The sequence below is a fragment of the Mustelus asterias genome, chromosome 24, assembly GCF_964213995.1.
Source record: "Mustelus asterias chromosome 24, sMusAst1.hap1.1, whole genome shotgun sequence".
NCBI lineage: Eukaryota > Metazoa > Chordata > Chondrichthyes > Carcharhiniformes > Triakidae > Mustelus > Mustelus asterias.
The window spans coordinates 394,325-517,730 of record NC_135824.1 but is presented as its reverse complement, the minus strand read 5'-3'; the positions used below and the strand labels follow the sequence as shown (position 1 = coordinate 517,730).

At 47.8% G+C, this 123,406-nt stretch overlaps 1 protein-coding gene across 1 annotated transcript; it reads left to right on the top strand.

Annotated features, from left to right (window-relative positions):
* Positions 1–3,518: 3,518 nt before the first annotated feature.
* On the top strand, positions 3,519–97,764 carry ap3s2 (adaptor related protein complex 3 subunit sigma 2). Its single transcript, XM_078241146.1, has 6 exons — positions 3,519–3,672; positions 24,391–24,482; positions 42,789–42,900; positions 57,289–57,360; positions 91,262–91,369; positions 96,808–97,764. The coding sequence occupies exons 1-6, from the start codon at positions 3,604–3,606 to the stop codon at positions 96,913–96,915; spliced, it is 561 nt and encodes a 186-aa protein (XP_078097272.1). The 5' UTR covers positions 3,519–3,603; the 3' UTR covers positions 96,916–97,764.
* The last annotated feature ends 25,642 nt before the right edge of the window (positions 97,765–123,406 follow it).

Below are 123,406 nucleotides of genomic sequence, written 5' to 3'. Positions count from 1 at the left end.
TGTGTTAGCACAGAAGAAATAATGCACGCGCTCAGTGTATTGGACCCAGTCTTTCCCACTGGTGTCATAGAGCTCAAGTTTCCCGAAAAGAGGCACCATGGCTTTGTCTTACTGGAGAAGATTCTTGACATTTGGAGATTGTCCTGAGGGAAAGATAGAGGAAGAAAGTAATTTTTCTCCTCACCACCATAGCCGAATACCAGCTTCCCATCACCAACACCCTTTATTGTGAACCAATGGAAAGGACCGTGCCCGTGGCACCCACCCTGCCATCTCCTCCCAATAACCTTTACTATGGTTAGTAAACCTCACTGCAACTAATTCAACCGTAAAATTACTAGCTAGTCTTCACCTTGGGACCTACAACAATAGATTGGGTAAAATAACTTGTTTAAAAACCCTCGCTCACCGCTTCCCATTGGGCAAGCCTCCGCTGGCTGAATAAGGCAGCTTGAACTGCACGAAGCTCATGGAGACATCTGTTGATGAGCCTGTCGCCATTATAACAAAAAGCTCAACAGATGTTTCATACTTCTGTCCTCACCACCTGTGCCACAAGATTTCAAGTTTTGCTCCAGGACCGGGTAGTTTATAGTCCAAAGAAGCCGAGTTCAAAACGTGGCCAACCAATTTGATGATCAACTTGTAAATCTTTCTGATACGCCAATGCAGAGAGTGGGAGAGCCTCCTGAACCATGCTTGATTTGGAGTGGTACCCCTCAAATTATATCCTCTGCAAAAACTAGCCATGAAACAAATATAAACATATGCTTGGTCTGCTTCATGTTAAGCCTGTTTGATTGCTACCCCTTCAAAAAACATTCACTCCCTCCACAACCAACACAGTGGAAGCAGTGTGTACCATCTGCAAGATGCACTGCAGGAACCCACCAAGGATTCTTAGGCGGCACCTTCCAAACCCAGGACCACTACCATCTAGAAGGACAAGGGCAACAGATACCTGGGAACACCAGGTTCCCAGAACACCTGGAGGTTCCCCTTCAAGTCACTTACAATCCTGACTTGGAAACATATCACCATTCCTTCTGGGTCAAAATCTTGGAATTCCCTCCTTAACAGCACTGTGGATGTACCTAAACCACATGGACTGCAATGGTTCAAGAAGGCAGCTCACCACCACTTTCTGAAGGGCAGTTAGGGATGGGCAATAAATGCTGGTCGAGTCAGCAACACCCACATCCTGTAAAAATGAATTTTAAAAACGTGTCAGACTGGAATCAGCCAGCTGTCCACATTCTGCGGTTGCAACATGTCACCCACCCTGCCATCTACTCCCAATAACCTTTACTATGGTTAGTAAACCTCACTGCAACTAATTCAACTGTAAAATTACTAATAACTTGCTCTGAAGATCAATAAATATATGACTGACTCAATGACAAGGTTCCATCAACATTGCCTCCGCTCATCCTCTGGATTCAATCGGAGGATCATTGAACAACGCCAAGTCTTTCTTGAAGCCAGATCCACCAACATGCAAGCAGAACTCCTGAAACATCAACCTTGTTGGACTGTTCACCGTGTCCACATAGGCTGGACGTCACCTCCCTGCCACAGACAGTTATCTTAACTTTCAAATGGCCAACATTTCAGGGGAGGTCAAGGAAAACTCTTTAAAGACACTCTGAAGCTCTCCTTGAAGCACAGGAGCTCTGATGTTAATGATTGGGAGGTACTGCTACCTATTCCAAGGCTGTTCATCAACTTTCATTTCAATTTGAGTCACAACAATGAGGCAGAGCAGTGGCGGAGAAAGAAGCAAATCCTCACTCTGGATCCCTCTAACTCCCGGGATGTCCTCCCCATTGTGGATCTGCGGATCGGGAATCGGCTTCTAAGTCACATGAAGATTCTTGGCACAAAGCCACAACCTGAATGGACAGTGGAGGGATTTTCAGTGTGTGAGTGTTATTGCAGGAATGCTGCAAGGTCATTGTGCAAAATATGAAATGAATGGCATCAGAAATTTGGTGTCAATATTCAGACCGAGGAGATTGGATATTGCTAACTGGCTAAGAATCTTTAGTTGTCCCATCCTAGTTGATTAGGGGTGAAGAGTGACACTCACTTTTTATTTAATTAGTATTAGTGGCAGGTATGGGAGTGATGGGGCAGAAAAATTTACTTTTCAGTGCATTGACTGAGAGACAAAAGCCCACTTGCCAATGCTCCATTTGATTGGCAGCTTTTTGATGAGGTTACAGCGAGAGCTGATGAGGGTAACACTGTGGATGTAGACTTCCAAAAGTGCAACGCAACAGACCTGTGAGAGAGTTAGAGTTCATGGAATAAAAGGGAGGTGCAGGAGCAGAGGGACTTGGGTGTACATGAACATAAATCATTGAAGGTGGTGGGACAGCTTAAAGGGCAGTTAATGACATAAGTACATTTATCCTGGGCTTTATTAATAGGAGTGTAGAGTACATGAACAAGGAGATTAAGCTGAATTTGTGTAAGGCACTAGTTTGCCCTCGGCCTAGAGTATTGCATCCAGTCTGGGCACCACACTTTAGGAAAGATGTGAAGAGTGTCGAAAAGATTCACAAAAATGGTTTTGAGGGCGAGGAACTTCAGTAATATGTATAGATTGGAGAAGTTAGGACTACTTTCCTTGGAGAAAAGTAATTTGAGAGGACATTTAATGGAGGTATTTAAAATCGAGGGGCCTGGACAGAGTAGACTGAGAAACGGTTGCCTCAAGAAAGGATTGTGAACGAGAAGGATTTAAAATAATTAGTAAAAGAAGCAAAAGTGATATGAAGATAAATATTTCTGCAGTGAGTGGTCAGGGTCTGAAATGCATAACCTGAGTGTGGTGGAGGCAGGTTCAACTGAAGCATTCAAAAAAGAGTTGGACTGTTAACTGAAAAGGAAGAGCGTACAGGGTGATGTGGTGGAAGGCGAGGGAATAGTATGAAGTGAGTTGCTCATTCAGTGAGGTGGTGCGGACACGATGCTCCCTCATAGATCTGTAAGAAGTCTCACAACACCAGGTTAAAGTCCAACAGGTTTATTTGGCAGCACGAGCTTTCGGAGCGCTGCTCCTTCATCAGGTGAGTGGGAGTTGTGTTCACAAACAGGGCATATAAAGATACAAACTCAATTTACAAGATAACGGTTGGAATGCGAGTCTTTACAGGTAATCAAGTCTTAAAGGTACAGACAATGTGAGTGGAGAGAAGGTTAAGCACAGGTTAAAGAGATGTGTATTGTCTCCAGACATAGATCCGCCATGGAGAAGTCAGCAAGAACCCGGGACCAGACCTGGCGCTGCACCGGGCAGGGGGACCGGAAGTGGAGCTGCACGGGGCTGGGGACAGGAAGTGGCGCAAGCACCGTGCAGGGGACCGGAAGTGGCACCGCACCGGGCAGGGGGACAGGAAGTGGCGCCGCACCCGGCCGGGGACCGGAAGTGGCGCGGCACCGGGCCGGGGACCGGAAGTGGCGCCACACCGGGCCGGGGACCGGAAGTGGCACTGCAGCGGGCCGGGGGACCGGAAGTGGCGCTGCACCGGGCCGGGGACCGGAAGTGGCGCTGCACCGGGCCGGGGACCGGAAGTGGCGCTGCACCGGGCCGGCAGGATGATTAAGGCGATTCTGGTGTTTAACAATCACGGGAAACCGCGGCTCAGCCGCTTCTATCAGCATTTCGTGAGTACCCGAGCCCGGGGCCTGATCGGCCTCCGGGAGAAATTTCACCAAAAACCGATTCCACTCAAGCTCCTGGTTGTAAACTGCTGAAAATCTCCAATTTATTGAAGGCCATTCAGCCCATTGTCTGTCTGCTGGTTCTGAATGGACTTGTCAATTAACCCCTGCCCTTTCTCACCCAGAGCTGGTTATTTATTAAAAGCAAATTACTGCGGATGCTGGAATCTGAAACCAAAAGAGAAAATGCTGGAAAATCTCAGCGGGTCTGGCAGCATCTGTAAGGGGAGGAAAGAGCTGAGGTTTCGAGTCCAGATGACCCTTTGTCAAAGCTAAAAGGCACAGAAAGTGGGAGATATTTATACTGCAGGGGGAGGGAATGAAAGGTGAGTCATAGCCACAGAAACCGGGGAAAGGCTGCTAATGGCAGCCCAGAGAGAGAATAAAGGGTGTGAATGGGCAAACGGCAGAGAAAATCGCGGGCAGTGGGCATTGTGACAGAATTTCAACAGAATCCCAAAAAATTCCCTTCCCCTGCAGTATAAATAGCTCCCACTTTCTGTGCCTTTTAGCTTTGACAAAGGGTCATCTGGACTTGAAACCTCAGCTCTTTTCTCTCCTTACAGATGTTGTTTATTTATTCATTGGATGTCGGTGTTACTGGCTAGACCATCAGTTATTGCCCCGGTTTGAACCTGCTCTCACCGGCCTTCCAGGCAGAAGGTTCCAGATCACAGCAATGCGCTGCACGAACAACATTCTCTTCATTTCCTCCTCACACTCTTGACCGAATCTCTTCAATCTGTGTCTCTCTGGTTACTGACCCTCTTTCCACTGGAAACGGCTTCTCCCTATTTACTCTGTCAAAACCCTTCACGATTTGAACATCTTCCGTTAACCTTCTCTGCTCTAAGGAAATTAAATCCAACTTTACTAGTCTCCACAAAAGTAAATTCCCTCATGCCAGTAAACCTTCTTGACACCCTTTTGACATTCTTCCTAAACTGCGATGCCCAGAGTCCAGCACATTACTGAGCTTGAGGCCAGATAGTGTTTTATATGTGCGGCATAACTCTGCGGCCAATTTTTGTGTTACCTGCAAATTTCTTGATCATTCTTCCTACATTTGCATCTTAATCATTAACATATACCACAAAAAGCAGCGGGACCCAGTACTGATTCCTGTGGAACCCCACCAGAAACAGCCATCCAGTCACAAAAACACCCATTAACAGTTACCCTTTGTTTCCTGCCACTGAGCCATTTTTCTATCCAGCTTGCAACATCCCCTTGGGTCCCCTGGGTCTTTTTTTTAACCAGGCTGCTATGAGGGGCCTTGTCAAAAATCAATTTCAACTGAACTCCACTCATCAAACCTCCTCCTTGCTTCCTCAAAAAATTCAATCAAGTTAGTCAGACACAATCTTCCCTTAACAAATCCATACTGACTCCTTGATTAGTCTGTGACAGTTTATCCTCGTCCTCAGTTGATTCCAATAATTTACCAAGGACTGAGGGCGCACTCACTGCCTTGTCTCTCACTTCCTTTTTCAATAAAGGTGCAACACTGGCACTCCTCCATTCCTCCCACACTTCACCAGTATCCAGTAGGGATTGGAAAAGAATGATCAGACTCTCTACAATTTCCTCTCTGGCCTTCCTGTTAGATCCCTGATGCTTTTGCGTCCCAGCTGTAGCAGACCTAGACTGCAATTTAAAATCACTTGCTCTCCTACTGTCACGCTCAGCGGTCCGTGTGCTGTGTTGTTTGAGGTACACCAGAGCCCCTTTGCTGATGCCAAAGTTGTGGTGCTGCTCACAACTCCCATGGCCAGGATCATCAAGGGTTAATATGGCAATTAACATTCTGTAAGTTAAGTAAATAACTGCCTTTGTCGTTACCGGGTGGTCGATGTTAGTTCGATAAAACAGAATCAATTTGTGAAATAATCTTGTACAGTCCTATCCACTTGGGTACAAACCTGGGTTTTTCAGGCACAATCTTAACCATCACCATTTCCCCAATTCCAGGTATCTTAGCCTGTTCTGGCACAGCATCCCCCTCTATGTCGCATATAATCTGCTGATCTCTGACCTCCTGTCTTAATCTATGCAGCTACTTACACAGTTCCCGTCCAAACTGCCTCACTCTCTCGCTCATCAGTCCTATTTCTTCCCTACTTATGACGACAATCCCCGGCAGTCTTGTAACTCTCCTGGTCATCAGCTCGTACAGAGTTAACCCCATCATTCTGCTAGTTGTTGCTCGAAGTCTCATTCAGACACCGGGCAATAAATCTGCCCAGCCTCGCGATGTTTCCTAAATAGCTTTAGCCATTGCTTTCTTTAATGTTTGATACATTTGTTCAGCTACACCTGAGCTTTGTGGATGGGAGGGGATATGGACTTTTTGTTTGCTCTCGAACCAATCACATACTTGCACTGGCTCAGTTAAACGTGTGCTCTGATCTGAATCCCTGTAATGCTTTGCCCCGATGTGGAGATGCCGGCGTTGGACTGGGGTGAACACAGTAAGAAGTCTCACAACACCAGGTTAAAGTCCAACAGGTTTATTTGGTAGCAAATACCATTAGCTTTCGGAGCGCTGCTCCTTCGTCAGATGGAGTGAAAATGTGCTCTCAAACAGGGCTCACAGAGACACAAAATCAAGTTACAGGATATTGATTAGAATGCGAATCTCTACAGCCAACCAGGTCTTAAAGGTACAGACAATGTGGGTGGAGGGAGCATTAAACACAGGTTAAAGAGATGTGTATTGTCTCCAGACAGAACAGCTAGTGAGATTCTGCAAGCCCAGGGGGCAAGCTGTGGGGGTTACTGATAATGTGACATAAATCCAACATCCCGGTTTAGGCCGTCCTCATGTGTGTGGAACTTGGCTATCAGTTTCTGCTCAGCGACTGCGCTGTCGTGTGTCGTAAAGGCCACCTTGGAGAACGCTTACCTGAAGATCCAAGGCTGAATGCCCGTGACTGCTGAAGTGCTCCCCCACAGGAAGAGAACAGTCTTGCCTGGTGATTGTCGAGCGGTGTTCATTCATCCGTTGTCGTAGCGTCTGCATGGTTTCCCCAATGTACCATGCCTCGGGACATCCTTTCCTGCAGCGTATCAGGTAGACAACGTTGGCCGAGTTGCAAGTGTATGTACCGTGTACCTGGTGGATGGTGTTCTCACGTGAGATGATGGCATCCGTGTCGATGATCTGGCACGTCTTGCAGAGGTTGCTGTGGCAGGGTTGTGTGGTGTCGTGGTCACTGTTCTCCTGAAGGCTGGGTAGTTTGCTGCGGACAATGGTCTGTTTGAGGTTGCGTGGTTGTTTGAAGGCAAGCAGTGGGGGTGTGGGGATGGCCTTGGCGAGATGTTCGTCTTCATCAATGACATGTTGAAGGCTCCGGAGGAGATGCCGTAGCTTCTCTGCTCCGGGGAAGTACTGGACGACAAAGGGTACTCTGTCCACCGTGTCCCGTGTTTGTCTTCTGAGGAGGTCGGTGCGGCTTTTCGCTGGGGCGCGTCGGAACTGTTGATCGATGAGTCGAGCGCCATATCCTGTTCTTATGAGGGCATCTTTCAGCGTCTGGAGGTGTCTGTTGCGATCCTCCTCATCCGAGCAGATCCTGTGTATTCGGAGGGCTTGTCCGTAGGGGATGGCTTCTTTAACGTGTTTAGGGTGGAAGCTGGAGAAGTGGAGCATCGTGAGGTTATCCGTGGGCTTGCGGTACAGTGAGGTGCTGAGGTGACCGTCCTTAATGGAGATGCGTGTGTCCAAAAATGCAACCGATTCCGGAGAGTAGTCCATGGTGAGTCTGATGGTGGGATGGAACTTGTTGATGTCATCATATAGTTGTTTCAGTGATTGTTCACCATGAGTCCAAAGGAAGAAAATATCATCGATGTATCTAGTGTATAGCATCGGTTGAAGGTCCCGTGCGGTGAAGAAGTCTTGTTCGAACCTGTGCATGAAGATGTTGGCATATTGAGGTGCGAATTTGGTCCCCATGGCTGTTCCGTGTGTCTGGATGAAGAACTGGTTGTTGAAGGTGAAGACATTGTGATCCAGGATGAAGCGGATGAGTTGTAAAATTGCATCAGGAAACTGGCAGTTGTCGGTGTTGAGCACTGAGGCCGTTGCAGCAATGCCATCATCGTGGGGGATGCTGGTGTAGAGTGCCGAGACATCCATTGTGACAAGGAGTGCTCCTGGTTCAACTGCTCCATGTGCGCTGAGTTTCTGTAGGAAGTCCGTCGTGTCGCGACAAAAGCTGGGGGTTCTTTGTACAATGGGTTTCAGGATGCCCTCGACATAGCCGGAGAGGTTCTCGCACAGGGTCCCATTGCCCGATACGATGGGACGGCCGGGTGTGTTTGCCTTGTGTATCTTTGGGAGGCAGTAGAGATCTCCAACGCGTGGAGTACGTGGGATGAGAGCAACGGAGGGTGTTTTGAAGGTCCGGATCAAAGGTCTTGATCAGAGTGTTGAGTTGACGGGTGTGTTCTTTGGTCGGATCTGCAGGTAACTGTCTGTAGTGTTCCTCGTTGTTCAGTTGTCGGTACACTTCTTTGCAGTAATCCGTTCTGTTCAGTATGACGATGGCCCCTCCTTTGTCTGCTGGTTTGATGACAATGTTGCGGTTGGTCTTGAGAACGTGGATGGCGTTGCGTTGTGCTTGGGTGATGTTCGGTGCTGTCTTGTGAGTGCGGCTGATGAATTTGGTGTTGACGCACCCCCTGATGGCTTGGGCATACATGTTGAGTCGAGGGCAGCGGCCTTCCGGAGGAGTCCAATTCGACTCTTTCCTCTTCAGTTGCACTGCGGGTCTCTCTGTCTGCTGTTCCGGTTCATTGGCTGTCTCATTGTGTTCACTGTTGGCCTCTTGGGGTTTGTGGAAGAACTCCCGCAGCCTCATTCGCCTGATGAATTCCTCTGTGTCCGCTACGAGACTGATGGGGTCTATTTTGGTAGTGGGGCAAAAGTAGAGCCCTCGGCTGAGAACTTCGATTTCATCTGGCTGAAGTGTGTAGTCCGATAAGTTGACAATGGACTTCCCTGCAGTGGTACTGTTTTCTACTGTGGTACCGGGGGAGGCTTGGTTGCTGCTGGTGGTGATGCCGAGTTTCTCAAGTTTCCTGTTCTTGGTGTGCATGTAGATGGTGTAGTTCCTTTGTCTCGTCTGCTCGGCAGAGTTTCACAGCTGGTCTGCGTCCCGAGCGCAAGTTGAGAATATGGATTCGATCTTGGTTTCCAGGCTGCGGCGTTTGCTGTAGAGCTGGTGTATGAGGTGGTTGAGGAGGGTGAGAGAGGATGCTTTGCCCCATCAGGGAATTACTTGCTGCTGCATTATTTGAGCCACAGTGTTAGCTGAGCTGTCCATCTTTGTCCATTCTTCCTTTGCCTCAGTCCATGATTAGTTCATTGTTATTAAATATTTTGTTTTCCTTGACCTTCAAATTATTTCAACCAAAGTTTCCCTTTTTTAACTCTCTTATAATCATCTTCGGGTTAATTTCTCTGTTGTCTTGATTTTTCTAAAAGGTTTTTTTTACAGTTTAAGCCATATTAAATCTGTCATCTCAAAGGGTCCCTGACTCTCGATCTTAACTTATCTAAAATAAGCTAAAGGTGGCACAGTGGTTGGCACTGTACCTCACAGCGCTAGGGACCATGGTTTGATTCTGGCCTTGGGTGACTGTGTGGAGTCTGCACTTTCTCCCCGTGTCTGCGTGGGTTTCCTCCGGGTGCTCCGGTTTCCTCCCTCAGTCCAAAGATGTGGTTAGGTTGATTGGCCATGCTAAATTGCCCCTATGTGTCAGGGAGATTAACAGGGTTAATTCGTAAGGTTACAGGGGTAGGGCCTGGGTGAGATTGTGGTCGGTGCAGACTCAATGGGCCGAATGGCCTCTTTCTGCACTGTAGGGATTCCATATAAAGTTCAAGCTGCTACCAGAAAGAGCTAACTGCCTTTTTGTGTTGTAGGCAACTCTGGTTCAAAATGCCTCTTGTTGCTTCAGTGATTGTCCCTTTGATGAGTTAGTAACCCTACCTCTGATTTCCCAGACTGACACACATCAAGGTAATATTTACACAGAATCAATATTTCTTTCTCTTTTCCTTTCATTTGGTTATCCCACCATTCCTTGTGCTTCTTTGGGGTTCTGCTGGGCCCTAGCTTTAGAGTCATAGAGGTTTACAGCACGGAAACAGGCCCTTCGGCCCAAATTATCCATGCCACCCCTTTTTTAACCCCTAAGCTAATCCCAATTGCCCGCATTTGGCCCATATCCCTCTATACCCATCTTACCCATGTAACTGTCTAAATGTTTTTTAAAAGCCAAAATTGTACCCGCCTCTACTACTACCTCTGGCAGCTTGTTCCAGACACTCATCATCCTCTGTGTGAAAAAATTGCCCTTCTGGACACTTTTGTATCTTTCCCCTCTCACCTTAAACCTATGCCTTCTAGTTTTAGATTCCCCTACCTTTGGGAAAAGATATTGACTATCTAGCTGATGTATGCCCTTCATTATTTTATAGACCTCTATAAGATCACCCCTAACCCTCCTACGCTCCAGAGGAAAAAGTCCCAGTCTATCCAGCCTCTGCTTTATAACTCAAGCCATCAAGCCCTGGTAGCATCCTAGTAAATCTTTTCTGCACTAGTTTAGTGATATCCTTTCTATAATAGGGTGACCAGAATTGCACACACTATTCCAAGTGTGGCCTTACCAATGTCTTGTCCAACTTCAACAAGACGTTCCAACTCCTGTATTCAATGTTCTGACCAATGAAACCAAGCATGCCGAATGCCTTCTTCACCACTCTGTGACTCCACTTTCAAGGAGCTATGAACCTGTACCCCTAGATCTCTTTGTTCTATAACTCTCCCAATGCCCTATCATTAACTGAGTAAATCCTGCCCTGGTTCAATCTACCAAAATGCATCACCTCGCATTTGTCTAAATTAAACTCCGATCTGTCATTCGTCAGCCCACTGGCCCAATTGATCAAGATCCCGTTGCAATCCTCGATAACCTTCTTCACTGTCCACTATGCCACCAATCTTGGTGTCATCTGCAAACTTACTAACCATGCCTCCTATATTCTCATCCATAGAACATAGAACATAGAAAGTCACAGCACAAACAGGCCCTTCGGCCCACAAGTTGCGCCGATCACATCCCCACCTCTAGGCCTATCTATAGCAAAAATATAATCCAAATCATTAATATAAATGACAAATAACAGTGGACCCAGCACTGATCCCTGAGGCACACCGCTGGTCACAGGCCTCCAGTATGAAAAACAACCCTCTACAACCACCCTCTGGCTTCTGTCAAGGAGCCAATTTTGTATCCATTTAGATACCTCACCCTGGATCCCATGAGATTTAACCTTATGCAACAACCTACCATGTGTTACCTTGTCAAAGGCCTTGCTAAAGTCCATGTAGACAACATCAACTGCACTGCCCTCATCTACCTTCTTGGTTACCCCTTCAAAAAACTCATCAAATTTGTGAGACATGATTTTCCACTCACAAAGCCATGCTGACTGTCCCTAACCAGTCCTTGCGTCTCGAAATGCCTGCAGATCCTGTCTCTCAAAATACCTTTGAACAACTTGCCCACTGCAGATATGAGGCTCACTGGCCTGTAGTTCCCACGCTTTTCCCTGCAGCCCTTCTTAAGCAAAGGCTCAACATTTTCCACCCTCCAATCTTCAGGCACTTCACCTGCGACTATCGGTGATTCAAATATCTCTGCTAGGGGACCAGCAATTTCCTCCCTAGCCTCCCACAGTGTCCTGGGATGCACTTCATCAGGCCCCGGGGATTTATCTACCTTGATGCGCTTTAAGACTTCCAGCACCTCTTTCTCTGTTATATGAACACTCCTCAAGACATCACTATTTATTTCCCCAAGTTCCCTAACATCCATGCTTTTCTCAACAGTGAATACTGATGAGAAATATTCATTTAGGATCTCCCCCATCTCTTGTGGATCCGCACATAGATGACCTTGTTGATCCTTAGAACCATAGAACATTACAGCACAGAAACAGGCCTTTTGGCCCTTCTTGGCTGTGCCGAACCATTTTTCTGCCTAGTCCCACTGACCTGCACCTATAGAACCATAGAACGTAAGAGGTCCTACTCTCTCCTTTGTTACTCTTTTGCCCTTTATGTATTTATCGAAGTTCTTTGGATTCTCCTTTGCCTTATCTGCCAAAACAATCTCGTGTCCCCTTTTTGCCCTCCTGATTTCTCTCTTAACTCTACTCCTAAACTCTCTACTCTTCAAGAGATTCACTTGATCCCAGCTGCCTATGCATGTCATGTGCCTCTTTCTTCTTCTTGACCAGGGCCTCAATATCCCGAGTCATCCAGGGTTCCCTACTTCTATCAGCCTTGCCCCTCACTCTAAGAGGAATGTGTTTACCCTGAACCCTGGTTAACACACTTTTGAAAGCCTCCCACTTACCAGACGTCCCTTTTCCTTCCCACAGACTCCCCCAATTAACTTTTGAAAGTTCCTGCCTGATACCATCAAAATTGGCCTTGCCCCAAGTTAGAATTTTAACTTTTGGGCCAGACCGATCATTCTCCTTCGCTATCTTAAAATGAATAGAGTTATGGTCACTGGTCCCAAAGTCATTTTTAAAATCATTTTACTGATGACCTTATTTTTATTTGCCAAAACTAATAATAAAACCCATCAACCTCCTCATGAAACAAAAGCAACACAGATTCTCTCAGCTGTACATTTCAAACAGTTAATTCTCAGCATTCTTTCAGAGCTATAGTTTTTTAAAGACAGAAATACAAGCAGATCTACCAGGAACAAAGAGAAGATATTCCGAGCGATATCTCAGATCAACATTTCACATTATCAGGGATACTATTACACTGATGACTTTGAACAGGTTCTGGAGTTACTAAATTAAGAGTCTCGAAGAGTGAGGTCTATCCACTGCACCAACACTCGGTCTCCTGTGCATTCTAGAGGTACGAAATACAGGGGGATCTTTAAACACATTATAAATATCAGCAAGGGACGATAACAACAGGTTCCATAGCTGAGAGTTTCCAGAGAATCCAGGCTGGAAGAAAATGCTGCAATCCCCAATTATAACTTTAGAACATAAGAACATAAGAAATAGGAGCAGGAGTAGGCCATCTAGCCCCTCGAGCCTGCCCCGCCATTCAATAAGATCATGGCTGATCTGACGTGGATCAGTACCACTTACCCGCCTGATCCCCATAACCCTTAATTCCCTTACCGATCAGGAATCCATCCATCCGCGCTTTAAACATATTCAGCGAGGTAGCCTCCACCACCTCAGTGGGCAGAGAATTCCAGAGATTCACCACCCTCTGGGAGAAGAAGTTCCTCCTCAACTCTGTCTTAAACCGACCCCCCTTTATTTTGAGGCTGTGTCCTCTAGTTTTATCTTCCTTACTAAGTGGAAAGAATCTCTCCGCCTCCACCCTATCCAGCCCCCGCATTATCTTATAAGTCTCCATAAGATCCCCCCTCATCCTTCTAAACTCCAACGAGTACAAACCCAATCTCCTCAGCCTCTCCTCATAATCCAAACCCCTCATCTCCGGTATCAACCTGGTGAACCTTCTCTGCACTCCCTCCAATGCCAATATATCCTTCCTCATATAAGGGGACCAATACTGCACACAGTATTCCAGCTGCGGCCTCACCAATGCCCTGTACAGGTGCATCAAGACATCCCTGCTTTTATATTCTATCCCCTTCGCAATATAGGCCAACATCCCATTTGCCTTCTTGATCACCTGTTGTACCTGCAGACTGGGCTTTTGCGTCTCATGCACAAGGACCCCCAGGTCCCTTTGCATGGTAGCATGTTTTAATTTGTTTCCATTGAGATAATAATCCCATTTGTTATTATTTCCTCCAAAGTGTATAACCTCGCATTTCTCAACGTTATACTCCATTTGCCATATCCTCGCCCACTCACTCAGCCTGTCCAAATCTCTCTGCAGATCTTCTCCGTCCTCCACACGATTCACTTTTCCACTTATCTTTGTGTCGTCTGCAAACTTCGTTACCCTACACTCCGTCCCCTCCTCCAGATCATCTATATAAATGGTAAACAGTTGCGGCCCGAGTACCGATCCCTGCGGCACGCCATTAGTTACCTTCCTCCAACCGGAAAAACACCCATTTATTCCGACTCTTTGTTTCCTGTCGGATAGCCAGTCCCCAATCCACTTTAACACACTACCCCCAACTCCGTGTGCCCTAATCTTCTTCAGCAGCCTTTTATGGGGCACCTTATCAAACGCCTTTTGGAAATCCAAAAACACCGCATCCACCGGTTCTCCTCCATCAACCGCCCTAGTCACATCTTCATAAAAATCCAACATGTTCGTCAAGCACGACTTTCCCCTCATGAATCCATGCTGCGTCTGATTGATCGAACCATTTCTATCCAGATGCCCTGCTATCTCCTCTTTAATAATGGATTCCAGCATTTTCCCTACTACAGACGTTAAGCTGACCGGCCTATAGTTACCCGCCTTTTGTCTCCTTCCTTTTTTAAACAGCGGCGTAACATTAGCCGTTTTCCAATCAACCGGCACTACCCCAGAATGCAACGAGTTTTGATAAATAATCACTAACGCATCCACTATTACCTCTGACATTTCTTTCAATACCCTGGGATGCATTCCATCCGGACCCGGGGACTTGTCCACCTTCAGTCCCATTAGTCTACCCAGCACTGCCTCTCTGGTAACATTAATTGTATTAAGTATTTCTCCTGCTGCCAACCCTCTATCGTTAATATTTGGCAAACTATTTGTGTCTTCCACCGTGAAGACCGACACAAAAAACTTATTTAAAGACTCAGCCATATCCTCATTTCCCACTATTAACTCCCCCCTCTCGTCCTCCATTCGATTTATTAGAAAAATTAATTTGGAACAAAAGGCACCGACAGAAAAAAAGAGTTAGAACTGAAACTATTTAAAGATTTATTAATTGCAAAATCAAAAAAACTTAAATAACAAAAAAACTTAAATAACAAAAAAACTTAAATAACATCCAAGACCAGACCGCAGGGGTTCGTAAGTCCTTTGTTTACTGACACTCAGCAGCACCGACAAGGAATCGTATTCAGACAGGAAAGGATTTATACTTCAGCAAAATACACAGATCCTCGCAAGCTATTTAGCACGGCAGCCTCACACCGCCAGGGACCTGGGTTCGATTCCCGTTTTGGGTCACTGTCTGTACATTACAATCTTTATCTTATAATTGATTTTGTGTCTATAGAACATAGAACATAGAAAGCCACAGCACAAACAGGCCCTTCGGCCCACAAGTTGCGCCGATCACATCCCCACCTCTAGGCCTATCTATAGCCCTCAATCCCATTAAATCCCATGTACTCATCCAGAAGTCTCTTAAAAGACCCCAACGAGTTTGCCTCCACCACCACCGACGTCAGCCGATTCCACTCACCCACCACCCTCTGAGTGAAAAACTTACCCCTGACATCCCCCCTGTACCTACCCCCCAGCACCTTAAACCTGTGTCCTCTCGTAGCAACCATTTCAGCCCTTGGAAATAGCCTCTGAGAGTCCACCCTATCCAGACCCCTCAACATCTTGTAAACCTCTATCAGGTCACCTCTCATCCTTCGTCTCTCCAGGGAGAAGAGACCAAGCTCCCTCAACCTATCCTCATAAGGCATGCCCCCCAATCCAGGCAACATCCTTGTAAATCTCCTCTGCACCCTTTCAATGGCTTCAACATCTTTCCTGTAATGAGGTGACCAGAACTGCGCGCAGTACTCCAAGTGGGGTCTAACCAGGGTCCTATAAAGCTGCAGCATTATCTCCCGACTCCTAAACTCAATCCCTCGATTAATGAAGGCTAGTATGCCATACGCCTTCTTGACCGCATCCTCCACCTGCGAGGCCGATTTAAGAGTCCTATGGACCCGGACCCCAAGGTCCTTCTGATCCTCTACACTGCTAAGAATGGTACCCTTCATTTTATACTGCTGCTTCATCCCATTGGATCTGCCAAAATGGATCACTACACACTTATCCGGGTTGAAGTCCATCTGCCACTTCTCCGCCCAGTCTTGCATTCTATCTATGTCTCGCTGCAACTTCTGACATCCCTCCAAACTATCCACAACACCACCTACCTTGGTGTCGTCAGCAAACTTACCAACCCATCCCTCCACTTCCTCATCCAGGTCATTTATGAAAATGACAAACAGCAAGGGTCCCAGAACAGATCCCTGGGGCACTCCACTGGTCACTGACCTCCATGCAGAGAAAGACCCCTCCACAGCCACTCTCTGCCTTCTGCAGGCAAGCCAGTTCTGGATCCACAAGGCAACAGCCCCTTGGATCCCATGCCCTCTCACTTTCTCAAGAAGTCTTGCATGGGGGACCTTATCAAACGCTTTGCTGAAGTCCATATAGACCACATCCACCGCTCTTCCTTCGTCAATGTGCTTGGTCACATTTTCAAAGAACTCAACCAGGCTCGTAAGGCACGACCTGCCCCTGACAAAGCCGTGCTGACTACTTTTGATCATACTAAACTTCTCTAGATGATCATAAATCCTGTCTCTCATGCCCTGTTTGTGAAGCCAACTCTCCACTCACCTGATGAAGGGGCAGTGCTCCGAAAGCTCGTGCAATGAAATAAACCTGTTGGACTTTAACCTGGTGTTGTGAGACTTCTTACTGTGCAGAGTCTGCACGTTCTCCCCATTCCTGCATGGGTTTCCTCCGGGTGAGAAGAAAAGAACAAAGAAAATTACAGCACAGGAACAGGCCCTTCGGCCCTCCAAGCCTGCACTGACCATGCTGCCCGACTGATCTAAAACCCTCTACCCTTCCGGGGACCATACCCCTCTATTCCCATCCTATTCATGTACTTGTCAAGATGCCCTTTAAAAGTCACTACCGTATCCGCTTCCACTACCTCCCCCGGCAACGAGTTCCAGGCACCCATCACCCTCTGTGTAAAAAAACTTCCCTCGTACATCTCCTTAAACCTGTGCTCCCCTAGTAATTGACTCTTCCACCCTGGGAAAAAGCTTCTGACTATCCACTCTGTCCATGCCTCTCATAATCTTGTAGACTTCTATCAGGTCGCCCCTCAACCTCCGTCGTTCCAGTGAGAACAAACCAAGTTTCTCCAACCTTGCTATCCTTCTTAAACAAAGGAACAACATTGGCTATTCTCCAGTCCTCTGAGACTTCCTCTGCATGTGGAGATATCGGCGTTGGACTGGGGTAAACACAGTAAGAAGTTTAACAACACCAGGTTAAAGTCCAACAGGTTTATTTGGTAGCAAAAGCCACACAAGCTTTCGGAGCTGCAAGCCCCTTCTTCAGGTGAGTGGGAATTCTGTTCACAAACAGAGCATATAAAGACACAGACTCAATTTACATGAATAATGGTTGGAATGCGAATACTTACAACTAATCAAGTCTTTAAGAAACAAAACAATGTGAGTGGAGAGAGCATCAAGACAGGCTACAAAGATGTGTATTGTCTCCAGACAAGACAGCCAGTGAAACTCTGTGGGGGTTACAAATAGTGTGCCATGAACTCAATATCCGAACCCAAACAGACCATTGTCCGCAGCAAACTACCCAGCCTTCAGGAGAACAGTGACCATGACACCACACAACCCTGCCACAGCAACCTCTGCAAGACGTGCCGGATCATCGACACAGATGCCATCATCTCACGTGAGAACACCATCCACCAGGTACACGGTACATACTCTTGCAACTCGGCCAACGTTGTCTACCTGATACGCTGCAAGAAAGGATGTCCCGAGGCATGGTACATTGGGGAAACTATGCAGACGCTGCGACAACGGATGAATGAACACCGCTCGACAATCACCAGGCAAGACTGTTCTCTTCCTGTTGGGGAGCACTTCAGCGGTCACGGGCATTCGGCCTCTGATATTCGGGTAAGCGTTCTCCAAGGCGGCCTTCGCGACACACGACAGCGCAGAGTCGCTGAGCAGAAACTGATAGCCAAGCTTCGCACACACGAGGACGGCCTCAACCGGGATATTGGGTTCATGTCACACTATTTGTAACCCCCACAGGGTTTCACTGGCTGTCTTGTCTGGAGACAATACACATCTTTTTAGCCTGTCTTGATGCTCTCTCCACTCACGTTGTTTTGTTTCTTAAAGACTTGATTAGTTGTAAGTATTCGCATTCCAACCATTATTCATGTAAATTGAGTTTGTGTCTTTATATGCTCTGTTTGTGAACAGAATTCCCACTCACCTGAAGAAGGGGCTTGCAGCTCCGAAAGCTTGTGTGGCTTTTGCTACCAAATAAACCTGTTGGACTTTAACCTGGTGTTGTTAAACATCTTACACAGAAAAGCTCATAGTTAAGCTCCAGTTTCTAAGCAATTTAACGCACTAGAAAATATTGCACATTATTTTGTGTAGTTTGCATCTAGGCAATGCCATTTGCAGCCTCAACAAAGTGAAAATTGCAATAAGGTGGGGTGTGGAATGGACTGCCTGCAGTGATAGTGGAGTCAGACACTTTAGGAACATTTAAGCGGTTATTGGATAGGCACATGGAGCACACCAGGATGATAGGGAGTGGGATAGCTTGATCTTGGTTTCAGATAAAGCTCGGCACAACATCGTGGGCCGAAGGGCCTGTTCTGTGCTGTACTGTTCTATGTTCTAAGGTGAAGTTTATCTCGGGGAAATCTCCCAGCTCCTGATCCACATTTTCGAATTTCCCTGTCATCGGAATCTAGCGTCTTGTCCCTTCAAACCACCATTGGCAACCAGACCTTCAGTTGCCCAAGCCCAATACTCTAGCATTCCTTTGATAAAGTCCTCTGCCTCATGCCCCTACTTGATCCTTAAAACCCAGTGCTTTGATCGAGTCTTTAGACACCACACTTCTAATACCTCCCCTCTCTGCTTCTGTCCTCAGTGAAGCAGTTTGCAGTATTTTGCTTTTTTTTAAACATATTTTCATTGAAGATCCTTCGCGACACACGACAGCGCAGAGTCGCTGAGCAGAAACTGATAGCCAAGTTCCGCACACACGAGGACGGCCTCAACCGGGATATTGGGTTCATGGCACACTATTTGTAACCCCCAGTGAGGACTAATTTCATCACCCTTGTCGATCCTTTCCTCCTCTCAACCAATTTTCAATTTCCGATGTTACTTAACCAAATTTGAAAGAAATCGTAACAGTTCATTTTTTAAACTCAGCTGTTTTGAAAGCTTCAGACTGGATTGCTGCCAAACTGCAGGTTTTATCTTTGTGTTTTGGGAACAGGCTGGCTGGCACAATTTGAAAACTTGTAGTTTCATTTCAAACTCAGACCTATTCTCTGGAACTCTAGCACAGTTGGAATTTCTTTTAAACATAATCTCGCAGCAGTTCAAATTCAATGAAGTTCCCCATGCATCCCGGACATTCTCTCTTCCACCTTCTTCCGTCGGGAAAACGATACAGGCTTGAGGTCACATACCAACCGACTCAAGAACAGCTTCTTCCCTGCTGCTGTCAGACTTTTGAATGGACCGACCTTGCATTAAGTTGATCTTTCTCTACACCCTAGCTATGACTGTAACACTACGTTCTGCACTCTCTCCTTTCCTTCTCTATGAACGGTATGCTTTGTATAGCGTGCAAGAAACAATACTTGTGACAACTTGTGTTAATACATGTGACAATAATAAATCAAATCAAATCAAGTTCAGTTTTCTTTGCAAACTAATTCGACATTTCTTTTCCTGAGGAACTAAACACGACAACAAACAAAAACTCTTGCTGGAATATCACAAAATGAAAACAGTGAACTCATTTGCTATTTTTTAGCTTTAACAGTTTACTGATACAGGCAAGGGAGAAATGCTGACTGAATGTTTATGGCACCCAGAGAGACTCCACAAGTCAGCTCAGAACTATTTCTAGTTTTTGGGGTTAGACCGAGGACATTTTCTCTCTTTGTAATCACATAATGAGCTGTACTTTTCCTTGACAACTCTGCTCTGAACGGCCTTTGATTAAGATTTGCAAAATGTATTTTTCACAGACATGTATTGACACAAGTCTGTCTCTTATTTACTGTTTGCCCGACCTCATCTTTTCATTTTACCGATTATTTTCCTGTGTTTTCAGGTGAAGTAAAGTGGCTTTGTCCCTGAACAAATTGTCCACTCACCAAATTCAAGTTCCTTCAGGTTCACTGATCCCACTGGTTATTGTCATTGGGGCCACGGGCCTCGCAACCTGGCCCAGAGGAGCCATTGTATTATCTGTGGTTTATCACAGTGAGGAGTCTCACACCAGGTTAAAGTCCAACAGGTTTATTTGGTAGCAAACGCCACTAGCTTTCGGAGCACTGCTCCTTCGTCAGATGGAGTGGAAATCTGCTCTGCATTAGTGGCCCCTCCCCTATATTTTCAATGGTGTCACTGCAAACTGCAACCACCCATAGAATAGAATAATCCCTACAGTGCAGAAGCAGGCCATTCTGCCCATCGAGTCTGCACAGACTCTGAAAGAACATCATAAACCAGGCCCAGCCCATCCCTATTACAGGGTGCATTTAGCACAGCTAGTCGACTGTGGGAGGAAACCGCAGCACCCAGAGGAAACCCACGCAGACATGGTGAGAATGTGCAATCTCCACACAGATCTGAGGCTGGAATTGAACCTGGGTCCCTGGCGCTATGAGGCAGCAGTGCTAACCACTGTGCCACCCCCTTTTTTCTTGATTTTGTTATTCGTTTGTCTAACCATTTGTACGAATAAACTGGTGGCAGCCATTACCCCGTTCTGTTCTGTGTCTTTCTTCTGAGCCAGTCACCAGCTCTCGTTCCTCAGGTGAATGATGTTTGGTTTGAACTGCCTTGCATTTTCTTCACTAATTCTGACTGTCATTCCGCTATGAACCTCACGGTGGAGCCCTAACCCAATCAGAGCCCATGGAACTGTCTTCCTGACCACATTCTATCTCTGCCTCTCTCCAAGTAGTTTGTTTTCGAACCTGTGCGTTTCTTCCACCCAGACCCTTTCCCGTAACCCCAGGTATTTGCCCCGTTAATCCCTCTAAACTACACATTCGCACAGTGGGGGCAGCATGGTGGCACAGTGGTTAGCACTGCTGCCTCACAATGCTGGGGACCTGGGTTCGATTCCAATCTCGTGTCTGTGTGGAGTTTACACATTCTCCCCGTGTCTGTGTGGGTTTCCACCGGGTGCTCCGGTTTCCTCCCACAGTCCAAAGATGTGCGGATTAGATGGATTGGCCATGGTAAATTGCCCCTTAGTGTCAGGGAGATTAACAGGGTAAATACAAGGTGTTACAGAGATAAGGCTGGATGGGATTGTGGTTGGTGCAGACTCGATGGGTTGAATGGCCTCCTTCTGCATTGTAGGAACTTTATCATCTTGGGACACCAAGGGGCAACTGAGCATGGCCAATCCACCTAACCTGGACATAATTGGATTGTGGGAGGAAACCGGAGCACCAGGAGAAAACCCACGCAGACACGGGGAAAATGTGCAGACTCCACACAGACAATCACTCAAGGCCAGAATTGAACGCAGGTCCCTGGCGCAGTGAGGCAGTGGTGCTAACCATGGGTATGGTCATCTGTACTCTTCATTCCAGATGTTATATGGAGTTTAAATTCCATCGTCTGCCATAGTGGGATTCGAACCGGATCCCCAGAGCGTCACCCTGGGTCGCTGGATTACTCGTCCAGGGACAATACCACTGAGGCACCGTCTGCCCTTTGTGAAGGCAGATGTAAGGTTTTAAATAAGAACCATACCAACATCTGCCTCTACAATAGGCTACCTTTTTATGAATATACGAACTAGGATCAGGAGGAGGCCGTTCAGCCCCTCTAGCCTGCTGCAGCATTTAATAAGATTATTTCTCAAATCTGCACTCTTCCTACCTGCAGTAACCTTCACCCCTTACTTTCCAAGATTCTATCCACCTCTGAAAGACTCGGCTTCCACTGTCTTTCCAGGAAGAGATTGAAAAACATCTTGCCTCATCTCTGTATCAAACTGGCGACCTCATTAAATTTTTAGCCGTCCTTTGCTGTTTCTTATGTTCTGTCCAATCTTCTGACTTGCCACCTGTGTTTGCAGTTATTCGCTTTTTCTATAAGTTTGATACTGTATTTAACCTTTCCATTTAACCTCAGTGGTGTCTGACGCAAGCTTTCGTTTTCTGCCTTATCTTACTCGAAGCTCCTTAGGGACGGGTGCTTTGGCTAAGCCACCCTCACTATCCTCCTGAATTTGTGATCTGTATATGTAGCCAGGTTGCACCATATATCAAAAGGAGCAGTACTGACCCCCAGGGAGCGCTGGACTTGCCTCCAATGTGAAAAATAACATCACCACTGACCCTTTCTGAGCGCTGGCAGCTTTTTCTCTATATTCCCCTTTCATCTCAGGTTTGTGGCACTTTATCAGTCGCTTTGCGGAAGTTCTTGTTCACATCCAGCAGACTTTATTAAAAATTGCAATCAAATTAGTCAAACATGATTTTGCAATTAAATGCTTAAAGTTATTAGTATTTAACTAAATGTATTTAAGTATCTCTAGGATGCACAAGAGACCAGGTGTGGATTTGATTTGATTTATTATTGTCACATGTATTAACAGACAGTGAAAAGTATTGTTTCTTGCGCGCAATACAGACAGAGCATACCGTTCATAGAGAAGGAAATGAGAGTGTGCAGAATGTAGTGTTACAGTCATAGCTAGGGATCAACGTAATGCAAGGTGGGTCCATTCAAAAGTCTGACAGCAGCAGGGAAGAAACTGTTCTTGAGTCGGTCGGTACGTGACCTCAGACTTTTGTATCGTTTTCCCGACGGAAGAAGGTGGAAGAGAGAATGTCCGGGGTCCATGGGGTCCTTAATTATGCCGGCTGCTTTTCCCGAGGCAGCGGGAAGTGTAGACCCTGTTGGTACAGTGTATTGACCCCTCTCTAACGAGTGCGGTTGACAGAGGGGAACCGGTGGATGTGGTGTATTTAGATTTCCAGAAGGCATTCGATAAGGTGCCTCACAAAAGGTCGCTGCATAAGATAGGGTACATGGAGTTGAGGGTAAAGTGTTAGCGTGGATTGAGGATTGGCTATCTAACAGGAAGCAGAGAGTCGGAATAAATGGGTGCTTTTCCGGTTGGCAATCAGTGACTAGTGGCGTGCCGCAGGGATTGGTGCTGGGGCTTCAAATATTTACCATATACATAGACAATCTGGAGGAGGGGACCGAGTGTAGGGTAACAAAGTTTGCGGATGACACAAAGATGAGTGGGAAAGCAAATTGCGTGGAGGACACAGAGAGTCTGCAGAGAGATTTGAATAGGCTAAGTGAGTGGGCAAGGATCTGGCAGATGGAGTATAACGTTGGTAAGTGTGAGGTTATCCACTTTGGAAGGAATAATAGTAAAATGGACTATTATTTAAACGGTGAAAAATTACAACATGCTACTGTGCAGAGGGACCTGGGGGTCCTTGTGCATGAATCACAAAAACTCAGTTTGCAGGTGCAGCAGGTGATCAAGAAGGCAAATGGAATGTTGGCCTTTATCGCGAGAGGGATGGAGTATAAAAGCAGGGAGGTCATGCTGCAACTGTACAGGGTACAGGTGAGGCCGCACCTAGAGTACTGTGTACAATTTTGGTCCCCTTATTTAAGAAAGGATATATTAGCTTTGGAGGGGATACAGAGAAGGTTCACCAGGTTGATTCCGGAGATGAGGGGGTTAGCTTATGAGGAGAGATTGAGTAGACTGGGCCTGTACTCATTGGAGTTTAGAAGGTTGAGGGGAGATCTTATAGAGACATATAAGATAATGAAGGGGCTCGACAGGGTAGAAGCAGCGAGGTTATTTCCACTTACAATCTTTACGCAGAGAGTGGTTGTGGTGTGGAATGGACTGCCTGCAGTGATAGTGGAGTCAGACACTTTAGGAACATTTAAGCGGTTATTGGATAGGCACATGGAGCACACCAGGATGATAGGGAGTGGGATAGCTTGATCTTGGTTTCAGATAAAGCTCGGCACAACATCGTGGGCCGAAGGGCCTGTTCTGTGCTGTACTGTTCTATGTTCTAATGGAAACAAGAACTAGGGGGCATAGCCTCAAAATACGGGGGAGTCAATTTAGAACAGAGTTGAGGAGGAACTTCTTCTCCCAGAGGGTAGTGAATCTTTGGAATTCTCTGCCCAACGAAGCAGTAGAGGCTACCTCGTTAAATGTGTTCAATTCACAGGTAGATAGATTTTTAACCATTAAGGGAATTAAGGGTTATGGGGAGCAGGCGGGTAAGTGGAACTGAACCCACTATCAGATCAGCCATGATCTTATTGAATGGTGGAACAGGCTTGAGGGGCTGAATGGCCTCCTCCTGCTCCTATTTCTTATGTTCTTATGTTCTCTCCGAGACTCTTAATTTAGTAACTCCAGAACCAGTTCAAAGTCATTGTATCCCTGACAATGTGAAATATTGTTCTGAGACACTGCGCGGAATATCTTCTGTTTGTTTCTGGTAGATTCTATCTTTTCACTTTTTGATTATACGCACAAGCTGCTGAATTGTTCACCCTTTGGTGCCCCTCTGAAAACTGCTCTGTTTATTTTGCGACTTTAGTCAGAGGACATGCAGCAGCAGATCATCCGAGAGACGTTCCACCTGGTATCCCGGCGAGATGAAAATGTCTGCAACTTTTTGGAAGGTGGCAGGTGAGTGTACAGTGGCGACTGGATATTTTGTTATAGCCCAGCACCTGTGCATGGGGCTCAGCTAACACAACCTTTATAATCTTGATAAAACCAAACTACTGTGGTTGCTGGAAGTCGGAAATAAAGATAGAAAATGCTGGATAAACTCAGCAGCTCTGACGACATCTTTCTTTTATTCATTCATTGATGTGGGCACCGCTGGCCGGGACAGCATTAATTACCCATCCCTGAGGGCATTTAAGAGTCAACCACATTGCTGTGGCTCTGGAGTCACATGTAGGCCAGACCAGGTAAGGACGATAGATTTCCTTCTGTAAAGGACATTAGTGAACCAGATGGGTTTTTCTGACAATCGACAATAGTTTTGTGGTCACCATTAGGTCTTTAATTCCAAATTTTTATTGATTTCAAATTTCACCATCTGCTGTGGTGGGATTCGAACCTGGTTCCCAGAGTATTAGCCTGGTCTCTGGATTACTAGTCCAGTGATGATACCACTGCGCCACTGCGCCCCCATCTGTAGAGAGAAAGAGTTAAGGTCTCGAATCTGGATGACCCTTCGATGGAACTGAAGGTAGACAGAAATGTGATGGATTTTACAGTTGGAGAGGGGGGTGGGGCTGAATAGAAGGTCGGAGGTAAGGAGAGATTGACAATGATGTCATGGACGTTAATGGTGGCATTTAGGTAAGATGGCGGAAATGGTTAATAGGAGAACAAAAGCCAATGCTCAGTGGAAGCAGAACTGAAAACAGGCGGCTGTGTGGGGAGGTGGGGTTGTATTGGAACAAACTAAGGAAAGAAAATAAAAAGGGGATCATGGTGGAGGGGAAAGTGCCCAGTCTAAGGTTGTTGAAGTAAAATGCTGAGTCCAGAAGGCTGTAACCTGCTTAATCGGAAGATGAGGTGTGTTTCTTCCACTTTGTGTTTGGATCACTGGAGCATTGCAGCAGCTGTAGGCGTGACAGCTGAAATGCCAAGTGACTGGGAGTTTGAGGTCATGCAAGTGGACGGAGCAGTCACCCAATCTGTGTCTCGTCTCCGCAGTGTGGAGAAGAGCACAGTGAGAGCACCGGATACAGTCGAAGGGGTGCAAGTGAAACTCTGTGAGGTAAGTTAAAGGAGAAATTGTTGAGTGACAGAAGAAGAGCTGTTTGCGAATGTGGCCAGCAGGGTGGGTAAGGGCCAATCAGTGCATTCGGGTGATTTGGGTTTACATAAAGCTGCTCAGTAATGTTATTACAAGATCAGGAACATTTCATTTATAAAGAGAGGTTGGAGAGGCTGGGGTGGAGCAGAGAAGTCTGAGGGGTGACCTGATTGAGGTGTTCAAGATTATGAGGGGCACCGACAGAGTGGATAAGGAGCAGCTGTTTGTTTAGCTGAAGGGTCAGTTATGAGGGGACACAAGTTGGAAGTGAGGGGTGGGAGGTTTAGGGGGGGAATTTGAGGAAAGACGTTTTTACCCAGAGGGTGGTGAGGGTCTGGAATGCGCTGCCTGGGAGGGTGGTGGAGGTGGGATGCCTCACATCCTTTAAAAAGTACCTGGATGAGCACTTGGCGCGCCATGACATTCAGGGCTTTGGGCCAAGTGCTGGCAAGTGGGATTAGGTGGGAGGTCAGGGCATTTCATGCGTCAGTGCAGACTCGATGGGTCGAAGGGCCTCTTCTGCACTGTCATTCTGTGCTTCTGTGAGAGTTTAGGACTAATATATTAGCTTGGATTGAGGATTGGTTAACAGACTGCGTGAGTGGCAGGAATGAATGGATCACTTTCAGGTTAGCAGACTGTAACATCTAGTGACCTATAAACCACTAACAGTCACGGAGCTCAATTCGAATCAGCAAATTCTGGTCATTAACCTGGTTAACAATCACATCTTTGGAACAACAAGTCTTAATTCAACATCCAGATGATGTTGAGAAATGAAGTCTGTCTCAGATGGAATTGAATTCAAAGAACAAAGAAAATTACAGCACAGGAACAGGCCCTTCGGCCCTCCAAGCCTGCACCGATCATGCTGTTCAACTTAATTAAAACCCCTACCCTTCCGGGGACCATCCATCTATTCCCATCCTATTCATGTATTTGTCAAGACACCCCTTAAAAGTCACTACCGTATCCGCTTCCACTACCTCCCCTGGCAGCGGGTTCCAGGCACCCACTACTCTCTGTGTAATAAATCTGCCTTGTACATCTCCTTTAAACCTTGCCCCTCGCACCTTAAAACTATGCCCCCAAAGTAATTGACTCTTCCACCCTGGGAAAAAGCTTCTGACTATCCACTCTGTCCATGCCCCTCATAATCCTGTAGACTTCTATCAGGTCGCCCCTCAACCTCCGTCGTTCCAATGAGAACAAACCAAGTCTCTCCAACCTCTCTTCATAGCTAATGCCCTCCATACCAGGCAACATCTTGGTAAATCTTTTCTGTACACTCTCCAAAAACCTCCACATCCTTCTGGTAGTGTGGCGACCAGAATTGGACACTATATTCCAAGTGCGGCCGAACTAAGGTTCTATAAAGCTGCAACATGACTTGCCAATTTTTAAACTCAATGCCCCGGCCGATGAAGGCAAGCATGCCGTATGCCTTCTTGACTACCTTCTCCACCTGCATTGCCACTTTCAGTGACCTGTGTACCTGTACACCCAGATCCCTTTGCCTGTCAATACTCTTAAGGGTTCTGCGATTTACTGTATATTTCCTATCTGTATTAGACCTTTCAAAATGCATTACCTCAACTCCATCTGCCATCTCTCCGCCCAAGTCTCCAACTGATCTATATCCTGCTGTATCCTCTGATGGTCCTCATCGCTATCCACAAATCCACCAACCTTTGTTTCGTCCGCAAACTTACTAATCAAACCAGATACATTTTCCTCCAAATCATTTATATATATTACAAACAGCAAAGGTCCCAGCACTGATCCCTGAGGAACGCCACTTGTCACAGCCCTCCATTCAGAAACGCACCCTTCCACTGCTACCCTCTGTCTTCTTTGACTGAGCCAGTTTTGTATCCACCTTGCCAGCTCACCTCTGATCCCACGCGACTTCACCTTCTGCACCAATTCACTTGTTCTTTCATTCAATAGAATCAATAACTCACAGGAAGTTCATCCTGAATGTGATTGGCCAGTAAATAATTGTGTTATAATTGCTGTTTGCAACATTGCCACCTTCAGTTATTTACCAAACCCCAAATCAGCCCACTTCGAATTTCCTCAATCCAACCTGGAGTTTAGCAAATATCAGGTCGATCTGGACAAGGTAAAGAAATGAAAAGATGAAATTTGATGCAGAGATGAGAAGTGATACATTTGGAATAAAGAATGAAGGGAGGCAATAAGAACCGATTGGTCAAATTTTAAAGAAACACTCAGAGGCCCAAATATGGAGAAAACCCAGAGACACGAATCCAGAGTCGCTCAGAGGCGCGGGTCCGGAGACGCCGGTTTGGAGGCGCTGAGACGGAGACGCCGGTTTGGAGGTGCGGGTCCGGAGTCGCCGGTTTGGAGGCGTGGGTACAGAGACGCCGGTTTGGAGACACGGGTACAGAGACACCGGTTTGGAGACACGGGTACAGAGACGCCGGTTTGGAGGCGCGGGTACAGAGACACCGGTTTGGAGGCGCGGGTACAGAGACGCCGGTTTGGAGGCGCGGGTACAGAGACGCCGGTTTGGAGACACGGGTACGGAGACGCCGGTTTGGAGACACGGGTACAGAGACGCCGGTTTGGAGACACGGGTACGGAGACGCCGGTTTGGAGACACGGGTACAGAGACGCCGGTTTGGAGACACGGGTACAGAGACGCCGGTTTGGAGGCGCGGGTACAGAGACACCGGTTTGGAGGCGCTGAGACGGCGACGCCGGTTTGGAGACACGGGTACAGAGACACCGGTTTGGAGGCGCGGGTACAGAGACACCGGTTTGGAGGCGCTGAGACGGCGACGCCGGTTTGGAGACACGGGTACAGAGACACCGGTTTGGAGGCGCGGGTACAGAGACACCGGTTTGGAGACACGGGTACAGAGACACCGGTTTGGAGGTGCGGGTACAGAGACGCTGGTTTGGAGACACGGGTACAGAGACGCCGGTTTGGAGACACGGGTACAGAGACGCCGGTTTGGAGGCGCGGGTACAGAGACGCCGGTTTGGAGACACGGGTACAGAGATGCCGGTTTGGAGGCGCGGGTACAGAGATGCCGGTTTGGAGGCGCGGGTACAGAGACGCCGGTTTGGAGGCGCGGGTACAGAGACGCCGGTTTGGAGGCACGGGTACAGAGACACCGGTTTGGAGGTGCGGGTACAGAGACACCGGTTTGGAGACACGGGTACAGAGACACCGGTTTGGAGGCGCGTGTACAGAGACACCGGTTTGGAGACACGGGTACAGAGACACCGGTTTGGAGGTGCGGGTACAGAGATGCCGGTTTGGAGGCGCGGGTACAGAGACGCCGGTTTGGAGACACGGGTACAGAGACACCGGTTTGGAGGTGCGGGTACAGAGACACCGGTTTGGAGACACGGGTACAGAGACACCGGTTTGGAGGCGCGGGTACAGAGACACCGGTTTGGAGACACGGGTACAGAGACACCGGTTTGGAGGCGCGGGTACAGAGATGCCGGTTTGGAGGCGCGGGTACAGAGATGCCGGTTTGGAGACACGGGTACAGAGATGCCGGTTTGGAGGCACGGGTACAGAGATGCCGGTTTGGAGGTGCGGGTACAGAGACGCCGGTTTGGAGGTGCGGTACAGAGATGCCGGTTTGGAGACACGGGTACAGAGACGCCGGTTTGGAGGCGCGGGTACAGAGATGCCGGTTTGGAGACACGGGTACAGAGATGCTGGTTTGGAGGCGCGGGTACAGAGACGCCGGTTTGGAGACACGGGTACAGAGACGCCGGTTTGGAGGCGCAGGTACAGAGACGCCGGTATGTAAGCGCGGGTACGGAGACGCCGGTTTGGAGGCGCGGGTACAGAGATGCCGGTTTGGAGACACGGGTACAGAGATGCCGGTTTGGAGGCGCGGGTACAGAGATGCCGGTTTGGAGACACGGGTACAGAGATGCCGGTTTGGAGGCGCGGGTACAGAGACGCCGGTTTGGAGACACGGGTACAGAGATGCCGGTTTGGAGACACGGGTACAGAGATGCCGGTTTGGAGGCGCGGGTACAGAGATGCCGGTTTGGAGACACGGGTACAGAGACGCCGGTTTGGAGACACGGGTACAGAGACACCGGTTTGGGGGCGCGGGTACAGAGACACCGGTTTGGAGGCACGGGTACAGAGACGCTGGTTTGGAGACACGGGTACAGAGACACCGGTTTGGTGGCGCGGGTACAGAGACGCCGGTTTGGAGACACGGGTACAGAGATGCCGGTTTGGAGGCGCGGGTACAGAGATGCCGGTTTGGAGACACGGGTACAGAGATGCCAGTTTGGAGGCGCGGGTACAGAGACGCCGGTTTGGAGACACGGGTACAGAGACGCCGGTTTGGAGGCGCGGGTACAGAGACGCCGGTTTGTAAGCGCGGGTACGGAGACGCCGGTTTGGAGGCGCGGGTACAGAGATGCCGGTTTGGAGGCGCGGGTACAGAGACGCCGGTTTGGAGGCGCGGGTACAGAGACGCCGGTTTGTAAGCGCGGGTACGGAGACGCCGGTTTGGAGACACGGGTACAGAGATGCCGGTTTGGAGACACGGGTACAGAGATGCCGGTTTGGAGGCGCGGGTACAGAGACGCCGGTTTGGAGACACGGGTACAGAGACGCCGGTTTGGAGGCGCGGGTACAGAGATGCCGGTTTGGAGACACGGGTACAGAGATGCCGGTTTGGACGCGCGGGTACAGAGATGCCGGTTTGGAGACACGGGTACAGAGACGCCGGTTTGGAGACACGGGTACAGAGACGCCGGTTTGGAGGCGCGGGTACAGAGATGCCGGTTTGGAGGCACGGGTACAGAGATGCCGGTTTGGAGGTGCGGGTACAGAGACGCCGGTTTGGAGGTGCGGTACAGAGATGCCGGTTTGGAGACACGGGTACAGAGACGCCGGTTTGGAGGCGCGGGTACAGAGATGCCGGTTTGGAGACACGGGTACAGAGATGCTGGTTTGGAGGCGCGGGTACAGAGACGCCGGTTTGGAGACACGGGTACAGAGACGCCGGTTTGGAGGCGCAGGTACAGAGACGCCGGTATGTAAGCGCGGGTACGGAGACGCCGGTTTGGAGGCGCGGGTACAGAGATGCCGGTTTGGAGACACGGGTACAGAGATGCCGGTTTGGAGGCGCGGGTACAGAGACACCGGTTTGGAGACACGGGTACAGAGACGCCGGTTTGGAGGCGCGGGTACAGAGATGCCGGTTTGGAGACACGGGTACAGAGATGCCGGTTTGGAGGCGCGGGTACAGAGATGCCGGTTTGGAGACACGGGTACAGAGACGCCGGTTTGGAGACACGGGTACAGAGACACCGGTTTGGGGGCGCGGGTACAGAGACACCGGTTTGGAGGCACGGGTACAGAGACGCTGGTTTGGAGACACGGGTACAGAGACACCGGTTTGGTGGCGCGGGTACAGAGACGCCGGTTTGGAGACACGGGTACAGAGATGCCGGTTTGGAGGCGCGGGTACAGAGATGCCGGTTTGGAGACACGGGTACAGAGATGCCAGTTTGGAGGCGCGGGTACAGAGACGCCGGTTTGGAGACACGGGTACAGAGACGCCGGTTTGGAGGCGCGGGTACAGAGACGCCGGTTTGTAAGCGCGGGTACGGAGACGCCGGTTTGGAGGCGCGGGTACAGAGATGCCGGTTTGGAGACACGGGTACAGAGATGCCGGTTTGGAGGCGCGGGTACAGAGACGCCGGTTTGGAGACACGGGTACAGAGACGCCGGTTTGGAGGCGCGGGTACAGAGATGCCGGTTTGGAGACACGGGTACAGAGATGCCGGTTTGGAGGCGCGGGTACAGAGATGCCGGTTTGGAGACACGGGTACAGAGATGCCGGTTTGGAGGCGCGGGTACAGAGATGCCGGTTTGGAGGCGCGGGTACAGAGACACCGGTTTGGAGGTGCGGGTATGGAGACGCCGGTTTGGAGGTGCGGGTACAGAGACGCCGGTTTGGAGACACGGGTACAGAGACGCCGGTTTGGAGACACGGGTACAGAGACGCCGGTTTGGAGGTGCGGGTACAGAGACGCCGGTTTGGAGACACGGGTACAGAGACGCCGGTTTGGAGACACGGGTACAGAGACGCCGGTTTGGAGACACGGGTACAGAGACGCCGGTTTGGAGGTGCGGGTACAGAGACGCCGGTTTGGAGGTGCGGGTATGGAGACGCCGGTTTGGAGGTGCGGGTACAGAGACGCCGGTTTGGAGACACGGGTACAGAGACGCCGGTTTGGAGGTGCGGGTACAGAGACGCCGGTTTGGAGGTGCGGGTACAGAGACGCCGGTTTGGAGGCGCGGGTATGGAGACGCCGGTTTGGAGGTGCGGGTACAGAGACACCGGTTTGGAGACACGGGTACAGAGATGCCGGTTTGGAGGCGCGGGTACAGAGATGCCGGTTTGGAGGCGCGGGTACAGAGACACCGGTTTGGAGACACGGGTACAGAGATGCCGGTTTGGAGGCGCGGGTACAGAGATGCCGGTTTGGAGGCGCGGGTACAGAGACACCGGTTTGGAGACACGGGTACAGAGATGCCGGTTTGGAGACACGGGTACAGAGACGCCGGTTTGGAGACGCGGGTACAGAGATGCCGGTTTAGAGGCGCGGGTACAGAGACGCCGGTTTGGTGACACGGGTACAGAGACGCCGGTTTGGAGGCGCGGGCACAGAGACGCCGGTTTAGAGGCACGGGTACAGAGACGCCGGTTTGGAGGCGCGGGTACAGAGACGCCGGTTTGGAGACGCGGGTACAGAGATGCCGGTTTGGAGGCGCGGGTACAGAGACGCCGGTTTGGAGGCGCGGGTACAGAGACGCCGGTTTGGAGGCGCGGGTACAGAGACACCGGTTTGGAGGCGCGGGTACAGAGACGCCGGTTTGGAGGCGCGGGTACAGAGACGCCGGTTTGGAGACACGGGTACAGAGACGCTGGTTTCGAGGTGCGGGTACAGAGATGCCGGTTTGGAGGTGCGGGTACAGAGACGCCGGTTTGGAGGCGCGGGTACAGAGACGCCGGTTTGGAGGCGCGGGTACAGAGACGCCGGTTTGGAGGCGCGGGTACAGAGACACCGGTTTGGAAGCGCGGGTACAGAGACGCCGGTTTCGAGACACGGGTACGGAGACGCCGGTTTGGGGGCGCGGGTACGGATATGCTGGTTTGGAGGTGCGGGTACAGAGACGCCGGTTTGGAGGCGCGGGTACAGAGACACCGGTTTGGAGACACGGGTACGGAGACGCTGGTTTGGAGACGCGGGTACAGAGACGCCGGTTTGGAGGTGCGGGTACAGAGACGCCGGTTTGGAGACACGGGTACGGAGACGCCGGTTTGGGGGCGCGGGTACGGAGATGCTGGTTTGGAGACGCGGGTGCAGAGACGCCGGTTTGGAGGCGCGGGTACAGAGACGCCGGTTTGGAGACACGGGTACGGAGACGCCGGTTTGGGGGCGCGGGTACGGAGATGCCGGTTTGGAGACGCGGGTACAGAGACGCCGGTTTGGAGGCGCGGGTACAGAGATGCCGGTTTGGAGGCGCGGGTACAGAGACGCCGGTTTGGAGGCGCGGGGACAGAGACACCGGTTTGGAGACACGGGTACAGAGATGCCGGTTTGGGGGCGCGGTTACGGAGACGCCGGTTTGTAAGCGCGGGTACAGAGACACCGGTTTGGAGGCGCGGGTACAGAGACACCGGTTTGGAGGTGCGGGTACAGAGACACCGGTTTGGAGGTGCGGGTACAGAGATGCCGGTTTGGAGGTGCGGTACAGAGATGCCGGTTTGGAGGTGCGGGTACAGAGATGCCGGTTTGGAGGCGCAGGTACAGAGACGCCGGTTTGGAGGTGTGGGTACGGAGACGCCGGTTTGAGGGCGCGGGTACAGAGACGCCGGTTTGGAGGTGCGGGTACAGAGACACCGGTTTGGAGGTGCGGGTACGGAGACGCCGGTTTGGAGGTGCGGGTACGGAGACGCCGGTTTGGAGGTGTGGGTACGGAGACGCCGGTTTGGAGGTGTGGGTACGGAGACACCGGTTTGGAGGTGTGGGTACGGAGACGCCGGTTTGAGGGCGCGGGTACAGAGATGCCGGTTTGGAGGCGCGGGTACAGAGACACCGGTTTGGAGGTGTGGGTACGGAGACGCCGGTTTGAGGGCGCGGGTACAGAGATGCCGGTTTGGAGGCGCGGGTACAGAGACACCGGTTTGGAGGTGCAGGTACAGAGACGCCGGTTTGGAGGTGCAGGTACAGAGACGCCGGTTTGGAGGTGCGGGTACAGAGATGCCAGTTTGGAGGTGCAGGTACAGAGACGCCGGTTTGGAGGTGTGGGTACGGAGACGCCGGTTTGAGGGCGCGGGTACAGAGATGCCGGTTTGGAGGTGCGGGTACAGAGATGCCGGTTTGGAGGCGCGGGTACGGAGACGCCGGTTTGGAGGCGCGGGTACAGAGACACCGGTTTGGAGGTGCGGGTACGGAGACGCCGGTTTGGAGGTGCGGTACAGAGACGCCGGTTTGGAGGCGCGGGTACGGAGACGCCGGTTTGGAGGCGCGGGTACAGAGACACCGGTTTGAGGGCGCGGGTACGGAGACGCCGGTTTGGAGGCGCGGGTACAGAGACACCGGTTTGGAGGTGCGGGTACAGAGACGCCGGTTTGGAGGCGCGGGTACAGAGACACCGGTTTGGAGGCGCGGGTACAGAGACGCCGGTTTGGAGGCGCGGGTACAGAGACACCGGTTTGGAGGTGCGGGTACGGAGACGCCGGTTTGGAGGTGCGGGTACAGAGACGCCGGTTTGGAGGTGCGGGTACAGAGACACCGGTTTGGAGGCGCGGGTACAGAGACACCGGTTTGGAGGCGCGGGTACAGAGACGCCGGTTTGGAGGTGCGGGTACAGAGACACCGGTTTGGAGGTGCGGGTACGGAGACGCCGGTTTGGAGGTGCGGGTACAGAGACGCCGGTTTGGAGGTGCGGGTACAGAGACACCGGTTTGAGGGCGCGGGTACGGAGACGCCGGTTTGGAGGCGCGGGTACGGAGACACCGGTTTGGAGGCGCGGGTACAGGGACGCCGGTTTGGAGGTGCGGGTACAGAGACGCCGGTTTGGAGGTGCGGGTACGGAGACACCGGTTTGGAGGCGCGGGTACGGAGACGCCGGTTTGGAGGCGCGGGTACAGGGACGCCGGTTTGGAGGTGCGGGTACAGAGACGCCGGTTTGGAGGTGCGGGTACGGAGACACCGGTTTGGAGGTGCGGGTACGGAGACACCGGTTTGGAGGTGCGGGTACGGAGACGCCGGCTTGGAGACACGGGTACAGAGACACCGGTTTGGAGGCGCGGGTACAGAGACGCCGGTTTGGAGGTGCGGGTACGGAGACACCGGTTTGGAGGCGCGGGTACAGAGACGCCGGTTTGGAGACACGGGTACAGAGACACCGGTTTGGAGGCGCGGGTACAGAGACGCCGGTTTGGAGACACGGGTACAGAGACACCGGTTTGGAGGCGCGGGTACAGAGACGCCGGTTTGGAGACACGGGTACAGAGACGCCGGTTTGGAGGCGCGGGTACAGAGACGCCGGTTTGGAGGTGCGGGTACGGAGACACCGGTTTGGAGGCGCGGGTACAGAGACGCCGGTTTGGAGGTGCGGGTACAGAGACACCGGTTTGGAGGTGCGGGTACAGAGACGCCGGTTTGGAGGTGCGGGTACAGAGACGCCGGTTTGGAGGTGCGGGTACAGAGACACCGGTTTGAGGGCGCGGGTACGGAGACACCGGTTTGGAGGTGCGGGTACGGAGACACCGGTTTGGGGGCGCGGGTACAGAGACGCCGGTTTGGAGGTGCGGGTACGGAGACGCCGGTTTGGAGGCGCGGGTACAGAGACACGGGTTTGGAGACGCGGGTACAGAGACACCGGTTTGGAGGCGCGGGTACAGAGACGCCGGTTTGGAGGTGCGGGTACGGAGACGCCGGTTTGAGGGCGCGGGTACAGAGACGCCGGTTTGGGGGCGCGGGTACAGAGACGCCGGTTTGTAAGCGCGGGTACGGAGACGCCGGTTTGTAAGCGCGGGTACAGAGACGCCGGTTTGGTGACGCGGGTACGGAGATGCCGGTTTGGTGACGCGGGTACGGAGATGCCGGTTTGGAGACGCGGGTACAGAGACACCGGTTTGGAGGCGCGGGTACAGAGACGCCGGTTTGGAGGTGCGGGTACGGATATGCCGGTTTGGAGGCGCGGGTACAGAGATGCCGGTTTGGAGGCGCGGGTACAGAGATGCCGGTTTGGAGGCGCGGGTACAGAGATGCCGGTTTGGAGGCGCTGAGACGGAGACGCCGGTTTGGAGGTGCGGGTACAGAGATGCCGGTTTGGAGACGCGGGTACAGAGATTCCGGTTTGGAGGCGCGGGTTCAGAGATGCCGGTTTGGAGGTGCGGGTACAGAGATGCCGGTTTGGAGGTGCGGGTACAGAGACGCCGGTTTGGAGGTGCGGGTACAGAGACGCCGGTTTGGAGGTGCGGGTACAGAGACGCCGGTTTGGAGGCGCGGGTACAGAGACGCCGGTTTGGAGGCGCGGGTACAGAGACGCCGGTTTGGAGGCGCGGGGACAGAGACACCGGTTTGGAGACACGGGTACAGAGATGCCGGTTTGGGGGCGCGGTTACGGAGACGCCGGTTTGTAAGCGCGGGTACAGAGACACCGGTTTGGAGGCGCGGGTACAGAGACACCGGTTTGGAGGTGCGGGTACAGAGACACCGGTTTGGAGGTGCGGGTACAGAGATGCCGGTTTGGAGGCGCAGGTACAGAGACGCCGGTTTGGAGGTGTGGGTACGGAGACGCCGGTTTGAGGGCGCGGGTACAGAGACGCCGGTTTGGAGGTGCGGGTACAGAGACACCGGTTTGGAGGTGCGGGTACGGAGACGCCGGTTTGGAGGTGCGGGTACGGAGACGCCGGTTTGGAGACACGGGTACAGAGACACCGGTTTGGAGACACGGGTACAGAGACACCGGTTTGGAGGTGCGGGTACGGAGACGCCGGTTTGGAGGTGCGGGTACAGAGACGCCGGTTTGGAGGTGCGGGTACAGAGACACCGGTTTGGAGGTGCGGGTACGGAGACGCCGGTTTGGAGGTGCGGGTACAGAGACACCGGTTTGGAGGTGCGGGTACGGAGACGCCGGTTTGGAGGTGCGGGTACAGAGACGCCGGTTTGGAGGTGCGGTACAGAGACGCCGGTTTGGAGGTGCGGGTACAGAGACACCGGTTTGGAGGTGCGGGTACAGAGACGCCGGTTTGGAGGTGCGGGTACAGAGACGCCGGTTTGGAGGTGCGGTACAGAGACGCCGGTTTGCAGGTGCGGTACAGAGACGCCGGTTTGGAGGTGCGGGTACAGAGACACCGGTTTGGAGGTGCGGGTACAGAGACGCCGGTTTGGAGGTGCGGGTACAGAGACACCGGTTTGGAGGTGCGGGTACAGAGACACCGGTTTGGAGGTGCGGGTACGGAGACGCCGGTTTGGAGGTGCGGGTACAGAGACACCGGTTTGGAGGTGCGGGTACGGAGACACCGGTTTGGAGGCGCGGGTACAGAGACACCGGTTTGGAGGTGCGGGTACGGAGACGCCGGTTTGGAGGTGCGGGTACAGAGACACCGGTTTGCAGGTGCGGTACAGAGACGCCGGTTTGGAGGTGCGGGTACAGAGACACCGGTTTGGAGGTGCGGGTACAGAGACACCGGTTTGGAGGTGCGGGTACGGAGACGCCGGTTTGGAGGTGCGGGTACGGAGACGCCGGTTTGGAGGTGCGGGTACAGAGACGCCGGTTTGGAGACACGGGTACGGAGACACCGGTTTGGAGGCGCGGGTACGGAGACACCGGTTTGAGGGCGCGGGTACGGAGACACCGGTTTGTAAGCGCGGGTCCAGAGGCGCCGGTTTGTAAGCGCGGGTACAGAGACGCCGGTTTGGAGGCGCGGGTACAGAGACACCGGTTTGGAGGCGCGGGTACAGAGACACCGGTTTGGAGGTGCGGTACAGAGACGCCGGTTTGGAGGCGCGGGTACGGAGACGCCGGTTTGGAGGCGCGGGTACGGAGACGCCGGTTTGGAGGTGCGGTACAGAGACACCGGTTTGGAGGCGCGGGTACGGAGACGCCGGTTTGAGGGCGCTGGTACGGAGACACCGGTTTGGAGGTGCGGTACAGAGACACCGGTTTGGAGGCGTGGGTACGGAGACACCGGTTTGAGGGCGCGGGTACAGAGACGCCGGTTTGAGGGCGCGGGTACAGAGACGCCGGTTTGGGGGCGCGGGTACAGAGACGCCGGTTTGTAAGCGCGGTTACGGAGACGCCGGTTTGTAAGCGCGGGTACAGAGACGCCGGTTTGGTGACGCGGGTACGGAGATGCCGGTTTGGTGACGCGGGTACGGAGATGCCGGTTTGGAGACGCGGGTACAGAGACACCGGTTTGGAGGCGCGGGTACAGAGACGCCGGTTTGGAGGTGCGGGTACGGATATGCCGGTTTGGAGGCGCGGGTACAGAGATGCCGGTTTGGAGGCGCGGGTACAGAGATGCCGGTTTGGAGGCGCGGGTACAGAGATGCCGGTTTGGAGGCGCTGAGACGGAGACGCCGGTTTGGAGGTGCGGGTACAGAGATGCCGGTTTGGAGACGCGGGTACAGAGATTCCGGTTTGGAGGCGCGGGTTCAGAGATGCCGGTTTGGAGGTGCGGGTACAGAGATGCCGGTTTGGAGGTGCGGGTACAGAGACGCCGGTTTGGAGGTGCGGGTACAGAGACGCCGGTTTGGAGGTGCGGGTACAGAGACGCCGGTTTGGAGGCGCGGGTACAGAGATGCCGGTTTGGAGGCGCGGGTACAGAGACGCCGGTTTGGAGGCGCGGGGACAGAGACACCGGTTTGGAGACACGGGTACAGAGATGCCGGTTTGGGGGCGCGGTTACGGAGACGCCGGTTTGTAAGCGCGGGTACAGAGACACCGGTTTGGAGGCGCGGGTACAGAGACACCGGTTTGGAGGTGCGGGTACAGAGACACCGGTTTGGAGGTGCGGGTACAGAGATGCCGGTTTGGAGGCGCAGGTACAGAGACGCCGGTTTGGAGGTGTGGGTACGGAGACGCCGGTTTGAGGGCGCGGGTACAGAGACGCCGGTTTGGAGGTGCGGGTACAGAGACACCGGTTTGGAGGTGCGGGTACGGAGACGCCGGTTTGGAGGTGCGGGTACGGAGACGCCGGTTTGGAGACACGGGTACAGAGACACCGGTTTGGAGACACGGGTACAGAGACACCGGTTTGGAGGTGCGGGTACGGAGACGCCGGTTTGGAGGTGCGGGTACAGAGACGCCGGTTTGGAGGTGCGGGTACAGAGACACCGGTTTGGAGGTGCGGGTACGGAGACGCCGGTTTGGAGGTGCGGGTACAGAGACACCGGTTTGGAGGTGCGGGTACGGAGACGCCGGTTTGGAGGTGCGGGTACAGAGACGCCAGTTTGGAGGTGCGGTACAGAGACGCCGGTTTGGAGGTGCGGGTACAGAGACACCGGTTTGGAGGTGCGGGTACAGAGACGCCGGTTTGGAGGTGCGGGTACAGAGACGCCGGTTTGGAGGTGCGGTACAGAGACGCCGGTTTGCAGGTGCGGTACAGAGACGCCGGTTTGGAGGTGCGGGTACAGAGACACCGGTTTGGAGGTGCGGGTACAGAGACGCCGGTTTGGAGGTGCGGGTACAGAGACACCGGTTTGGAGGTGCGGGTACAGAGACACCGGTTTGGAGGTGCGGGTACGGAGACGCCGGTTTGGAGGTGCGGGTACAGAGACACCGGTTTGGAGGTGCGGGTACGGAGACACCGGTTTGGAGGCGCGGGTACAGAGACACCGGTTTGGAGGTGCGGGTACGGAGACGCCGGTTTGGAGGTGCGGGTACAGAGACACCGGTTTGCAGGTGCGGTACAGAGACGCCGGTTTGGAGGTGCGGGTACAGAGACACCGGTTTGGAGGTGCGGGTACGGAGACGCCGGTTTGGAGGTGCGGGTACGGAGACGCCGGTTTGGAGGTGCGGGTACAGAGACGCCGGTTTGGAGACACGGGTACGGAGACACCGGTTTGGAGGCGCGGGTACGGAGACACCGGTTTGAGGGCGCGGGTACGGAGACACCGGTTTGTAAGCGCGGGTCCAGAGGCGCCGGTTTGTAAGCGCGGGTACAGAGACGCCGGTTTGGAGGCGCGGGTACAGAGACACCGGTTTGGAGGCGCGGGTACAGAGACACCGGTTTGGAGGTGCGGTACAGAGACGCCGGTTTGGAGGCGCGGGTACGGAGACGCCGGTTTGGAGGCGCGGGTACGGAGACGCCGGTTTGGAGGTGCGGTACAGAGACACCGGTTTGGAGGCGCGGGTACGGAGACGCCGGTTTGAGGGCGCTGGTACGGAGACACCGGTTTGGAGGTGCGGTACAGAGACACCGGTTTGGAGGTGTGGGTACGGAGACACCGGTTTGAGGGCGCGGGTACAGAGACGCCGGTTTGAGGGCGCGGGTACAGAGACGCCGGTTTGGGGGCGCGGGTACAGAGACGCCGGTTTGTAAGCGCGGGTACGGAGACGCCGGTTTGTAAGCGCGGGTACAGAGACGCCGGTTTGGTGACACGGGTACGGAGATGCCGGTTTGGAGACGCGGGTACAGAGACACCGGTTTGGTGACGCGGGTACGGAGATGCCGGTTTGGTGACGCGGGTACGGAGATGCCGGTTTGGAGACGCGGGTACAGAGACACCGGTTTGGAGGCGCGGGTACAGAGACGCCGGTTTGGAGGTGCGGGTACGGATATGCCGGTTTGGAGGCGCGGGTACAGAGATGCCGGTTTGGAGGCGCGGGTACAGAGATGCCGGTTTGGAGGCGCGGGTACAGAGATGCCGGTTTGGAGGCGCTGAGACGGAGACGCCGGTTTGGAGGTGCGGGTACAGAGATGCCGGTTTGGAGACGCGGGTACAGAGATTCCGGTTTGGAGGCGCGGGTTCAGAGATGCCGGTTTGGAGGTGCGGGTACAGAGATGCCGGTTTGGAGGTGCGGGTACAGAGACGCCGGTTTGGAGGTGCGGGTACAGAGACGCCGGTTTGGAGGTGCGGGTACAGAGATGCCGGTTTGGAGGCGCTGAGACGGAGACGCTGGTTTGGAAGTGCGCGCCCAGAGATGCCGGTTTGGAGGCGCTGAGACGGAGACGCTGGTTTGGAAGTGCGCGCACAGAGACGCTCAGACGGAGACACGTCAAATATTTTTTGCTGTGATGTGCGGTGGAAGGTTTTCACACAGAGAGTGGTGGGTGCCTGGTCCGCACTGCCAGAGGAGATGGTGGAAGCAGGCACATTAGCAACGTCTAAGAGGTATCTGGATGAGTGCATGAATAGGGAGGGAATAGAGGGATATAGTCCGAGTAAGGGCCGAATTTTTTGTTTTGTTTAGTTAGGGCATGATGATTGGTATACACTTGGAGGGCCGAAGGGCCTGTTGCTGTGCTTTACTTTTCTTTGCTCTTTGAGCAAGTCATAACCTAGAGGGAATCTGGTCTTTCTGATCATAACCCTTTTTTTGTATTCTGAAAGCAAGGAAAGAAACTTCCGATCCCAGAAGCGCTTTTAGGATTTGCATCGATCTGATTACATGAATTAGGAACAGGTGTGGCCCACTTGTCCATTGAGCCTGGTCCGCCATTCAATAAGATAATGGCTGATTTGATTGTAACTTCAACCCCACATTCTTGTCTGCCCCAGATAACCTTTTACCCCCTTGTTATCAAGAATCTATCTCACTCTGCCCTGAAGTCTCTGCTTCCACTGCCTTTGGAGATAGAGTTCCAGTGACGCTCAGTAAAGAATTCTCCTCATCTCTGTCTTAATTGAGTGACCCTTTCTTTTTAAACAGTGACCCCCTAGTTCTAGATTCTCCCACATCCTCTCCACATTCATCCTGTCAATATCCCCTCAGGATTTTAAAGGTTTCAATCAAGCCGCCTCTTACTCTGCTACCCTCCAGTGCTTACAAACCCAATCTCTTCAGTCTTTCCTGATAAGGCAGCCCATCCATTCCTGGTATAGTCTGGTGAACCTTCTCTGGATTGCTTCTAATACATCTGTATCTTTCCTTAAGTAGGAGACCAATACTGTACACAATACTCACAATACACCAAATGTGATCTCACCAATTCCCTGTATAACTGAAGTATAACCTCCCTCCTTTTGTAATCAATTCCCTTCACAAGAAACAATAACATTCTATTCACTTTCCTAATTACTTGCTGTACCTGCCTTTTGTGATCCATGCACTAGGACACCCAGATCCCACTGCACCTCAGAGCTCTCATCATTTAGATAATAAGCTTTTTATTCTTCCTGCCAAAATGAACAGTTTCACATTTGCCTGTATTGTACTCCATCTGACAAATTATTGTCCACTCAATTAACCTATCTACGTCCTTTGCAGCCTCCTCCTGTCCTCTCCACAACTTACTTTGTTACCTAGCTTTATGCCATTAGCAAATTTAGCAACTGTATGTTCAGTCCCTTCACCCAGGAGGTGCATATGGGGAGACAGAGGGAGGTTGTTCAGACAGGGAGGCCTGGGGGTTGTTCTCCCCGAGTCTGCGTGAGTTTCCTCCGGGTGCTCCAGTTTCCTCCCACAGTCCAAAGATTGGCCACGCTAAATCGTCCCTTAGCGTCAGGGTGAATATGTGGGATTATGGGGATAGGGCCTGGGTGGGATTGTTGTTAGTGCAGACTCGATGGGCCGAATGGCCTCCTGCACTGTAAGGATTCTATTCCGAATATTATATATTTCTTTTCATGAGACTTTATTTAAAAGATGTAACAAAGGATAGGAATAGATTGATTGGCCTGATGAATCTGACCTGTCCAGCCGCAGTGTAAATTCCACAGTAATCAGTCTCACATTTTTTCCAGAATGCACAACAGCTTGTTTCTGATGATCAATTTGGCAATGAATTTGGACACATTCTCACCTGATTCCCAAACATACTGAAAGACGTTGCAAGAGATTCCAGTGACTGAGGGAAATAACTCTCTGTGCGCACAGCTATCAGTCACACTCTGACTATCCTGCTTCATCCCGAATGTTTATTACAGTTTCTGATTTGTTCCAGTTTGATTGGTGGGTCAGACTACAAGCTGATATATCGACATTACGCCACTCTTTACTTCCTGTTCTGTGTGGACTCATCCGAGAGTGAATTGGGAATTCTGGATCTGATACAGGTTTGTGGGATGATTCCATTCTTCCAGTATACTTGATGAGTTTTGTATGAGTGACAGAGAACCTCAGCAGAGTAACTGCACCTCGGGCAAAGTAAAGTTTAAAAAGTTAATCTGTACTTTTGCATTGTTATTGGGAAGGTTTTTAGTTTAACTTATCTTAAAATGGAAGCAATGTTCTTAAAGAAATGGAGACAGAATTAGCAGTGTAACCTGGGTCTTTCAATCTCTGCTATCGACAGAGAAGGGCACAAACTTGTACTTGAAAGAGTCCCAGACCAGAATACCAAGTTACATGAAGAAGCCAGACCAGACCCCAACAATTTTTCTATTTTGGCATAAACGTGAGGAAAAGTAAAAGTTTTGAAGTTTATTTATTAGTTACAAGTAAGGCTTACATTAACATTGCAATGAAGTTGCTGTGAAATTCCCCTAGTCGCAAGGATACTTCCTTTCGGGAGTAATTCCACTGACAAAATATGGTTCTTTTGTAGTAAAACAAACTTTATTTAATAACACAGTTTAAATATAACTCTAACAAATGAAGCAACTTAACTATTAACAGTTGAACAATATTTAAAATTGAAAAGGAATCAACTTTAACTTCTAATTGATCAGTGTTTCAGTTCCAAATAAGCAACATTCCTCAGTGCGTTCAAAGATTCAAAGAATTCAATTCAAAGAACAATACAGCACAGGAACAGGCCCTTCGGCCCTCCAAGCCCGCACCGCTCCCTGGTCCAAACTAGACCATTCTTTTGTATCCCTCCATTCCCACTCCGTTCATGTGGCTATCCAGATAAGTCTTAAACGTTCCCAGTGTGCCAGCCTCCACCACCTTGCCCGGCAGCGCATTCCAGGCCCCCACCACCCTCTATGTAAAATACATCCTTCTGATATCCGTGTTAAACCTCCCCCCCCCCCCCCTCACCTTGAACCTATGACCCCTCGTGAACGTCACCACCGACCTGGGAAAAAGCTTCCCACCGTTCACCCTATCTATGCCTTTCATAATTTTTATACACCTCTATTAAATTAAATTAAATTAAAACATGCTACCGTGCAAAGGGACCTGGGGGTCCTTGTGCATGAGACGCAAAAGCCCAGTCTGCAGGTACAACAGGTGATCAAGAAGGCAAATGGGATGTTGGCCTATATTGCGAAGGGGATAGAATATAAAAGCAGGGATGTCTTGATGCACCTGCACAGGGCATTGGTGAGGCCGCAGCTGGAATACTGTGTGCAGTATTGGTCCCCTTATATGAGGAAGGATATATTGGCATTGGAGGGAGTGCAGAGAAGGTTCACCAGGTTGATACCGGAGATGAGGGGTTTGGATTATGAGGAGAGGCTGAGGAGATTGGGTTTGTACTCGTTGGAGTTTAGAAGGATGAGGGGGGATCTTATGGAGACTTATAAGATAATGCGGGGGCTGGATAGGGTGGAGGCGGAGAGATTCTTTCCACTTAGTAAGGAAGATAAAACTAGAGGACACAGTCTCAAAATAAAGGGGGGTCGGTTTAAGACAGAGTTGAGGAGGAACTTCTTCTCCCAGAGGGTGGTGAATCTCTGGAATTCTCTGCCCACTGAGGTGGTGGAGGCTACCTCGCTGAATATGTTTAAAGCGCGGATGGATGGATTCCTGAGCGGTAAGGGAATTAAGGGTTATGGGGATCAGGCGGGTAAGTGGTACTGATCCACGTCAGATCAGCCATGATCTTATTGAATGGCGGGGCAGGCTCGAGGGGCTAGATGGCCTACTCCTGTTCCTATTTCTTATGTTCTTATGTTCTTATGTTCTTATTAGGTCTCCCCTCATCCTCTGTCTTTCCAGTGAGAACAACCCCAGTTTACCCAATCTCTCCTCATAACTAAGCCCCTCCATACCAGGCAACATCCTGGTAAACCTCCTCTGCACTCTCTCTAAAGCCTCCACGTCCTTCTGGTAGTGTGGCGACCAGAACTGGACGCAGTATTCCAAATACGGCCGAACCAACGTTCTATACATCTGCAACATCAGACCCCAACTTTTATACTCTATGCCCCGTCCTATAAAGGCAAGCATGCCATATACCTTCTTCACCACCTTCTCCACCTGTGACGTCACCTTCAAGGATCTGTGGACTTGCACACCCAGGTCCCTCTGCGTATCTACACCCTTTATGGTTCTGCCATTTATCGTATAGCTCCCCCCTACATTAGCTCTACGAAAATGCATCACTTCGCATTTATCTGGATTGAACTCCATCTGCCATTTCTTTGCCCAAATTTCCAGCCTATCTATATCCTTCTGTAGCCTCTGACAATGTCCCTCACTATCTGAAAGTCCAGCCAATTTCGTGTCGTCCGCAAACTTACTGACCAGTCCCTCAATTTCCCTGGTTATTCACGGTTCTCGAATCCTACCCTTCCTATCCTTCTTTTTTACAGGCACATGCCTGTCCTGCAGCCCTAACAACTGTTCCTTAAAAGACTCCCACATGCCAGATGTGGATTTACCCTCGAACAGCCTCTCCCAATCAACAGCTGCCAATTTCTGCCTAATCCCACTAAAGTTAGCCTTCCCCCCAATCCAACACCTTACCCTTGGGACACCACTCATCCTTTTCCATCACTATCCTAAAGCTAACAGAATTGTGGTCACTATTTGCCACATGTTTCCCTACTGAAACTTTGAAGACCTGACCGGGCTCATTCCCCAGTACTAGGTCCAGTATAGCCCCCTCTCTAGTCGGGCTATCTACATATTGTTCCAAAGAACCCTCCTGTACGCATTTTACAAATTCCTCCCCATTCAGAGTCCCAGCTCTAAGCGATTTCCAGTCTGTACCAGGGAAATTGAAGTCTCCCACTACAACAACCCTATTTTTCCTGCGTCTATCCAGTATCTCCTGACATATCCGTTCTTCCACTTCCCTTGGGCTGTTGGGGGGCCTGTAGTATACCCCCAACATAGTGACAGCGCCCTTCCTGTTTCTGAGCTCCACCCACAGTGACTCGTTACACGACCCCTCTGAATTGTCCTCCCTCTGCACCACTGTAATATGCTCTCCAACTAATACTGCTACTCCCCCACCTCTTTTGGCCCCTCCTCTGTCTCGCCTAAAACACTTGTACCCTGGAATATTCAGCTGCCAGTCCTGTCCCTCTTTCAACCAAGTCTCTGTCACCGCAACCACATCCAAATTCCTCGTGCGCATTAAGGCCCTAAGTTCGTCTGTCTTACCTGCTACGCTCCTTGCATTGAAGTAGATGCACCCCAGACCTCCAGGCCCAGTGAGGTCATCCTCCCCCAGAGTGCTCTTCTTCTTTGCCAGCCTTGTCCTGGCCCCAAGCTCGTCCCCAGCCTCTACACTTGTTGACCTAATATTTTGATCCCCACCCCCTGCCATATTAGTTTAAACCCACCTGAACTGCACTAGCAAAACTCCCAGCCAGGATATTCGTGCCCTTCCAATTTAGTTGTGACCCATCCTTCTTGTACAGGTGCCATCCTCTCTTGAAAACTTCCCAATGATCCAGGAAAATGAAGCCCTCCCTCCTGGACCAGTCCTTTAGCCAAGCGTTCAATTGTACTAACTCCCTATTCCTAGCCTCACTGGCACGAGGCATTGGGAGCAGCCCAGAGATGGCCACCCTGGAGGCCCTACTTTTTAGCCTATTTCCCAACTCCCTGAATTGCTCTTGTAGGATCCCCCTGCTCTTCCTATCTACGTCATTTGCACCAATGTGTACAACGACATCCGTTTCTTTATCTTTTAATATGCCTCCTATCCGCTCGGAGACATCCAGTACCCCAGCACCAGGTAGGCAGACTACCATCCTGGAGTCCCGTTCGCACCCACAGAATCGCCTGTCCGTGCCTCTAACCGACGCGTCCCCCACCACTATTGCTCTCCTAATTCCTCTCTTTCCTTTCCGGGCCACAGAGCCTGACTCTGTGCCAGTGACCTGGTCACTGTGGCTTACCCCTAGAGAGTCATCCTCCTCCACACTATCCAAAACAATATACTTGTTTTGGAGGGGGACAACCACAGGTGACCCCTCCACTTATTGCTCACTAAGAGCCGAGCCCTTCCTGCTATGAGAGACAGCCACTGGGATACTCTCTCGTACGTTACCCTTCTGACCTTTACTCCTCCTAACTGTGACCCACGTGTCTTCCCCCTGAGGCCCCGGTGTAACTACTTGCCTATAACTCATGTCTATTAGTCTCTCATTCTCCCTGACTAGACCAAGGTCAGCAATCTGCTGCTCCAGTTCCCTGACACGGTCCCTCAGGAGCTGCAGTTCCACGCACCTGGCGCAAATGTGAACCTCCGGGAGGCTAGGTGTTTCCAGGAACTCCCACATCCCACACCGGAAGCAACAAACTGGCCTATCACTCATAGTTACCCTTTTCCTTTATAGGTTTGGATAAAAATAACTTACCCTGCTTCGCCCTTTCCGCCTAAGCCCTTTAGTTCCGCCTAAGTTCTTTTAATTACTCCCAGAGATTTGATCCCACGGTATCCTCGTTATTCCGGAGGTGCAAACTAGGCAGGGAGGGACCATCTGCATTGTTTCTGGTCCTGTGCCAAAATTGAATTCTCGTGTTTAATATCCTCAGAGCTTGAGAGTGTTGGAGAGCCGCTGGGTAGCTTGCATGGCACAAGAGCTATGAGATATTTAGATTTTTTTTCTTAGCCTTGCATTTATATTGGTGGTTTATGCTATGTGGTATCCGTTACTCTTGTCCAAAGTGGCTAATATGAGTAGCACTCCGGGGAGGTGGGTGGTTTGGTAAAGAGGTTCCAGGGATGGCCCAACGGATCCTCACAGCTGGCCGGAAAACCCCCTTAGAGCGAGGGCGGCACAGTGATTAGCACTGCTGCCTCACAGCATCAGGAACCCGAGTTCAATTCTGGCCTTGGGTGACTGTGTGGAGTTTGCACGTTCTCTCCGTGTCTGCATGGGTTTCCTCCGGGTGCTCCGGTTTCCTCCCAGAGTCCAAAGATGTGCGGGTTAGGTGGATTGGCCATGCTAAATTGTCCTTTAGTGTCAGGGATTAGCAGGATAAATATGTGGGGTTACAGGGATAGGATCTAGCTGCGATTGTTGTTGGTGCAGACTCGATGGGCCAAATGGCCTCCTTCTGAACTGTAGGGATTCTGTGAAAACTATGGTTTTGAATAGTTTGTTTCTGTAGTTTTGTTATTTTGGGGTCAAAGAATCTCTGACGGCAGAAAGAGCAGATATCCTGGGAAAAGAGATTGTTTTGTATCAATGATTTAGCGGGAGATGGGGGAAACATGCTGTGGTGCAAGAATCTTTGTCTGATCAGCCTTTTCCATAATTGTCTCAATATTCTATATTTTCCTTGGCTGAATATGCAATTGCTGTGGTGACTTTGTAGATTCTGGAATGTTAAGTGACGTGGCTGTGTCTTGGATATCCTGTAAGTGAGGGTGTGCACTGTGCCTCTTACTCATGGCTTTACCTTGTCATCCTGTTTTACTCCAATCTCTGAAACATCCTTTATCGTTTGTGTCTTTGGAGGCGCAATTTGTAATGAATAATCTGAACCAGCTGTCTTGCTGCCTCTTGGCTCTTAATGTAAAAAAATGATTCTGCTGTACCGTACCAGCCATCGAGGGTTTGTAAAAAATGGGAAAAATCTTCAATGAAAATATGTTTTAAAAAAAAGCAAAATACTGCAAACTGCTTCACTGAGGACAGAAGCAGAGAGGGGAGGTATTAGAAGTGTGGTGTCTAAAGACTCGATCAAAGCACTGGGTTTTAAGGATCAAGTAGGGGCATGAGGCAGAGGACTTTATCAAAGGAATTCTAGAGTATTGGGCTTGGGCAACTGAAGGTCTGGTTGCCAATGGTGGTTTGAAGGGACAAGACGCTAGATTCCGATGACAGGGAAATTCGAAAATGTGGATCAGGAGCTGGGAGATTTCCCCGAGATAAACTTCACCTTAGAACATAGAACAGTACAGCACAGAACAGGCCCTTCGGCCCACGATGTTGTGCCGAGCTTTATCTGAAACCAAGATCAAGCTATCCCACTCCCTATCATCCTGGTGTGCTCCATGTGCCTATCCAATAACCGCTTAAATGTTCCTAAAGTGTCTGACTCCACTATCACTGCAGGCAGTCCATTCCACACCCCACCTTATTGCAATTTTCACTTTGTTGAGGCTGCAAATGGCATTGCCTAGATGCAAACTACACAAAATAATGTGCAATATTTTCTAGTGCGTTAAATTGCTTAGAAACTGGAGCTTAACTATGAGCTTTTCTGTGTAAGATGTTTAACAACACCAAGTTAAAGTCCAACAGGTTTATTTGGTAGCAAAAGCCACACAAGCTTTCGGAGCTGCAAGCCCCTTCTTCAGGTGAGTGGGAATTCTGTTCACAAACAGAGCATATAAAGACACAAACTCAATTTACATGAATAATGGTTGGAATGCGAATACTTACAACTAATCAAGTCTTTAAGAAACAAAACAACGTGAGTGGAGAGAGCATCAAGACAGGCTAAAAAGATGTGTATTGTCTCCAGACAAGACAGCCAGTGAAACTCTGTGGGGGTTACAAATAGTGTGACATGAACCCAATATCCCGGTTGAGGCCGTATCCTCGTGTGTGCGGAACTTGGCTATCAGTTTCTGCTCAGCGACTCTGCGCTGTCGTGTGTCGCGAAGGCCGCCTTGGAGAACGCTTACCCGAATATCAGAGGCCGAATGCCCGTGACCGCTGAAGTGCTCCCCAACAGGAAGAGAACACTCTTGCCTGGTGATTGTCAAGCGGTGTTCATTCATCCGTTGTCGCAGCGTCTGCATAGTTTCCCCAATGTACCATGCCTCGGGACATCCTTTCTTGCAGCGTATCAGGTAGACAACGTTGGCCGAATTGCAAGAGTATGTACCGTGCACCTGGTGGATGGTGTTCTCACGTGAGATGATGGCATCTGTGTCGATGATCCGGCACGTCTTGCAGAGGTTGCTGTGGCAGGGTTGTGTGGTGTCATGGTCACTGTTCTCCTGAAGGCTGGGTAGTTTGCTGCGGACAATGGTCTGTTTGAGGTTGTGCGGTTGTTTGAAGGCAAGAAGTGGGGGTGTGGGGATGGCCTTGGCGAGATGTTCGTCTTCATCAATGACATGTTGAAGGCTCCGGAGGAGATGCCGTAGCTTCTCCGCTCCGGGGAAGTACTGGACAACGTACTGTGTCTTTATATGCTCTGTTTGTGAACAGAATTCCCACTCACCTGAAGAAGGGGCTTGGAGCTCCGAAAGCTTGTGTGGCTTTTGCTACCAAATAAACCTGTTGGACTTTAACCTGGTGTTGTTAAACATCTTACTGTGTTTACCCCAGTCCAACGCCCCACATCATGACTTTTCTGTGTAGCCAGGTATGTATTATACATCAGCTGTTTAGCTAAATGTAAGATATATGATTTATATCTAATCATTGCAAGGAAACAGCTGAATGCCATTAAAAGATTCAGTTTGTTAATTGATGATCCTATATCACCATAGTCAATAAAGATCTGCCTATGAATGGTTGCGATTTCAGTTCTTTGAATTGTTGATATCAGGTGAAATGACTTTAATGATTAGAAGTGCCCGATCCAACAAACAGCCAAGCCTAATATTGGGAATTTCAGGTTACTGTTTAACGTCCTCTCAAATGTAGGTAGTATAGCATTAATGGAGGTAATAAGAATTGTTAGATAAAGGCCTTTATGAGTCCATCTGATTATGATTTGATTTGTTTTAATATCGTCACATGTATTAGCATACAGTGAAAAGTATTGTTTCTTGCACGCTATACAGACAAAGCATGTCGTTCATAGAGAAGGAAAGGAGAGAGTGCAGAATGTAGTGTTACAGTCATAGCTAGGGTGTAGAGAAAGATCAACTTAATGCAATGTAGATCCATTCAAAAGTCTGATGGCAGCAGAGAAGAAACTATTCTTGAGTCGATTGGTACCTGACCTCAGACCTTTGTGTCTTTTTCTCGATGAAAGAAGGCGGAAGAGAGTATATCCAGGGTGCGAGGGGTCCTTGATTATGCTGGCTGCTTTGCCAAGGCAGCAGGAAATGTAGACAGAGCCAATGGATGGGAGGCTGGTTTGCGTGATGGATTGTGCTACATTCATGACCTTTTGTTGTCCCTTGCGGTCTTGGGCAGAGCAGGAGCCACACCAAGCTGTGATACAACCAGAAAGGATGCTTTCTATGGTGCATCTGTAAAAGTTGGTGAGAGTTGTAGCTGACATGCCAAATTTCCTTAGCCTCCTGAGAAAGTAGAGGCATTGGTGGGCTTTCTGAACTATAGTGTCGGCATGGGGGGACCAGGACAGGTTGGTGGTGATCTGGACACCTAAAAACTTGAAGCTCTCGACCGTTTCTACTTCAGCCCGTTGATGTAGACAGGGGCATGTTCTCCTTTACGCTTCCTGAAGTCGATGACAATCCCCTTTGTTTTGTTGACATTGAGGGAGAGATTATTGTTGCTGCACCAGTTCACCAGATTTTCGATCTTATTCCTGTACTCTGTCTCGTCATTTTTTGAGACCTGAGCCACTACGGTGGTGTCGTCAGCAAACCTGAAAATTGAATTGGAGGGGAATTTGGCCACACAGTCGCAGGTGTATAAGGAGTATAGTAGGGGGCCGAGGACGCAGCCTTGTGGGGCACCGGTGTTGAGGATGATCGTGGAGGAGGTGTTGTTGTCTATCCTTACTGACTGCGGTCTGCGAGTTAGGAAGTTCAGGATCCAGTCGCAGAGGGAGGTGCCGAGACCCAGGCCACGGAGTTTGGAGATGAGTTTCGTAGGAATAATGAGTAAAGTTTATTTATTGGCCTCAAGTAAGGCTTACACTAACACTGCAATGAAGTTTCTGTGAAATTCCCCTAGTCACCACCGTCCAGGCGCCTGTTTGGGTCAATGCACCTCATCAGCACGTCTTTCAGAATGTGGGGGGGGGAAACCGGAGCACCCAGAGGAAACCCACGCAGACACGAGGAGAATGTGCAGACTCCACACAGACAGTGACCTAAGCCGGGAATTGAACCCAGGTCCCTGGCGCTGTGAAGTGGCAGTGCTAACCACTGTGCTGTGCTACAATAGTATTGAAGGCTGAGTTGTAAACAATAAATAGGAGTCTGACATAAGTGTCCTTGTTATCTAGGTGTTCCAGGGTTGAGTGCAGGGCCAGGGAGATGGTGCCTGCTGTGGACCTGTTGCAGCGGTAGGCAAACTCTAGTGGATCCAGGTAGTCCGGGAGGCTGGAATTGATTTGTGCCATGACTAACCTTTCGAAGCACTTCATAATGATGGATGTCAGAGCCACCGGACGATGGTTATTAAGAGACGCTGCTTGGCTTTTCTTTGGTACCGGGATGATGGTCGTCTTCTTGAAACAGATAGAGACTCAGATTGTTTTAAAGAGGGGTTGAAGATGTCTGTGAATACCCCCCCCAGCTGATCCGCGCAGGATCTGAGTGTTTGTCCGGGTATCTCATCCGGGCCAGTTGTTTTCCGTGTGTTGATCTTCAAGAAAGCTGCTCTGATATCTGCAATGGTGACCCCAGATCCAGGTTCATTCAGGGCTTCCAGGGTGGAGGGCATGCTCTCGCTGACCTCTTGCTCAAAGCAGGCGTAGAATGCATTGAGCTCATTAGGGAGGGGTGCGTTGAAGCTGGCGATTTTACATGCCTTCATCTTGTATGAAGGGAAGAGATAGAGTAGAGAGGATAAAATAGTTTCCCTTGGTGGAGAATTCTAGAACCAGGTGACATAGATTCAAGATAAGTGGCAATAGGCGTAGAGGGGACATGGGGAAGAACCTTGTTATGCAGAGGGTGGTGGGTGTCTGGAATTCGCTGCCTGAGTTGAGAATGGAGACAGAGACCCTAAACTCTTTTTAAAAAGTGTCGATGAAAGCCATGATGCGGAGTTGCCGGCGTTGGACTGGGGTGGGCACAGTAAGAAGTCTCACAACACCGGGTTAAAGTCCAACAGGTTTATTTGGAATCACGAGCTTTCGGAGCGCCGTTCCTTCATCTCACTCACCAAGGGAGAATTTAACACGGTCAATGCACCTAACCTTGCATGTCTTCAGACTGTGGGAGGAAACCGGAGCACCCAAAGGAAACCCATGCAGACATGAGGAGAACGTGCAGACTCCGCACAGACAGTGAACCAAGCTGGGAATCAAACCCGGGTCCTTGGCGCTGTGAGCCATTCACTCACTATATCCTTCAAATGTATTGTCATTATCCGATGTTCCTATAATTTGATTGTCCCGATTGGTGTTTCTTTCCCAGAGAGTTATTTTTAAAGAATTTTAATTGCACCATTCCACATGGCCAGACCTATAATGTTTACCAGTGAAGCTCCATCTCCTAATCATTATCCACCTTCTCTTCTGTTTGCACTCTTGTTCCGAATTTTCTCCCAGTGATCTGGTCCTCTGTCTAATTTTATGTCCAACTCAATGACTTGTTGTAGCAAAGTTTTAGACAGTGCTTCTATTTTTGCCTTGCACCTTCTCGGCAATGTTATTCCCGTTCAATTCAGCTTCACAGCTACCACCTCATGATGCATATTATCATATAAAATCTTCCCCATTGGGATTAAACCAAACCATTTCTTAGTCACTCCTTTATATGTGGGACAATGTGCTCTGCTTGCCCTAAGGAGTGCTGAACGTGTGTTATAGTTCTTTAAAACACAGTGTGGGACTGCCCAATGTAACAGAATCTGTGGGTCCCCTTCTAGCTTTGGAACACCTCCCACTGATTTGACACCATTTTTTCTTCTGGTAGATATATCCAGTCCACTTTCTCCAGTTCAGCTCTCAGCTTTGTAAAATCTGTCTTCTCCCAATTTAGAACTTTTACTCCTGTTCTATCTTTATCCTTTTCCATAATGATGCTGGATCTGACTATATAATGATCACTATCTCTACAGTGCTCCCCACTGCTACTTCATCCACTTGCCCAGCTTCATTTCATAAGACTAATTCTAGAATTGTGCCCTCTCTCATCGGGCTTGTTACGTGCTGACTAAAGAAGTTCTCTTGAATGCAGTTCATGAATTTTGCCCCCTCTGTGCCCTTCACACTGCTTGTATCCCAGTTGATTTTCAGGTGGTTGAAGTCTCCAATGATTACTGCCCTATTGTTGTTACACTCAGAAATCTCTCTGTATTTGCTCTTCTAACTCCCTTCGACTATTTTGGGGCCTGTAATACACTCAACCCTGACTTTGATTCATTTAATATATTATCACTCCTCACGGCTGTAATTGATTCTCAAACCAATAATGCCAAGCCCACACCTTTTTTTTATCCTGCTGTCTATCCTGTCTGAAAACCCTTTAAGAAGTTTAACAACACCAGGTTAAAGTCCAACAGGTTTATTTGGCAGCAAAAGCCACACAAGCTTTCGGAGCTCCAAGCCCCTTCAAGGGGCCTGGAGCTCCGAAAGCTTGTGTGGCTTTTGCTGCCAAATAAACCTGTTGGACTTTAACCTGGTGTTGTTAAACTTCTTACTGTGTTTACCCCAGTCCAAAGCCGGCATCTCCACATCATGAAAACCCTTTATCCAGGGATGTCGAGCTGCCATTTTTGCCCCTCTGTAACCATGTTTCTGTGATAGCGATGAATATCATGTTACCATGTATTTATTTGTGTCCTGAGCTATCGCCTTTACTTGCAATACTCCTTGCATTTGCATATATACCTAGCAAATACTCCCCAGGACAATATCCCGGTCCTGCCCAGGTGTAAACCGTCCAGTTTGTACAGGTCCCGCCTCCTCACAGAACCAGTCCCAATGTCCAAATGCTCCAGAAAAGAGATGATATAAATACAATAGGCTGAGTGCTTTACCAAGCTGTGATGCTAAGTTTACCTCTTAGTTAACGAGTTATCTGGAGCTGGTGTTCCCACCTATCGATATTATTACCGAAGGTGAGCTGGGGGGGCGGGGGGGGGGGGGGGGGGTGCTGTTGTGGTAATGTCACTGGTTCAGTAATCCAGGGACCCAAGCTAATGCTCTGGGGCACAGGTTCAATTCCCACCATGGCAGCTGGCAGAATTGAAATTCCACATAATTATCTGGAATGGAAAGCTAGTCTCAGCAATGGTGACCATGAAACCATAATGTCCTTTAGGGAAGGAAATATGCCATCCATACCTGGTCTGGTGTGCATGTAACTCCAGACCCACAGCAATGTGGTTGAAGCATTCAGCCCAACGGCAGTTAGGGATGGACAACTATACAGCAACACCCACATTTCACCAGAGAATGAAGAAATGAAATACAAGCTGCGAATCTAGTGATCCAGCTTTTAACTTCCTATCCCAAAGCAATCTGCACTGTGATAAGAAAGTTAACGCTTATTTATTAATTGCAAGTAGGCTTACATTAACACTGCATTGAAGTTACTGTGAAATTCCCCTAGTCGCCACAGTCCGGCGCCTGTTCGGGTCAATGCGCCTAACCAGCACGTCTTTCAGACTGTGGGAGGAAACCGGAGCACCCGGAGGAAACCCACAGAGACACGGGGAGAATGTGCAAACTCCACACAGACAGTGACCCAAGCCGGGAATCGAACCCGGGTCCCTGGCACTGTGAGGCAGCAGTGTTAACCACTGTGCTACTGTGCCTCACTCAAACTTTCACAAGTTTGTGAAAGTCAAACCCTGTTATTGAAGCACCGTGCTGAGGCAGTGTGTGCAACTTTGTGATGAAGTGCACTCTTTTTGTTTCAAATGGGCAAACAATTCTAAATAGTAAGCGTGATTGTGCGTTAATTGGGGTTAATCGTACTCAAGCTGTGGGCATTATTTGGGTTTTACATAAGCCCCCTATAAATCATAAGATGTAGGAACAGAAGTACGCTATTTGACCCATCAGGTCTGCTCCACCATTCAATGAGATCATGACTGATTTAATATAATCCACAACTCCACTTTCCCGCCTTATCCCGATCACCCTGATTCCCTTACTGAGTAAAAATCTGTCTATCTCAGCCGGGAAGATATTAAGATGACATGTTGGAGAGTTGGTGGAGACTTGATGGGCTGAATGGCCTCCTTCTGTACTCTAGGGATTCATTCTATGGGAAGATACTAAATGACCCAGCCTCTACAGCTCTCTGAGGTCAAGAATTCCACAGATTCACTCCCCTGTGAGAGGAGAAATTCCTCCTCATCTCTGCCTTAAATGGGTGACCCCCTCACTCTGAGATGATGCTCTCTGGTCCGAGACTCTCCCACACGGGGAAACAAGCTCTCAGCATCGACCCTGCCAAGTCCCCTGAGAATCCGATATGTCTCAATAAGGCCGCCTCTCATTCTTCTAAACTCCAGTGAGTTCAGGCCTAACCTACGCAACCTCTCCTCATAGGAAAATCCCTCCATTCCCAGGATCCATTTAGTGAACCTTCTCTGGACTGCCTCCAATGCCAGTGTATCTTTCCTGAGATAAGGGGACCGAAACTATTCACAGGATTCCCGGTGTGGTCTAACTAGCGCCTTGTATAGTTTTAACAAGACTTCCCTATTTTTATACTCCATTCCCTTTGAAATAAAGGCCAACATTCCATTTGCCTTTACTATGACCTGCTTTATACATTGGTTCCAGTTTCATTCTTCACCAACTGACTTTCTGGAATATAAGGCAGTTGTTGCAGAGAATGTTGCCTCAAGGTGAAGTTGAAAAGCTAAAATAGAAATTCAGAGTAAAAACTGCCGTCAGTGTAGCCATTGTGAGAAGAGGCAGGAAACGTTTGAATACCAGCTTTAGTTTGATTTGATTTATTATTGTCACATGTATTAATACACAGTGAAAAGTATTGTTTCTTGCGCGCTATACAGACAAAGCATACCGTTCATAGAGAAGGAAACGCGAGAGTGCAGAATGTAGTGTTACAGTCACAGCTAGGGTGTAGAGAAAGATCAACTTAATGCGAGGTAAGTCCATTCAAAAGTCTGGCAGCAGCAGGGAAGAAGCTGTTCTTGAGTCGATACGTGACCTCAGACTTTTGTATCTTTTTCCCGACGGAAGAAGATGGAAGAGAGAATGTCCGGCATGCGTGGGGTCCTTAATTATGCCGAGGTTGTCACTCAGGCTGAGGCTTCACCTCAGTGCCCTCCTGTCTTTTGATAATGTTCTGGGAATGGTGAGGTGGAAAGAGTCAGTCAGTGTGGTGGGAGGTTTATCCTTCGTGTATCTGTGTATCCTGTGTATCCTGTGTATGTTTTTATTATCAACAGAAAGATTGTGCTTTGGAGTAAGCAGTTACTGGTGTGTCGGAAGGTTTGCCAGTATTTCCATGAACTGCTCGAATGAGCAGGAGCTGATCTTTGTTTTATTTGTTTCTTTAGGTATTTGTGGAAACATTGGACAAGTGTTTTGAGAATGTCTGTGAACTGGACCTTATATTCCACATGGATAAGGTACTTTTGTATCTATTGTTGTTAAGCTTGTGTCAAATTGTGTTTTAAGTGCTTTGAAATCAAATTTTATTTACAAGCCAAGTCTCTATTTAGTTTAAGAAAGGCCAGTGTTTAATCAGCATTACTAATTTAATAGGAGTGAGTGTATGAATTTGAAATGATTAATGAAGTGAAGTTGTGTTAAGTATTGATTGGCACTAAGGGCTGGAGAATGGAGCTGAGCACATGCCCCCAAATGGTGTGACTCCTACTGACTCATGGCTCCTTGAGATTGTGAAATATGTTTTCCGTTCATTAATTTCTGGCAGGTTTGGTAACATCCCCACACACATTTACAGAACACACAATTCATTTTATCAACATTGATAACAATTACTGAAGAATTTATGCAACTTTATCTGATTGGCAAATTAGCAAACTGAAAAATGCTGCTTGTGTAATTATATTTTGATGAATATTGCTCTGAAATCAGATCAGTCTTAAATATCAAGATTAGGATCAGCTTTGTGTAAGGCTGATGGATTTGACTGGTCACTTTCAGGCTCACTGAGCTTTCCTTCTCTTGTGATCTGGAACTCCGGTGCAGTGAAAGGCTTCCCAGGCTTGTTTTTGCAGTGTTTACTTTGATTAGATTAGCCCTGAATCTGGCTGGACTTCAGGCTGGAAACTATTCCTCAGTCTGTTGTTCGACTCATTTCCTGCCCCAATACAGACATTCTCAATACAGACTGATATGGACTGGGCCATGCAGCATTGCAGAGATGTGGCCGAACTGTCAATTCACCATCATGGGGCAGCCTGGCCAGGGATATGCCTTCAACATTTTGGTTGAGTTTAGAAGAAGAATCATAGAACCCCTACAGTGCAGAAAGAGGCCATTCAGCCCATCGAGTCTGCACCAACAACAATCCCACCCAGGCCCTATCCCCATAACCCCATATATTTTTTAAAAATTCATTTATGGGACATGGGTGTTGCTGACTGGCCAGCATTTATTGCCCATCCCTAGTTCCACTTGTTCAGAGGGCAGTTGTGGCAGAGCCATTGCTGCAGCTCTGGAGCAAATGTAGGCCAGACCAGGTAAGGACGGCAGATTTCCTTCCCTAAAGGACATTAGTGATTCAGATGGTTTTTCCCAACAATTGACAATGGTTTCATGGTCATCAGTAGATTCTTAATTCCAGATTTTTAAAATTCAATTCAAATTCCACCATCTGCCCTGGCGGGATTCGAACCCGGGTCCCCAGGACATTAACTGAGTTTCTGGATTAATAGTTTGGCAATAATACCACTAGGCCATCGCCTTCCCTGCTAGTTCCCCTAACAACTAAGGGGCAATTGAGCATGGCCAATCCACCTAACCCACACATCTTTTGACTGTGGGAGGAAACCGGAGCACCCGGAGGAAACCCACGCAGACACGAGGAGAATGTGCAAACTCCACACAGACAGTGACCCGAGGCTGGAATCGAACCCAGGTCCCTGGCGCTGTGAAGCAGCAGAGCTAACCACTTTGCCACCTGTTCAGAACAATTTAGAACAATTCTGAGAAAAGCTGTGACTCTTTAGTTGCTGCGGTGTGTTCAAACATTTTCTGTTGTTAGTTCACCAGCCAACTGTATTTGGGAAGCTGTTGCTATTGTGTTGTTGTGTATCGCTGCTATACTTATTTTGATGGCACTGTCAGGCTGTAGGTAACAGCAGGCAGGAGCGGCAGGTTGGCTGTCACTTTCCATGAAACAACCTTGATAGAAATATTTTGGAAAGTAATTTCCAGCACTCTGAGCTTACCAGTCTGTTAATACTGATGCATAAATTGTGCAAAAGCTGTTTTACTTTCCTTCATTGATGAATAAAGGTGTATTTGTGGAAGGCTTGCGCAAGGATTTATTTCCATTGTCAAGTATTAGCACAAATTGGATTTAATGGATTGTCCTAATCTGTTCACAGAGGTGTTAGCTCAGGCTTGTCCAAGCCCCGGCCAGATGGCTACTTCACTGGCCTGTCACATTCTCCAAATGTAGGAAATGCTTCAGCTTCAAAACTTTCCAGAAAGAGTTTCAGAAAGTGCTCAGTGGCTGTTCAGCCAATCGCAGGCTGGTTTCTCCATGCATTGGCTGCCTTATCACTAGCCAATGTAGGGTGAAAGCAGCCTTTGATTGGATATCAGTTGCCAGATAAGTTTTCAGTATCACTGCTGGCTGGGACCGCGGAGAAAGGTGAAATTCAATGGCAGCAGGTGGGTCAGAGGTGGTAGATACCGGGACAGGCCAGGTGGATGTGGTGAACCATAGATGGTTACCACTATGGGTACTTGTACATATGTTACTCTTGTTACTGTTGGGGTTAGGGTTTGGGTGTTCCACCTGTTATTATTGTTTATGTGGTACACTCCGTTCGGCTCCGCCTTCTTACAAGAGTATAAAGGTCACTGCTACTTCCTAGTCGCCCTTAGTCTGGGATAGTATTGTTACGTAGTGTGCTCCAATCTTGTTGTGAATAAAAGCCTTTATTCCCGGGTACGTCCTAGCCTCCCGTGTGAATCAATCGCGGATCAGTGGGGAGGGAAAGGTGTTTGCCTCCACAGCAACTGCCACAAATTTGGACATTGGCCCCAGCCTGACCCCAATCGGCTTTGACTCCAGTTGGCGGCCCCAACCCTGCCAACCACCAATGTACTCTGACCGGCCATGGGGGAGGTGGGGGAAGGGGCGCGTACTGAGCTTGGGTAAAAACTGAGGTCATAGATATAAAGAAACAGGCCTTCAGCCCAACTCGTCCATGCTGACCAGGTTTCCTAAACTGAACTAGTCCCATTTGCCTGCATTTGGCCCATATCCCTCGAAACCTTTCCCATCCATGTACCTGTTTAAATGTTATAATTGTACCCGCCAGCTCCTCTTGCAGCTCATTCCATATGTTCCCCCCCCTCCGAATTGTGTGAAGAAGTTGCCCCTCTGGTCCCTTTTAAATCTTTCCCCATTCATAGAACATAGAACATAGAACATTACAGCGCAGAACAGGCCCTTCGGCCCACGATGTTGCACCGACCAGTTAAAAAAAAACTGTGACCCTCCAACCTAAACCAATTTCTTTTCGTCCATGAACCTATCTACGGATCTCTTAAACGCCCCCAAACTAGGCGCATTTACAACTGATGCTGGCAGGGCATTCCAATCCCTCACCACCCTCTGGGTAAAGAACCTACCCCTGACATCGGTTCTATAACTACCCCCCCTCAATTTAAAGCCATGCCCCCTCGTGCTGGATTTCTCCATCAGAGGAAAAAGGCTATCACTATCCACCCTATCTAAACCTCTAATCATCTTATATGTTTCAATAAGATCCCCTCTTAGCCGCCGCCTTTCCAGCGAAAACAATCCCAAATCCCTCAGCCTCTCCTCATAGGATCTCCCCTCCATACCAGGCAACATCCTGGTAAACCTCCTCTGCACCCTCTCCAAAGCCTCCACATCCTTCCTGTAATGTGGGGACCAGAACTGCACACAGTACTCCAAGTGCGGCCGCACCAGAGTTGTGTACAGTTGCAACATAACGCTACGACTCCTAAATTCAATCCCCCTACCAATAAACGCCAAGACACCATATGCCTTCTTAACAACCTTATCTACTTGATTCCCAACTTTCAGGGATCTATGCACACATACACCTAGATCCCTCTGCTCCTCCACACTATTCAAAGTCCTCCCGTTAGCCCTATACTCAACAAATCTGTTATTCCTACCAAAGTGAATTACCTCACACTTCTCCGCATTAAACTCCATCCGCCACCTCTCGGCCCAACTTTGCAACCTGTCTAAGTCTTCCTGCAAACTACGACACCCTTCCTCACTGTCTACCACACCACCGACTTTGGTGTCATCAGCAAATTTGCTAATCCACCCAACTATACCCTCATCCAGATCATTAATAAATATTACAAACAGCAGTGGCCCCAAAACAGATCCCTGAGGTACACCACTTGTAACCGCACTCCATGATGAATATTTACTATCAACCACCACCCTCTGTTTCCTATCCGCTAGCCAATTCCTGATCCAATTTCCTAGATCACCCCCAATCCCATACATCTGCATTTTCTGCAGAAGCCTACCATGGTGAACCTTATCAAACGCCTTACTAAAATCCATATATACCACGTCCACTGCCTTGCCCCCATCCACCTCCTTGGTCACTTTCTCAAAAAACTCAATAAGGTTAGTAAGGCACGACCTACCTGCCACAAAACCATGCTGACTATCACCTATCAATTCATTACTCTCCAAATAACTATAAATCCTATCCCTTATAATTTTTTCCAACATCTTGCCGACAACAGAAGTGAGACTCACCGGTCTATAATTCCCGGGGAAGTCTCTGTTCCCCTTCTTAAACAATGGGACAACATTCGCTAACCTCCAATCTTCTGGTACTATACCAGAGGCCAACGACGACCTGAAGATCAGAGCCAGAGGCTCTGCAATCACTTCTCTTGCCTCCCAGAGAATCCTTGGATAAATCCCATCCGGACCAGGGGATTTATCTATTTTCAGACCCTCCAGAATATCCTGCACATCCTCCTTATCAACTGTAATACTGTCTATTCTACTCCCCTGCAACCCAGTGTCCTCCTCAGCTATATTCATGTCCCCTTGCGTGAACACCGAAGAGAAATATTGGTTCAATGCTTCACCAATCTCCTCCGGTTCCACACATAACTTCCCTCTGCCATCTATAACTGGCCCTAAACTTGCCCTAACCAACCTTCTGTTCTTGACATACCTATAGAACGCCTTAGGATTCTCTTTAACCCTATCCGCCAAAGTCTTCTCATGTCCCCTTTTAGCCCTTCTAAGCTCGCTCTTCAACTCCCTCTTAGCCAATCTAAAGCTTTCTAGTGCACTACCCGAGTGCTCACGTCTCATCCGAACATAAGCCTCCTTTTTCTTTTTAACCAACAAAGAAACTTTTTTGGTGCACCACGGTTCCCTAGCCCTACCAATTCCTCCTTGCCTGACAGGGACATACCTATCATCTTAAACCTATGCCCTCTGGTTTTGAACTCTCCTACCCTGGGGAAAAGACCTAGTGAGACACTGAAGGCCCGATTTTAGCATTGCGTTGCGCCCATTTTCAGGCGCGAAAACTTGGTAAAGTCAGGCGTGAGGTGAGTAGCGCGATCCGCGCCCGCCTCCGCACTGGTTCCCCCTTTACCAAGGCCCGAAAATGGCCACGATCGGGACTGTGCCCGAAACGGGCGCGACGGCCATTTAAATGCATTTGTATGCATTTAGATTGACTTAATGGGCTACGCCCAACTTTACCGCCACTTCCCCCTTTACCACCACGTTCGCCCTTCCGGAATCGACGGGAAACAGAAATGCTCTACATAAGCCCGATTTGGGCGCTCCATCAGTGAGGGTTAGTGAGGAGGTAAGTGCCGAGTGTCCGACGACTCTCTGCTTGAGATCGGTGGGGTGGGGGTAGGGGGGAAGGTGGGTCCGCTGCCACTCTACCTGAGATCAGCGAGGGGGAGGAGGGAGGGGCCTGTGATTGGTCTGGGGAGTGGGGGGATAAGGGGGTCAGTAATTTTGAGGGGATGGGGCAATGTCTGTGGGGGCCAGGGAGAGGCATTATTCCGCCCGGGAGGGATGTGGCAGGGAGCCACATTCTATCATTGTTTTTCTGCGCATGCGCAGTTAGAGGCTCCGGTCGGAGCTGCAGGGTTTTGGGTGCGTTAAGCCCCGCCCACAGGCTTGTGCAGTGCGGTCCGGAATTGCTGATATTTTTTCAGGCAGTGTGTGTATGGGGGCGTCTGAGAATGGGTCTAAATTTCAGATCTAAACACTCCCAGTTTCAAGTCCGCCCAGCATTTAGAATCAAAATGGTAAAATAGAGACCTGAGTGTGTGGGGGTGAGTGTGAGTCTGCCCGGGTGGCACAGTGGTTGGCACTGCTGCCTCACAGCGCCAGGGACCCGGGTTCTATTCCCGGTTCGGGTCACTGTCTGTGAGGAGTTTGCACGTCCTCTCCGTGTCTGCGTGGGTTTCTTCCAACTGCTCTGGTTTCCTCCCACAGTCCAAAGATGTGCATTGGGTGCATTGGCCGTGCTAAATTCTCCCTCAGTGTACCCAAACATGCGCCGGAGTGTAGTGACTAGGGGATTTTCACAGTAATTTCATTGCAGTGTTAATTAATGTAAGCCTACTTGTGACATGAATAAATAAACTTTAAACTTGTATGCCTGGAACCAGCGGTGTGCCTCAGGGATCAGCGCTGGGTCCACTGTTATTTGTCATTTATATTAATGATTTGGATGGGAATTTAGGAAGCATGGTTAGTAAGTTTGCAGATGACACCAAGATTGGTGGCATAGTGGATAGTGGAAAACGTTATCTAGGATTGCAACGGGATCTTGACCAATTGGGCCAGTGGGCTGACGAATGGCAGATGGAGTTTAATTTAAATAAATGCGAGGTGATGCATTTTGGTCGATCAAACCAGAGGAGGGCTTACTCAGTTAATGGTAGGGTGTTGGGGAGAGGTATAGAACAAAGAGATCTAGGGGTACAGGTTCATAGCTCCTTGAAAGTGGAGTCACAGGTGCACAGAGTGGTGAAGAAGGCATTCGGCATGCTTGGTTTCATTGGTCAGAACATTGAATACAGGAGTTGGGACGTCTTGTTGAAGTTGTACAAGACATTGGTAAGGCCACACTTGGAATACTGTGTACAGTTCTGGTCACCCTATTATGAAAAGGATATTATTAAACGAGGAAAAGTGCAGAAAAGATTTACTAGGATGCTACCAGGACTTGATGGTTTGAGTTATAAGGAGAGGCTGGATAGATTGAGACTTTTTCCCTGGAGTGTAGGAGATTTTGGGGTGATCTTACAGAGAACTATAAAATAATGAGGGGCATAGATCAGCTAGATACTCAATATTTTTTCCCAAAAGAATGGGAGTCTAAAAGTAGAGGGCATAGTTTTAAGATAATACTTTAAAAAGTATTTAGATAGTTGCATGGGTATAGAGTGATATGGGCCAAATGTGGGCAATTGGGACTAGCTTAGTGGTAAAAACAGAGCGGCATGGACAGGTTGTGCTGAAGGGCCTGTTTCCATGCTGTAAACACATCCATGCCCGCTTCCACTCGCCCGCCCGCTCCCGCTCGCCCCCCCACGCCAGCTCCCGCTCGCCCGCTCCCGCCCGCCTGCTCCCGCCCGCCCACGCCCGCACCCGCTCGCCCGCCCACGCCCGCTCCCGCTCGCCCTCCCGCTCGCCCGCCCACTCCCGCTCACCCGCCCATGCCCGCTCCCGCTAGTCCGCCCACGCCCGCTCCTGCTCGCCCGCCCACGCCCGCTCCCGCTCGCCCGCCCACGCCCGCTCCCGCTCGCCCGCCCACGCCCGCTCCCGCTTGCCCGCCCACGCCTGCTCCCGCTCGCCCGCCCGCTCCCGCTCGCCCGCCTGCGCCCGTTCCCGCTCGCCCGCCCGTGCCCGCTCCCGCTTGCCCGCCCGCTCACCCGCACCCGCCCGCTCGCCCGCCCATGCCCGCTCCCGCTCACCTGCCCACGCCCGCTCCCGCTCGGCCACCCACTCCCGCTCGGCCACCCACGCCCGCTCGCCCGCCCTCGCCCGCTCCCGCTCGCCTGCCCACGCCCGCTCCCGCTCGCCCGCCCTCGCTCGTCCGCCCTCACCCGCTCCCGCTCGCTCGCCCGCCCCCGCCCGTGCCCGCTCCTGCTTGCCTGCCCGCGCCCGCTCCTGCTCACCTGCCTGCGCCCGCTCCCGCTTGCCCACCCGCGCCTGCTCCTGCTCGCCCGCCGTGTCCGCTCCTGCCCGCCCGCTCCTCCTCGCCCGCCCACACCCGCTCCCGCTTGCACGCCCGCTGCCGCTCTCCCACGCCTGCTCCCGCTCGCCCACCCACGCCCGCTTGCCCACCCGCTCCCACTCGCCCATGCCCGCTCCCACTCGCCCATGCCCGCTCCCACTCGCCCATGCCCGCTCCCACTCGCCCATGCCCGCTCCCACTCGGCCATGCCTGCTCCCACTCGCCCGCCCGCGCCCTATCATTAATTGTTACCACGTTGCTACACACTTGCTCAGCAATTGCTTCTTAAATTTCAACTTCATTTGAAATTCTGTTTGTTGTTGAACCAATCCTTAATCAGTCCCAAATTTTCACATTGGTCACTTGAGGGTGAGAAAATGGGCATGTGCCCAGTTAACTGCAAATAGTTGCTTCAATGACCCTGAGTACGTGTCAGGGCCGGCGACCCACCGTGCGGGGTTTCCCACCCACCGTGCGGGGTTTCCCACCCACCGTGCGGGGTTTCCCACCCCCCGTGCGGGGTTTCCCACCCCCCGTGCGGGGTTTCCCACCCACCGTGCAGGGTCTTCCCAGAACCAGGAAGGAATGTGGCGCAGCTTCACAACATGATTTTTCAAAGCGCCCCCTTTAACAGGAGGTGAAAAGTAAGTTAGTGTAACAGCACGCAAACCGGAAAACAGGTCCATACACAGCGACAGGACAAGCATTCCTTCAGGAGGGTTGGGAATGCAATGGTTTACTCATCAGTGATGGTATCTGATGATTATTCAATTTGAGGTTGTGATGTCATGCTTTACTCATCGTGTGGCTGAGGGCTGTAATATTTGAATGCACTTTGATTCTTGTGACGTGGGCACAGCTGGTATTTATGCCCATCCCTAATTGGTGTATATTTATTAGACAATGGAAAATCAGAGATGTACATACTGTTTGGTTGCTCCATATGTCCTCCCTTTGCACTAGACACGATAAAGCTATTTCAGCTGGTGCAAGATCAATTACAAAGATCTGGAAGAATTGTCGGTGTACACAAATTATTAAATCCCCTGAGTTTAGAAGAATGAGAGGTAACTTCATTGAAACTTTAAGAATCTGAAGGAGCCGTTATGGTAGTTGCTGGGAGGCTGTCTTTTTAACAATTTTTAAAAATTCATCCATGGGCTTTGCTGGCATTTACTGACCATCCCTAATTACCCTTGAAAACATGGTGGTGAATCACCATCTTGAACAGCTGCAGTCAATCTGGTGTAGCTACACCTATTATGCTGTTAGGAAGGGAGTTCCAGGAATTCAGCCAAGCAACACTGAAGGAATGGCAAAATGTTCCCAAGTCAGGATGGTGAGTGACTTGAAGGGAAACTTCCAAGTGGTGGTGTTTCCATGTGTCTGCTGCCTTTGACCTTCTGATCAATGGTAGACCCTAGGATGTTGCTAGTGGAGGATTCATCAGAAGTAGTCCCATTGAATGTCAAGAGGCATCTCTTGTTGGAGATTGTCATTATCTGACACTTGTGTCGTGCGAATGTTACTGGTCTTGCTGCATTTGGATATGGACTGCTTTAGAACCTTGTTTTGTAGAATCATAGAATCTACAGTGCAGAAGGAGGCCATTTGGCCCATCGAGTCTGCACTGACCACAATCCCACCCTGACCCTATCCCCGTAACCCCATATATTTACTCCTCTAATTCCCCTGATACTAGGTTCAATTTATCATGGCCAGTCAACCTAAACCCACACATCTTTGGACTGTGGGAGGAAACCAGAGCATCCGGAGGAAACCCACACAGACATGGGGAGAATGTGCAAACTCCACACAGACAGTGACCCAAGGCCAGAATTGAACCCGGGTCCCTGGCGCTGTGAGGCAGCAGTGCTAACCACTGTGCTACCATGCCACCCAATAGCCCCATGTATTTACCCTAGCTAATCCCCCTGACACAAAGGGGCAATTTAGCATGACCAATCAACCTAACCTGCACATCTTTGGACTATGAGAGGAAACCCATACTGACACAGGGAGAATGTGAAAATTCCACATAGACAGGCACGGTAGCACAGTGGCTAGCACTGCTGCTTCACAGCTCCAGGGTCCCGGGTTCGATTCCCGGCTCGGGTCACTGTCTGTGTGGAGTTTGCACATTCTCCTCGTGTCTGCGTGGGTTTCCTCCGGGTGCTCCGGTTTCCTCCCACAGTCCAAAGATGTGCGGGTTAGGTTGATTGGCCAGGTTAAAAAAAAATTGCCCCTTAGAGTCCTGGGATGTGTAGGTTAGAGGTAAAATATGTGGGGGTAGGGCCTGGGTGGGATTGTGGTCGGTGCAGACTCGATGGGCCGAATGGCCTCCTTCTGCACTGTAGGGTTTCTATGATTCTTTCTATGATTCTATGACCTGAGGCCAGAATTGAACCTGGGTCTCTGGCGCTGTGAGGCAGCAGTGCTAACCACTGTGCCACAGTGCCGCCCTAGTATTGAAGAATCATGAATGGTGCTGAACATTGCAGTCCCCACGTCTGACCTTATGATGGAAGGAGGGTCATTGATGAAGCAGCTGAAGATGATTGGGCCTAGGACACGACCCTGAGGGACTCCTGCGGTGATGTCATGACCCTGAGATGACTGACCTCCAATTACAACGTGAGCTATGACTTGAAAGTATTGAATTTTTCCCCCTGATTCCCATTGACTCCAGTTTTGCTCGGGCTCCCTGATGTCGCACTCTGTCAAATGCGGCTTTGATGTCAACGGCAGTCATTCTTACCTCACCTCTGGAGTTCAGCTCTTTGTTCATGTTTGGACCAAGGCTGTAATAAGGTCAGGAGCTGAGTAACCCTGGGGGAGCCCAAGTTGAGCATCAAACAAAGAACAAAAAGAACAAAGAAAATTACAGCACAGGAACAGGCCCTTTGGCCCTCCAAGCCTGCACCGACCATGCTGCCCGACTGAACTAAAACCCCCTCCCCTTCCGGGGACCATATCTCTCTATTCCCATCCTATTCATGTACTTGTCAAGACGCCCCTTAAAAGTCACTATCGTAGCTGCTTCCTCTACCTCCCCCGGCAATGAGTTCCAGGCACCCACCACTCTCTGTGTAATAAATTTGCCTCGTACATCTCCTTTAAGCCTTGCCCCTTGCCCCTCGCACCTTAAACCTATGCCCCCTAGTAATTGACTCTTCCACCCTGGGAAAAAGCTTCTGACTGTCCACTCTGTCCGTGCCTCTCATAATCTTGTAGGCTTCTATCAGGTCGTCCCTCAACCTCCGTCGTTCCAGTGAGAACAAACCAAGTTTCTCCAACCTCTCCTCATAGCTAATGCCCTCCATCCTGGTAAATCTTTTCTGCACCCTCTCCAAAGCCTCCACATCCTTCTGGTAGTGTGGCGACCAGAATTGAACACTATATTCTAAGTGCGGCCTAACTAAGGTTTTATAAGCTGCAACATGACTTGCCAATTTTTAAACTCAATACCCCGGCCGATGAAGGCAAGCGTGCCGTATGCCTTCTTGACTACCTTCTCCACCTGCGTTGCCACTTTCAGTGACCTGTGTACCTGTACACCCAGATCCCTCTGCCTATCAATACTCAAGGGTTCTGCCATTTACTGTATATTTCCAATCTGGATTAGACCTTCCAAAATGTATTACCTCACATCAGTCAGCAGGTTATTGCTGAGCAGGTGCTGCTTGATAGCACTGTTGATGACCCCTTCCATCACTTTACTGATGATCGAGAGTAGACTGATGGGGTGGAAATTGACCTGGTTGGATTTATCCTGCTTTTTGTGTACTGAACATAACTACATTGCGAGGTAGATGCCAGTGTGGTTACCAGCTGTATTGGAACAGCAAGTTCTGGAGCACAAATCTTCAGCACTATTACTGGAATATTACCAGAATCCCATGGCCTTTGCAGTATCCAATGCCTTCAGCTGTTTGCTAATATTATGTGGAGTGAATCGAATTAGGTGAAGACTAGCACATCGGTGCTGGGGACCTCTGGTGGAGGCTGAGATGCATCATCTTCTCAACACTTCTGGCTGAAGATTAGTGCAAATGCTTCAGCCTTGTCTTTTGCACTGATGTGCTGGGCTCCTCCATCATTGAGGATGGGGATATTTGTGGAGCCTCCTCCTCCAGTGAGTTGTTTAATTGTCCACCGCCATTCACAGCTGGATGTGGCAGGACTGCAGAGCTTAGATCTAATCCGTTGGTTGTGGAATCGCTTAACTCTGCCTACCTCTGACTGCTTCTGTTGTTTGGCACCAAATAGCTTCACCAGGCTGACAGCTGATTTTTACACACCTGGTGCTGCTCCTGGCATGCCCTCTTGCACCCTTCATTAAATTCCATCTAGTTATATTTCAGTTCCTACTAAGCAGGAATTTTGTTTGTGAAGCATGTCAGAGCTGTTTACTGCAACAAAGCTGCGAACAATATTGATCAGGGAGACCATGATGTCATCGTAAGCGACTGTGGGGACAGATTCAAATCCCACCATGGCAGCTGGTGGAATTTAAATTCAGTTAATAAAATCTGCAGTGATAGTGGAGTCAGACACTTTAGGAACATTTAAGCGGTTATTGGATAGGTACATGGAGCACACCAGGATGATAGGGAGTGGGATAGCTTGATCTTGGTTTCAGATAAAGCTCGGCACAACATCGTGGGCCGAAGGGCCTGTTCTGTGCTGTACTGTTCTATGTTCTATAAAGCTAGTCTCAGGAATAGGGACTGAGTAACTATCATCGATTGTTGTAAAAACCCATCTGTTGACTAATATTTCAGTGAAGGAAATCTGCCTTCCTTACTTGATCTGGCCTACCTGTGGCTCCAGACCCACAGCAGTCTGGTTGACTTTTAACTGTCCTCTGTGTTGGCTGAGCAAGCTACTCACTTCAAGGGCAATTAGGAATGGGCAACAAATACTGACCTTGCCAGTGATGCCCACATCCTGTGAAAGAATTTGGACTTCATCTTTTATTTATTTGTTTATTTGGGAAGCAGTGAAACTTGAGAACTTTCTACACATCAGATGATTGCAGTTATTTTGGAATTGTTTATGTTGTCAATGAATTCAAGACTGATACATCCAGAGGATTTTCTCTGTGACATGTAACTTTAATTTTGCTAAACCAGCTAAAGGAATAAAATAAAAGCAAAAATACTGTGGATTCTGGTGATCTGAAATAAAAACAAAGCACTGGAAATACTCAGCAGGTCTGGCAGCATCTGTGGAGAGAAATAGAGTTAACCTTTTGAGCGCAGCGGACTCTCTTTCCACAATGCTTCCAGATTAACATTTTCTGTTTTTATTTCTAGGATATAAAGGGCCTGATTTTCATCAATTCTTTGGAGGCCTCAATAGACCTGATAGAAGCCTACAAGATTATGAGGGGCATGGACAGAGTGGATAGTCAGAAGCTTTTTCCCAGGGTAGAAGAGCCAATTACTAGGGGGCACAGGTTTAAGGTGCGAGGGGCAAGGTTTAAAGGCGATGTATGAGGCAGATTTTTTACACAGAGGGTGGTGGGTGCCTGGAACTCGTTGCCGGGGGAGGGAGTGGAAGCGGATACAGTAGTGACTTTTAAGGGGCGTCTTGACAAATACATGAATAGGATGGGAATGGAGGGATATGGTCCCCGGAAGGGTAGGGGGTTTTAGTTAAGTCGGGCAGCATGGTTGGTGCAGGCTTGGAGGGCCAAAGGGCCTGTTCCTGTGCTGTAATTTTCTTTGTTCAACCGTTCTGAACAGGAATTAGAGCCACTTGCCCACTCTGATCACTGTGTTTGAATCAATAAAATCGATACTGTATACTTGATTATTTATATATTTTCTACAAATATATAAAATGATAAAGAGTGGCGAAAGTAAACATTGGTCCTTTAGAGGACGAGAATGGGGATGTAATAACTGGAAATGAGAAAATGGCTGAGGCATTGAACAGGTATTTTGTGTGGGTCTTCACAGTGGAAGACACAAATAACATGCCAAAAATTGACGACAGGAAGGCTATGGCAGGTGAGGACCTAGAAACTATTATCACAAAAGAGGTAGTGTTGGGCAAGTTAATGGGGCTAAAGGTAGACAAGTTTCCTGGTCCTGATGGAATGCATCCCAGGGTACTAAAAGAGATGGCGGGGGAAATAGCAAATGCACTAGTGGTAATTTACCAAAATTTGCTGGACTCTGGGGTGGTTCCCGCAGATTGGAAAACAGCAAATGTGACGCCACTGTTTAAAAAAGGAGGTAGACAAAAGGTGGGTAACTATAGGCCGGTTAGATTAACTTCTGTAGTAGGGAAAATGCTTGAATCTATCATCAAGGAAGAAATAGCGAGACATCTGGATATAAATTGTCCCATTGGTAAGATGCAGCATGGGTTCATGAAGGGAAGGTGGAATTCTTTGAGAACATTACATGTGCAGTGGACAATGGGGAACCTGTGGATGTGGTGTATCTGGATTTCCAGAAGTAATTTGACAAGGTGCCACACCAAAGACTGCTACATAAGATAAAGGTGCACGGTGTTACGGATAATGTATTAGCACGGATAGAGGATTGCTTAACTAACAGAAAGCAAAGAGTGGGGGTCGATGGGTGTTTTGCTGGCTGGCGATCAGTGACTAGTGGTGTGCCTCAGGGGTCAGTGTTGGGACCACAATTGTTTACAATTTACATAGATGATTTGGAGTTGGGGACCAAGTGTAGTGTGTCAAAATTCACAGATGACACTAAGATGGGTGGAAGAGCAAAGTGTGTAGAGGACGCTGAAAGTCTGCAATGGGATATAGATAGTCTAAGTGAGTGGGCGAGGGTCTGGCAGATGGAGTACAATGCTGGTAAATGTGAGGTCATCCATTTTGGTTGGAATAACAGCAAAATGGGCTATTATTTAAATGGTAAAAAATTGCAGCATGCTGCTGTGCAGAGGGACCTGGGTGTCCTTGTGCAGGAATCTCAAGGGGTTGGTTTGCAGGTGCAGCAGGTAATTAAGAAGGCAAATGGAATTTTGTCCTTCATTGCTAGAGGGATGCAGTTTAAAAACAGCGAGATTATGTTGCAGCTGTATAAGGTGCTGGTGAGGCCACATCTGGAGTACTGTATACAGTTTTGGTATCCTTACTTGAGAAAGGATATACTGGCACTGGAGGGGGTGCAGAGGAGATTCACTAGGTTGATTCTGGAGTTGAGAGGGTTGGCTTGTGAGGAGAGACTGAGTAGACTGGGGCTACACTCATTGGAATTCAGAAGAATGAGGGGAGATCTTATAGAAACATATAAGATTATGAAGGGAATAGATAAGATAGAAGCAGGGAAGTTGTTTCCACTGACGGGTGAAACTAGAACTCGGGGGCATAGCCTCAAAATAAGGGGAAGCAGATTTAGGTCTGAGTTGAGGAGGAACTTCTTCACACAAAGGGTTGTGAATCTGTGGAATTCCCTGCCAAGTGAAGCAGTTGAGGCTCATTGAATGTTTTTAAGGCGAAGATAGATACATTTTTGAACAGTAAAGGAATTAAGAGTTATGGTGAGCAGGCAGGTAAGTGGAGCTGAGTCCACAAAAAGATCAGCCATGATCTTATTGAATGGCGGAGCAGGCTCGAGGGGCCAGATGGCCTACTCCTGCTCCTAGTTCTTATGTTCATCAAGTGTCTCATGCTTAGTTGAAGTATGTTGTTGTGAGCCAGAGAAGGAAAGAGTTTGACTCAGTGTTGAGTGATATCTTGCAGAAATGGGTTGTAATTCTGTTGTATTAATAACAAATCCTTAATGGGCCGTGTAATAAATGAAGTAACACATTTATTTTTTGTTACCATAAAGCAAATTACATATTATTTGTTTTAACATTGTACAGATCAACGTTGTTTAAATTAAGAAGCTAATTTGAAGATATCTGGTTCATATCAAGGTTTTGTATTGTTTTTAGACTTCAATTCACCTCATTGGTTGGATATAACAAACAGATGGCCCATTTGTCATGAGGTTTAGGATTTCCAGCCTTTCAGGATGTACGATTTTGATAAATTAATTGTATTGGAACTAATTGCTGACTTCACCAAATAAGGTGAGGTAAAGAATTTGTAATATAAGATAGCTCTTAGTCTGGTTATTTGAAGTTATACTGAGTTGGAGTTTAGTCTGTTAAACACTCCTATAGAGTGCCTCACTCTGTCAAAAGTGCTAATGATGCTTTTTCCGGCTGGAGGTCTGTGACCAGTGGTGTTCCGCAGGGCTCTGTACTGGGACCTCTGCTATTTGTGATATATATAAATGATTTGGAAGAAGGTGTAATTGGTGTTATCAGCAAGTTTGCGGATGACACGAAGATAGCTGGACTTGCGGATAGTGATGAGCATTGTCGGGCAATACAGCAGGATATAGATAGGCTGGAAAATTGGGCGGAGAGATGGCAGATGGAATTTAATCCAGATAAATGCGAAGTGATGCATTTTGGAAGAAATAATGTAGGGAGGAGTTATACAATAAAGGGCAGAGCCATCAAGAGTATAGAAACACAGAGGGACCTAGGTGTGCAAGTCCACAAATCCTTGAAGGTGGCAACACAGGTGGAGAAGGTGGTGAAGAAGGCATATGGTATGCTTGCTTTTATAGGACGAGGTATAGAGTATAAAAGCTGGAGTCTGATGATGCAGCTGTATAGAACGCTGGTTAGGCCACATTTGGAGTACTGCGTCCAGTTCTCGTCGCCGCACTACCAGAAGGACGTGGAGGCGTTAGAGAGAGTGTAGAGAAGGTTTACCAGGATGTTGCCTGGTATGGAGGGTCTTAGCTATGAGGAGAGATTGGGTAAACTGGGGTTGTTCTCTCTGGAAAGACGGAGAATGAGGGGAGATCTAATAGAGTTGTACAAGATTATGAACGGGATAGATAGGGTGAACGGTGGGAAGCTTTTTCCCAGATCAGAAGTGATGATCACGAGGGGTCACAGGCTCAAGGTGAGAGGGGCGAAGTATAACTCAGATATTAGAGGGATGTTTTTTACACAGAGGGTGGTGGGGGCCTGGAATGCGCTGCCAAGTAGGGTGGTGGAGGCAGACATGCTGACATCGTTTAAGACTTACCTGGATAGTCACATGAGCAGCCTGGGAATGGAGGGATACAAACGATTGGTCTAGTTGGACCAAGGAGCAGCACAGGCTTGGAGGGCCGAAGGGCCTGTTTCCTGTGCTGTACTGTTCTTTGTTCTTTTGTTCTTTGATGCAATTCGTTGTTGTTGAATTATTTTGAAGTTTCATTTTGATTTTGTTCCTTTGGGAAGAAGAAAACTGTCTGCATATTTGATTCAGTTCCGAGAGACTAAGCAGGGCAGCCAAGACAATCTCATTGAGACTATTTCCTTCAGATAGTTTCTTTCTAAACTGTTGCAAAGAAATATTTATATTAAAAGCATCTTCTCTAAATAAATACTTGCTTTGTCCTTTAATTTGTGTTTCTACAAATTCACAAAGATTGAACTCTGACCAGTAGAGCAACTAAACAAGCCTTTAGTTTAAAGTTGATTTGTTAGTGTCACAAGTAGGCTTCCATTAACACTGCGATGAAGTTTAGTGTCTCCAACACTTAGGTATTTGAGTGAAGTCCTGATGGTTTTGACTTAGTGAAGCATCATGTATCTAAATGACAATTGTGGATGATACAGCAATGAAAAGAGATGAGGTAGACACACAGTGGAGTTGAAGCAATATCATTCAGTGCTCCTTTAGACTCACATCTGCAAATCCCATCAAAACATTGCAATAAAAGACCAAAGCTCATCCTTTGTGTTTCCGTGAATACAAAAAAGGTTTCAATTTAATTATCCTGTCAAATGTTTATTTTATAGATTTATGCATGTTTATCATTGTAAAGAGACAAAAAACAGCTGACAGTTGCTTTCTTATCGTTGAATATGTGGAGTTATCTCTATTTGTACTTGCTGTCCATAACCTTTACTCCCAATTGTGTCCTAGTCATTGTCCTTGTTGTGATTGAATGATGATGGACCCTGATAGTGTGAATCAAAGTAACAATGATATTGGTTGATTATTTGAAAGAAAAACAGAAAAAGCTGAAATGCATTGGAGAGAGAAACAGTTAACTTTCCGGATTGGTGAACTTTTCTGTTTCAGTTTTCCAGCATCTGCAGTATTTTGCTTTAATGTCGGAGGATTATCTGGCTAGTTATCACAGTGTTGTTTATGGGATCTTACTGGACACAATTGGCTGCTGTGTTTGCAGACATTATTCTGGGTGCACTTCAAAATTTTTCATTGACTGTTAGATTTCCATTGCAAGGCATTGCATAAATCAGGTTTGCAAGGTAGTTACAGGTGAGGAAGGTTATTTGGTCCAAATTAGATTTTCCAGAATGACCCTAAAATTCCCCATGTGGTTTTTAATGGATCCTGAATTTTCCTCCAGTGCTGTAGAGACAAGCTCATGTGAGATTCAATTCCTTATACCAGTTCTAAATTTGCCTTTTACTGCTTAAAGCCCCTAATCCTTTATCCTATTGTTGCAATTGAAAGTAATTATTGAAAGGTTAACCAACCTCTGACCAATTGCCTTTTGGACACCTTTCAAGGTTGTAACGCTCAAGGTTCTCTGTCCTGTTAATAACCTAAATTCTTAAAATAGGAACATAGGATCACTGAACGAATAAAAACCAAGGTTCATTTAGTTCACCTTGTACCATCTTCAGGCAGAAGTGCCAAGTGGATGATTCATCTTGATCTTCTCCTGAGGTCCCCAGATTCACAGATGTCAGTTTTCAGCCAAATCGATTTACTCCACTTGATCTCAAGAAACGGCTGAAGGTACTGGATACTGCAAAGCTAAGGACATTGACAACGTTCTGACAATAGTACTGAAGACTTCTGCTCCAGTGCTTGCTGTGCCCTTAGCCAAGTTGTTCCAACATAGCTACAACACTGGCATCTACCCGGCAATGTGGAAATTTGCCCAGTGATTTTCTGTTCACAAAAAGCAGGACAAACCCAGCCAATTAGTGCACATCAGCCAAGTGATGGAAGGAGTCTTCGCTATGAGACGACACTTATTCAACAATAGCCCCCTGCTTACTGACATTCCGTTCAAATTCTGTCAGGGCCACTCAGCTCCTGACCTCATTACAGTCTTAGTTCAAACAGTTATAAAAGAGCTGTTCACTCTCTTTCTTTCTAACCCCAACCGCAATGGGTTCAGTTAAACTAAGCAATGTGTCTTTTCCACTAAGTGTGGCCCTTGGTTGCTCAACAACAACTCATTCTTGACTAAGGTCTTGTTTGCTTTTCATGTTGTAAATTCTCTAAGCACAACAGAGGGACAGTTTAAAATGAAACTAAAAGCCCTGCACATGCAAACATCTTTGTTTAACATGAATCTAATTAGAATTTTGCCCTTTTTTTACACAGATTTACTAAATCAGACTCACACTATACCTTATTTCTAACATCCAACAATACAAACATAGATTACTTAAAACTACCTCTGCTTCCTAACATTCCTAAAACAATTATTTTTTAAAAATAAGGAGACCAAAACTGCATGCAGAATTCCAAATGCTTTTCTGTAATAAAACCTCCTCCTTTTATATTCCATTCCTCTTGCAATTGACACCAGTCTCTCTGAATGTCAACAGTGACAAGTTTTGCATCTTTTAAAAAAAATCTGCTTTTCTATCAAAATGAATAACATTGTTTTAGTCCTGAATTCTAACAGGTCTAGACAGGATAGATGCAGGGAGGATGTTCCTGATGGTGGGGGAGTCCAGAACCAGGGGTCACAGTCTGAGGATTCGGGGTAGACCATTTAGAACGGAGATGAGGAGATATTTCTTCACCCAAAGAGTGGTGAGCCTGTGGAATTCATTACCACAGGAAGTAGTTGATGCCAAAACATTGAATGTATTCAAGAGGCGGCTGGATATGGCACTTGGGGCGAATGGGATCAAAGGTTATGGGGAAAAGCAGGATTAGGTTATTGAGTTGGATGATCAGTAATGATTGTAATGAATGGCAGAGCAGGCTCGAAGGGCCGAATGGCCTCCTCCTGCTGCTATCTTCTATGTTTCTATTATACTTCATCTGCCACTGTGTTGCTACTTGCTTAATCGACATATCTCTTTTTGCAACCTCTTTCATAGAAATCATAGAAACCCTACAGTGCAGAAGGAGGCCATTCGGCCCATCGAGTCTGCACCGACCACAATCCCACCCAGGCCCTACCCGCTAATCCCTTTTTTTTTACCCGCTAATTTACCCACTAATCCCTCTAACCTACGCATCCCAGGACTCTAAGGGGCAATTTTTAACCTGGCCAATCAACCTAACCTGCACATCTTTGGACTGTGGGAGGAAACCGGAGCACCCGGAGGAAACCCACGCAGACACGAGGAGAATGTGCAAACTCCACACAGACAGTGACCTGAGCCGGGAATCGAACCCAGGACCCTGGAGCTGTGAAGCAGCAGTGCTAACCACTGTGCTACCGTGCCGCCTCTTTGTTTTCTTTTCACAGTTTACACTCCCATTTAACTTTCTATCATTATAGAATGAGGGTTATAGGTAAGCCTAGTAATCGCTAAGGTAGGGACATGTTCGGCACAACTTTGTGGGCTGAAGGGCCTGTATTGTGCTGTAGTTTTTCTATGTTTCTATTAGTAAACTTGAATACATGAAGCTGTCTCGGTCATTAATACAGATTGTAAATAGCTGCAGCCCTGCATTGAACCTAGCAGCTGTCCATTCCACACAACCTGCAACATGAAAATGCTCTGTTTATCCCACTTTTGTTGATGTGTTGAGTATAGGGCTAACGGGAGGACTTTGAATAGTGTGGAGGAGCAGAGGGATCTAGGTGTATGTGTGCATAGATCCCTGAAAGTTGGGAATCAAGTAGATAAGGTTGTTAAGAAGGCATATGGTGTCTTGGCGTTTATTGGTAGGGGGATTGAATTTAGGAGTCGTAGCGTTATGTTGCAACTGTACACAACTCTGGTGCGGCCGCACTTGGAGTACTGTGTGCAGTTCTGGTCCCCACATTACAGGAAGGATGTGGAGGCTTTGGAGAGGGTGCAGAGGAGGTTTACCAGGATGTTGCCTGGTATGGAGGGGAGATCCTATGAGGAGAGGCTGAGGGATTTGGGATTGTTTTCGCTGGAAAGGCGGCGGCTAAGAGGGGATCTTATTGAAACATATAAGATGATTAGAGGTTTAGATAGGGTGGATAGTGATAGCCTTTTTCCTCTGATGGAGAAATCCAGCACGAGGGGGCATGGCTTTAAATTGAGGGGGGGTAGTTATAGAACCGATGTCAGGGGTAGGTTCTTTACCCAGAGGGTGGTGAGGGATTGGAATGCCCTGCCAGCATCAGTAGTAAATGCGCCTAGTTTGGGGGCGTTTAAGAGATCCGTAGATAGGTTCATGGACGAAAAGAAATTGGTTTAGGTTGGAGGGTCACAGTTTTTTTTTTTAACTGGTCGGTGCAACATCGTGGGCCGAAGGGCCTGTTCTGCGCTGTAATGTTCTATGTTCTATGTTCTATGTCTTGTTAACCAATCATACAACTACATTACCCACAGCTCCCCGAGCCCTTATCTTGGGTTCTAATGTTTGTGCTGAAATTTATCAAATATTTTTTTGAAATCCAAGTATGCCAAATCTACTGGATTCCTTTGATCCATACGACTAGATATATTCTCAAAAATCGAATAAGTCAAACATAATTTCCCTTTTGTGAAAAAAAAGCAAATTACTGCGGATGCTGGAATCTGAAACCAAAAGGGAAAATGCTGGAAAATCTCAGCAGGTCTGGCAGCATCGGAAAGGAGAGAAAAGAGCTGACGTTTCGAGTCAAGATGACTCTTTATCAAAGCTAAAAGGGCGTAGAAAGTGGGAGATATTTATACTGCAGGGTGAGGGAATGAAAGATGAGTCATAGCCACAGAAACCAGGGGAAAGGCTGCTAATGGCGGCCCATAGAGAGAATAAAGGGTGTGAATGGCCAACGGCAGAGAAGCTGTCCAGCTTCTTTATCTTTTGTAAATCCAGATTGACTCTGAAATATTAAAACTTACTGAATGAATTCTTGCGTTTTCCCGATGACTGAGGTCAGATAACCTGCCCTTTGGTTCTTTTGGTTCTTTCTCCCTCCTTTCTCAAGCAGATTTATGTTTGCTAATTTCCAAGCTACTGAGATCATGACAGAATCTGGGGAATTTTGGAAGACCGTTATCTCTAGTTACTGCTTTCAGAAACTTAAATAGAAACAGACAAAGTAGCAGCACGAATAGGCCATTTGGCTCTCCTAGCCTGCTCCGCTATTCATTATGATGATGGCTGTCCATCTAACTCAGTAATCTGTTCCTGCTTTCCCCCCATATCCTTTGATCCCTATGGCCCCAAAAGCTATAGAACATTACAGCGCAGTACAGGCCCTTCGGCCCTCGATGTTGCGCCGACCAGTGGAACCAATCTAAAGCCCCTCTAATCTACACTATTCCAATATCATCCATATGTTTATCCAATAACCATTTGAATGCTCTTAATGTTGACGAGTCCACTACTGCTGCAGGCAGGGCATTCCATGCCCTTACTACTCTCTGAGTAAAAAACCTACCTCTATCATCGGTCCTATATCTCTCACCCTCAATTTAAAGCTATGTCCCCTCGTGCTAGCCATCACCATCCGAGGAAAAAGGCTCTCACTATCCACCCTCAGCCTTTCCTCATACGATTTTCCCACCATACCAGGCAACATCCTGGTAAATCTCCTCTGCACCCTTTCCAACACTTCCACATCTTTCCTATAATACGGTGACCAGAACTGTACGCAATACTCCAAATGCGGCCGCACCAGAGTTTTGTACAGTTGCAGCATGACCTCCTGGCTCCGAAACCCAATCCCTCTACCAATAAAAGCTAACACACCGTACGCCTTCTTAACAACCCTATCAACCTGGGTGCCAACTTTCAGGGATCTATGCACATGGACACCCAGATCCCTCTGTTCATCCACACTACCAAGTATCTTACCATTCGCCCAGTACTCTGTATTCCTGTTACTCCTTCCAAAGTGAATCACCTCACACTTTTCCGCATTAAACTCCATTTGCCACCTCTCAGCCCAGCTCTGCAGCTTATCTATGTCCCTCTGTAACCTGCCACTTCCCTCCGCACTGTATACAACTCCACCGACTTTAGTGTCATCCGCAAATTTACTAATCCATCCTTCCACGCCCTCATCCAAGTCATTAATAAAAATGACAAACAGCAGTGGCCCCAAAACAGATCCTTGCGGTACACCACTAGTAACTGAACTCCAGGATGAACATTTCCCATCAACCACCACCCTCTGTTTTCTTACAGCTAGCCAATTCCTGATCCAAACCACGAAATCACCCTCAATCCCATGTGTCCGTATTTTCTGCAAAAGCTTACCGGGGGAACCTTATCAAACGCTTTGCTGAAATCCACATCAACCGCTTTACCCTCATCCACCTCTTTGGTCACCTTCTCAAAGAACTCAATAAGGTTTGTGAGGCACGACCTACCCTTCACAAAACCGTGCTGACTATCCCTAATCAAATTATTCCTTTCCAGGTGATTATAAATCCTATCTCTTATAATCCTTTCCAAAACTTTGCCCACAACAGAAGTAAGGCTCACCGGTCTATAATTACCAGGGTTGTCCCTACTCCCCTTCTTGAACAAGGGGGCAACATTTGCTATACTCCAGTCTTCTGGCACTGTTCCTGTAGACAATGACGACCCAAAGATCAAAGCCAAAGGCTCTGCAATCTCCTCTCTAGCCTCCCAGAGAATCCTAGGATAAATCCCATCCGGCTCAGGGGACTTATCTATTTTTACCCTTTCCAGAATTGCTAACACCTCCTCCTTATGAACCTCAATCCCATCCAGCCCAACAGCCTGCATCTCAGTACTCCCCTCGACAACACTGTCCCTCTCCTGTGTGAATACTGACGAAAAATATTCATTTAGTGCCTCACCTATCTCTTCAGACTCCACGCACAACTTCCCACTACTGTCCTTGACTGGCCCTAATCTTACCCTAGTCATTCTTTTACTCCTGACATACCTATAGAAAGCTTTAGGGTTTTCCTTGATCCTACCTGCCAAAGACTTCTCATGTCCCCTCCTGGCTCTTCTTAACTCTTTCTTTCGGTCCTTCCTGGCTAACTTGTAACTCTCAAGCGCCCTAACTGAGCCTTCACGTCTCATCTTAACATAAGTCTCCTTCTTCCTCTTCATAAGAGATTCAACCTCCTTAGTAAACCACGGTTCCCTCACACGTCTGCTTCCTCCCTGCCTGACAGGTACATATTTATCAAGGACGCGTAGTAGCTGTTCCTTGAACAAGTTCCACATTACAATTGTGCCCATCCCCTGCAGTTTCCTTCCCCAACCTAGGCATCCTAAATCTCGCCTAAACGCATCATAATTTCCTTTCCCCCAGCTATAACTCTTGCCCTTTGGTATATACCTATCCTTTTCCATTGCTAAGGTAAATGTAATCGAATTGTGGTCACTGTCACCAAAGTGCTCACCTACCTCCAAATCTAACACCTGGCCTGGTTCATTACCCAGTACCAAATCCAATGTGGCCTCGCCTCTTGTTGGGCTATCTATAATCCAACTCCTTGAAAACAAACAATGTTTTGGTCTCAACTGCTTTCTGTGATTGCAAATTCCACAGACTCAACACTCTCTGGGTGAAGAAAATTCTCCTCATCTCATTCCTAAATGGTTTATCCCGTATCCTTAGACTGTGACCCTTATTTCTGGACTCCCTCACCATCAGGAACATCCTTCCTGCATCTACCATGTCAAGTCCTGTTAGAACTTTATAGGTTTCTATGAGATCCCCCCTCATTCTTCTAAACTCCAGCGAATATCACCCTGACTGACTCAGTCTCTCTTCATGTGTCAGTCCCGCCAGCCCAGGAATCAGTCTGGTAAACCTTTGCTGCACTCCCTCTGTAGCAAAAACATCCTTTCTCAGATAAGGAGACCAAAACTGAGCACGATATTCCAGGTATGGCCTCACCAAGGTCCTGTATAACTGCAGAAAGGCATCCCTGCTCCTGCACTCAAATCTTCTCACTATGAGAGCCAACATATTATTTGCTGCCTTCACCATCTGCTGCACCTGTATGCTTACTTCCAGCAACTGGTGTGCAAGGGCACCCAAGTCTCATTGCACATTCCCCTCTCCCAATCTGAAAGATGTGGGCCTTCAGATCCTGGGGACTGTTCAGCTTTTAATCCCTCAGTGTCCTCCAATACTTCATCTCTGCTTATAGTAACCACTTTAAGTTCCTCAGCCCAGTCAGCCTCTACATTCCCCTCTCTTTCTGGTATGTTATTTATGTGTTCTACTGTGATGTGGAGATGCCGGCGTTGGACTGGGGTGGGCACAGTAAGAAGTCTCACAACACCAGGTTAAAGTCCAACAAGTTTATTTGGCAGCACTAGCTTTCGGAGCCCCAAGCCCCTTCTTCAGGTGAGTGAGGACTCGTGTTCACAAACAGGGCATATAAAGACACAAACTCAATTTACAAGATAATGGGTGGAATGCGAGTCTTTACAGGTAATCAAGTCTTAAACGTACAGACAATGTGAGTGGAGAGGGGGTTAAGCACAGGTTAAAGAGATGTGTATTGTCTCCAGCAGAGACTGATAGCCAAGTTCCACACACATGAGGACGGCCTCAACCGGGATCTTGGGTTCATGTCACACTATCTGTAACCCCCACGACTTGCCTGGGCTTGCAAAATCTCACTAACTGTCCCGGCTGGAGACAATACACATCTCTTTAACCTGTGTTTAACCCTCTCTCCACCCACATTGTCTGTACCTTTAAGACTTGATTACCTGTAAAGACTTGCATTCCAACCATTATCTTGTAAATTGAGTTTGTGTCTTTATATGCCCTGTTTGTGAACACGAGTCCTCACTCACCTGAAGAAGGGGCTTGGGGCTCTGAAAGCTAGTGCTGCCAAATAAACCTGTTGGACTTTAACCTGGTGTTGTGAGACTTCTTACTGTTCTACTGTGAAGACAGACACAAAATATTTGTTCAATGTCTCTGGCATTTCCTCAATTCCATGACAGTTTCTCCCGTCTCTGCTTTTGAGGCATCAACATTTACTTTAACTACTTTTTTCCATCTTATGTACTTGTAAAAACTCATACAATCTGGTTTATATTTCTGATTGTTGACTCTCATTCTATCTTTCCCCATTTTATCAACTTTGCTGGTTTCTAAAACTCTCCCAATCCTCAGTCTTATTATCGTCTTTGCAACATTGAAACCTCCATTTAACTAAACTAACCTTAAACTCCCCAGTAAACATGAATGGATCATCTTGCTGTGTTTTAATTAAAATATATATTTTTTGAACATTATGAATCACCATATTTTTAGTCTACTTTTTCAATTTACCCAAACCCTATTTATCTACTTCAAGAATAGTTCGGATGGGGCAGTTTTTGTGCAGTGTGTGCAGGAGGGGTTCCTGACACAATATGTGGATAAGCCGTCAAGAGGTGGGGCCACATTGGATTTGGTAATGGGAAATGAGCCGGGCCAAGTGTTGGATTTGGTTGTGGGAGAGCACTTTGGAGATAGTGACCACAATTCGGTGTCTTTTGTTATTGCAATGGAGAGGAAGAGAGCCGTACGGCAGGGCAAGGTTTACAATTGGGGGAGAGGTAATTATGATGCAATCAGGCGGGAATTAGGAAGCATAGGATGGGAACAGAAATTGTCAGGCAAAGGCACTAATGATAAGTGGAACTTTTTCAAGGAACAAATACTGCGTGTCCTTGATAGGTATGTCCCTGCCAGGCAGAGAGGAAATGGCCGAGTGAGGGAACCATGGTTCACAAAAGAGGTGGAATGTCTTGTCAAGAGGAAGAAGGAAGCGTATGTTAGGTTGAGAAAACAAGGTTCAGTTGGCTCGATGGAGGGTTACAAGTTAGCAAGAAATGAGCTGAAAAAGGGGCTCAGGAGAGCTAGGAGGGGGCATGAGAAGTCCTTGGCGGGTCAGATCAAGGAAAACCCCAAGGCTTTTTACTCTTATGTGAGGAATAAAAGAATGACCAGGGTGAGGCTGGGGGCGGTCAAGGAGGGCAGTGGGAATTTGTGCATGGAGTCAGAAGAGATAGGAGAGGTGATGAATGAATACTTTTCTTCGGTGTTCACCAAGGAGAGGGGCCATGTTTTTGAGGAAGAGATGGTGTCACAGACTGAAAGGCTGGAGGAAGTAGATGTTCGGAGGGAAGATGTACTAGCAATTTTGAATAAACTGAAAGTTGATAAGACCCCTGGGCCTGATGAAATATATCCTAGGATTCTTTGGGAGGCAAGGGATGAGATTGCAGAGCCTTTGGCATTGATCTTTGCGTCCTCACTGTCCACGGGGGTGGTGCCAGAGGACTGGAGAGTGGCGAATGTGGTTCCTCTGTTTAAGAAAGGGAATAGAAATGACCCTGGTAATTATAGGCCGGTTAGTCTTCGGTGGTCGGTAAGTTGATGGAAAAGGTCCTTAGGGAAAGGATTTACGACCATTTAGAAAGATGCAGCTTAATCCGGGTTAGTCAGCACGGATTTGTGAAGGGCATGTCTTGCCTCACAAATTTGATAGAATTTTTTGAGGAGGTAACTAAGTGTGTAGATGAAGGTAGTGCAGTTGATGTCATATACATGGATTTTAGTAAGGCGTTTGATAAAGTCCCCCACGGTCGGCATATGAAGAAAGTAAGAATGTGTGGGATAGAGGGAAAGTTGGCCTATTGGATAGGTAACTGGCTATCTAACAGAATATGGAGATGCCGGCGTTGGACTGGGGTAAGGTCAAAGGTCTATCTAACAGAAGACAGAGGGTGGTGGTGAATGGAAAATTTTCGGACTGGAAACCGGTTACCAGCGGAGTGCCACAGGGATCAGTGCTTGGTCCTCTGCTATTTGTAATTTTTATAAATGACTTGGAGGAGGGGGCTGAAGGGTGGATCAGTAAATTTGCTGATGACACCAAGATTGGTGGAGTAGTGGATGAGGTGGAGGGCTGTTGTAGGCTGCAAAGAGACATAGGTAGGATGCAAAGCTGGGCTTAAAAATGGTAAATGGAGTTTAACCCTGACAAATGCGAGGTGATTCATTTTGGTAGGACTAATTTAAATGTGGACTACAGGGTCAAAGGTAGGGTTCTGAGGAATAGGACCATAGGAAATTACAGCTCAGAAACAGGCCTTTTGGCCCTTCTTGTCTGTGCCGAACCATTTTATGCCTAGTCCCACTGACCTGCACTTGGACCATATCCCTCCACACCCCTCTCATCCATGAACCCGTCCAAGTTTTTCTTAAATGTTAAAAATGACCCCGCATTTACCACTTTATCCGGCATCTCATTCCACACTCCCACCACTCTCTGCGTGAAGAAGCCCCCCCTAATATTCCCTTTAAACTTTTCTCCTTTCACCCTTAACCCATGCCCTCTGGTTTTTTTCTCCCCTAGCCTCAGCGGAAAAAGCCTGCTTGCATTCACTCTATCTATACCCATCAAATCTTATACACCTCTATCAAATCTCCCCTCAATCTTCTACGCTCCAGGGAATAAAGTCCCAACCTATTCAATCTCTCTCTGTAACTCAGCTTCTCAAGTCCCGGCAACATCCTTGTGAACCTTCTCTGCACTCTTTCAATCTTATTTACATCCTTCCTGTAACTAGATGACCAAAACTGTACACAATACTCCAAATTCGGCCTCACCAATGCCTTATATAACCTTACCATAACACTCCAACTTTTATACTCGATACTCCGATTTATAAAGGCCAATGTACCAAAGGCACTCTTTACGACCCTATCCACCTGTGACGTCACTTTTAGGGAACTCTGTACCTGTATTCCCAGATCCCTCTGTTCAATGTGGAGGAACAGAGAGATCTTGGGGTTCATATCCATAGATCTCTGAAGGTTGCCACTCAAGTGGATAGAGCCGTGAAGAAGGCCTATAGTGTGTTGGCGTTCATTAACAGGGGGTTTGAGTTTAAGACCCGTGGGGTTATGCTGCAACTGTACAGGACCTTAGTGAGACCACATTTGGAATATTGTGTGCAGTTCTGGTCACCTCACTATAAGAAGGATGCGGAGAAACTGGAAAGAGTGCAAAGGAGATTTACCAGGATGCTGTCTGGTTTGGAGGGTAGGTCTTATGAGGAAAGGTTGAGGGAACTTGGGCTTTTCTCTTTGGAGCGGAGGAGGTTGAGAGGAGACTTGATAGAGGTTTATAAGATGATGAGGCGGATAGATAGAGTGAACGTTCAAAGACTATTTCCTCGGGTGAATGGAGCGGTAACTAGGGGGCATAACTATAGGGTTCATGGTGGCAGAGAGTGGTTGGGGTGTGGAATGGACTGCCTGCAGGGATAGCGGAGTCAGAAACTTTTGGAACATTTAAGAAGCTATTGGATAGGCACATGGAGTACTTCGGGATGATAGGGAGGAAATAGCTTGATCTGGGTTTCAGACAAAGCTCGGCACAACATCGTGGGCCGAAGGGCCTGTTCTGTGCTGTACTGTTCTATGCTCTAAGAAGATGATCATCATCCTAGTACCTAAGAAAAACCAAGCAGCGTGCCTTAATGGATATCGTCTGGTGGCTCTGACATCCATCATTATGAAGTGCTTCAAAAGGCTAGTCATGGCACGAATCAATTCCAGCCTCCCGGACTACCTGGATCCACTACAGTTTGCCTATCGCAACAGGTCCACAGCAGACGCCATCTTCCTGGCCCTGCACTCAACCCTGGAACACTTAGATAACAAAAACACCTATATCAGATTTCCATTTATTGACTACAGCTCAGCCTTCAACACCATTATTCCCACGAAACTCATCTCCAAACTCTGTGGCCTGGGCCTCGGCTCCTCCCTCTGCGACTAGATCCTGAACTTCCTAAGTCACAGACCACAATCAGTAAGGATTGGCAACAACACCTCCTCCACGATCATCCTCAACACCGGTGCTCCACAAGGCTGTGTTCTCAGCCCCCTGCTATACTCTTTATACACCTATGACTGTGTGGCCAAATTCCCCTCCAACTCGATTTTCAAGTTTGCTGACGACACCACCGCAGTGGGTCGGATCTCAAACAATGACGAGACAGAGTACAGGAATGAGATAGAGAATCTGGTGAACTGGTGCGGCAACAATAATCTCTCCCTCAATGTCAACAAAACAAAGGAGATTGTCATCGACTTCAGGAAGCGTAGAGGAGAACCTGCCTTTGTCTACATCGATGGGGATGAAGTAGAAAGGGTTGAGAGCTTCAAGTTTTTAGGTGTCCAGATCACCAACAACCTATCCTGGTCCCCCATGCCGATACTATAGTTAAGAAAGCCCACCACGCCTCTACTTTCTCAGAAGGCTAAGAAAATTTGGCATGTCAGCTACGACTCTCACCAACTTTTACAGATGTCCCATAGAAAGCATTCTTTCTGGTTGTATCACAGCTTGGTATGGCTCCTGCTCTGCCGAAGATCGCAAGAAACTACAGAAGGTCGTGAATGTAGCCCAATCCGTCACGCAAACCAACCTCCCATCCATTGACTCTGTCTACACTTCCTGCTGCCTTGGTAAAGCAGCTAGCATAATTAAGGACCCCACGCACCCCGGACATTCTCTCTTCCACCTTCTTCTGTCGGGAAAAAGATACAAAAGTCTGAGGTCACGTACCAACCGACTCAAGAACAGCTTCTTCCCTGCTGCTGTCAGACTTTTGAATGGACCAACCTTGCATTAAGTTGATCTTTCTCTACACTCTAGCTATGACTGTAACACTACACTCTGCACTCTCACCTTTCCTTCTCTATGAATGGTATGCTTTGTACAGCGCGCAAGAAACAATACTTTTCACTGTGTTAATACATGTGACAATAATAAATCAAATCAAATCAATGAACTTCACCACTTCACCCTCTCCTGCCCGAATATTATGACTTTGTTGAAGAAAACTATTGAGTGACGATCGATGGATGTTTTTGCGAATGGAGAATGGTCTCCCGTGGCGTTCCACAGGGCTCAGTGTTGGAGCCATTGCTGTAATGATTTGGATTTAAATGTGGGAGGTTTGATTGGGATATTTGCAGATGACAGAAATTGGCTATGTAGTTGATAGTGAAGAGGACACTTGTCAATTCCAGTATGATATCAATGATCTGTTAAGTGGACAGAAGAGTTTCAAATGCAATTCAAGCCAGAGAAGTGTGAGGTAACGCATTGGGGAGGACAAACAAAGCAAGGGAATGAGAGAGGCTGAGGAAGTGAGAGACTTTGGAGTGTACGACCACAGGCTTCTGGAGCTGGATTAGGTGGTTAAGCGTATGGAATGTCTTCTTTATTGGGCAAGGTATTGAATACAGAAGCAGGGATGTGAAGCTGGAACTGTATAAAACGCTGCCTGGGCCACAGCTGGAGTTTTGTGCACAGTTCTAGTCACCACGTTACAGGAAGGACATGATTGCTCTGGAGAGAGTGTAGAGATTTACAGGAATGTTACCAGGGCTGGAGAATTGCAGCTATGAGGAGAGATTGGAGAGGTTCGGGTTGTTTCCTTAGGACACAGGAGGCTAATGGGTGACCTAATTGGTACAAAATGATGAGGGGGCTGTACAGGATAGTCGGGAAAGACTTGTTTTCTCTTAGCTGAGGGGTCAGTTACTAGGGGCAGAGATTGAAGGGGATTGGTAGAAAGATTAGAGGGGAATTGAGGAATATCTTTTTCACCCAGAGGGTGGGGGGGGGGTGTCTGGAATTCACTGCCTGCGCTGGTGGGTGAGGCTGGAACACACAACTCATTGAAAAGGACCTGGATCTGAATCTGAGGAGCCGGGACCTGCAGGGCTATGGATGGTGCGCTGGAGACTGGGATTGAAATGGACGGCTAGTTTCTTTTTTCTCCTGTTTTGATAGGTGCAGACACCGTGGCCTCTCACTGTGCTGTAACTTGTCTATGGTTCTATGACTGGAGTTTATCACTCTCAAACTTAATATGGAATTCAAATTATTAGGATCACTTTTTCCACAGAGGATTTTTTACAATGAAATTAATTCGGTCTGCCTCAATATATGATACTAGATTAAAAATATTGTTATTGCGAGTTGGTTCCACAATGTATGGTTCCAGGAAACTACCACAAAAGAATTCTACAAACTCACCTTTTAGACCACCCTTAATAACTCTTTATGTTCTGTCCATATGAAATCTTATTTGATAATTTCATTGCCTTTATTCGAGCTCCAATTATTTCTTGCTTAATGCTCTGTCCAATGGTGTAACTACTGTTAAAGAGCTTTAAACTCCGGGCAACATTTACTGATTCTTGTTATTTCTAATCTCACCCCCATTCTGATCCAACTTCTTGGTTTTCTGAATGAAGATTCTTTCTCACTACTGTCCTTGTGTCATCCTTTGCTATTTGGGCCACACTTCGTTTTTCTATCCTGTCTTTCTTTGTGAAATATTATATACCCTGGATTATTTCCTGGCATTGACCATATAACCATGTCTCTGAAAAGGTGATTCGATTGAAACTCTTATTTCAGTTTGTGCTACTAGTGAATCTGTCTTACTGCAAATGGTTTGTGCATTTAGCTGAAGAGCCTTTAAATGATTTTTTTTACTATTCTATTCATGAACCCTATTTACTGTTGCGCTATTCTCATTAAACTCTTGCCCTTTCCTTTGCCACTCTGTTGTGAACTTTTTTATTTAACTTTTCCAAATCTCTCTTTGCCTGACTCCTCACCTAGCTTTTTAGTTAAAGCCCTATCCACAGCTCTAATTGTAGGATTTGCCCGGATACTAAGCTCAGCCCAGTTTAAATGAAGCCCACCTGAATGGAACAGTTTCCTCTTTCTCCACTGCTGGTTCCAGTGGCCATGAATCAAATCCTCCTCTTCCCACACCACTCTTTTGACCAACCTGTTGAATTATCTCATCTACTTGACCCATGCCAGTTGGTGCATGACCCAGGTAACAATCCAGACAATAAAACCTTTTGAAGCTTTGCATTCTGGATTTGGACCCTAATGCTTCGAATTCTATTCAGCAGAACATCATTCTTAGTTCTACCTATGTCCTTGGCTCCTACATGGACCACAATAACTGGATCCACTCCTCCAACTCCAAGTTCATATCCAGCTTTGGAGAGATGTCTTGAATCCTGGCACCAGTCATTCAATAAACTTTCAGAACTCCTGGGATTGTGGCTGTGGAGAACAATGCCTGATTATATGGTAGTCTGTCACCACCACATTCCTTCACCATGGTGTTATGGCCTGTTTGCCTCTCCATCCCGCAACCCTTGTTCTCATCCACACAGATAGTCAGTACCTTGTACCTGTTAGTCAAAGTCAGGATTGAGGCTCCTCTGTCACTCCTTGCTGGTTCCCCAGACCTGTCTGACTCTCAGTTGAATCTCCCTGTCTCTGACCACTGACCAACCTGAACGTTAACCTAAGCTGTGTGACTGCCTCCTGGAATAAGGTGTCCAGGTAACTCATATTCTTATGTCATTTGATACTGATATCTTAGAGATATTTAGAACTTTCTGGGAGTGATGATCAGTTACAGACACTTGTATTGGGAAGGTTTGAATAGTCTTTCCTTTGTCTCCCTCCATGTTGTGATGGCAGATCAGCTGTTCTATGTCGACCCAGAAATTGCACACTTCCAATTTCAAATGGATCAGATTGATCCCATTGCAATGTGAGGTTGAGGTGAGGAGAGAGTGAAACTGAGCCACACCTGCTGCTTGGTGTGCACGGAAACCTGAGGAATGGATATTTGGGGCAGAAGACAGTGACATCGCTTCTTTTATAAAAATGCAGCAGTTTGAATCTAAAAGTATTTTATGAAACTGGCCATCAAGTGTTAAATTGTTTTTTAAATGGTTAGAATCTGTTTATATTGCTCAAACAGCTGGCTGTGGCCTGTCTGAGATTACAGCCTGTCTGAGATTACAGTGTGTCGCTCTTGTTTGTACAGGTTCACTGCATTCTGCAGGAGGTGGTGATGGGAGGAATGGTGCTGGAGACTAACATGACTGAGATTGTATCACAGGTTGAGGCACAGACTAAACTGGAAAAGTCTGAGGTAAGAAATACTAAGCATGCATCTAAAAGAAAGCTTTTGTTTCTGTGGAATTTCATTTCCTGGCCATCTAATAGAACCCCTGTTTGCCTCCTATTGTTGCCGCTTGCAGCAGATTGCTCAATGAATGGACCAGATGGTTTAGTCCTGTGTAACTTACAGTTTTGAGCCTTACGTAGCCACGTGGGGTACCTACATGGCCCCTCCCTTTCACCACACCACATCCCAGAATAGGTGCAGCCTCTGTTGCTGACTTCCTCCTCAAGTGTTTTATGTTGCAATCTGTCTGCCTTGAGGATCCCTCTGATTCCGCTTGTTTTCTTGAAGCAGATTGTAAGTCTTGTTTCTTTCCCAGCTTTTGCCTCAACGTGCTTCTCTCTCACAGTTAATCTTTTCTCTCTAAGAAGCTACTTCTTTGTAAATATTTACCTGCTCAACACTAGCCCCAGATACTCCAGCAGAATAATAGATGCAGGAGTTGGCCCTTTGAACCTTCTCCACTGTTCAATATGGCTGATCTACCTCAACTCTGCCTTCCCACATCTCACATCCCTTAATTCTCATTCTATAGTCTCTGACTTTAATATACTTAATGACTGAACATCCACAACTCTGGGTTAGAGAATTCCACAGATTCACAATCGTCTCAATGAAGAAATTTTCCCTCTTCTTATTAAGTGGTCAATCACTAATTCTGAGTCTGTGTCTCTGTGTTCTAGATTCCTGAGGAAACATTTTCCCTATTCTGTTAAGCTCTTAAAACTTTTATGTTTCATTGAGAATCACCTCTCATTTTTCTAAACTTGAGGGAACATTGGACTAGTCTACTCAATTTCTCCTCATAAAACAATTCCCTCAACTCAGGAATTGGTCTGGTGAATCTCTAAGCCAAGTGTTAGGTACAGAGATTAAAACTGTCCACGGTACAGAGATTAAAACTGTCCACAGTACAGGCACAGTGTCTCAAACCAGAAATCACAGGGTTGAGGCTGTGTAGGAATTTGGATCTTGCCAGATTTCAGGTTGGGTGGTTTGGGCCAAGTTGGGTTGGATGGAGTCAAGAGTCACTTGGAATGGGGAAATAGACTGTTGCAAAAGTAGTGAAGCGTGAAACTAGTCCAGCTCTACCTCATGCCCAATGCTGCGCCCAACTGAGATATCTGGTTAAATTTTTAAAAAAAATTATTCAACCAAAATTGATGCATGGCACATTCTAAGAATGTCTGGATTTTGGCCAAATGGATTTAAGACACTGTACCTGTACTCTGGGTGTGGCTTCACCAGTAAAACCTTTTGACTCCACTACACTAAAGGTTAACACACTCAACACTCTGCATCCAATTCTGTTTTGTAGTTTAGGGCATCAGTGAGAGACATCAGTCCATAATTTATTTTTGTCGAGTGTTAGAATTGGTTCGTGACCTGTATTGACATGGACTGTTTCACCTGTTTGTAATATTATATAATTAAAGTCATAACCATGAATTTTATAATTTGGATCATAAACTGCTTTGATAGTTTAGATTAATTGGTTTAGTAGGTAGCAGAATCAGCAGTTAGAGAAGCCTCGAATGCTGACGGGCAATTTTCATGCCAGCTCAAATGTATGAAGAGTCAAGGACAGTCTGTCCCTAAAATAAATCCCGGAACAGAACCGAATAAAACCAGCCCTCAGACCTCACAAAAGTACCCTTTATGTGATTATAAGGGAGTAATCTAATCTCATTCAGATTGTGGTCATAAACCCGGTTTCATGTCCATTTTGTTGTTGGGTTAGTTATTAGCCTGGATGTGAGTTCCAACCACAGCACCGTGTCCTTTCCAATACGTAGAGAAACAGCTGGGAAGCTGACAATGTATTGAATGAAATAAAGAAAGTTGCATTAGGAGCATGGGGTCCAATTTGAGGAGCTGGATCCGAAATGGTGCTGCATTGTGTCGGTTAAATCCACTGAAAACTTTGTTTATCATCTGATATATCAAATAGTCAGCCTGGTGATGCAATATCATTTTCTGTTGTTGTGCCATCAGGTGATACAATATGAATCATACATACATACATAAATCATATACATCATGAATCATATACATACATAAAGAGCAAGAGAGTTGGCCCACTCAAGGACATAGGGAGGGAATCTATGCGTGGAGCCAGAGGAAATGGGCGAGGTATTAAATGAGTACTTTGCGTCAGTATTCACCAAAGAGAAGGACTTGGTGGATGATGAGTCTGGGAAAGGATGTGTAGATAGTTTGAGTCATGTTGAGATCAAAAAGGAGGAGGTATTGGGGTTCTTGAGAAGCATTAGGTAGACAAGTCCCCAGGGCCTGATGGGATATGGCCCAGAATACTGAGAGAGGCAAGGGAGGAAATTGCTGGGGCCTTGAGAGAAATCTTTGTATCCTCACTGGCTACAGGGGAGGTTGTGATGTGGAGATGCCGACGTTGGACTGGGGTAAACACAGTAAAAAGTCTCACAACACCAGATTAAAGTCCAACAGGTTTATTTGGTAGCAAAAGCCACTAGCTTTCGGAGCGCTGCTCCTTCGTCAGGTGAGTGGGAGTTCTGTTCACAAACAGGGCATATAAAGACACAAACTCCATTTACAAAATAATGGTTGGAATGCGAGTCTTTACAGGGACAAGTCCTCCCAATACACAGGATCTGCTCGGATGAGGAGGATCGCAACAGACACCTCCAGACGCTGAAGGATGCCCTCATAAGAACAGGATATGGCGCTCAACTCATCGATCAACAGTTCCGATGCACCACAGCGGAAAACCGCACCGACCTCCTCAGAAGACAAACACGGGACACAGCGGACAGAGTACCCTTCGTCGTCCATTACTTCCCCAGAGTGGAGAAGCTATGACATCTTCTCCGGAGCCTTCAACATGTCATTGATGAAGACGAACATCTCGCCAAGGCCATCCCCACACCCCCACGTCTTGCCTTCAAACAACCGCACAACCTCAAACAGACCATTGTCCGCAGCAAACTACCCAGCCTTCAGGAGAACAGTGACCATGACACCACACAACCCTGCCACAGCAACCCCTGCAAGACGTGCCGGATCATCGACACGGATGCCATCATCTCACGTGAGAACACCATCCACCAGGTACACGGTACTTACACTTGCAACTCAGCCAGCGTTGTCTACCTGGTACGCTGCAGGAAAGGATGTCCCGAGGCATGGTACATTGGGGAGACCATGCAGACGCTACGACAACGGATGACTAAACACTGCTCGACAATCACCAGGCAATAGTGTTCTCTTCCTGTTGGGGAACACTTGAGCGGTCACAGGCATTCGGCCTCTGATCTTCGGATAAGCGTTCTTCAAGGCGGCCTTCACGACACACGACAGCGCAGAGTCGCTGAGCAGAGACTGATAGCCAAGTTCCGCACACATGAGGACGGCCTCAACCGGGATCTTGGGTTCATGTCACACTATCTGTAACCCCCACGACTTGCCTAGGCTTGCAAAATCTCACTAACTGTCCTGGCTGGAGACAATACACACCTCTTTAACCTGTGCTTAACCCTCTCTCCACTCACATTGTCTGTACCTTTAAGACTTGGTTACCTGTAAAGACTCGCATTCCAACCATTATTTTGTAAATTGAGTTTGTGTCTTTATATGTCCTGATTGTGAACTGAAATCCCACTCACCTGACGAAGGAGCAGCGAGCGCTCCGAAAGCTAGTGGCTTTTGCTACCAAATAAACCTGTTGGACTTTAACCTGGTGGTGTGAGACTTCTTACAGGGGAGGTCCCAGAGGATTGGAGAATAGCCAATGTTGTTCCTTTGTTTAAGAAGGGTAGCAAGAATAATCCAGGTAATTACAGGCCGGTGAGCCTTACATCAGTGGTAGGGAAATTATTGGAGAGGATTCTTCGAGACAGGATTTATTCCCACTTGGAAATAAGTGGACATTTAGTGAGCGACAACGTGGTTTTGTGAAGGGGAGGTCGTGTCTCATGAACTTGGTTGAGTTTTTCGAGGAAGTGACGAAGATGATTGGTGAGGGTAAGGCAGTGGATGTTGTCTACATGGACTTCAGTAAGGCCTTTGACAAGGTCTCTCATGGCAGACTGGTGCAGAAGGTGAAGTTGCATGGGATCAGAGGTGAGCTGGCAAGGTGGATACAAAACTGGCTCGGTCAAAGAACGTCTCACAACACCAAGTTAAAGTCCAACAGGTTTATTTGGTAGCACATGCCACTAGCTTTTGGAGCACTGCTCCTTCATCAGGTAATACCTGATGAAATATTGTAATTCTCTCAGTTACTTACCTGATGAAGGAGCAGTGCTCCGAAAGCTCGTGGCCTGTGCTACCAAATAAACCTGCTGGACTTTAACCTGGTGTTGTGAGACTTCTTACTGTGTTTACCCCAGTCCAACACCGGCATCTCCACATCATCGGTCAAAGAAGACAGAGGGTAGCAGTGGAAGGGTGCGTTTCTGAATGGAGGGCTGTGACAAGTGGTGTTCCTCAGGGATCAGTGCTGGGACCTTTGCTGTTTGTAATATATCTTAATGATTTGGAGGAAAATGTAACTGGATTGATTAGTAAGTTTGCGGATGACACAAAGGTTGGTGGATTTGCGGATAGCGATGAGGACCATCAGAGGTTACAGCAGGATATAGATCAGTTGGAGACTTGGGTGGAGAGTCCCTGTGGTGTGGGTACCCACTGTGCTGTTAAGGAGGGAATTCCATGATTTTGACCCAGTGACAGTGAAGGAACGTCAGTATATTTCCAAGTCAGGATGGTGAATGACTTGGAGAGGAACCTTCAGATGGTGGTGTTCCCAGGTATCTGCTGCCTTTACCTTTCTAGATGGTAGTGGTTATGGGTTTGTAAGGTGAGTCTAAGGAACCTTTGTGAGTTTCTGCAGTGCATTTTGTAGATATAGACACGGCTGCCACTATGTGTTAGTGGTGGAGGGAGTGAATGTTTGTGGATGAGGTAGCAATCAAGTGGACTGCTTTGTCCTGGATGGTGTTGAACTTCTTGAGTGCTGTTGAAGCTGTACTTATCCAGGGAAGTAGAAAGGGGGGTGGGGGTGAGTTACTCTCTGCAAGATTCCTAGCCTTTGACCTGCTCTTGTAGCTCCAGTATTTATATGGTTAGTCCAGTTCAGTTTCTGATCAGTGGTAACCCCCAGGATGTTGATCGTGGATTAACAACATTTACTAAGTTACTGGCTTTGAAAAGAAGGACGTTATTGTCAATTGAAGATGTACCGCCTCTTTACCATTCTCCTCTTCCTCTTTATCCAGCCTCTTTTGGAAGGCTTTTGATTTTAGCATTTATTTTTGAACAAACTTATAAAGGAATGTATTTTTTTTTTGTTGCCTTAATTACCAACAAGCAGTTTGGATTTCTTTGTTGTGTGACATTAAAGAGTAACATTTCTTTTGTAATTCTAGGCTGGATTCTCTGCAGCCCCTGCTCGTGCAGTCTCTGCTGTCAAGAATATCAATCTGCCAGAGATCCCACGCAACATCAAAGTTTCAAATCTATCTCCATTTGTGTAAAAGGACATTATCATATTAACAATACCTGGTTTGATCATCCATGGCATTCACCTGTAAATACTAAGAGCTTTTCATCTCATCAGCTTTTGATGGGAAGGTTATTCTTGTAAATGTATAATGGCTTCTGGTGGTTTTCTCTCTGGAATCTTCTAACTGTATCAATCCTAACTTGAGACACAAACCCTGTCTCCGCTTACCTTGAACACCTACCTGCATTGCTCGCACTACAGACAGGATCATTCTCAGCATTCGGCCAGGGCCATTCCCTTTGCTAGGCTGATCTCTCGAGCAGGCACCAAAACTCCAAACTGTTCCTCAGCTTCACCTCAAAGGCAGGCAGTTGCCAACTTCTCGCGTGAAAAATAGCAAGGGACAATTTAACAGCCCCTACTGTGATCTTGCTATGATGATGCAAATAGACTTTCTCTGAATTCCTCAGAAATGCTCACTCACCAAAGGGAGATTTTATCCTCCGGTGTCCTCATTGCTGGAAGAAAAATAATGTATTTTCTTCCAGTTGTGAGCAGGATGGGAACTCCCTCAGCCAGGCAATGTGGAAGCTTTAATATAAATCTGTCTGAAATTTGAAATATTGACAATTAAAATGCTTTCCATTTACCAAATTGTTTGTAGTTATATATTTGTTTCACTTTTAAGTGGGTCTTTCTGAGCTGGAATATAACTCCTGTTAAAGGAAGAAGGAACAGAATTTCCTGACTCACTGCCCTCCAAATTGGACAAAGTAAGTAATTTTGCAAAGAGCCTATTATCATTCAAGCAATGTGTGTGTGTGTGTGAAAGGAAATCTATTTAATGAATTGTCATAAAGCAAAACCAGTGATGACTGATTTTGATTTATTATTTCGCTTTCTTTCCTGGTCTTTTACTTTAGTTCAGTTTATGTCTTAACACATCATCCAGATGTTCTTCTTACAACTGGGATCCTGATCCAATTGTCTGTGTTTGCAGAGAATTCCAGTTTTTCTAAGTTCAAGGTTCTCTTCCTTGTTGACGAGAATTTATCTTGGATATGTGCTAATGGTAGTAACCTGCCACAGAAGAATGCGGGAGGCTGGGCATGCTCCTCACTGCAAAGGCTGTGGGCCCTGACAATGTTCCGGCAATAGTACTGAAGACATGATCCAGAACTTGCCACATCCGTAGCCAAGCCGTTCTCGTACGCTTACAACACTGGCATCTAGCTGGAAAATTTGCCTGGGCATGTTCAGTCCACAAAAAGCAAGACAAAACCAGTCCAGCCAATTACTGCACCATCAACCTACTCTTGGATCATCAGTAATGTGATGGAAACGGTTATTAACAGTACTAACACATGACACTTAGCAATAATCTGCCAATGCTTAGTTTGATAAAGGCAACATATTGTGGCTGCTGGAATCTGAAACAGAAACAGAAAATGCTAGAAAATTTCAACTGTGACAAAGGATCACCCTGACTTGAAATGTTGGCTCTAATGCTTAGTTTGAGTTCCGCCAGGGCCACTCAGCTCCTGATATAGAAACATAGAAAATAGGAGCAGGAGGAGGCCATTTGGCCCTTTGAGCCTGCTCTGCCATTCATTATGATCATAGCTGATCCTGTCTTCCCCCCATAGACTTTGATCCCTTCGCCTCAAGTACTATATCTAACTGCTTCTTGAAAACATACAATGTTTTGGCCTCAACTACTTTCTGTGGTAGTGAATTCCACAGGCTGACCACTCTCTGGGTGAAGAAATCTCTCCTCATCTCTGTTCTAGACAGGCTGCCCTGTATCCTCAGACTGTGACCCCTGATTCTGGACACCCCCATCATCGGGAACATTCTTACATCTACCCTTTCTAGTCCTGTTCGAATTTTATAGGTTTCTGTTAGATCCCCCTTCGTTCTTTTGGCCTCATTACAGCCTTGGTTCAAACATGGACAAAAGGACCGAACACCAGAGGTGAAGTGTGAGTGACTGCCCTTGACATCAAGGTTGCACTTGACCGAGCGTGGTACCAAGGAGCCCGAGCAAACTAGAGTCGATCGGAATTGGGGAAAAACGCTCCTCTGGTTGGCGTCATACTTGGCACAAAGAAAGATGATTGCGATTGGAGTCATCTCAATTCCAGGACATCACTGCAGGAGTTCCACAGGATTGTGTTTAAGGCCCAACCATCTTCAGCTGCTTCATTAATGACCTTCATCAAAGATCAGAAGTGGGGATGTTTTCTGATGATTACACAATGTTCAGCACCATTTGCGAGTCCTCACATACTGAAGAGTTCAAACAAATGCAGCAAGACCTGGACAATATTCAAGCTTGGGCTGACAAGTGGAAAATAACATTCACACCACACAAGTGCCAGGCAATGACGAACTCTAACAAAAAAGAATCTAACCCTTGCCCCTTGATATTCAATGGCATTATCATTGCTGAATCCCCCACTATCAACATCTTGGGGATCACCATTGACCAGAAACTGAACTGGACTAGCCATATAAATACTGTGGCTACAAGAGCAGGTCAGAGACTAGGAATTCTGTGGCCAGTAAGTCACCATCTGACTCCCCAAAGGCTGTCCACCATCTACAAGGCACATGTCAGGAGTGTGATGGAATACTCTCCACTTGCCTGGATGGGTGCAGCTGCAACAACACTCAAGAAGCTTGACACCATCCAGGGCAAAGCAGCCCACTTGATTGGCACCACATCTACAAACATTCACTCCCTCCAGCAATGCAGAACTGCAACCATGTGTACCATCTACATGATTCACTGCAAGAACTCACCAAAGCTCCTTGGAGGACGCCATCCAAACCCATGACCACTACCATTCAGTAGGATAGGGCAGCAGATGCAAGGGAACTCCTGGAAGTTCCCTCCAAGCTGCACCCCACCCTGACTTGGAAATATATTGCTGTTCTATAATTGTTGCTATGTCAAAATCCTGGAACTCTCTCCCAAACACCACATGGACTGCAGTTGTTCAAGAAGGTGGCTCACTATCATTTTCTCAAGGGCAGTTAGGGATGGACAATAGATGCTGCTCTAGCCAGTGAAGCCCACATCCCTTGAATGAATTTTTAAAAAAATGCTACTAGGATGTTGCCTGGGATGGAACATTTAAGTTACGAAGAGAAGTTGGATAGGCTTGGGTTGTTTGACAGAGTGGATAGGGAGCAGCTGTCCTCCTTAGTTGAAGGGTCAGTCATGAGGAGACATGGGTTCATGGTGAGGGGTGGGAGGTTTAGAGGGATGTGAGGAAAGATTTTTTTACTCAGAGGATGGTGACGGTCTGGAATGCGCTGCCTGGGAGGGTGGTGGAGGCGGGATGCCTCACATCCTTTAAAAAGTACCTGGATGAGCACTTGGGACTTGAGGGATACAAACGGATGGTCTAGTTAGGAACACATGATCGGTGCAGGCTTGGAGGGCCGAAGGGCCTGTTCCTGTGCTGTATTGTTCTTTGTTCACATCATAACATTCAGGGCTATGGGCCAAGTGCTGGCAGACTAGATTAGATTAGATGGGAGTTCAGGTGTTTCTGGTGTGTTGGTGTGGACTCGATGAGCAGAAGGGCCTCTTCTGCAGATTCTACGTGAGTTAGAAATACCATAGTTTGTCTAGAATGTATCAATATTTCCAAGATAATATTACATAAAGTAAAATAATACAGCAAAATGCAGCACTTATAAAACACGTACCTACTCTGTGAGGGGTGGATGGAGCTATAATGAAATTTGTACAAGTGCTATTTATTGGTGAATAAAAGACCATCCACCATGAATGATGTGCACTGCAATGCACCCGCTGATCTAATTAATTCAGAATTTTAATATGTAGCACACGGAAATCCATAACGTAATATTCTCATGTTTTGCTTCACTTTCCAACAGCAAGAACCTGGTGGTCCAGTGCATGTTGAGATTATTTGATGTATATCTCTCTATTACATCAAAAGGAAAATATTGCTGAAAAAAGACACTTGTTCATCAATACTCAGTCTGTATTACCAAATGACTAAAAGGATTATACTGAAAATGCAGAAATTGGATCTAAAAATGGAAAATGCTGGAAATACTCAACAAGGCAGGAAGTTTGGACGGCACGGTGGCACAGTGGTTAGCACTGCTGCCTCACAGTGCCAGGGACCTGGGGCACCACGGTGGCACAGTGGTTAGCACTGCTGCCTCACAGTGCCAGGAACCCAGGGCATCACGCTGGCACAGGAGTTAGCACTGCTGCCTCTCAGTGCCAGGGACCTGGGGCAGCGCGGTGGCACAGTGATTAGCACTGCTGCCTCACAGCATCAGGGACCCGGGGCAGTATGGTGGCACAGTGGTTAGCACTGCTCCCTCACAGTGCCAGGAACCTGGGGCAGCATGGTGACGCAGTGGTTAGCACTGCTGCCTCACAGTGCCAGGGACCCGGGCAGTACGGTGGCACAGTGGTTAGCACTGCTGCCTCTCAGTGCCATGGACCCGGGGCAGTATGGTGGCACAGTGGTTAGCACTGCTCCCTCACAGTGCCAGGAACCCGGGGCGGCACGGTGGCACAGTGGTTAACACTGCTGCCTCACAGCGCCAGGGACCCAGGGCGGCACAGTGGTTAACGCTGCTGCCTCACAGCGCCAGGGACCCAGGACAGCACGGTGACACGGTGGATAGCACTGCTCACTCACAGCGCCAGGGACCCAGGATGGCACGGTGGCACAGTGGTTAGCACTTCTGCCTCACAGTGCCAGGGACCCGGGGCGGCACAGTGGATAACACTGCTGCCTCACAGCGCCAGGGACCCGGGGGACCACGGTGGCACGGCGGTTAGCACTGTTGCCTCACAGTGCCAGGGACCCGGGGCAGCACGGTGGGACAGTGGTTAGCACTGCTGCCTCACAGCGCCAGGGACCCGGGGCAGCACGGTGGTTAGTACTGCTGCCTCACAGCACCAGGGACCCGGGTTCGATTCCCGGCGGCACAGGGGTTAGCACTGCTGCCTCACAGCGCCAGGGATCAGGGGCGGCGGGGTGGCACAGTGGTTAGCACTGCTGCTCACAGCGCCAGGGACCCGGGGCAGCACGGTGACACAGTGGGTTAGCACTGCTGCTCACAGCGCCAGGGACCCGGGGCAGCACGGTGACACAGTGGTTAGCGCTGCTGCTCACAGCGCCAGGGACCCGGGGCAGCATGGTGGCACAGTGGTTAGCACTGCTGCCTCACAGCGCCAGGGATCAGGGGCGGCACGGTGGTTAGCACTGCTGCCTCACAGTACCAGGGACCCGGGGCAGCACGGTGACAGTGGTTAGCACTGCTCCCTCACAGCGGCAGGGACCCAGGGCAGCACGGTGACAGTGGTTAGCACGGTGACAGTGGTTAGCACTGCTGCCTCACAGCGCCAGGGACCCAGGGCAGCACGGTGACAGTGGTTAGCACTGCTGCCTCACAGCGCCAGGGACCCAGGGCAGCACGGTGACAGTGGTTAGCACTGCTGCCTCACAGCGCCAGGGACCCGGGTTCAATTCCAGCTCGGGTCGCTGTCTGTGCGGAGTTTGCACATTCTCTCCGTGTCAGCATGGGTTTCCTCCGGGTGCTCCGGTTTCCCCCCACACTCCAAAGATGTGCTGGTTAGGTGCATTGGCCATGCTGTATTCTCCCTCTGTGTACCCGAACAGGCGCCAGAGTGTAGCGACTAGAGGATTTTCACAGTCACTTCATTGCCTTGTGACAATAATAAATAAACTTTAAACTTAATCTGGCCGAGCGAAGAAACAGTTAACATCAGCCTGATAATCTTTCATCAGACCTGGGAAATGTTAGGGATGTAATCATTTTAAGCAGGGAAAGGGAGGAAGGGAGGAAAATAAACAAAACAGAAGGTGTCATGGTGATAGGTGAGAGATTGAATGAAAATGGAACGGTGGTGCAAGAAAAAAGGGCAAAGTACTGATAGAGCAAAGCAATGCTGTAAATAGCAGCACAGCCATTTCCATAGAAATACATCGATGATATAACATCGAAACAGAACATTTGGACCAACTATCCACGCAATATCTACCTTGTGATCACTCCATGCCATATATCTGATCTCAGCCATTTGACTTGCTTTCGATCCTATTTCTCTTGTATTCTCTGGAAACCTAAGCTATTTGTCTCAGGTTCCATGTAGCAACTATTCTGAGTGAAGAAATGCCTCCTCATTTACCTTTTGGATTCTTGTGTTTAATAGTCTCTCTAAATCTTGTCTTTTAAAGAGAAAAGACCCCACCTGTTTAATCTGTGATCTCTCAATTCTGGTAGCATCTTTGTAAATCGTTTTTACACTTCTGTTGGTGCTTATGTTCTTTTTACAATATGGAGAGCAGAACCAATCACAGTACTTATGAAATGCTTTAAACTTTCATGGATGTGGGCGTCGCCGGCCGGGCCGGCATTTATTGCCCATCCCTAATTGTCCTTGAACTGAGTGACTCGCTGGGCCATTGGAGAGGGCATTTAAGAGTCAAACACATTACTGGAGTCACACACAGGCCAGACCAGGTAGGGATGTCACATTTCCTTCCCTAAAGGAAATTAGTGAACCAGAAAGGTTTTTACAACAATCGATGATAGTTTCTTGGTCAACATTACTGGGAGAACTTTCAACTCCAGATTTTCTTAATTCAGTTTAAATTCCACTAGCTGCTGTGGTGCGATTGGAACCCTTGTCCTCAGAGCATTAGCCTTGGCTATGGATGGATTACTAGTCGAGTGGCAGTACGTGACCATCCTGCTCTGACCAGAATTTGTCACATCTTTAACATGGTTCCATTACTTTTGAATTGCATGTATTTATAGTAAATCACACAGCTTTGTTAGTTTAATTGTTTTGCTGACCTGTCTTGCTGCTTTTAATGATTCCTTCACCTGGATCCCTAAATTCCTTTGTTGTTCTACCTCATTCAGTTTCTTCTTTACAAGGTGGTGTTGATATTTCTATTTCCTACCAAAGTGTAACACATTAAACTATGTTAGATAATTTGCCACTTCACTGCCCAATGTGTAATTTTCTAATGTCTTTTTGTATTAGCTTGCGTTCCTCTTTAGTGTGAGCTGTCCTTGCCAATTTGACACCATCTGTAAATTTTGATATTGAGTAATTTGTTGGTAAGTTCAGATTGTTAACGTAAATGAAGAATAACAGGACCCAGCACTGATTCTTGTGAAACACCACTTCCTACCTTCCTCCAGTCTGAATAACCATCCTATATCTCTGCTTTTTTAAAAACCAATATTCTATTCATTCAACCTCCCTTCCCCCCCGACCCCCTTTGCTGGCCCCGACCCCCCCCCGGCCCTCCGCATGTCATAAATCTGTGTTGGCTGAACAAAGATTTTGAAAATCGAAGCATGTGATATCTACAACATTACTCTTTCCTACTCTTTTAATCAGCGCCTCAAAGAACTCTATAAAGTGAGTTTACCCTTTTGGAATCCATGTTGGTGGTCTTCTATTTTAATATAGATGTTAAGATAATTGACATGTACTTTCCTACTTTGTGTCTCCCTATTTTCCAATCTGGCGGAATCTTTCCCGAATCTGAGGAATTTTGGAAAATTAAAACCAAAGTATCTACTATCTCACCAGCCACTTCCTTTAAATCCCATGGATGGAATCCGTCGGGGCCTGGGGACTTGTCAGATTTTAGTTCTAATAATTTTCTGTGTCTTTTCCCTGGTGATTGTAATTGTTTAAATTCCTTCCCTCCCAGCCCCCTGCGAAGACTTACAGCACAAAAGAAAGCCATTCAGCCCATCATGCCAGTGCTAGCTCTTTGAAAGAGAAGCTGTGCTCAATTCCACGTCTTTTTGTTTAACTTCATATTCCTCATGCTCAGGTATCTATCAGACTCCCTTTTAAAACTATTGATGAAGTATTTTCCACCAAACCTTTCTTGTTGAACATTGCAGATCCCGACAATATGAGTGTAAACATTTCTACTCATCTTTCCTTTCGATCTCTTGCCAATGATTCCAGATCAATGATCTTTGGTTATTGATCCACTCACCAGAGTGAAGAGTTATTTTCTCTCTCTATCAAATCCTCTCAGCATCTTGAAACGTTTTATTGAGTGACCTTTTAACCTCTGTTCCACGAAGAAAATCAGAACTTTTCTAACCTCTCCTCGTTATTGAAGTTCCCCCATCCTTAGTAATATTCTGGTTAATCTCGTCTCTATCTTTGCTCAGGCCGTTACATCTTTTTCCTGAAGTGTGATACCCAGAATTGTCCTTAGTAATCTAGCGGAGATAGCCACAATGATTTATAACATTTAAAATGATCTCTTTGTTTTTATATTCTATTCCTCTATTTATAAACCCAAGAAGCCCATGTGCTTTTTTGGACTCCCTTAACTTGGAGATGTTTGTGAAGTGAGCCAGTGATCTGGAGACCCAGACTAATGACACTCCTGACTTGTTCCTTGTCAACAGGCTTTGCAGAGTTAGGAATTGAGCTAATTGCTGCAGTACTTTCAGCCTCTCTCTGACCTGCTCTTATAACCACAGTGTTTATACGGCGAGTCCAGTTCAGTTTCTGGTCAATGGTAACCCCGGGGATGTTGAAAGTGGGGGTTCACCAAAGGGAATGTCACTGAAAGGTAAGGGCTGCTGGTTCGATTTTCTTCTGTTGGACTGTTCATTGCCTGGCACTTTGTGTGGCATGAATGTTACTTGCTGGCTATTAGCCCAAGCCTGAGTATGGTGGATTTAAATTCAATTAGTAAAATCTGAAGTACAAAGTTAGTCTCAGTAATAGCAACCATGAATTATCATCAATTCTTCCAAAGACACATCTGGTTCATTTAAGTCCGTAAGAGTTTTAACAACACCAGGTTAAAGACCAACAGGTTTATTTGGTAGCAAATACCATTAGCTTTCGGAGCGCTGCTCCTTCGTCAGATGGAGTGGAAATGTGCTCTCAAACAGGGCACAGACACAAAATCAAGGTACAGAATCCTGATCAGTATCTGACAGCATCTGTGGAGAGAGAATAGAGCCAATGTTTCGAGCCTGGGTGACCCTTCATCACAGCTAAGAGAATCTGCAGAGATTTATACAATGATGGGGGGGAGGGAGGGGGGGGGGGGGGGGCAGTGGGTGGAAGTTGTAATAGGACCAAGGGAATTCCCATTCTTCATTCTGCCCCCCTCTCCCCTTTCAGGGCAACTGCCACATTCCACAGGCAGTCCCTTAACCAACTGTACCTCTGTTCTGCCATTCACACATTTTGGTCACTCAGTGGACACTTTTAACACCTTCTTAACCTTCTGTATCTTCATTTACATTCTGTCCAGTTGGGGGAGTGCCGCACTGTCAGGGGGATGGTACTGAGGGAGTGCCGCACTGTCAGAGGGTCAGTACTGAGGGAGTGCTGCACTGTCAGAGGGTCAGTGCTGAGGGAGTGCTGCACTGTCAGAGGGTCAGTACTGAGGGAGTGCTGCACTGTCAGAGGGTCAGTACTGAGGGAGTGCTGCACTGTCAGAGGGTCAGTACTGAGGGAGTGCCGCACTGTCAGAGGGTCAGTACTGAGGGAGTGCTGCACTGTCAGGGGGTTAGTACTGAGGGAGTGCTGCACTATCAGAGGGTCAGTGCTGAGGGAGTGCCGCACTGTCAGAGGGTCAGTACTGAGGGAGTGCTGCACTGTCAGAGGGTCAGTACTGAGGGAGTGCCGCACTGTCAGAGGGTCAGTACTGAGGGAGTGCTGCACTGTCAGGGGGTTAGTACTGAGGGAGTGCTCCACTATCAGAGGGTCAGTGCTGAGGGAGTGCCGCACTGTCAGAGGGTCAGTACTGAGGGAGTGCTCCACTGTCAGAGGGTCAGTGCTGAGGGAGTGCTGCACTGTCAGAGGGTCAGTACTGAGGGAGTGCTGCGATGTTGGAGGGGCAGTACTGAGGGTGTGCCGCACTGTCAGGGGGTTAGTTCTGAGGGAGTGCTGCACTGTCAGAGGGTCAGTACTGAGGGAGTGCCGCACTGTCAGAGGGTCAGTGCTGAGGGAGTGCCGCACTATCAGAGGGTCAGTACTGAGGGAGTGCCGCACTGTCAGAGGGTCAGTGCAGAGGGAGTGCCGCACTGTCAGAGGGTCAGTGCAGAGGGAGTGCCGCACTGTCAGAGGGTCAGTACTGAGGGAGTGCTGCGATGTTGGAGGGGCAGTACTGAGGGAGTGCCGCACTGTCAGAGGATCAGTACTGAGGGAGTGCTGCGATGTTGGAGGGGCAGTACTGAGGGAGTGCAGCACTGTCAGAGGGTCAGTACTGAGGGAGTGCTGCACTGTCAGAGGGTCAGTACTGAGGGAGTGCTGCGATGTTGGAGGGGCAGTACTGAGGAAGCTCAGACAGAAGGTTAAACTGACAGGCTTTGTTGGAGTTGGCAGGTGGAAGGAAGAGGAGCTGGTGAGTTTTCCCCCAGTGTCCCGGGCTAATATTTATCACTCAGTCCCCATCAGTAAAACATTGTGTGGTCATTTAATTCATTGTTGTTCATGGGATTTTTCTGTGTTTAAATTGGTTGCTGCATTTGCGACATTGCAGCCAGGGCCACAATTCAAAAGTAGCCTTTGGCTGCAAAACAATGTGGAAGATCCCAAGGTTGCGAAAGGTGCTGTTTTCTATTATCTGACAATGGAATAATTATTTCACCGATATGAGTGATGTCTATTTTGCATTGACGTCTGAATGTGCAAATGTGAGGAGTTCTGTGCAGATGTTTGCTTTTCACTAATGCTGTATTGTGACAATGATTAACTGACCATAGTCCAAAACTGTGATATATTCAGGGCAAAGTACTGGAGAACTTGAAATATAATCTGTTTTAAATTCCAAACAAGATGCATTTCAGTGCAGTTAGCAATTTGTGATCCTGTAATTGCAGTTAAAGTTACACAGATTTTATACTGGATGTGTACTCTGATTCTGTGTGATCTTTCTAGCACAGACTTTGTCAAAAACATGCATCCCAATTGGTTAAATTTGGTCAGAGTTTAAAGCTCAGTGAGTTTAAATTCGGGTCTGATCGATTATTCCTGTGAAACTCTCCTTCTCTCTGTTAGGTTTTCTCACTGTGGTGAAAAGGGGCATCGGATCAGGAGGAGGCCATTCAGCCCTTTCAGCCTGAAATCATGACTGATCTATCACTTAACTCCACGTACCTGCCTTTGGCCCATATCCCCCGCTAGAAATCTGTCAGACTCAGATGTGAAAATAATGATTGACCGATTATCGATTGCTGTTTAGAGGAGAGAGTTCCAACTTCTATCATCCTTTATACATAACCGTATTCTCCACTTTAACTCCTGAAATGTCTACTACTATTTTTTAGGCACCGTTCCCATGACCAGCCATGATCATATTGAATGGTGGTGCAAGCTCAAAGGGCCGAATGGCCTACTCCTGCTCCTAACTTCTATGTTTCCCAGTCCTAGACTCTACAAACAACATAAATACTTTCTCCAAACTAGTTCCCCTTAATATCTTGAAAATTGTGATTAAATCATCCCCTAATCTTCATTCCAGAACATACTCTGCTATTGTCTGCGGTCTGTCCACAAATTGTAACCCTTTGTGTCCAGGTAGAAATCTCGTAAATCTATGCCACACTCTTTCCTAAGGTGTGGTGTCTAGAACTGCTCAGTGTAACTCCAGGTGTGGTCTAACAGGAATTTATTTAACTGAAGCATGGCTTCTGCCTCTTTGTGTTCAAGTCTTGAGGTAGAAAGGCCATAATTCCTTTTATCTTTTAGATCATTTCAATGGTTGTGCACGCAGGCCCCTATGTTTCTTTGGACTTCCACCGTTTCATTTTTTAAAAAAAAAGTTCCATTCCTTTTAGGTCCAAATTGGACAGCCTCATGTTTTGCTGATATTTAAATCCATCCTCTACAGTTTTACTCATTCCCGTCACCTGGCAATATCTCTTTGTAATTTCACGAATCTAGCTGACAATGTAGCCAATCATTGTATTGTTGGATACCCAGCTCTCGATCCCATCATTTACAACAACTTGTGGATCTGGTGCTTTAATTTAATAAAACACCAAAGGTGCTTTACAGGAACGTTATAAAACCAAATGTCACCAAATCACAAAAGGAGATGTTGATCAAATGAGTGAAAGCTGCCTCAGAGGTTGGTTTTAAGAAGTGTATTCAAGGAGAAAAGTGAAGGTTTCTGGAGGCAATTCCAGAGCTTGGGCCAGCAGCTGAAGTCCAATGGGAGAGATGATAAAAATCAGAGGTGGTCAATGGGCAGAATTAGATGAATATCACGGGAGTTGTGTGGTACATAAGAACATAAGAAATAGGAGCAGGAGTAGGCCATCTAGCCCCTCAAGCTCCGCCATTCAATAAGATCATGGCTGATCTGATAGTGGCTATGCCCCCTAGTTCTTGTTTCCATTGTAAGTGGAAATAACCTCGCTGCTTCTACCCTGTCTAGCCCCTTCATTATCTTATATGTCTCTATAAGATCTCCCCTCAACCTTCTAAACTCCAATGAGTACAGGCCCAGTCTACTCAATCTTTCCTCATAAGCTAACCCCCTCATCTCCGGAATCAACCTGGTGAACCTTCTCTGTACCCCCTCCAAAGCTAATATATCCTTTCTTAAATAAGGGGACCAAAATTGTACACAGTACTCTAGGTGCGGCCTCACCAGTACCCTGTACAGTTGCAGCATGACCTCCCTGCTTTTATACTCCATCCCTCTCGCGATAAAGGCCAACATTCCATTTGCCTTCTTGATTACCTGCTGCACCTGCAAACTGAGTTTTTGTGATTCATGCACAAGGACCCCCAGGTCCCTCTGCACAGCAGCATGTTGTAATTTTTCACCGTTTAAATAATAGTCCATTTTACTATTATTCCTTCCAAAGTGGATAACCTCACACTTACCAACGTTATACTCCATCTGCCAGATCCTTGCCCACTCACCTAGCCTATCCAAATCTCTCTGCAGACTCTGTGTCCTCCACGCAATTTGCTTTCCCACTCATCTTTGTGTCATCCATTGTGTCATCTTTGTGGTTGGAAATTAAAGAAATGGGTGGGGGTAAAGGGGTGACCATTGACCAGAATCTCAACTGGGTTAGCCACATAAATAGTGTGGATACAAAAGCAACTCAGAGGCTGGGAGTTTAGCGAAAGGATGTGGTATTGTTACTGAACTAGTAATTCAGAGACCATGGAAATGTTCTGGGGACAAAAAACAGAAAATGCTGGAAAATCTCAGCAGGTCTGACAACATCTGTACAGAGAGAACGGAGCTGATGTTTAGAGTCTGGATGACCCTTCATCAGAGCTGGTGCTCTGGGGATCCAGGTTTGAATCCCACCACCACAGGTGGTGAAATTTGAATTCAATAAAAATCTGAAAAGTTTACTGATGACCATGAACGCATTGCTAATTGTTCTAAAAATCATCTGGTCACGAATGTCTCTTAGAGAAGGAAATCTGTCATTTTTACCTGACTCCTGATCTGCAACAATGTGGTTGCCTCTTAAAAAGTCCTCTGAAATGACCTAGCTACTCAGTTCAAGAGCAATTCGGAATGAGCAATAAATGCTGGCCCAGCCAGTGATGCTCACACCCTGTCCAACATCCACAATTCAGGCGTGTGATGGAATACTTTCCACTCGCATGGATGGGTGCAGCTCCAACAACAGTCAAGAACTCAACACTGTCCAGAACTAAGCAGCCCGCTGGATTGCTACCCCTTCCACAAACATTCACTCCCTCCATGTATGTCTAGCTGTGTGTACCATCTATAAGATGCACTGCAGGAACTCACCAAAGCTCCTTAGATAGCACCTTCCAAACCCCTGACCACTGTCATAGATAGAATCATAGAACCCCTACAGTACAGAAAGAGCCCATTCAGCCCATCACATAAGAGCATAAGAAATAGGAGCAGGAGTAGGCCGTCTAGCCCCTCAAGCCTGCTCCGTTCAATAAGATCATGGCTGATCTGATAGTGGGTTCAGTTCCACTTACCCGCCCGCTCACCATAACCCTTAATTCCCTTAATGGTTAAAAATCTATCTATCTGTGACTTAAACACATTTAATGAGGTAGCTTCTACTGCTTCATTGGGCAGAGAATTCCAAAGATTCACTACCCTCTGGGAGAAGAAGTTTCTCCTCAACTCTGTTCTAAATTGACTCCCCCGTATTTTGAGGCTATGCCCCCTAGTTCTTGTTTCCATTGTAAGTAGAAATAACCTCGCTGCCTCTACCCTGTCTAGCCCCATCATTATCTTATATGTCTCTATAAGATCTCCCCTCAACCTTCTAAACTCCAATGAGTACAGGCCCAGTCTACTCAATCTCTCCTCATAAGCTAACCCCCTTATCTCCGGAATCAACCTGGTGAACCTTCTCTGTATCCCCTCCAAAGCTAATATATCCTTTCTTAAAGGAGCTATGAACATGTACCCCAAGATCTCTTTGTTCTGTAACTCCCCCCAACGCCCTTCCATTAACCGAGCAAGTCCTGCCCTGGTTCATTCTACCAAAATGCATCACCTCGCGTTTGTCTAAATTAAACTCCATCTGCCATTCGTTAGCCCACTGGCCCAATTGATCAAGATCCCGTTGCAATCGGAGATAACTTTCTTCACTGTCCACTATGCCACCAATCTTGGTATCATCTACAAACTTACTAACCATGCCTCCTATATTCTCATCCAAATCATTAATATAAATGACAAATAACAGTGGACCCAGCACTGATCCCTGAGGCACACTGCTGGTCACAGGCGTCCAGTTTGAAAAACAACCCTCTACAACCACCTGACAGAAGCCAATTTTGTATCCATTTAGCTACCTCACCCTGGATCCCGTGAGATTTAACCTTATGCAAAACCTACCATGCGGTACCTTGTGAAAGGCCTTGCTAAAGTCCATGTAGACAACATCAACTGCACTGCCCTCATCTACCTTCTTGGTTACCTCTTCAAAAAACTCAATCAAATTTGTGAGACATGATTTTCCACTCACAAAGCCATGCTGACTGTCCCTAATCAGTCCTTGCCTCTCTAAATGCCTGTAGATCCTGTCTCTCAAAATACCTTCCAACAATTTACCCACCACAGATGTGAGGCTCACTGGCCTGTAGTTCCCAGGCTTTTCCCTGCAGCCCTTTTTAAACAAAGGCACAACATTTGCCACTCTCCAATCTTCAGGCACCTCACTCGTGACTATCAATGATTCAAATATCTCGGCTAGGGGACCTGCAGTTTCCTCCCAGCCTCCCACAACGTCCTGGGATACACTTCATCAGATACACTTCACCAGGGATTTATCTACCTTGATGCGTTTTAAGACTTCCAGCACCTCCTTCTCTGTAATATGTACACTCCTCAAGACATCACTATTTATTTCCCCAAGTTCCCTAACATCCATGCTTTTCTCAACAGTAAATACTGATGAGAAATATTCATTTGGGATCACACCCATCTCTTGTGGATCCACACATAGATGACCTTGTTGTTCCTTAAGAGGCCCTACTCTCTCCCTAGTTACTCTTTTGCCTTTTATGTATTTGTAGAAGCTCTTTGGATTCTCCTTTGCCTAATCTGCCAAAACAATCTCGTGTCTCCTCTTTGCCCTCCTGATTTCTCTCTTAACTCTACTCCTACACCCACTATACTCTTCAAGGGATTCATTTGATCCCAGCTGCCTATGCATGTCATGAGCCTCCTTCTTCTTCTTGACCAGAGCCTCAATATCCCGAGTCATCCAGGGTTCCCAACTTCTGCCAACCTTGCCCTTCACTGTAAGAGGAATGTGTTTACCCTGAACTCTGGTTAACACACTTTTGAAAGCCTGCCACTTACCAGACATCCCTTTGCCTTCCCACAGACTCCCCCAATTTAACTGCTGTCTGGGGAAGAGAATTCCAAAGATTAATGACCCTCTGAGAGAAAGATAAAATTTTAGAAAGGATTATATCAGACTTATAGTAACTGGGCTTTCTAACTGAAGATTGAAGGGCAGGAAGGTCCCCACAAAAATGAAGGAGAGAAATGGCAGGATTCGGGAACCATGGATGACAAGGGAAATTGTAAGCTTAGTCTAAAGGAAAAAGGAAGTCAATGAGAAGTCTCGGCATCTAAAAACTGACAAAGCCCTTGAGGAGTACAGTGAAAGTGGGAAGGAATTTTAACGTGGAATTAGGAGGCTAAAAGCGGCCATGAAATGTCTTTAGCAAACAGGGTCAAGGAGAATCACAAGGCTTTTTATGCAAAGGAGCAAGACAGTAGTAAGAGAAAGAGTAGGCCCACTCGAGAACAATGGAGGGAAGTTATGCGTGGAGCCATCATCTACAAGACACAAGTCAGGAGTGTGATGCAACACGCCCCACTTGCCTGGATGGGTGCAGCTCCAACAACACTTGAGAAGCTCGACACCATCCAGAACAAGGCAACCCACTTGATTGGCACCCCATCCACCACCTAAACCTCTCTCTCCCCCCATTACTGATGAACCCCGGCAGCATCCACAAAGATGCAACCTCTGCAATCTAAAAGGACAAGGCACCAGATGCATGGGAACACCACCATCTGCAGGTTCCCCTTGAAATCTCCAACCATCCAGACTGGGAATTATATCACTGTTCTTTGATTGTTGTTGTGTTAATATCCTGGATCTTCCGAACAGCTCAATGGGATTTACCTAAGCCACATGAACGGCAGCAGGGGAAGGCGGTGGTGCAGTGGTTATGTCACTGGGCTAGTAATGAAGAGATTCAGGGTAAGGCTCAAATCCCACCATGACAGAAAGTGAAATTTGAATTCAATAAAATCTGTAATAGAAAGGTCTGGTGATGACCACGAATCGATTGCTGTAAAAACCCGTCTGGTTCACTAATGTCGTCTGAAATGGCTTATCAGGCCACACAGTTCAAGGGCAATTGAACCAAGGATGAGGTGGAGGGCTGTTGTAGGCTGCAAAGAGACATAGATAGGATGCAAAGCTGGGCTGAAAAATGGCAAATGGAGTTTAACCCTGATAAATGTGAGGTGATTCATTTTGGTAGGACTAATTTAAATGTGGATTACAGGGTCAAAGGTAGGGTTCTGAAGACTGTGGAGGAACAGAGAGATCTTGGGGTCCATATCCACAGATCTCTGAAGGTTGCCACTCAAGTGGATAGAGCTGTGAAGAAGGCCTATAGTGTGTTAGCTTTTATTAACAGGGGGTTGGAGTTTAAGAGCCGTGGGGTTATGCTGCAACTGTACAGGACCTTGGTGAGACCACATTTGGAATATTGTGTGCAGTTCTGGTCACCTCACTATAAGAAGGATGTGGAAGCGCTGGAAAGAGTGCAGAGGAGATTTACCAGGATGCTGCCTGGTTTGGAGGGTAGGTCTTATGAGGAAAGGTTGAGGGAACTTGGGCTTTTCTCTTTGGAGCGGAGGAGGTTGAGAGGAGACTTGATAGAGGTTTATAAGATGATGAGGGGGATAGATAGAGTGAACGTTCAAAGACTATTTCCTCGGGTGGATGGAGCTATTACAAGGGGGCATAACTATAGGGTTCATGGTGGGAGATATAGGAAGGATATCAGAGATAGGTTCTTTACGCAGAGAGTGGTTGGGGTGTGGAATGGACTGCCTGCAGTGATAGTGGAGTCAGACACTTGAGGAATATTTAAGCGGTTATTGGATGGGCACATGGAGCACACCAGGATGATAGGGAGTGGGATAGCTTGATCTTGGTTTCAGATAAAGCTCGGCACAACATCGTGGGCCGAAGGGCCTGTTCTGTGCTGTACTGTTCTATGTTCTAATTTGGGATGAGCAACAAATACTAGCCTTGCCAGTGATGCCCACTTCCTGTGAATGAAATAAAACAAAAAGCTCAAGAAGGCAGTTCATCACCAATGGCAATTCAGGATAGGCCTTTCCACTGATGTCCATATTCCATTAATTAATAAAAAGAGACACAGTCCATGTTTCTGGAACATAGGATACATCCCAGGAAATAGACCAACATGTGGGTGGCATGGTTTATCAGCGGTTGGCACTGCTGCCTCACAGCACCAGGGACCCAGGTTCAATTCTGGCCTTGGATAACTATCAGTGTGGAGTTTGCACGTTCTCCCCGTGTAGGCAAGTAGGTATATCCCATTGAGCTGTTCGGGCTCCGGTTTCCTCCCACACTCCAAAGATGTGCAGATTTAATGGTCTAGACATTGTTGTACAGGGTAGTTTCAAAATTTGCAGCCAGTACAAAACTGGGAAGGCGTTGTGAACTGTGAGCAGGGAACTTGCAAAGGACATAGACAGATTTGTGAAATGGGTGGACAAGTGGCAGATGAAATCTAATGCAGCAAAGTGTGAAGTTATTCGTTATAGTAGGAAGAACAGACAAAGTAAAGGGTTGTTATAAAGCAGAGGTGGATCCTTCCTCTGAGAACTAACAGCTCACCTCACACCTGTAAAAGTGAGTGTGAAGTGGGACGATCGGCTCTTCAGCAACTTTTTGTAGTTAAATGAAAATAACTCCCTTATACTTTCTGAAATCAACTGGTAACAATTTATTTATCTAACTAACAGTAACCAGGTTAACTAAACTATTAACAAACCCAATAAAACAGGGTTCTAATGGAATACTGTTCAGATAAATACAATTCCCACTCATGAACAAAATAAAATTTAGTCACGCTGTAAATTACAACCAGGTTTTGTGTCTTCCAGAATATTCTGGGCCTTCTCTGTTGATTTTTCTTTGGTACCTCTGCTATCGAGATGAGGCTTTGCACTAAGAACTATGAGCTGTGGCAGTTGCTCTCCCTCTCTGTTGCACTGCCCCCCTTTTTATACTTGCGATGACATATCAATATCCCCACAATAGGATTGGTCCTAGGTTGCCAAAATCATCGGATTTGAATTTAATAGGTTCTTGATATCTAAGTGTCTAATTCAAATTGATTGGCTGAATTTAAAAAAAATTAAAAGCCTGTTGCCATGGTAATGCTGCTGCTTGGCCTTTCGATACAAATGTTTCAGTTTGGGCACTGTGTGTACTTGCATTTTTAAAAAACTCTCTAAGCACAGATAAAGCACCACCTTTTAAAGGGACCACGCAATGCTTTTCCGGACAATTTACAATCTTACAAACACCAATCTACAATTACTCTACCCAACCTCGCAGCAGGGTACAGCCCTAAAGGGGATGCAGGAGCAGCAAACTCAGATCTATGATCTCAACTAATGTTCTGGAGACCTGGGTTCGAATCCTGTCACGGCAGGATGGAATTTGAATTTAATAAACAATATGTGGAATTGAGAATTTACTGATGACCATGAAACCATTGTCGATTGTTGGAAAAACCCATCTGGTTCAATAATGTCCTTCAGGGAAGGAAATCTGCTGTCCTTACCTGGTCTGGCCTACATGTGACTCCAGAGCCACAGCAATGTGGTTGACTCTCAACTGCCCTCAGGAAACTAGGGATGGGCAGTAAATGCTGGCCAGCCAGTGATGCCCATGTCCAACGAATGAATAAAAAATGATTACATAAATATTTAAATTGGCACAACAGCTATTCCCAGATTGCACCGATCCAGCATTGTTCCTCATTCCCAGAGGGCCCAGACCTGTAAAACTGTCAGGCTTCTGCCATGCTTCATTTCCACTTGTGAAGTCTTTGTATGTGACCCAAATATTCAGTCTGAGGATACAGGGTAGACCATTTAGGTGTGGTTAATAAAGCATTATGGGATTAGGGGCTTTATAAACAGGCACAGAGGACATAAAATAAGGAAGTTATGATAAACTTATTTTTAAAACATCACTGGTGCAGCCTCAGCTGGAGCATTAGGTTCAGTTCTGGGCACCGGACTTTAGGAAAAAAGTGAAGTCTTTTGAGAGTGTGCAGAAAAGAATCATGAGAATGAATCCAGTGATGCAGCATTGTAATTACACAGATTGGTGAGACAGCAAGTTGAATGGCCTGTGTTGTAACCATTCTATGATTGTGTTCCAAAGTGTTTTATAGCTACAAAGCACTTTAGTTTAATGAAGATAATCACTGTTGCAATGCAGGTAGGATGGTATCACAAGATTCCACAAATAGGAACGAGATAAAGCCAGATAATCTACTTGGTGATGTTGGTGAGGGGTAAATATTGTCCCAGGATAATGGAGAGAATGCCTTCAAAGTTCAAAGGGTAGACTGTGGTTTAATACCTCACGTGAAAATGCTTTTATTCCACAACAGCTATTCCTAGATTGCACCTATCCAGCATTGTTCCTCACTCCCAGAGGGCCCAGACCTGTAAAACAATCAGACTTCTGCCGAGCTTCATTTCCACTTGTGAAGTCTTTGTATGTGACCCAAGTATTCAGATAATCTTGCAGTTGGTCTCCCCCGTTGGGGTGGGGGTGGGGAAACGGGAACAGTCTCCTCTGTGGGGGGGGGGCAGTTTTCCCCCGTGGGGCAGGGGGGACAGTCTCCCTGTAGGATTTACAGTCTTTAGTCCATCTCTAGTTTTCTCCCTCCTCCTCCTTATTGAATCAGAAAGCACAGAAGCAGACTATTCAACCCAGTGAGTCTGCGCTGCCTCTTTGGAAGAGGACCCTAGTTAGTCCCATTCTTTGCTCTTTTCCTATTTCCCTGTGATTTTTCCCCATTTAACCATTTATCTCATTACCTTTTGGAGGTTTTTATTGAAACGGAATTGGGAAATATACTCTAAATCAATTCTATCAAATAGTTTTAAGAACATAAGAACTAGGAGCAGGAGTAGGCCATCTGGCCCCTCGAGCCTGCTCCGCCATTCAATAAGATCATGGCTGATCTTTTCGTGGACTCAGCTCCACTTACCTGCCCACTCACCATAATCCTTAATTCCTTTACTGTTCAAAAATCTATCTATCTTTGCCTTAAAAACATTCAATGAGGGAGCCTCAACTGCTTCACTGGGCAGGGAATTCCACAGATTCACAACCCTTTGTGTGAAGAAGTTCCTCCTCAACTCAGTCCTGAATCTGCTCCTCCTTATTTTGAGGCTATGCCCCCTAGTTCTAGTTTCACCTGCCGGTGGAAACAACTTCCCTGCTTCTATCTTATCTATTCCCTTCATAATCTTATATGTTTCTATAAGATCTTTCCTCATTCTTCTGAATTCCAATGAGTATAGCCCCAGTCTACTCACTAAGTTTTTCCTTATTACGACTCAGATTCTTTGGCCAGTTACTTTAAATCAGTCCTCACTGGTTTTCAATCCTTCACTCATTGGAACCACTTTCTCTTTATTTACTCAATCTAAAACCTAGTCAACATGGTTTTATGAAAAGTAAATCATGTTTGACAAATTTGCTCGAATTCTTTAAGTGCGCAAGCAGTAAAAACGGCAAATGGTTTGTTGGCCTTTATAGTGAGAGGATTCGAGTACAGGAGTAAGGATGTCTTGCTGCATTTATGCACGAGGTCACACCTGGAATATTGTGTGCAGGTTTGGTCTCCTTATCCGAGGATGGACGTTCTTGCTCTGGATAAGTGCACAGGAGGTTTACCAGGCTGATTCCTGGGACTGACTGATGTACGAGGAGAGGTTGAGTCAATTAGGATTGTATTTGCTGAAGTTCAGAAGGATGATGGGAGATCTCATAGAAACTTATAAAATTCTAACAGGATCAGACAGGTAAATGCAGGAAGGATGTTCCCAATGATGGGGCTGTCCAGAATCATGGGTCACAGTCTGAGGATACAGGGTAGACCATTTAGGACAGAGATGATGAGAAATTTCTTCGCCCAGAGAGTGGTAAGCCTATGGATTCAGGCTATTGAGTTAGATGATCAGCCATGATCATAATGAATGGCAGAGCAGGCTCGAAGGGCCGAATGGCTTCCTCCTGCTCCTAGTTTCTATGTTTCTATGTAACAGGAAGAGTAGCTAGAGGGGAACCTGTAGATGTAATGTACTTAGATTTCCAAAAGGCATTTGACAAGGCGCCACATAAGAGGCTGGTGCATAAAGTAAAAGCCCATGGAATTGGAGGAAGTGTGGTAGCATGGATTGAAAACTGGCTGTCCCATAGAAAACAGAGAGTTGGAACAAATGGGTCCTTTTCGGAGTTAAAAGATATAACTAGTGGAGTACCACAGGGATCAGTTCTTGGCCCGCAATTGTCCACGATTTGCTAATTGTTCACTACTTATTGACCAAGAGGAAGGAACAGAATGTAAGGTTTCCAAATTTGCCAATGATATGAAGATAGGTGGAAGGGCAGGTTGCGATGAGGATATTGTGATTCTGCAATGGGAGAGAGATTGATTGGGTGACTGGGTGAAAACCTGGCAAATAGAGTTTAATGTGGGGAAGTGTGAGGCCATCACTTCGGTTGGAGGAATCAAAAGGCAGATTATCTAAATGTTGAGACACTGCAGGTGAGTGAAATGCAGAGGGATCTGGGTGTTCTAGTGCATGAATCACAAAAAGCTAGCAAGAGATCCAACAAGTAGTTTAAGAAGGCAAACAGCATTTTGGTCTTTATTGCAAAGGAGTTTAGAGTTTGAAAATAGGGAGGTTTTGTTGCCATTGTACAGGGTGTTGGTGAGGCTTCACCTGGAATACTGCGCACAGTGTTGGTCCCCTTACCTTAAAAAGGATATAGTAACATTGGAGGAAGTCCAAAGGAGATCCACCGGGCTAATTCCTGGGATGAGAGGGTTGTCCTCTCTAGAGACTAAACAGTCTGGCTCTGTATGTCTTAGAGTTTAGAAGAATGAGGGGTGACCTTATTCAGACATGGCAATCCTGAGGGGGCTCGAGAGGATAGATAGTGAGATGTTTACACTAGTGGGAGAGGCTCGAGCAAAGCAACATAGCTACAAGATAGAAGACCAGTCAAGTTTAAAACTGAGGTGCATAGAAATGTCTTCTTGCAGAGGGTGGTGAATCTCTGGGATTCTCTGCCCCAAAGGGTGGTGGAGGCTGGATCATTAGAAATATTTAAAGTGGAGGTGGATAAATATTTGGATCGAGGAATAGAGGGCTATGGGGAAATGGCACAGAAAAGGAGTTGAGGCCGGCATAGATCAGCCATGATTGTACTGAATGGCGGGGCAGCCTTGAAGGGCCCAGTGGCCGACTCCTGCTTCTATTTCTTGTGTTTTTGTGTTCATTGATTTCTCGTCTTTAGGCCAATAACTGGCCCTGAGCACGATTTATTTATTTTTATTTCCTCAGCCAGGAAACCGGCCCTGTGTCTGCACTGGAGAAGAAAAAGAGCAAAAGTGAAATGTTGTGAGAAGGAGATCAGGTGAACTGAAAGTGGAGCATGTTCCAGAGAAAGTCCCAAGGAGAGGATTCAGGAGGGGGGTCCGGGAGAAGGTCCCTGAAGACAGTCCAGTTTAGGGACAAGGCCAGGAACCTGCACAAGGTCCAGTTGAGTAAAGTTCAATGTAAGGACAGAGGAAAAGGCTCTGAATTAATAGAGAAAACTGCGGGAGCAATCCTGAAGCAAAGTGGGCTTAAGAGAAGCCAGAGATCGAGAAGGCAACTGAGAGTTGGTGAGTTGGGGGTGATTCTCCCATTCTGACCTGCTAGTTTTTTGGCAGGTCGGGCCGGGAGATTCACGAGTGCACCGATTTGCGGGATTTACACATGCGTTCCCAACACGCGCACATATCCCAGCGACAGAAATCCGGTGCAGGCAGGACCACGCTGCAAACCGGCGGGAACAGCAGATAAGTAATTATAATCTGATTTCAATGTTATTATCAGGTCTGGGACTGAATTCTCTGGACCAATCACCTCTCCCACCCTGCCAGTACAAATTCCGGCAGGGTTTACACTAGCTTCCCACTTTTGGGAAACTAGCAGGAGACCCTGCTGTAGTGAAGGGGGGGGCAATTGGGGCCCCCCCAGGGGGTCAGATGGCAGGAGGGTGATGCCCCCTGGGCATGGGCACCTTGGCACCGCCCACTGGGCATTGCCAAGGGGCAAGGCCAAGGGGCGGGACCAGCTGGGCGCGATGACTAGGGGGCAATTGGTGGACATGGGGGGGGGGGGGTCCCACTGCCACTCTGTAGACAGGATTGATCGGGGCCGGAGGGAGGGGGTGGTCTGCCGGGAGGGTCTGCCTCCCTGGGGGGGGGGGGGGGATCATCACTGCAGGGAGGGGGCTGGAGATCAAGGGCCTCTCTGGGATGGGAGGGGGGTCGGGGCTGGCCCGGGAATTGTTATGAGGGCCATGATCGGGCCGTGGGGGTGCTGAAGGGACAGCACTGCGAGGGTCCTGGGCTGGCCAGCAAACAGGGAGTCTGACAGATCAGGGCCCGTGCGAATAGGCCCTGCCCCCCTGAGCTTTTAATGATATTCGCAATTGTGACGTCTGCAGTGCACAGAGTGGGAGATTTGAGTCTGAACTCCTGCTGAAAAAACAATCGGGATTTACAGCCGTTTTCCTGCCAATTCAGCACTTAGAACCTTTTTGGGAGAATCACCCCTTTTATTTGTGTTACACATACACCAGCAGACTCCTGTGAGTTTGTTCAGTAACTGCCCTCCACAGTTTCTATATAAAAGTAATATTTCGGATTTATCAAACCAGGTTCCTCTCTGTGTCTGGTAATTCCATCAGCTGAGATCAGCTGACCAAAGTTAGGAGCAGAGGCAGCTGCTAACACCATTCATTTTCCCATCCCCAAACTGGACAATAGCCATTTTTGTTGCTGCAGGTTTGGGGCTTGCAGGTCTACTGATTGCCCAGAGGCCCTCCCTGCCAGCCTGGGTACAGGTGCAACCAAAGAGCTTCCTGTCAAAAGAACAAAGAACAGTACAGCACAGGAAACAGGCCCTTCGGCCCTCCAAGCCTGTGCCGCTCCTTGGTCCAACTAGACCAATCGTTTGTATCCCTCCATTCCCAGGCTGCTCATGTGACTATCCAGGTAAGTCTTAAACGATGTCAGCGTGCCTGCCTCCACCACCCAACTTGGCAGCGCATTCCAGGCCCCCACCACCCTCTGTGTAAAAAACGTCCCTCTGATGTCTGAGTTATACTTCGCCCCTCTCAGCTAGAGCCCGTGACCCCTCGTGATCGTCACCTCCGACCTGGGAAAAAGCTTCCCACTGTTCACCCTATCTATACCCTTCATAATCTTGTATACCTCTATTAGATCTCCCCTCATTCTCCGTCTTTCCAAGGAGAACAACCCCAGTCTACCCAATCTCTCCTCATAGCTAAAACCCTCCATACCAGGCAACATCCTGGTAAACCTTCTCTGCACTCTCCAATGCCTCCACGTCCTTCTGGTAGTGCGGCGACCAGAACTGGACACAGTACTCCAAATGTGGCCTAACCAGCGTTCTATACAGCTGCATCATCAGACTCCAGCTTTTATACTCTATACCCCGTCCTATAAAGGCCAGCATACCATATGCCTTCTTCACCACCTTCTCCACCTGTGTTGCCACCTTCAAGGATTTGTGGACTTGCACACCTAGGTCCCTCTGTGTTTCTATACTCCTGATGACTCTGCCATTTATTGTATAACTCCTCCCTACATTATTTCTTCCAAAATGCATCACTTCGCATTTATCCGGATTAAACTCCATCTGCCACCTCTCCGCCCAATTTTCCAGCCTATCTATATCCTGCTGTATTGCCCGACAATGCTCTTCGCTATCCGCAATTCCAGCCATCTTCGTGTCATCCGCAAACTTGCTGATTACACCAGTTACACCTTCTTCCAAATCATTTATATATATCACAAATAGCAGAGGTCCCAGTACAGAGCCCTGCGGAACACCACTGGTCACAGACCTCCAGCCGGAAAAAGACCCTTCGACCACTACCCTCTGTCTCCTATGGCCAAGCCAGTTCTCCACCCATCTAGCCACTTCTCCTTGTATCCCATGAGCCTTAACCTTCTTAACCAACCTGCCATGTGGGACTTTGTCAAATGCCTTACTGAAATCCATATAGACGACATCCACGGCCCTTCCTTCATCGACCGTTTTTGTCACTTCCTCGAAAAACTCCACCAAATTTGTAAGGCACGACCTCCCTCTTACAAAACCATGCTGTCTGTCACTAATGAGATTGTTTCGTTCTAAATGCACATACATCCTGTCTCTAAGAATCCTCTCCAACAACTTCCCTACCACGGACGTCAAGCTCACCAGCCTATAATTTCCTGGGTTATCCCTGCTACCCTTCTTAAACAACGGGACCACATTCGCTATCCTCCAATCCTCAGGGACCTCACCCGTGTCCAAAGAAGCGACAAAGATTTCCGTCAGAGGCCCAGCAATTTCGAGGGATTCCTTCCCCACGGTGGCGGCCTGGGTGCTGACTCTGTTTTTTACTCAATGCAGATGGAAATCTGGCTGAAATGTCCCGATTTCAGACAATCACAATGGCGGGTGTTCACATTGACAGCCTGGGGGTAAGACCAATCTCAACAGAGATTCATTCAAACAGAAAGTTTGATGGACGGATGTAAAAGATCAAAGCGTATTTATGGAGAA

Bases quoted from the DNA above. Each gene is read 5' to 3' on its own strand.
- ap3s2 (XM_078241146.1), top strand. From the start codon at position 3,604: ATGATTAAGGCGATTCTGGTGTTTAACAATCACGGGAAACCGCGGCTC. The intron at 3,673-24,390 runs GTGAGTACCCGA...TTGCGACTTTAG, and splicing joins GCCGCTTCTATCAGCATTTC to TCAGAGGACATGCAGCAGCA. The intron at 57,361-91,261 runs GTACTTTTGTAT...TTGTTTGTACAG, and splicing joins TTATATTCCACATGGATAAG to GTTCACTGCATTCTGCAGGA.